The 123427-nt window shown below is 41.8% G+C and overlaps 2 protein-coding genes across 3 annotated transcripts; both read left to right on the forward strand.

Annotated features, from left to right (window-relative positions):
• Positions 1 to 7838: 7838 nt before the first annotated feature.
• Positions 7839 to 10651, forward strand: LOC124038289 (ubiquitin-conjugating enzyme E2 D4-like). 2 transcript variants are annotated; one of them, XM_046353958.1, is made up of 7 exons: positions 7839 to 7987; positions 8635 to 8698; positions 8904 to 8935; positions 9296 to 9373; positions 9486 to 9591; positions 9795 to 9888; positions 10234 to 10651. In XM_046353958.1, exons 1-7 carry the CDS (start codon positions 7964 to 7966, stop codon positions 10277 to 10279), a joined length of 444 nt encoding a protein of 147 aa, XP_046209914.1. In that variant the 5' UTR covers positions 7839 to 7963; the 3' UTR covers positions 10280 to 10651. The 2 variants fall into 2 exon arrangements, with proteins under 2 accessions (XP_046209914.1, XP_046209915.1); XM_046353959.1 differs by having other exon boundaries at positions 9837 to 9888.
• Positions 10652 to 20229: 9578 nt separating this feature from the next.
• On the forward strand, positions 20230 to 103822 carry LOC124038290 (protein bicaudal C homolog 1-like). Its single transcript, XM_046353961.1, is given in 22 exon segments — positions 20230 to 20645; positions 49520 to 49566; positions 60610 to 60679; positions 72320 to 72399; positions 73530 to 73688; positions 74737 to 74790; positions 77041 to 77223; positions 78187 to 78438; positions 80311 to 80442; positions 85385 to 85568; positions 86543 to 86704; positions 87064 to 87137; positions 87139 to 87252; positions 91694 to 91835; positions 92890 to 93061; positions 93643 to 93814; positions 93932 to 93971; positions 94539 to 94693; positions 94980 to 95142; positions 95696 to 95859; positions 98078 to 98192; positions 100134 to 103822. Coding segments are annotated over 22 exon segments (2955 nt in total). The 5' UTR covers positions 20230 to 20452; the 3' UTR covers positions 100262 to 103822.
• The last annotated feature ends 19605 nt before the right edge of the window (positions 103823 to 123427 follow it).

A 123427-nucleotide genomic window follows, 5' to 3' on the forward strand; every position in this document is an offset into this window, starting at 1 on the left:
CAAAGCAGTGGACACAAACAACACAGAGTTACACATGGGATAAACAAACATACAGTCAATAACACTATAGAAAAATCGGTATACAGTGTGTGCAAATGTAGTAATATTAGGAAGGTAAGGCAATAAATAGGCCATAGTGGTGAAATAATTACAATTTAGCAATTAAACACTGGAGTGATAGATGTGCAGAAGATGAATGTGCAAGTAGAGATACTGTGGTGCAAAGGAACAAAAAAATAAATAACAATATGATGATCAGGTAGTTGGATGGGCTATTTTCAGACAGGTAGTGTACAGGTGCAATGATCGGTAATCTGTATATGGGACTTTGGTGACAAAACGGATGGCACTGGGATAGACTGCATCCAATTTGCTGAGTAGAGTGTTGGAGGCTAAAGATCGGTAGGATAGTGAGTTTTACGAGGGTATGTTTGGCAGCAAGAGTGAAGGAGGCTTTGTTGCAAAATAGGAAGCCGATTCTAGATTTAATTTTGAATTGGAGATACTTACTGTGAGTCTGGAAGGGGAGTTTACAGTGTAGCCAGACACCTAGGTATTTGTAGTTGTCCACATATTCTAAGTTAGAACTGTCCAGAGTAGTGATGCTAGGCGGGCGGGCGGGTGTGGGCAGTGATCGGTTGACGAGCATGCATTTCGTTTTACTAGCATTTAAGAACAGTTGGAGGCCACGGAAGGAGTGTTATATGGCATTGAAGCTCATCTGGAGGTTTGTTAGCACAATGTCGAAAGAAGGGCCAGATGTATACAGAATGGTGTCGTCTTCGTAGAGGTGGATAAGAAAATCACTGGCAGCAAGAGCAACATCATTAATGTATTCGGAGAAAAGAGTCGGCCCGAGAATTGAACCCTGTGGTACCCCCAAAGAGACTGTGGTACCCCCAAAGAGACTGCCAAAATCAAATCAAATCAAATCAAATGTTATTTGTCACATACAAATGGTTAGCAGATGTTAATGCGAGTCTAGCGAACTGCTTGTGCTTCTAGTTCCCGACAATGCAGTAATAACCAACAAGTAATCTAGCTAACAATTCTAAAACTACTACCTTATAGACACAAGTGTAAGGGGATAAAGAATACGTACATAAAGATATATGAATCAGTGATGGTACAGAGCTGCATGGGCAAGATACAGTAGATGGTATTGAGTACAGTATATACATATGAGATGAGTATGTAAACAAAGTGGCATAGTTAAAGTGGCTAGTGATACATGTATTACATAAAGATGCAGTAGATGATATAGAGTACAGTATATACGTATAGATATGAGATGAATAATGTAGGGTATGTAAACATTATATTAGGTAGCATTGTTTAAAGTGGCTAGTGATATATTTTACATCATTTCCCATCAATTCCCATTATTAAAGTGGCTGGAGTTGAGTCAGTGTGTTGGCAGCAGCCACTCAATGTTAGAGGTGGCTGTTTAACAGTCTGATGGCCTTGAGATAGAAGCTGTTTTTCAGTCTCTCGGTCCCAGCTTTGATTCACCTGTACTGACCTCGCCTTCTGGATGATAGCAGGGTGAACAGGCAGTGGCTCGAGTGGTTGTTGTCCTTGATGGTCTTTATGGCCTTCCTGTGACATCGAGTGGTGTAGGTGTCCTGGAGGGCAGGTAGTTTGCCCCCGGTGATGCGTTGTGCAGACCTCACTACCCTCTGGAGAGCCTTACGGTTGTGGGCGGAGCAGTTGCCGTACCAGGCGTTGATACAGCCCGACAGGATGCTCTCGATTGTGCATCTGTAGAAGTTTGTGAGTGCTTTTGGTGACAAGCCGAATTTCTTCAGCCTCCTGAGGTTGAAGAGGCGCTGCTGCACCTTCTTCACGATGCTGTCTGTGTGGGTGGACCAATTCAGTTTGTCTGTGATGTGTACGCCGAGGAACTTAAATCTTACTACCCTCTCCACTACTGTTCCATCGATGTGGATAGGGGGGTGTTCCCTCTGCTGTTCCCTGAAGTCCACAATCATCTCCTTAGTTTTGTTGACGATGAGTGTGGGGTTATTTTCCTGACACCACACTCCGAGGGCCCTCACCTCCTCCTTGTAGGCCGTCTCATCGTTGTTGGTAATCAAGCCTACCACTGTTGTGTCGTCCGCAAACTTGATGATTGAGTTGGAGGCGTGCGTGGCCACGCAGTCGTGGGTGAACAGGGAGTACAGGAGAGGGCTCAGAACGCACCCTTGTGGGGCCCCAGTGTTGAGGATCAGCGGGGTGGAGATGTTGTTGCCTACCCTCACCACCTGGGGGCGGCCCGTCAGGAAGTCCAGTACCCAGTTGCACAGGGCGGGGTCGAGACCCAGGGTCTCGAGCTTGATGACGAGCTTGGAGGGCACTATGGTGTTAAATGCTGAGCTGGAGTCGATGAACAGCATTCTCACATAGGTATTCCTCTTGTCCAGAGTTCCGGACAACAGGCCCTCCAATTTGACACACTGAACTCTATCTGAGAAGTAGTTGGTGAACCAGGCGAAGCAGTCATTTGAGAAAGCAAGCCTGTTGAGTCTGCCGATAAGAATATGGTGATTGACAGAGTCGAAAGCCTTGGCCAGGTCGATGAAGACAGCTACACAGTATTGTCTTTTATCGATGGCGGGTATGATTTTGTTTAGGACCTTGAGCATGGCCGAGGTGCACCCATGAGCAGCTCGGAAACTAGATTGCATAGCAGAGAAGGTACGGTGTGATTCAAAATGGTCGGTGATCTGTTTGTTAACTTGTCTTTCGAAACATTTGAAAGGCAGGGTAGGATAGATATAGGTCTGTAACAGTTTGGTTCAAGAACGTCTCCCCCTTTGAAGAGGGGGATGACCGCGGCAGCTTTCCAATCTTTAGGGATCTCAGACGATACGAAAGAGAGATTGAACAAGCTAGTAATAGGGGTTGCAACAATTGCGGCAGATAATTTTAGGAAGAGAGGGTCCAGATTGTCTAGCCCAGCTGATATGTAGGGGTCCATATTTTTCAGCTCTTTCAGAACATCAACTATCTGGATTTGGGTGAAGGAGAAATGAGGGAGGCTTGGGCAAGTTGCTGTGGGGGTCCAGAGCTGTTGACTGGGGTAGGGGTAGCCAGGTGGAAAGCATGGCCAGCCATAGAAAAATGCTTATTGAAATTCTCAATAATTGTGGATTTATCGGTGGTGACATTGTTTCCTAGCCTCAGTGCAGTGGGCAGCTGGGAGGAGGTGCTCATATTCTCCATGGACTTCACAGTGTCCCAGAACTTGGTTGCCTACAATATATCTTGATTTACTTCATTATGCATGCACAGTATGTATAGCTTTCGGGATTAGCTGACACTGTGTCCTAACTGTTTTTTGTCTTCCGTCCTGTTTGCTGCTATCGTCAAATAGATGCATTGTACTCAGTCCTGAATATCCAGTAATAATGAACAACCTCTTTCACTGAAGCATCTTTGACTGGAAGTCACACCACTGTCAGAGCACAAAGGATTTGCACAGAAATTAGCTTCAAGACTCATGTGTCTCATCCCAACCCACACCCTGTTCCTCCATCTCCCTTTCATTTTTCCCCAAACTTCATATAATGAAAAAATGTTTTCAAAGGATCAGAATTAATCAATAAGAGGGTCCTTGAAGACTGCCAGTACACCTTGCACAGTGTCATACATTTGTTGGCATATATACATCTGCGGATACTTTGTATTTCCATTGACATTATGTTTCAAATCAAATCAAATCAAATTTTATTTGTCACATACACATGGTTAGCAGATGTTAATGCGAGTGTAGCGAAATGCTTGTGCTTCTAGTTCCGACAATGCAGTGATAACCAACAAGTAATCTAACTAACAATTCCAAAACTACTGTCTTATACACAGTGTAAGGGGATAAGGAACATGTACATAAGGATAGGTGCATGCAGTTAACCCAGGATGCCTAAAACTGGCAATCTATCACCAACAGTTTGTCTACAATCATATCTAGGGGCCTCTCACTTCATCAAGCAGAACTGTCTTTTAAAACCCTTTCTCCCTCTCCCATCATTCCATATCTATTCGAGAAGCCTTACTCAGTTCCAGTGAGCTCCTACCCAAGTCAAGCACTGCCTCTATGCAGCATTGACTACATGTTACTGGGGATCTCCCTATATTGAACACCTCCGTATAATTAACTACAGCCACCTGCGTACCTTCTGAGAACTGCAGCCCATCCTGTGAGAGAACCCTGTGGGTTTAACATATGTCACATTCCCTGCATCCTTCTTGCCCACTTGCCAAGACTGATCTATCCACAAAAGAGTCAACTACAACTGAGTGCAGCAGTCCTAGGGAGACCATATGGAGCTCTGGAGGCAGATGCTATTACTGTTCGTCGCAAAATGTATGCAAGTATTTATCGTATGACCAAGATGAAAGCCAAGTCTTTGCTCATTATAAAAAAGCCATGTTTTGCTTTATTTTTCATTCAATTTTCAATAGAAAAACAAATGCAATACATTTTCCCTCTATATTTAATCAAACAGTGGAGGTTGTACTTTAAGCTTATGTTATTTTATTTCAGATGTCTGCGTTTTTTTCACAGGATCATACACAGTTCAGGGAATTCACACAGTAAAGAACATTAGAGCCATCTGGTGGTTCAAGACAGAACACTTCTCAAACTAGTGCAAATGATAATAGAATAGTGACAACTGCTAGCCAACAACTAGACATAGTTTTAGAATATGCCAGATGTGCCTTATTTGAGTTATCTTTACACATTTAGATCTACAGTTGAAGTCGGAAGTTGACATACACTTAGGTTTTTCAACCACTCCACAAATTTATTGTTAACAAACTATAGTTTTGGCAAGTCGGTTAGGACATCTACTTTGTGCATGACACAAGTCATTTTTCGAACAATTCATTACAGACAGATTATTTCATTTATAATTCACTGTATCACAATTCCAGTGGGTCAGAAGTTTACATACACTTCCAGTCCTTCCAGTTCTCTGCTGCCAATGACTGGAACGAACTGCAAAAACACTCTGAAGCTGGAGACTCTTACCTCCCTCACTAGCTTTAAGCACCAGCTGTCAGAGCAGCTCACAGATCACTGCATCTGTACATAGCTCATCTAGTGATGAGCTAACTCATCCCCATACTGCATTTATTTATCTTGCTCCTTTGCACCCCAGTAACTCTACTTGCACATTCATCTTCTGTACATCCTACCATTCCAGTATTTAATTGCTATATTGTAATTACTTCGCCACCATGGCCTATTTATTGCCTCACCTCTCTTATCCTACCTCATTTGCACATGCTGTATCTAGATTTTTGAACAGTATTTTGATTGTATGTTTGTTTATTCCATGTGTAACTCTGTGTTGTTGTATATGTCGAACTGCTTTTCTTTATCTTGGCCAGGTCGCAGTTGCAAATGAGAACTTGTTCTCAACTAGCCTACCTGGTTAAATAAAGGTGAAAAAAAAACCACTAAGTTGACTATGCCTTTAAACAGCTTGGAAAATTCCAAGCTGTAAGTTATGTCATGGTTTTAGAAGCTTAGTGATAGGCTAATTGACATCTTTCGAGTCAATTGGAGGTGTACCTATGGATTTATTTCAAGGCCTACCTTCAAACTCAGTACTTCAAACTGAAAGTACTTTGGTGTGAAAAGTGCAAATCAATCCCAGAACAACAGCAAAGAACCTTGTGAAGATTCTGGAGGAAACAGGTACAAAAGTATCTATATCCACAGTAAAAAGGAAAGAGGAAAAAGGGATATGCTTGCAAGCTGAAGAACACCATCCCAACCGTGAAGCACGGAGTGGCAACATCATGTTGTGGGGGTGCTTTGCTGCAGGGGGGACTGGTGCACTTCACAAAATATATAGCATCATGATGGAGGAAAATTATGTGGATATATTAAAGCAACATCAAGACCTCAGTCAGGAAGTTAAAGCTTGGTCGCAAATGGACAATGACCCCAAACATACCTCCAAAGTTGTAGCAAAATGGCTTGAGGACAACAAAGTCAAGCTATTGGAGTGGCCATCACAAAGCCCTTACCTCAATCTTATAGAACATTTACGGGCAGAACTGAAATAAATCATGTGCGAGCAAGGAGGCCTACAAACCTGACTCAGTTACAACAGCTCTGTCAGGAGGAAAGGGCCAATATTCACCCAACTTATTGTGGGAAGCTTGTGGAAGGCTACCCGAAATGTTTGACCCAAGTTAGACAATTTAAAGGCAATGCTACCAAATACTAATTGAGTGTATGTAAACTTCTGACCCACTGGGAATGTGATGAAAGAAATAAAAGCTTAAATAAATAATTCTCTCTACTATTATTCTGACATTTCACATTATTAAAATAAAGTGGTGATCGTAACTGACCTAAAACAGGGAATTTTTATTTGGATTAAATGTCAGGAATTGTGAAGAACTGAGTTTAAATGTATTAGGCTAAGGTGTATGTAGTAGGTCCTCTCAGTCAGCAAAGATCAATGAGAGAAACATTTTTCTGTGTAGAAAAGCATGATCTGGGCCTCCCAAGTGGTGCAGCGGTCTAAGGCACTGTATCGCAGTGCTAGTGGCGTCACAACAGACTAGGGTTCGATCCTAGGCTGTGTTGCAGCCGGCTGCGACCGGGAGACCCATGAGGTGGCAAACAATTGGCCCTGTGTCAACCGGGTTAGGGGAGGGTTTGGATAGGATGTCCTTGTCCCATCATGCTCTAGTGACTCCTTGTGTTGGGCCAGGCGCATGCACGCTGATTTTGGTCACCAGCTGTATGACATTTCCTCCAACACATTGGTCCGGCTGGCTTTCGGCTTAAGCTTGCAGAGTGTAAAGAAGCATTGCGGCTTTGTAAATATTCACTCTTTTGAGAGTTTTCTTCGTGTCAGCCTTGGAGAGAGAAAGCACCTGGTAATCCAGAGCAGCGAGAGCTTTCCTGGATGACTCATTATCGTCTGCCTCAAAGCGAGCATAGAATGTGTTAAGCTCCTCTGGGATGGAGGCTTAGGTGGGCACCCCACAGCTGGATTTGTCTTTGTAGTCCGTTTGTAGTCCGTGATAACCATGCGTCACGAACATCGATTCATGTTTGAGTTTGTATTGTCTTTTTGCGTCCTTAATGGATTTGCGGAGCTCAACCCTGTTTGCCTTGTACGTGTCTCGCTCCATCGAATTTTCACATACACATATTTAGCAGATGTTATTGCGGGTGCAGTGAAATGCTTGTGTTCCAAGCTCCAACAGCGAGGTTAATATCTAACATATCACAACAATACACACAAATCAAAAAGTAAAATAATGGAATGAAGAACTATAAATATTAGGACAAGCAATGTCAGAGAGGAATTGACTAAAACACAGTAGAATAGAATACAGTTTCACAGGGAGGTGTTCCGACCCAGGGCCGCATTCTTACATAGGTATTCCTCTTGTCCAGATGGGATAGGGCAGTGTGCAGTGTGATGGCAATTGCATCGTCTGTGGACCTATTGGGGCGGTAAAAGCAAATTGAAGCGGGTCTCTAGGGTGACAGGTAAGGTGGAGCTGATATGATCCTTGACTAGTCTTTCAAAGCACTTCATGATGAGAGAAGTGAGTGCTACAGGGCGATAGTCATTTAGTTCAGTTACCTTTTCATTCTTGGGTACACTATTACATGGTTTGCTGATTCTTTAAATACCTATCCAGGCCTTGTAATAACTGGCATACGTCAGCAACCCCTGGGCTGAGGACGTGCCCAATATATTACTTGCAGCTCTCCAGAGTGTACTGTCACTTTAACAGGCTGATTTTAGAAGTAAAAACTATAATCCCCAGAATTCACCGCGGTTTGCTTCCTCGAACAAAAAGCGGAAACAAAAGAAATCATACATATCTCAAAACTAATTTTGGTGCGCTGAGCCGAGAAACGGGTATACAACTGACAGTGTCCAGTCGTTACATCAAACATATAAAGCAGGGGGCTGACATGGCTTTGAAAAGAATACAGAAGGTAAGTGTGTCTATAAATGTTTTTACGTCGTCATGCTAATAAACGGTTGGTCTATGTCCTGACACAAAATCCAACGATAGCATAACGTTAGCTAGTGGCTATTGGTCTGTATGCTCTGTGCTACAACTAGCTAGCCTAGTTACGTTAACTACCAGCATCAGTCAATCATTAACTAATTAATTATCAATCAGTAAATGACCCAAATTAACTAGCTTTCGGTGTAACTTTAGTTAACTAGATAAATTAGCTACCTTTCGGTAGTTGTGTCGCTGTTCTGGTTGTTGCTCATAGACAAATGTGGGCCTGAATAAAAACGCTTCTGGAACCGCGATCATCACGAGTGGGCTATTGTATATCTGCGTGGTTTACTTTCAGTGTATATTTCAACATAACATCAGCAATGCGCCTTAAATTATATCATTCATTAAATTTGGCGGTAAGTTATTGATATGGTGATAAATTCCAATCTACAGATATAAGCTAGCTATAGCAAGGCCTCCTTGAATCTGTATAAAGTCATGGACCACAAGACTGGCTTGTCAAAGTAACAACATTGTTAAAGTAGTCAATGCACATGTATGGAATTTTCCCCCCATATACAAATTGCATTGTGCTACCATGCTTGTTTTTTTTTTTTTTTTAAACAGGAGTTGCATGACTTGCAAAGGGACCCTCCTGCTCAATGCTCAGCTGGACCAGTTGGAGAGGACTGTAAGTTCTAGTACAGTTGTTGTGGCCACCCCAAATAAACAAAAATTAATGCAGAAATAAAAGTGGATGAATACGGACTTTGTATGTGACTCAGTTGATAGGACATGAAGGGGAGTTTACCTGGTCAACTCATTCCTTTTAGATTACTATTTGTGTTGTATTATTGTCAATAATTATGATTTATTCTGTCTCATCTTTATTTTAGTGTTTCATTGGCAAGCCACCATCATGGGACCTGTAAGCCCTTTTCTAAATTCACATTTTTTCTAGTATAATTGTCAACATTATGTTGATTGCTGGTAGAAGCTCTTTATTCTGCATTGATCCCATTTGTTATAAGCTCAACCTTTTGCACCACCAAAGAAACAAGTGTTAATAGTCTACTTGTCTTAATGTATAGCCTTCTGTAACTGAGTTACTTACATGATATGCTTGGATGTGTATCGTCTCCAGTAAACCCCCATCACATTCTTGTTGCTATAAACAATGACATGTGAAGTGAGGTTGACTGTGGGCTTTAACATTATATGGAGTATTGGATGTTACTTTATGGCTCACATCACTGGTTTAACAATTCACCTTTCATCTCTCTTTTAGACTGACAGCCCATATCAGGGAGGAGTATTCTTCCTCACCATCCACTTCCCCACAGACTATCCCTTCAAACCACCAAAGGTTAGAAACACCTCACAACTCCTGTTATTACTCAATATTCCCCTGGGTGTAGAGTACCCTCAACCACATTTAGACCTGACATTTTTTCTCTGCATGTATTGTCTTTCCATAGGTAGCCTTCACAACGAAAATCTATCACCCAAACATAAACAGTAATGGTAGCATTTGTCTGGACATTCTGAGGTCACAGTGGTCCCCAGCACTTACAGTTTCGAAAGGTAAGACAAACTGGCTCACATTCACAGTTTGTAAACCAACTTTGTTTTGTCTAGTTTCTACCCTAATTGCACAATATGAAATAATTAAAGCAAAATGCATCTCAAATGTTTTCCTAATTTGTTCAACTGTTGCCCTTGACTATTGTGATGGTGTAATTGCAAAATAAACTCATCCTGGTTATCCTCACCTTTTGTTCTTCCAGTTTTATTGTCCATATGTTCTTTGCTATGTGACCCAAACCCAGATGACCCCCTAGTCCCAGACATAGCACACATCTACAAGCAGGACAAAGAAAAGTAAGTTAACTCTCCCACACACACACACACCCCAATCCCTCTTTTAGCAGGAAAATGTGGATATTTTTATATATTTTTATTTAACTAGGCAAGTCAGTTAAGAACAAATTCTTATTTTCAATGATGACCTAGGAACAGTGGGTTAACTGAATTTCTTTCATGTTTACAGCTTCTAGTCAATTATAGAATAAACATACATTCTGAAAATAGACACTCCTACCAGGATATGTACGGTATAGTGATATGGCTGCTGAAACAACAAGAATTGCTGAATGTACGTTTTGGCTGTAGCTTGTGCAATCGGTCTTTGTTAAACCTGGTTTTCATTTTCTTTTGTTTTTACAGGTACAACAGATTAGCAAGAGATTGGACTCAAAAGTATGCAATGTAAAGGACTGATGTTTTAGACAATGGAAAAAGCTTAAGCAAATGTATTTCCTGGACACCTCTGAAAACAAAGTACTGTTGCCACCCCTCATCCACACTGGTTCAAGAACGTGTTTTATATGGGAAGCACTTTCAATGCCCAAATTAACTGTTTTTATGCTTTGAACTCATAATTTTCTTTGACATTCCCAATGTTATATAAATTATTATTCAGTTATTGTTGAGATAGCCATAAAGATTTAAAAATATATATATGAATCCAGTCCCATCCCTCATCTTATAGGTAATTTTTTTCTTTCTTTTAGATATTTTTATTGTATAGTATCAAGCTATACTTAATCTATTTTTATTATTTTGCATTAAAAAGTAAAACGAATGGATCTTGTCTTTATTGTGATACTGGAGATGCGTTGTATTGTGATTTCCAGTTCTGGACCTTAGTGTTTAGAGAAGTGCAGTATTTCTTTCCCATTGTGCATCAACCCTTTAACTGAAGTGATTGAAAAGGAAGCTACATTATGGCAACATCAAAAAGCACCCTCTTATCATATCAGAGGGGAAATTGGGGCTTCTAGCACATTGGTTTTTATACCTGTCCATTTCTTTCAGATCTAAGGCTTTTTCTGGTCAGGGCAGCAGATTTCAGATTGTCCCCATGCCATTGTTTTACTTCACCACTAGATGACAGCATTTACCTGTTCTCACCTGCTATGCTCAGTTCAATGGCAAATTACACCAATCAATTAGTCACCTTGTTTTTCCTAATCAATACCTCCACAGTTAATGGCATGGTACGGTTGCTTACTTCTGCGACTCTCAGGTTTAATTATTTGACAGGGAATTCTGACTTCACAGAGGCTCTAGGCCTAGGTGAGGATAAAAGTTGACATTGAACTTAAACATTGAATTATAATAAAATATACATACTGTTTGTTCAGTCCCCTTGATGTAGCCTATGTACTACCTGAATTGCTGTGGAATAGAGCTGTAAAATGTAGGCCTAAATTAAATTGTGCATGAATGTTTCAATTTCAGAGGTAATTCAACTATCTCACGGTATCAACTTGTACAGAAGCAATTGAAAGATTAAGGCTCTTGTTTCTGTATTGCAGGGTTCCAGTAGGTGGCCGCGGGTGATTTTATTTGGCCCCAAGTTTTCTGAGCAAAAAATATATTTTCAATGTTGGCCAAAGGACTAAAATCAGCTCAGTGATTTTAAATTTATTTAGGAAATCTGTTCCTAAGTATTCCCATGGATAAATAGAGGCATATGTGCTCATACCCCAATGTAATCAAGGTTTGAAATGATTGTATTCAAGTACTATATCTGTTTGAGCTTCTTGTGGTTATTTTGCAGTGTATATATTATTTATGTTCTGACCTGACATACCACTCAAGAAAAAAATGTGCCTTGGCTGAATGTAATTTGGGCACACTGCCTCAGGATGCTTTAGAATGAATTGCTTCTTAAATGTTTCATGAATAGAAGACTGAAGTCTGCATTGGTGGGACACTTTTTGGTAGATAAATCACTCTACCACAAATCCTGTGATGTTCAATTAAGGTAATGTCAACAAAAAAAATGAAACAAGAATGTATTATTTGGTGGATGCTACAACCCCTAAAACATAACCCTACTTTTTCTGAAGTGTGTCTTTCAGTGTTAGTGGCACACTTATGTACATGAAGCGGACACTTTTCTCATTAGAAATACATTTGTGTCCCACTCTACCTTGTGAAAACTACAAGACTTTGTAGAGGCTTAGATAACACTGTTTGAAAATGACAACCTTTCACTAGGCCCTCTCCATGTCCTTGTAAAATTGATTTGGGGACATTCCAAGCTCTTGGTGAAAATCAAATTAAAGGAGCACAGCTTTTAATTGATACTGAAACACCTATCACCCTCCAAATGCTGTCCACTTTCATAAATATAGCCTCTTTTCTATCCTCCCTTTCTTACATGTAATGGAGAGAATCCCAATTGCATAGGCCTACTCGAGTTTTATTTTATTGCCTTCTCAAACCCCATTGGATCAGATAGCCAGAGGTCCCACCACTCTGAGCTTCGTCTCCAATGGTTCTGAGGTGAGAGACTACGCGAGAACCATGAAATTGAGATTCTCCAATTGTCCTTTCTTTCCTTTCCTACTCTTATTTCCCTCAAATTCCTTCCAATGTCATCCTATGCTGTTTATGTGCCTTCAAAAAGTATTCATACCCCTTAATTCAAAATGGATTACATATTTTTCCTCACCCATCTACATACAATACTCCATAATTACATGTTTTAGAAATATTTGCTAATTTATTGAAAATAAAATACAGAAATATCTCATTTACATCTCAATTTAATCAATTCACACCACTAAGTCAATACTTTCTAGAATAACCTTTGGTGGAGATTACAGCTGTGAGTCTTTTTGGGTAAGTCTGTAAGAACTTTGCACACCTGGATTGTACAATATTTGCCCATTATTCTTTTTACAATTCTTCAAGCTATGTCAAGTTGTTTTTTGATCATTGCTAGACAGCCATTTTCGAGACTTGCCATAGATTTTCAAGCCGATTTAAGTCAAAACTAACTAGGCCACTCAGGAACATTCAATGTCACATTGGTAAGCAACTCCAGTGTAGATTTTGCCTTGTGTTTAATGTTATTGTCCTGCTGAAAGGTGAATTTGTCTCCCAGTGTTTGTTGGAAAGGAAACTCAAGCAGGTTTTCCTTTAGGACTTTTCCTGTGCTTATAGCTGTACTCAGTTTCTTCTATTGGGCACCCCTCTGAGGCTGCATAATAATTTACTCTGTCGTCACAGAAAATGATCACAGTGGCATGCCATTCATTTTCGAATAAAAGCTGAGTACTGGGATATTGTCCAGACAAAGATTTTTAGTGTAGCAATATTAAGTTGTATGAAATTAAATCAGATGTGAAATTATAGGCTATGCAAAAATGTGGGCACCCTTGTCATTCTGTTGATTTGAATACCTGTAACTACTTAGCACTGATTAATTGGAACACACAATTGGTTTGGTGAGCTCATTAAGCCTTGAACTTCATAGACAAGTGTATCCAATCATGAGAAAATATATTTAAGGTGGCCAATTGCAAGTTGTTGTTCTCTTTGACTCTCCTCTGAAGAGTGGCAACATGGGGGCCTCAAAACAACTCTCAAATGACCTGAAAACAAAGATTGTTCAACTTTATGGTTTAGAGGAAGGCTACAAAAAGCTATCGCAGAGATTTAAGCTGTCAGTGTCCACTGTGAGGAACATAGTGAGGAAATGGAAGACCACAGGCACAGTTCTTGTTAAGGCCAGAAGTGGCAGGCCAAGTAAAAATATTGGGGAGGCAAAGGCGAAGTATGGTGAGAACGGTCAAAAACAGCCCACAGACCACCTCCAAAGACCTACAACATCATCTTGCTGCTGATGATGTGACTGCATCATTCACAATTCAGCGCACTTTGCACAAGGAGAAGCTGTATGGGAGAGTGATGCGGAAGAAGCCTTTTCTGCACACACGCCACAAACAGAGTCGCTTGAGGTATGCAAACGCACATTTGGACAAGCCAGCATCATTTTGGAAAAAGGTGCTGTGGACTGATGAAACAAAGATTGAGTTATTTGGTCATAACAAGGGACGTTATGCATGGCGGCAAAAGAACACAGCGTTCCAAGAAAAACACTTACTACCCACAGTAAAATTTGGTGGGGGTTCCATCATGCTGTGTGGCCAGTGCTGGTACTGGGAATCTTGTTAAAGTTGAGGGTCGCCTGGATTCCTGGATTATTCTTGGGAATAATGTTGAAGAATCAGTCACAAAGTTTAAGTTACGCCGGGGCTGGATATTTCAACAAGACAACGACCCAAAACACTGCTCAAAATCTACCCGGGCATTTATGCAGAGGAACAAGTACAAATCAAATCAAATCAAATGTTATTTGTCACATACACATGATTAGCAGATGTTAGTGCGAGTGTAGCGAAATGCTTGTGCTTCTAGTTCCGACAATGCAGTAATAACCAACAAGTAATCTTGCTAACAATTCCAAAACTACTACCTTATAGACACAAGTGTAAGGGGATAAAGAATATGTACATAAAGATATATGAATGAGTGATGGTACAGAGCGGCATAGGCAAGATACAGTAGATGGTATTGAGTGCAGTATATACATATGAGATGAGTATGTAAACAAAGTGGCATAGTTAAAGTGGCTAGTGATACATGTATTACATAAGGATGCAGTAGATGATATAGAGTACAGTATGTACGTATACATATGAGATGAATAATGTAGGGTATGTAAACATTATATTAGGTAGCATTGTTTAAAGTGGCTAGTGATATATTTTACATCATTTCCCATCAATTCCCATTATTAAAGTGGCTGAAGTTGAGTCAGTGTGTTGGCAGCAGCCACTCAATGTTAGTGGTGGCTGTTTAACAGTCTGATGGCCTTGAGAATCTGTTTTTCAGTCTCTCGGTCCCAGCTTTGATGTACATGTACTGACCTCGCCTTCTGGATGATAGCAGGGTGAACATGGAGTGGCTCGGGTGGTTGATGTCCTTGATCTGGATGTTAGCAGGGTGAACATGCAGTGGCTCGGTGGTTGCTGTCCTTGGTGATCTTTATGGCCTTCCTGTGACATCGGGTGGTGTAGGTGTCCTTTCGGGAGCAGATAGTTTGCCCCCGGTGATGCGTTGTGCAGACCTCACTACCCTCTGGAGAGCCTTACGGTTGTGGGCGGAGCAGTTGCTGTACCAGGCGGTGATACAGCCCGGCAGGATGCTCTCGATTGTGCATCTGTAGAAGTTTGTGAGTGCTTTTGGTGACAAGCCGAATTTCTTCAGCCTCCTGAGGTTGAAGAGGCGCTGCTGTGCCTTCTTCACGATGCTGTCTGTGTGGGTGGACCAATTCAGTTTGTCTGTGATGTGTACGCCGAGGAACTTAAAACTTACTACCCTCTCCACTACTGTTCCATCGATGTGGATAGGGAGGTGTTCCCTCTGCTGTTTCCTGAAGTCCACAATCATCTCCTTAGTTTTGTTGACGTTGAGTGTGAGGAATGGCCATCCCAGACCTGAATATCATTGAGAATCTGTGGGATGATTTGAAGCGGGCTGTCCATGCTCGGCAACCATCAAACCTAACTGAACTGGAGATCTTTTGTAATGAGGAATGGTCCAAAATACCTTAATCCAGAATCCAGACACTCAGGCTATGGGAAGTATCTAGAGGCTGTTATTTTAGCAAAAGGAGGCTCTACTAAATATTGATGTGATTTTTCTATTGGGGTGGCCAAATATATGCACCTGTCTAATTTTGTTTTGATGCATATTGCACATTTTCTGTTAATCCAATCCTCATTTCACTACTGAAATATTACTGTGTCATCAGTTATTTGATAGATCAAAATGAAATTGTTGATTCAAACACCCAAATATTTATAAATGGAAATTGTCAGGGGTGCCCAAACTTTTTCATACGACTATATGATAAACACAAGCACACAATGCAAATAGTCCGGGTAGCCATTTGATTACCTGTTCAGGAGTCTTGTGGCTTGGGGGTAAACACTGTTGAAGCCTTTTTGTCCTTGACACTCCGGTAGTAGAGAGAACAGTCTATGACTGGGGTGGCTGGGGTCTTTGACCATTTTTAGGGCCTTCTTCTGACACCGCCTGGTGTAGAGGTCCTGGATGGCAGGCAGCTTAGCCTTAGTGATGTACTGGGTCGTACGCATTACCCTCTGTAATGCCTTGCGGTCAGAGGCCGAGCAATTGCCGTGCCAGGTAGTGATGCAACAGGATGTTCTCGATGTTGCAGCTGTTGAACCTTTTCAGGATCTCAGGACCCATGCCAAATCTTTTTCGTTTCCTGAGGGGGAATAGGCTTTGTCGTGCCCTCTTCACGACTATCTTGGTGTGTTTGGACCATTCTAGTTTGTTGTTGATGTGGACACCAAGGAACTTGCTAAACTTGTAATTTGATATTTGAATACATTCAATATGATTAGGAAGTATTCATCTTCTGCCGATCTACCTTTCCAGTGTTTAATTGCTATATTGTAATTACTTCGCCACCATGGCCAATTTATTTCCTTAACGTACCTCATTTGCACTCACTGTATATAGACTTTTTGTTTTCTTTTGTTCTACTGTATTATTGACTGTATGTTTTGTTTATTCCATGTGTAACTCTGTATGTGTTGAATTGCTACGCTTTATCTTGGCCAGGTCACAGTTGCAAATGAGAACTTGTTCTCAACTCGCCTACCTGGTTAAATAAAGGTGAAAAAAAAGAAGATATTTTATGAGTATGAATATTCTGCTGTGAATAAAAATACCCTTGCAGATTTTGAATCTGTGCAAGTTCTGAGTTCTGTGACTGTTATCACATTACCAAGAGATCTATAAGCTTGTAGAATGTTTTGTATGTTTGTAGAAAGATATTTGGAAGTGAAAATGTGATTTGCGCTCTGGGTGCAGGACCTTTTACTCCTGACAACCAGTTCCTTCTGCCAAAACTACAACCGCCTAAACATTGGCTGGATTGTTCCATCTATCAAATCCCAGGAAATAGCTCCCCACATGAGCAATAGAGGTTGAGGGCAATTAACTGAAAACAATCTACTTGAAAGTAATAGTCTCTTTTATCTGTGTTCATCTTTTTTTGGTGTGTGAAAAGGCATGACAGCAGGTTGCTTATCATGTGAATATAATGGTACATTTCAGACAAACTCCAGACCAGGGGAAAACAAATATATTTTCTAGTTAGTGAACCATCTGATTGTTGAAGTAGATTATAAATGCCATTAGCTAGCTAGGTAGCTAAATTGAAACTGCTGGGGCAAATCTAGCTAGCTAGCTAACTCCCGCCATCATCACTGCAGTGTAGTTAATGTTAACTAGGTTTGTAGAGAATATATATTTGAAGCTTTATTTTAAAGACTTGTTACTGACTTTTGAACACTTGTCAACCTACTTCTTTCCACTGCTTGTTTATTGAATAATTAGTGACTAAAAAAAGTTGAGAAGAAAAATGCTCCTCCCTATTTCACTTTAAATAGACTTTTAGGCTGGTTGGGTATCATTTGGCTGATGTGCATATTTACATGAGTGTTTAATTAGCCTAGTTCACCAAATTACTGACTGACTAGGATTATTGTTATTTATTTGTTTTCGTTTCCATCCACAACTTGTATGTGAGGAAAATCATACTGTATTAAAAAAAAAATATGACAGCTGTGATGGAAACAGGAAGTTTCAGTATAATTTTATAAATACCGGTGGATCATTTGTTAATTCGACATGGTAGGAACTTTTTGTATCAGTAAAATTAACTATACGAGAAATGGTGGTGGAAACACCTTTATGTGCAAATATTGATATAACAACCATCATATCAAAGTAAATTTGGATTCATGCGATGATCTGGTGGTGTGTGGTCCTCCCACTATGACTCGGGAAACCATACAGTTTTTTAGGCTACAGATTAAATAAATGAGGATGAACTTCACAGGGTGGTGAAAGTGCACAGTGATCTTGATGCTCCTTTCAAGTAAATATCAACAGGTTTATTCTGGTGACAGGATCAATGCTTGACTGCTGTTTGACAAATACAAATATTCTTGCTCTTATCCATAATAATCTCATCATGTAGACTAGCCAACCCGCAAAGCCTACCGCACTGTATCTGCAAACTGTTGGCTAGAGTGCACGTGCCAAGACCAGAGTAGGCACAGTTTGCTATTTAACACAACAGTTTTTGTGACAAATCTATTGGTAGAGAGCAGACAGTCTTGCAACATGCAGGAGACCTGATTCAAACCCAGTTAGTCACAAGAGCAAGATTAAATAGGGAAGGGAAAGGCTATCCTTAGGACGCCTATGACAGGGCTGGTCAAAAAGTATTCAACCCCTTTGTTACGACAAGCCAAAATAAGTTTGGGATGAAAAATGTGCTTAACAAATCGCATAATAAGTTGCATGGACTCATTCCGTGTTCAGTAATTGTGGTTAACATGAGTTTTGAATGACTACCCCATCTCTGTACCCCACACATACAATTATCTGTAAGGTCCCTTAATTGAGTAGTACATTTCAAGCTTGGATTCAACCACAAAGACCAGGGAGGCTTTTCAATGGCTTGCAAAGAAGGGCACCGATTGGTAGATGTTTTAAAAATAAAAAAGCAGACACTGAATATCCCTGATGTTTTTAATTACACCTTGTCATTACAAAGATACAGGCGTCCTTTAACTCAGTTGACAGAGAGGAAGGAAACTGCTCAAGGATTTTCACCACGAGGCCAGTGGTGATTTTAAAACAGTTACATGGTTTAATGGATAAGATATCAGAAAACTGAGGATGGATAAACAACTCCACAGTATTAACATAAATGACAGCAATATTAACATAAGGAGCATCAATCACTGTGCACTTTCACCACCCTGTGAAGTTCATCCTCATTTATTTAATCTGTAGCCTAATAAACGGTATGGTTTAAAAGCCAGCATGGATAGACATGTTTCTAGCATAAAGCATTGGGGACCAAATAAAGGGATACCTAATCAGTTGTACAACTGAATGCCTTCAACTGAAATGTGCCTTCCACATTTATCCCAACCCCTCTGAATCAGAGAAGTGCAAGGGGCTGCCTTAATTAACATCCACAGTGACTGGGGAACAGTGGGTTGTTAACTGCCTTGCTCAGGGTAGAATGACAGAGTTTTACCTAGTCAGCTCAGGGATTTAATCCAGCAACCTTTCGGTTACTGGCTCAACACTCTAACCACTAGGCTACCTGCTACCCTAAATAACTGTTATAGATCACTTTGTATATTCAGATCTATTTTATTAAGCTAACAAGGGATAGGCGTGTGCTTTTTGCCATTTTCTTTAATAAAAGGTAGGCCTATGACATACCCTCTCTTACCCCATCAATTTGAGTCTTGGTTTTAATTTACAGCCCTTCACTGACACAGAGGCGGAATTGACCGACGACAAAAATCTGTATATAGCAGCCTAATCGAATTTGTCAAACAGGCAGATTGATTGTGGCATAGCTGCTGCTGCTTCATGTTTCAGTACTAAAATGTAAGTTACTCGAATCTGGCTTATTGTGAGGTCAATGACGCTGATAAATACATCATGGGCAAGAAACCTATTGATTTGAATCAAATAAATTATAGTAGTAACAAGCTATCAATGCTGACCTTCGGTCCTCCTCATCATGTCATTTACACCATCTCAGCAGCTATAATAGAAATATCATTTTGCTCTGTGCTTTTCCGGAGCATGCATTCCATAGCAGGCGCACTTGACATTGCAGAACCAGCTGAGAATCAGAGATGAGGGGCAACATCGAGCACACATAAATGTATAGCCTAATTAGTAACTGATTCTAAAACACTGAGAATAAATTACACGACCTTCCCCTGAACTAGATTGAACAAAAATACTAAATCATCCCCTTGATTGAAATTGAAAAAGCATGACCCACCCCCATTTTCCTCCCGATAACCATTCTGTAAATTTCAAACCAGCCCTTAGAATTAAATGTGGAGTGGAGCTTTATAGTTAGGGTAGAATACTTGTTGACATCATGTGACCTGCGTAACCTTCAAAATTATTCGGCAATCCTAATTTATTCGAAAACACCGTCTACATCATAATTTGTCGCAATGAAATAAGTTAGACAAAAGAAGATGAATACCTCTCGAACGAATACAAATGTTGTCGATCTATAGAACATTCCTCCTATACCTATCTTCATTACACATTTTCAAATGTTTTTTTTTGCGACGTTTTTGTCGGATAAACCTGAGTCAATGGAAAATAAACCTGTTGATTGGGACAAATGAGAGAAATTAATAGTACATGCTAAAGAAACTACATTTGGGAGGAGTCCCACATATTGGAGTTGTGTCTGACACCTGAAACTTTACTTGTGTTCTAGACTCAGCAAACCGCCACTCAATGGGGAAAACAGAGGGGCTCGAGGAAACGGTCGAGGAAGAAGTCAATGCGCAACAATGAGTCTGGACAAAACCTCAAAGTGATAGATAAATAAGGGAAAGTAGGTTTTACAATCCACAACGTGGTAGTTTACTTTTTTTAATTTTTAGAAACGCAGTGGCCATTGGAAACGTTGCTGTGCAGCGCAATGGCTACCCAGTGCGACTCTCTGAGCGGATACTTGCAACAGTCGGACCAGGGCTCAAATAGCGAGCGTAGTACTGACTCCCCGGTCCCCGGGTCCGAGGATGACTTGAGCGGACCCCATGCCTTACCAGACCCGGAGTGGACGGAGGAGAGATTTCGAGTGGACCGCAAGAAACTGGAAATCATGTTATTAGGTAAAGAAAGAAATACAGATATTTTGCCATGTTTTGCAAAAGTTTAAAACATTCCTTTGTTTTGAGAATGGGAACGATGCCAACGGTATGCTTCCAAAAACGATGTTTTACCCTTCATATGGTATTTGTAGTTTTCTCCTCCACATTCAGTTGCTTATTTTCGTGTCCAGTCATTTGTAGGCCTATGCATTACTTTGTAGCGTATAGCCGTTAGACTGTCCAGCAGATTTTTTTTGGTCATAATTTGAAAAAATTCTTTGTACTTTCTTTTGACCACAGAAAGCAACTAGACATTGTGGCTTCTGCTGGGATGGAATTGAGATATAATCAATGTCATATCGTATTTTTTCCCCCTTAGGATGGGCATATAGTGTAATATAGAACGTTGAATGAAGAATAACAATGCACAATACAATATTTGAGTACATTGAGACATCAAGTGGTTGGTGACGATGATGTGGCTCATTTGGTAGAGCATGGCTCTTGAAATGCTAGGATTGTGGGTTTGATTGCCATGGGGGATCAGTACGGAAAAGTATGAAAATGTATGCACTGGATAAGAGCATCTACTAAAATGGAAAAGGAAGAGTAGACCATTTCAGTTTTCACATAGAAGTAAGTTGCATTTGCAAAGTATTTCAAGAACCTGGAAGACATCAAGCAAGTACTTGTATATTCCACAAGTACTATCAGATTAATGGTTTTGTACAGATAATTATCAGACCCAAGTTACAAATGCTGGGGCCTCCCGAGTGGTGCAGTATTCTAAGGCAGTGCTAGCTGTGCCACTAGAGATTCTGGGTTCAAGTCCAGGCTCTGTCGCAGCTGGCTGCGACCGGGAGACTCATTGGGCAGCGTACAGTTGGCCCAGCGTCATCCGGGTTACTTGTGAGTGCATTACATTTTAGATAAATAAGCTTTTCGTGTGTATGGTACATTTCTGGGAACTTTTGCTTCAGCTCATGAAACATGGGACCAACACTTTACATGGTGCATTTATATTTTTTGTTCAGAATACATTTAGTTTACATTTATTCAAAAAAGTAGTCCACTTGGCCTTTACTAGTCCTGTATTAGCAGACCGATATAGACGTCTTCAGTAATGTTTCTACAGCTCTACCCCACCCCACCCCCTCAGCAAAACGATCGCAGCAACGCCGCACCCAAACTACTTCCCACGGCTGTGGTCAGCACACATGCATCAATAATGTTTGTGCTGTGGTCAGCAGTTGAGGAGCATGCACACGACTCAACCAATGGGAGTCGCTATGAACAAGTGTGTGTTATGGTCATGACTCAAGTTTTACCTTCCTCAATAGCTGGCGAAAACACTTCTCTCAGTAAGACCCCTTAATGAGACCAAACTATCCTAAAAATATGTCCTGGTCATTGGTAGCATCACCATTGTAAAAGCCTACTTTTTTATGCTTATTAAACCTCATTAAAAGTGTCTATGAAGACAATTTTAGTTAATAGATCATATAGTCTATATTTGCTGTACTGTACAAACCTATAATCATAGATCTGGCTGAGATACAAAGCGGACCTGCATCCAATGTTATAGTTTTCCAGGTGGTGATCTTTTTTTTTCACTCTCCTATCTAATCATCAATCTCTGTCACTGTCACAGTGAACAGTTAAATGACCGATGTCAGGTTTGTGTGTGGTCAGTCTCCAATGAGACGTCCCTAGGAGTGTGTAAAGGATGAGACCATCATCCGTTATTGCAACACACAATCTTGTAGAGGAAGATTCCAGCGTTATGTAACTGAAGAAGATTCTCTATCAATCCCACATGAAGATAGTGAGTCGCCATCAGCTGGAGAAACAGCAAAAGGAGACCATACGGGGAACATTAACAAGATATGAGATAATCAACCCAATGAAAACAACCCATGAAAGCTCAAATAATATCATACAAGACAAGGGGTTTCATATTCAGCTTGACACAAGACAACCCATGCCTTAATCTGTCTTGACTGTTATTTCTTATCCTGTTGGATATGAAGATGTCTAGTCAGTGGGATTCTGTTTGCTCTACTCTCCCTTGATTATTTTCTTTTTCATTACAGTACTCTTTTGATTATGACGAGTTAATATCTGATGAATGTTTCATGCTCTAAGCCTCTCCTCAGTGTATGAGTGTGCCCAATATAATCCACGTCGGTTTGGGTGGATGTTATAATAAAAATAATTGTTTAATTGGAGCACAGTTATCAAACCTGCTCTTAAATTCTGTTTTGAAGTTTAAATAAAAACAATTTTAGGTTAATTAGGCGAGCCTGGGGATTTTGAGGATGCACTCTTTGTTAATTTAATTTAATGGCCTTGTTTTCTTTTTTTTTTGTTAAAAGAAAATATGCAATTTGTCTTTTGTATACAGGAATTATGGCAGCTGGTTTTAAAGTAACCCCCATTTTTCTGTCTCTCTCACACACTCACACTCACTTCCAGCTCAGCTCCACCTGGTTGTGGCCCCGTTGCTGCTTCGCTGCTCTGCATTCCTTAAAGCTCCATGTCATCCCTGCCTTTTCCAGGAAAACAACTTAACAAGAGGGCGTCCCTAAACCCAAGTCTGCCGGACATACTGTATGCAACGTTGTGCGTGCGTGTGTGCGCGTGCACAGAGGCAATCTCTTTAACATGTTGTTTTCTAGTGCCTTCTATGACCATGGCAGGAATTCTCCACGTTAACATTCAGCCCATGGCATGAAGTGAATATTACTCTTTGTTTCCATCTCTGGTCAGTCATTGGCCTTTTCTCAATTGGGAGAAGTCAATCCTCCTCAACTCATCCCTTCTTCTTTTCCTCCTTGACCCGAAAACCGATAAGTGGTCGCCATATGTATGAGCGTGTCAATTCGTTAATAGGTAAACAGAGGAGTTTGCTCCTCTCCTCGAGTGCCTCTGGTGGAATCATTTTGAAATCCGCCACACCCCCTTTGAAACAGCTGTTGTACTCTCAGGAGAAAAGCATGCATACATTTACATTAATACTTGTTTTATCAATAAAATTTCTAGCATAACTAGCTACATTTCTTTTTTTAACCACGTTACATATGTATTTGAGGATTCTACCTCTGTAACCATAAATTGCCCTAGTGCAAAAGGATAGTTTTAATTTGATACAAGTGTATTTGTTTCCTCCTCGATTACCTTTCACCTTTTTCAAAAAGGAGGGGAGGAAAGGATGTAAGGAATTAAGGCAATCCAATTGAGAATCTCTAAGTGGTTCAGGGTGAGTGGTCATACAATCTCAACCGTGAAACAGCAATAGCCTTTATCTACTACCTCTTATCTGGTGGAGTTCCAGGATGTACTCTATCCCATGGGGCTTGTCAATTTTCTTAAAGACATGCTTTCTTCGACATTAGTAAGAGTATCCTTGTGTTTTTAAAATGTTATATGTGCACAATTAACCAGTGCATTAAGCAGTATTCAGACCCCGTGACTTTTTCCACGTGTTGTTATGCCTCTGCCTTATTCTAAAATTGCTTAAATCGTTTCCCCCCCTCATCAACAGACAATACCCCATACTGACAAAGCTAAAAACATTCTATTTTTTTAAACAAAAAAACGGAAATATATTACATTTACATAAGTAATCAGACCCTTTTACTCAGTACTTTGTTGAAGCACCTTTGGCAGCGATTACAGCCTTGAGTCTTCTTAGGTATGATGCTACAAGCTGAATTTGGGGAGTTTCTCCCATTCTTCTCGGAAGATTCTCTCAAGCTCTGTCAGGTTGGATGGGGAGCGTTGTTGCACAGCTATTGTCAGGTCTTTCCGGAGAAGTAATATTGGGTTCAAATCCGGACTCTGGCTGGGCCACTCAAGGACATTTAGAGACTTGTCCCAAAGCCACTCCTGCGTTGTCTTGGCTGTGTGCTTAGGGTCATTGTCATGTTGGAAGTTGAACCTTCACCACAGTCTGAGGTCTTGAGCGCTCTGGAGCAGGTTTTCGTCAAGGATCTCTATGTACTTTGCTCCATTAAGCTTTCCCTCAATCCTGACTAGTCTCCCAATCCCTGCTGATGAAAAACATCCCCACAGCATGATGCTGTCACCCCCATTCTTCATCGTAGGGATGATGGCAGGTTTCCTCCAGATGTGAGGCTTGGCATTCAGGCCAAAGAGTTCAATCTCAGCTTCATCAGAACAGAGAATCTGAGAGTCCTTTAGGTGCCTTTTGGCAAACTCCAAGCGGGCTGTCATGTTCCTTTTTACTGAGGAGTGGCTTCCGCTGGTCACTCTACCATAGAGGCCTGATTGGTGGAGTGCTGCAGAGATGGTTGTCCTTCTGGAAGGTTCCCCCATCTCCACAGAGGAACTGGAGTTCTGTCAGAGTTACCATTGGGTTCTTGGTCACCTCCCTTTTTTTAAAATTTGTAATTTTGCAAAGATTCTAAAAACCTGTTTTCACTTTGTTATTATGGGGTATTGTGTTTAGATTGAGGCGGGGAAACAATTTAATCAATTTTAGAATAAGGCTGTAATGTAACAAAATGTGTAAAAGGGAAGGGTTCTGAATACTTTTCGAATGCACTGTATATGTACCTCCAAGCCTGTTTAGGATGCTCTGATTGGTCCTTACATGTTATCGTCAGCGTTGTAACATCTGGCTCTGTTTTCATTAGAGGAGAGGGCTTTGTTGATGTGGGACTCTGTCCTGAAGTGGACACAGCCCAGAGTTTGACCCATAATGAAATCATTGTGTGGGAACTTCCAGTATATGTTTACTCCAGGTTTTATTGTCTGTGACCGTATCTCTGGACTCCCTTGCTTTGAAACGTGTGTAACCTGCACTATGCAAAAAGGGAAAGGATCTGTATAAAGCCTTGCTAATGTTTTAAAGGTGCTTAACATCATTTCCTCCCATCTCAACCTCCAGCCTTGAGAAGTTTTGGAAGTCTTCATTTAGAGTAGTAAAAAAAAAAACTGTTAGGAATGTGTGTTTTTATTTTGTGAAGTAATAAGACATCTTATCTGAATAGCCATACATAGGTCTCTCTTGGCTTGCATTGCAGCGTGACCTTCTTTCCAATCCTCCCTATAAAATCTATTAAGCCAGTATCTGTTGCTCCAGATGGTCATGAGGTGTTGAAATACATATTCTCTCCAACACGTTCACACACACGGATCTACTGTATGTCAAGACTGTTTTTACTTTGAGAGGCATTATATCACTTCTAACTGAATTGATACGTGTATACGAAGTGGGGCTGAGGATATACACTTATTTATAGTGTCCTCTGTTTTGTCCCCTGCTATCTGTATCAGAGTTTTTGAGCTGAAGGGAGTGTAAGATTTTAAGTTGGAGGAGAGTAGGGGTTGTTGTCGGAGAGAAACAGTTACCCAGAAACATCATGATGACTACACTGTACATCACCACATTAGAAGGAAATACCCACTAACACTGTTTAGGCCTATGTGGCATATTTTCCCTACCAGTTTGGATCAGATCCTTTTCTGAAGAATTATGGGAAATAATGAGCTGAATAGTAATAAGTCCCCTGACCATGGAGAACCTCCGTTGAGAACCTCCGTTACAGATTATTACCATTTGTTTTGGTGCCCTACTTCTAAATAAAATGACATGGTCATATTGAAATGCCTCAAATTTCCTGTCAATGCATTACCTGTTTTAAATCCATTAATGATTGTAAGGTGTCAAACTGTCTGCAGCCCTCAAGTTAGGATGACCAGACATCCTTGAATTCCGGGGTAAGTCCCCGATTTTGGTGGCCTGTCCAGAGTTAGAGCATCCCCGGAAATGTCACTGATTAGCTCTCAGAATGAAAAAAGCAACTCTGGAAGTTAAATTGTTAAATTGATATTTAAATAATCAAACCCTGTGTCCAATCAGATTTGCATGTAAAACTTTTTTTTTTTTTTTTTTTTTTGATGAGACCTTCTGAGAATGTTTGATCAGTGATGGGCTACATTTTAACCACCACATGAACAACATGCCCAGCATTGGCTACAAAACATGGGTGATTCTATAATTACTAGAAAGGATAGAGATAAGATAACGAGAACTGTGGATGGGTTAGTACATATCTGTGCTATAATTAATAAAAACAAAAATCCCTTTTTCCCCTTTTTTTTATCTTGTGCATTTAATTTCCAAAATCTGGTCACCTTACCTCAAGTACGGTGACCAAAATATAAAAGCTACATGTAAAGTGTTGGTCCCATGTTTCATGAGCTGAAATAAAAGATCCCAGAAATGTTCCGTATGCACAAAAAGCTTCTTTCTCTCAAATGTTGTGCACAAATGTGTTTACATCCCTGTTAGTGAGCATTTTTGCCAAGATAATCCATCCACCTGAAAGGGGTGGCATATCAAGAAGCTGATTAAACAGCATGCTCATTACACAGGTGCACATTGTGCTGGGGACAATAAAAGGCCACTCTAAAATGTGCAGTTTTGTTACACAACACAATGCCACAGATGTCACAGAGAGTTTACCGGAGCTGTCGCCAGATAATTTAATATTAATTTCTCTACCATAAGCTGTCCCTCCCAACATTGTTTTAGAGAATTTGGCAGCACTTCCAACCGGCCTTACAACCGCAAACCACATTTAAGGCATTGTGTGAGCGAACGGTTTGCTGACGTCAACCTTGTGAAAAGAGTACCCCCATGCCGGTGGGGTTATGGTATGGGCAGGCATAACCTACAGACCATGAACACAACTGCATTTTATCGATAGCAATTTGAATGCACAGAGATACCGTGATGAGATCCTGAGGCCCATTGTCGTGCCATTCACCCGCCGCCATCACCTCATGTTTCAACATGATGATGTCGCAAGGATCTGTACACAATTTCTGCAAGCTGAAAATGTCCCAGTTCTTCCATGTCCTGCAAACTCACCAGACATGTCACAGATTGAGCATGTTTGGGATGCTCTGGATCGAGTGTATGATAGCGTGTTCCATTTCCTGCCAATATCCAGCAATGTCGCACAGCCATTGAAGAGGAGTGGGACAACATTCCACAGGCCACAATCAACAGCCTGATCAACTCAATGCGAAAGGGATGTCTTACTGCATGAGGCATATGGTGGTCACACCAGATACTGACTGGTTTTCTGATCCACACCCCTACCTTTTTTCAAGGTATCTTTGACCGATGCATATCTGTCTTCCCGGTCATGTGAAATCCCTAGATTAGGGCCTAATTGACTGATTTCCTTATATGAACTGTAACCTTTTAATCAGTATATTAAGATGATTTTTATTCACTCCAAGTGTGGGAAAGCATTGCCTCAATTTCTAAAAACAAATGTGAATATGTCCATGTATGAGTAGTTTCCATAGTTACAAGCAAGGTAAACAGATGTGTATTTGGAGACTTACATTTTATTGTTCATTTCATGCTAACCAAATGTCATTAGTGTCATGTTCCTCAGCAAGAACCAAAAATGTTGCTCAAACAGAAAGTGGAACAGAGTCACCTGACCAACAACCAAAATAAAACAGGAGGGGTTCTGAAAGACACTCTTGGGGGTGTCCACTGAGCGCCCACTAAATTTGCCCAAGAAGAGGCAACCAAAAGAAAAACACTAAAGTTAAAGACAGGAAGCAAAACAAAAAAATGGTGCAAAACGAAACCAGGGGATTTGGATAAAGGTTTGTTTATCTAGAAATCAAAATAGGGTGAGCCAAATAAAGGTTTTGACCTTCCACATCTCTCAAGAGAACTAGAGCACTGGGCCAGCCACTCTTAAACAGTACCTAGGCCAGCACAGGTGAAATACCCTCCCACCAATGATGGCAACCAGCACAGGTGTAACACACACTGACCAACGAGGTGACACCAGTTGGTACGCCCCATAGGCCAATGAGCTATACGTGCTACAGTCCAACCACAAAACATAAATGGAAAAAACAAAGCCTGTAACCATAACTAACTGCACAGTGACACCAAGTAGTCCATGCCCTGCAACATTACCCATTCTCACCCAATAGGAATAGAACCGAGTACATTGATGCTGAGCTCGTTTGTAAAACTGATTCTGTATGGAAAAAGGCAGACTCACAAACTGGGTCAAAATGCCAAAAAAGGGTATGTCCCCCTCTGCTGCACATGTCCACATTGTGTCTTGAAACAGTGTGGAGTGTGCGTGTGTATACAGGCCCCCATTCTTGTCTTCCTCCTTGGTGCTGAGTAAGAGCTTTTGACAGGAAGTGAGTGTCATGTGTGGAATGTGCTGTAGGCTCTCTCTCTACTGCAGGAGAACACAGGCCTGTTGTTTTAACCTCTAGAACCACATGCTGTCAGACATTGAAAGGGTCCAAAGTCATATACTATTAAACTAATGGGCTATTTTAAGTGGTGTTTACTGTGGACGTTACTGTAACGGATCTTGAGGGAGCTCAAAGTTGTGTAAACCTAAATATACCATAGTATAATAAAATAATTGGAGCTTTAACAGCACGCAGTGCAGTGCTTCTCAACATCGTGGGAAGCATACATTATGCCAAAACGGTATGTGATTAAAAATGATTTAATTGATTTTCTAATCTACTGTTATTTTATCTGGATCTGTGCCTTTTGTATACTGTAGTTCACCTCTCAACCTTTTCTGGAAAAATGGTGATACAATTATGTTCAACTTTTCTTATGCAGTGAAGTCCTTTCTCCAAAGCATAATGAAGCTTTCAAGATCCCCTAAAATAATTTAGCTTGGGTCTTGTGGAAAAACCTGTTTCTTTACTCATGAAAATAAAACCTGGAATTGTATTTCAATGGTCTGACTTGACTTGAGCTCTCTGACCCATTTCTCTGCTTCTGGAACTGTAAATGAGGTGAAATGAATACCTGTTTTTTTTTTTTTTTTATTTTTTTTTTTACTTCACTCAAAGCCCTTTTTCTTCTGCACCTTCAAAGTGCAGATTTACATTCTGTCTGGTTTACGGCTGCTATAAAATGCAAAACAAGAAGTTTGGGGTGAGACACACTCCTCCAGCCCCTCTGATGGAGCTAGATCTCACACTACATACCAGGTACTAGGAGAATGCTCAGGTTGTGAAATGCTTCTGGAAAGTTTGCAACAACTCACTCACAATTCACACATGGGGGTGAAATGGGAAAATACCCAGATGCCCAGGATGTGATAACGCATGATTTCTTCACCTGATTATCTTGCCTTTTTACTTAGCAATTAAACCAACAGACTGACTAAAGTGGTTGTAGATATGTTTTATTGTTTGTCTCCTATTTTTTGTTATGGGCAATTCCATGGTAATGGATTTACGCTGAAACTCAGATTTTCACTTTAAAATGTATACCAAACAAAAACCATTGATTTTCAAAGTTTAACAAACCATACTCCATGGACAAGGAGTACTTTCAACAATTTCCACAGAATATTTGACAAAAACACATTTACAGGAAACTGTGCAGATGATACAAACTTTGATAACAGAATAAAACTGAGGGAGTTTTTACTGTAATTCTGTTTGAGAAATGTATCTACACATTTTTTCCAGTAAATATTTTGTTTTACTTTGTAAATAGTTTGTTGAACTTTTTGAAATCAATGTTTTTTTGTTTGGCATACCTTTTTTTAAAGTGAAATGTCGGAGTGTCAGAGTAATTCTGTCACTGTGGAATTGCCCATTTGTCTTGTATTTATAGTTGGAAAAAGGAACAATTTTGTTAGCAGTGCGTTTTATTTTTAACTGTTTATGTCTGATGTCTTAAACTGTCTAGTGTTTATGGATGTTGTGGGTTGTGTAAGCTCTGTATCATATTTTCTCAACCTGATGACCTTGGTAACCGAGTCCAGTACCTGGCACTATGTCAACTCCACCGCAACATTACACATCTGGGAGTTTGTTTATTTATGTATTTATTATTTCACAGTTGCCTGGCAACTGCACATACTTTTTTACCCTGTGAAAGGAGCCATTTGGAGATGACAGCGGTCTGTGTTCTGGACAGGAACACAATAAGGGCTTGGGTCTTCCTGGGGCATACAGTGCATTCGGAAAGAATTCAGATCCCTTTACTTTTTCCAAATGTTGTTACGTTACAACCTTATTTCTAAAATCGATTAAATAAAAAATGTTGCTCAATCTACACACAATACCCCATAATGACAAAGAGAAAACAGGTTTTTAGAAATGTATGCTAATTTCTTTAAAATAAAAATCCGATACTTTATTTACATAACTATTCAGACCCTTTGATATGAGACTCAAAATTGAGCTCATCCTTGAGATGTCTCTACAACTTGATTGTAGTCCACCTGTGGTAAATTAAATTGATTGGACATGAGTTAGAGAGCAAAAACCAAGCCATGAGGTCGAAGGAATTGTCCCTAGAGCTCTGAGACAGGATTGTGTCGAGGCACAGATCTGGGGAAGGGTACGAAAAAATGTCTGCAGCATCAAAGGTTCCCAAGAACACAATGGCCTCCATAATTATTAAATGGAAGGATGTCCTTGAGTGTCCCAGCCAGAGCCCGAACTTGAACCCAATGGAACATTTCTAGAAAGACCTGAAAATAGCTGTGTAGAACCTGACAGAGCTTGAGAGGATCTGCAGAGAAGAATGGGAGAAACTCCCCAAATTCAGGTGTGCCCAGCTTGTAGCGTCATACCCAAGAAGACTCGAGGCTGTAATCGCTGCCAAAAGTGCTTCAACAATGTACTGAGTAAAGGGTATGAATACTTATGTACGTGTGATATTTTAATTTAAAAACTGTGTCATAAATTGAGAGAATCCAAAAACCTGTTTTTTTCATTATGGTGTTTTGTTTGTAGATTTAATAAAAAATGTCATCAATTTTAGAATAAGGCTGTAATGTAATAAAATGTGGAAAAAGTCAAGGGGTCCGAATACTTTTTTGAGTGCACTGTACATATATTTAAAGGGTTGGCTACACTTCCAGGATTACAGGAGGTTTCTCGGGCAATTCAATGTTGTAACTTGTCACAAAGTGCATCTTTCAGCATTGCGCCGCTGCTAAATAAATATAGGTGAAACACTGCTACTACTTCCCTGGTTCTTCTGTCTTTACTGTCCTTACTTGTGTTCATAGTGTGGGAGTTGAGAGCTACTTGGCAACTGAAGTTTAGTGAATGGATGCAAACCTGTGTGATGGTTTGTCTATGGACCACAGAAGAAGAGACTAAATAATACTCTCTGTATCAGTTTTCATTTTGATTTCCCACTCAAGTGCTGCCAGCAACCGGTCTGTTATAAGGTGATGCTGTATACTGGATGAAAATATCAGGTCTGATCCTGCTCATTTAGAGTAGATTTATTTGAACAGGCTTGTCAGTGACACATCCTTCTGTTTATCGTCCTGCCTAAACATTCCAGTGGTCCTTTTATTATAGCTTTACATGTAGATCCCTCTTAACCCACTGTCATATCATTTCTCAGAGAGGAGGATGGGGATGGCAAGATTGAAACGGCGTAGTATTGCATGCAGCACATTAATGACTGGTGAATTATTTTTGTCTTAAGCAATAACTAAAGTGTGTATGTGCATGTGGGGGAGTGTGCAGTTAGGCATGTATGCAGGTGTGTTTAAAAAATACTCCCCTATATGCGCACTTTGTCGGGTCCATGTTGAATCAGCTGATAGATACTGAAGTTCATGGTGTTCAGCTTGAGAGCCGCTGGTTGGTGGAGAATCATGGTGAGAAAACATCCTGCTCTTTCTATATTCCACTCCATTCCATTCTATCTGTGAGTGGTAGTAGTTCGTTCAGACTTGGCCTAAGGACATACAAACCGCTCACAAGTGCACACGAGAGTTTGGACAGAAATTTTGGAAACCTGAAATTTCTGAGGTTCAAAACCTAGAATTTGTTTGCTCCAGCATTTGGCAGATCCATCTCAGTCTTAATATGCTGACATTGATTTCCTTGTATCTGTGATATATTAGCTGTTGGTAATTAAGCCACCATAAGTATTAATTTACCTTGTATTAATGGTCCTTCTCTTTTTAAACCGGTGATTACTGGTCATTAAGTTTTTTTTTTTTTACTATTTGTGTCAGAGCAAAGATGTGTATGTGTTTCGCTTTAGTTCTAAAACATAAACACACTAAGTAGGCTACCAAAGCCTTGCTCTTCTAGTCTATACCCCAATATCATCTGTGCTTAAATCACTCTGTTACTGCTGCCCCATCAGGATTTGTCTCACAAGGCCTAATGATTTAGAGTTTTCCTTACTTTTCATGCCCCAAAAAGCTCCTAACTGAATAATTCCACTGCTAAAGCCTTGAGAATATGACACTTAGTTTTCATCCCTGTCCACTTTGACATGTCAAGCCAATGCCTATTCTCACTTAGTTTTTTCATTTTTTTTTTTCATGGTTTTTATACCAGAAGGTGATGCAACAATACAGCTTAACACATGCCCTCCTTGTGAACCCTCAGCAATTTTGTGCCTTTTATTTATTGATAAGATCCCAGCTCATAAACCACGTGAATGGGGACTGCCGGTAAACTTCCTAACGAAAAATTGTGACAGGAGATAAAGATCCTTTTCTTCATTTCACCTAACGTATTGCACAAGTTGACAGCAGATATTTACTTAAAAAGTAGGTACAAATATTGAAATGTACAGTTTAAGTCGGAAGTTTACATACACCTTAGCCAAATACATTTAAACTCAGTTTGTCACAATTCCTGAAATTTAATCCTAGTAAAAATGTCCTGTTTCAGGTCAGTTAGGATCACCACTTTATTTTGAGAATGATTTACTTCAGCATTCATTGCTTTCATCACATTCCTAGTGGGTCAGAAGTTTACATGCTACCAAATACTAATTGAGTGTATTGCCTTTAAATTGGTTCACTTGGATCAAACGTTTCGGGTAGTGGTAGCCTTCCACAAGCTTCCCACAATAAGTTGGATGAATTTTGACCCATTCCTCCCGACAGAGCTGGTGTAACTGAGTCAAGTTGTAGGCCTCCTTACTTGCAAATGCTTTTTCAGTTCTGCACAACATGTCTCTAGGATTGAGGTGAGGGGTTTGTGATGGCCACTCCAATACCTTGACTTTGTTGTCCTTAAGCCATTTTGCCACAACTTTGGAAGTATGTTTGGGGTCATTGTCTATTTGGAAGACCCATTTGCGACCAAGCTTTAACTTCCTGACTGATGTCTTGATGTTGCTTCAATATATCCACATAATTTTCCTCTGTCATGATGCCATCTATTTTGTGAAGTGCACCAGTCCCTCCTGCAGCAAAGCACCCCCACAACATGATGCTGCCACCTCCGTGCTTCAAGGTTGGGATGGTGTTCTTTGGCTTGCAATCCTCCCCCTTTTTCCTCCAAACAGATCAATGGTCATTATGGCCAAACAGTTCACCATAATCACTGTGCCCAAGAACACAAAGGCAACCTGCTTAAATGCCTACAGACCCGTAGCACTTACGTCCGTAGCCATGAAGTGCTTTGAAAGGTTGGTAATGGCTCACATCAACACCATTATCCCAGAAACCCTAGACGCACTCCAATTTGCACACCGCCCAAACAGATCCACAGATGATGCAATCTCTATTTCACTCCACACTGCCATTTCCCACCTGGATAAAATGAACAGTTATGTGAGAATGCTATTCATTGACTACAACTCAACGTTCAACACCATAGTACCCTCAACTCATCACCAAGCTATGGATCCTGGGACTAAACACCTCCCTCTGCAACTGGATCCTGGACTTCCTGATGGGCCTCGCCCAGGTGGTGAGGGTAGGTAGCAACACATCTGCCACGCTGATCCTCAACACTGGAGCTCCACAGGGGTGCGTGCTCAGTCACCTCCTGTACTCCCTGTTCACCCACGACTGCATGGCCAGACATGACTCCAACTCCATCAAGTTTGCAGACGACACAACAGTGGTAGGCCTGATCAACGACAAGACAGCCTATAGGGAGGAGGTCAGAGACTTGGCCGTGTGATGCCAGAATAACAACCTATCCCTCAACGTAACCAAGACTAAGGAGATGATTGTGGACAACAGGAAAAGGAGGACCGAGCACACTCCCATTCTCATCGACGGAGCTATAGTGGAGCAGGTTGAGAGCTTCAAGTTCCTTGGTGTCCACATCAACAACAAACTAGAATGGTCCAAACATATCAAAGACAGTCGTGAAGAGGGCACAACAAAGCCTATTCCCCCCCAGGAAACTAAAATGATTTGGCATGGTTTCTGAGATCCTCGAAAGGTTCTACAGTTGCAATATAGAGATCATTCTGACTGGTTGCATCACTTCCTGGTACGGAAATTGCTCAGTCTCTGACCCCAAGGCACTACACAGAGGGTAGTGCGTAAGGCCCAGTACATCACTGGGGCAAAGCTGCCTGCCATCCAGGACCTCTACACCAGGCAGTGTCAGAAGAAGGCCCTACAAATTGTCAAAGACCCCAGCCACCCCAGTCATAGACTGTTCTCTCTTTTAACGCATGGCAAGCGGTACTGGAGTGCCAAGTCTTGGACAAAAAGTATTCTCAACAGTTTTTACCCCCAAGCCATAAGACTTCTGAACAGCTAATCAAATGGCTACTCTGACTATTTGCATTGTGTGCCTCCCCCCAACCCATGTTTTTACACTGCTGCTACTCTCTGTCTATCATATGTGCATAGTCACTTTAACTATACATTCACGTACATACTACCTCAATTGTGCCGACCAACCAGTGCTCCCGCACATTGGCTAACCGGGCTATCTGCATTGTGTCCCGCCACCCACCACTCGCCAACCCCTCTTTTACACTACTGCTTCTCTCTGTTCATCATATATGCATAATCACTTTAACCATATCTACATGTACATACTACCTCAATCAGCCTGACTAACCGGTGTCTGTATGTAGCCTTGCTACTGTATATAGCCTGTCCTTTTACTGTTTTTCTATGTCTTGACCTACCTATTGTTCACCTAACACCTTTTTTGCACTATTGGTTAGAGCCAGTAAGTAAGCATTTCACTGTAAGGTCTACACCAGTTGTATTCGGCACATGTGACAAATAGATTTGGATTTGTTTTGATGTTTCATCAGACCAAAGGACATTTCTACAAAAGGTATGATCTTTGTCCCCATGTACAGTTGCAAACCGTAGTCTGACTTTTTTATGGTGGTTTGGAGCAGTGGCTTCTTCCTTGCTGAGCGGCCTTTCAGGTTACGTCAAAATAGGACTCTGTTTTACTGTGGATATAGATAGTTTTGTACCCATTTCCTCCAGCATCTTCACAAGGCCCTTTGCTTTTGTTCTGGGATTGATTTGCACTTCTCGCACCAAAGTTTGTTCATCTCTAGGAGACAGAACGCATCTCCTTCCTGAGCGGTATCGCGGATCCATGGTCCCATGGTGTTTATACTTGCGTACTATTGTTTGTACAGATGAACGTTGTACCTTCAGGCATTTGGAAATGGTTCCCAAGGATGAACCAGACTTGTGGAGGTCTACAATATTTTATCTGAGGTATTTTGCTTTCCCCATGATGTCAAGCAAAGAGGCACTAAGTTTGAGGTAGGCCTAGGTAGGCCTTGAAATACATCCACTGGTACACCTCCAATACACCTCCAATTGACTCAAATGATGTCAATTAGCCTATAATTAGCTTCTAAAGCCATGACATAATTTTCTGGAATTTTCCAAGCTGTTTAAAGGGGCAGTCAACTTAGTGTGTGTAGTGTTCTGACCCACTGGAGTTGTGATACAGTGAATTATAAGTGAAATAATCTGTCTAATCAATTGGAATAATTACTTGTGTCATACACACAGTAGATGTCCTAACCAACTTGCCAAAACTATAGTTTGTTAACAAGAAATTTGTGGAGTGGTTGAAAACAAGTTAATGACTCCAATCTAAGTGTATGTAAACGTCCAACTTCAACTGTATTAAAGAAAATAGTTTCAACGGTGTTGACGGTATTGAAAAACCATCCCGTGGCTATTTCCAAATACCCCGCTATACAGTATACCACCCAAGCCTAGTTTGTATGTGGAATGATGCCATAATTCCACAGCTCAAACACTGTTACATTCCTTTTACCCCTCAACCCTACTAAACAAGTGAGAATATCACTTTCTGTACTCATAATGGATACCAGACTTAATTAATCTGCCCAGGCTCGTGCTGCATCCTCCATACTGCTCCCTGGAGCTATTTTATAGTGACAGAAATTATGCTTTGGTTTTGCTACAATGTTTTGCTGGCATATTCACATGTTAAACTAATGGCTGTGTGGGTATAATTCATGACATAGGCGATGACTGACTAATCATACATTTACTTAATATTTCACATACACCCCTAACATTACAATGTTGAATGGTGAAACCCATAGATTCCTCTAAGAAGCTGGAAGCATGAGTCCATGGCTTGTCCTCGTTTAACCTCATCTTTATTTAACCCAGTCACGCATTTTTTGTTTTTTATAGAGAAGGCACTCTGATACACGTGCCTGCTTGCTGCAGTTGCACGCCATGCATCTGCTGTCAGGATGTTTTTCACTCCTCGCATTGCCTTATGTCCTGTACTACACTACTGTCTCCAGTCATTCCACCAGCTCCTCTGGCTGGAAATGCTGTGTTGAGTTCCCTATAGAGTACATGTGTTATCCTTTACACTCGTGGGAATTTGCCTATACGGATAGGGCTACATTGAAATGTTTCTTACGGAAGAAATATGGATAGTTTTTTATTTAAAAAAATATATATTTCACCTTTATTTAACCAGGTAGGCTAGTTGAGAACAAGTTCTCATTTGCAACTGCGACCTGGCCAAGATAAAGCATAGCAGTGTGAACAGACAACACAGAGTTACACATGGAGTAAACAATTAACAAGTCAATAACACAGTAGGAAAAAAAGGGAGTCTATATACATTGTGTGCAAAAGGCATGAGGTAGGCGGATAATTACAATTTTGCAGATTAACACTGGAGTGATAAATGATCAGATGGTCATGTACAGGTAGAGATATTGGTGTGCAAAAGAGCAGAAAAGTAAATGAATAAAAACAGTATGAGGATGAGGTAGGTAAAAATGGGTGGGCTATTTACCGATAGACTATGTACAGCTGCAGCGATCGGTTAGATGCTCAGATAGCAGATGTTTGAAGTTGGTGAGGGAGATAAAAGTCTCCAACTTCAGCGATTTTTGCAATTCGTTCCAGTCACAGGCAGCAGAGAACTGGAACGAAAGGCGGCCAAATGAGGTGTTGGCTTTAGGGATGATCAGTGAGATACACCTGCTGGAGCGCGTGCTATGGATGGGTGTTGCCATCGTGACCAGTGAACTGAGATTAGGCGGAGCTTTACCTAGCATGGACTTGTAGATGTCCTGGAGCCAGTGGGTCTGGCGACGAATATGTAGCGAGGGCCAGCCGACTAGAGCATACAAGTCGCAGTGGTGGGTGGTATAAGGTGCTTTAGTGACAAAACGGATGGCACTGTGATAAACTGCATCCAGTTTGCTGAGTAGAGTGTTGGAAGCAATTTTGTAGATGACATCGCCGAAGTCAAGGATCGGTAGGATAGTCAGTTTTACTAGGGTAAGTTTGGCGGCGTGAGTGAAGGAGGCTTTGTTGCGGAATAGAAAGCCGACTCTTGATTTGATTTTCGATTGGAGATGTTTGATATGAGTCTGGAAGGAGAGTTTACAGTCTAGCCAGACACCTAGGTACTTATATATGTCCACATGTTCTAAGTTGGAACCATCCAGGGTGGTGATGCTGGTCAGGCGTGCGGGTACAGGCAGCGAACGGTTGAAAAGCATGCATTTGGTTTTACTAGCGTTTAAGAGCAGTTGGAGGCCACGGAAGGAGTGTCGTATGGCATTGAAGCTCGTTTGGAGGTTAGATAGCACAGTGTCCAAGGAAGAGCCGGAAGTATATAGAATGGTGTCGTCTGTGTAGAGGTGGATCAGGGAATCGCCCGCAGCGAGAGCAACATCATTGATATTTTCAGAAAAAACATAGCAAGCAAAAGGGAACAGTTTGGAGATTATGGTAAAATGATTAGACCAAAGTTTAGTACACAACAATTCGCCTGACACAAGACTGAATCCAAACTGTTGATTTTATGTGCATTTGACATTTACTGTACTTTTCACTGCATTTGCTGATAACGAAATCAGAAGATACTCTGGAGACATTCAGTAACATGAGAATATTCCTGAAAAATGTGGGGTAGGGGCAACATAACAACACAAAAAATGGCAAGGGGTTTGAGTGCGATGACTAACTGGTGTCTTCAAGTGGCCAAACACCCCTCCAATGTGTGCCCGTTCCTAATTAATTTGCACTTTTATGACTCGGAAGAGACTTCAACTATAAGGTGTTTTTTTTTTTGCTCTACTAGCTGTGTCGTTGAGGAACTAAGCAAGCACACTTAGTTTTGTTTGGAACACAACCCTGCATCCCCGCCATCACACAATTACTGTTGTTTACGCAATCCAAAAACGAAAGCTTGTCCTATTGCCATGTCAAGCTAAGTTATAAAATATGATCTTACAGTTTTTGGATTTCACAGGGGAAATTTAGAGAGAACATAATTGCAGCAAATTTTCTTCACAATAGACAAAACAATCTCATTCTGTTCGCAACAACCCAGGGTATGATGCCATGTCATTTTAATTTTTAATTTTACCTTTATTTAACCAGGCAAGTCAGTTAAGAACACATTCTTATTTTCAATGACAGCCTGGGAACTGTTCAGGGGCAGAACGACAGATTTGTACCTTGTCAGCTCGGGGGTTTGAACTCGCAACCTTCCGGTTACTAGTCCAACACTCTAACCACTAGGCTACGCTGCCGCCCCGTCATCTTGTAATTGTAGATCAAACATAGTGATCATAAATGTTGACACTATATGATATGAGTTTTATGATATGGACATGTGAAGCGCACATTTGGACTTCTTTGGCTTGCTTGTATGACAAAGTGATATTCATTATAGTCCTCAACATCTACAGTTGAAGTCGGAAGTTTACATACACTTAGGTTTGAGTCATGAAAACTCGTTTTTCAAACACTCCTTAAATTTCTTGTTAACAAACTATAGTTTTGGCAAGTCGGTTAGGACATCTACTTTGTGCATGACAAAGGTATTTTTTCCAACAATTGTTTACAAACAGATTATTTCACTTATTATTCACTGTATCACAATTCATGGGTCAGAAGTTTACATACACTAAGTTGACTGCCTTTTAAACAGCTTGGGAAAATAATGGAGATTTCATGGATTTAGCAGCTTCTGATAGGCTAATTGACATCATTTGAGTCAATTGGAGGTGTACCTGTGGATGTATTTCCACACCTACCTTCAAATTCAGTGCCTCTTTGCTTGATATCATGGGAAAATCAAAAGAAATCAGCCAAGACCTCAGAAAACAATTGTCGACATCCACAAGTCTGGTTCATCCTTTTGGAGCAATTTCCAAATGCCTGAAGGTACCATGTTCATCTGTACAAACAATCGTACGCAAGTGTAAACACCATAGGACCACGCAGCCGACATACCGCTCAGGAAGGAGACTCGTTCTGTCTCCTAGAGATGAACATACTTTGGTGCGAGAAGTGCAAATCAATCCTAGAACAACAGCAACGAACCTTGTGAAGATTATGGAGGAAACTGGTACAAAAAGTATCTATATCCAAAACGAGTCCTTTATCGACATAACCTGAAAGGCTGCTTAGCAAGGAAGAAGCCACTGCTCCATACCGCCATAAAAAAGCCAGACTACGGTTTGCAACTGCACATGGGGACAATGATCGTACGTTTTGGAGAAATGTCTTCTGGTCTGATGAAGAAAAAAAATAGAACTGTTTTGCCATAATGACCATCGTTATCTTTGGAGGAAAAAGGTGGAAGCTTGCATGACGAAGAACACCATCCCAACCGCGAAGCACGGGGTGGCAGCATCAAGTTGTGGGGGTGCTTTGCCGTAGGAGAGACTGGTGCACTTCACAAAATAGATGGCATCATGACGGAGGAACATTGTGTTGATATATTGAAGCAACTTCACAAGACATCAGTCAGGAAGGTAAAGCTGGGTCGCAAATGGGTCTTCCAAATGGACAATGACCCCACACATACTTCCAAAGTTGTGGCAAAATGGCTTAAGGACAACAAAGTCAAGGTATTGGAGTGTCCATCACAAAGCCCTCACCTCAATCCCATAGAATATTTGTGGGCAGAATTGAAAAGGCGTGTGCGAGCAAGGAGGCCTACAAACCTGACTCAGTTACACCAGCTCTGTTGGGAGGAATGGGCCACAATTCACCCAAATTATTGCGGGAAGCTTGTGGAAGGCTACTTGGAAAAGTTTGACCTAAGTCAAACAATTTAAAGACAATGCTACCAAATACTTATTGAGTGTATGTAAACTGTTTTTTCTCCCACTGGGAATGTGATGAAAGAAATAAAAGCTGAAATAAATCATTCTCTACTATTATTCTGACATTTCACATTCTTAAAATAAAGTGGTGATCCTAACTGACCTAAGATGGAATTTCTACTAGGATTAAATGTCAGGAATTGTGAAAAACTGCGTTAAAATGTATTTGGCTAAGGTGTGTGTAAACTTCCAACTTCAACTGTATTTTTTGAACATACATTGAGTCCTCTTAATTTACAGCAGTTCCTCACTCAGACAACAAAAAAATTGCAAAAGTTGCCCAATTTTGCAGGTGGGATGTGTGCAGCTTCTTGTTGAGTGCGGTGCTCAAGTTCAGCACGGCTGTCAGTTAACACCCATACAGCACTGTGAAGTGCAGAGCCTGCACTCTGACATCATTTGTAGCATGTTGCAGTAGCCAGTGCATTCCAAATTAGGCACTTATTAGTAGGGTTGGGCGGTATCCAGATTTTGATATGGTCATACTTGATCTCACACCGGGATTCACATTATTACCGGCTTTGCACACAAGGTGGCGCAAAACAAAACACCAAAAAAAATCAATTTGGGCGTCTATTAGCAGAATGCTAACAAAATTAGCACATGTGAAATATGCCAACCAGCAGAAATGAAAATAAACTAATTGCAAAGACAGGCAATCCAGCTCATCGAGTTATACATACAGTGTATATAGGTAGGAGCAACCGAATGTCAGTTTTGGTGAGTTTGGACATTTAAAAGTGAATGAACAAGAAACAATATGATAGACCTAAATGTTACAAATATGATGACCATGCATCATTTTTGCAAAAAACACCTTGCTTTTTCATTGTAAGCTCATATACTTGTGTGGCTGCCAGCGAAATAGCTCAGCACTTATGTTGTTGTCTGATGAAAATTAAGCTATTTTCTGCCGAATGCCTTGCACTAATGTATTTTCTGTGAATGAAAACTACAGTTGCTTGTCCCTGATCACTCTATTGAAGTGTAACAATACTGACTTTCAATATAAAATGCAACCCCTGTCAATACACAGCTGGACTCACCTGGTTCCGTTGTCTCCCGTTGTGCTATTCACAAACAGATACATGACTGGCTCAACTGGTCTGGAGAACTATGTAAGCTTCATAATGTAAAGTCATGTGACAGCTGACATAAAGAACGTGATGTGCTTTATCTCCTAATGTATTGAAAATGTTGACTGCAGGTATTTACTTTTTTTTAAATTGCTACAAATATGAAAATGTATTGAAAAACTTCAAATTAATGGTTTAAATGATATTGATGGTATTGAAAAACCATCCTGTGGCTATTTCCAAATACCCCGGTCGGTGGTATAGATTGTACACTGCCCAAGCCTACCCAAATCTGCCATTTTCAACCCGTATATACGGGTATGAGTGTAAAAGTCTACGGAATAAGGAATTTTAGAAAACACATTATTTGTATTCCTCCACTGAGGCTGAGTTGATGAAGTGCAACACATACCCACTTGTGTCATTATTAAGCCTTTTATCTCAAATCATCATAATCTGTTTATATTTGCCTGCAAGCATCTTTAGAAAACACTGTTGTTGCACACTGTTTTACGACAGTCTTGCATCATATGCCAGAGAATGTATTTTTATTTTTTCCCCCACTTTTTCATAATAGAAGGATGGAGTACATTTGAATGGCCAATAACTTCAAACATGGTGACAGGCCTGTTGATCTAGTGGATTTACGGTGTAGGAGATTCAAAGGCATTTATAGTTGGACTTGGAGTATTTTGGTCTGATGGTCCTTCTTGTGCATTACGGATGTTTGTCATTAGCACTTTAATCGTTCGATCTAGTTCACGTTTTATTTCAGACTGTTTTTAATTGGGGTCTGCCGGGGGGATGAACATTCTTAGATGAATGTGCTTTTGTTTAAGGGCAATCCCACGGTAACAGAATTGCGCTGAAACTCCGATTTTTCAGAAACGGAAACCATTTATTTAGAAGTTTAACATACCTAACAACTATGCACAAGGACTAACTATTTACACTGGACATTTTACAAACATGTTTTTACTGTAAGAACTGTGCAGATGCAAAGTTTGGTAACAGAATTTTTGGCAATATCTGCCTCAGTTTTTTTTGTGACCATGTTTTCCAAAAACTCTTAAATGTCTGCTTCGAGTTAACATTAAAATATATCAGCCTCCAGAGTGGCGCAGCAGTCTTAAGCACTGCATCGCTAGAGGCGTCACTGAGGTCCCGGGTTCGGCGCTCTAGCGACTTTTTGTGGCGGGCTGGGCGCCTGCAGGCTGACCTTGGTCGTCAGGTGAACGGTGTTTCCTCCGACACATAGGTGCTACTGGCTTCCAGGTTAAGCGGACCGGTGTTGAAGCGTGATTTGGTGGGTCATGTTTTGACGGAATCATGACCCGACCATTGCCTCCCCAGCCCGTTGGGGAGTTGCAGCGATGAGACGATTGAAAGTAGGGAGAAAAAAGAGGCTAAAATACAAAAGAATGGGGTGTCAGCTATGAATTAACTTTTGGTTATTGAACTACAGTAAGTGAAGCGGATTTACATCTTCTGTAGCTCAGTTGGTAGAGCATGGCGCTTGTAACGCCAGGGTAGTGGGTTCGATCCCCGGGACCACCCATACGTAGAATGTATGCACACATGACTGTAAGTCGCTTTGGATAAAAGCGTCTGCTAAATGGCATATATTATTTTTATATATTATCTTAAGTAAGTACACAAAGCTAAAAGTATGCAATATCCTCGTTTGCATTTGGGGGTATTATTCTACATAATGGCTATTATGGTTGGTGTGGACCGAACAAAATCAAAAACCAGTCATAGACGTCTATGTTTTACAAGTATGGACATCAAAGTAGGACACAGTAAGTAGAGTTCAGTACAGTAAATGTACACTACTGGTCAAAACCCTTGAATGAGTAGAACACCTAGTTTAAAGGGGTTTTCTTTATTTTTACTATTTTTGTAGAATAATAGTGAAGACATCAAAACTATGAAATAACACATATGGAATCATGTAGTAACCAAAAAAGTGTTAAACAAATAAAATATTTTTGAGATTCTTCAAATAGCCACCATTTGCCTTGATGACAGCTTTGCACACTCTTCGGTAAGAGGTTTTTCAACTGTATGGGCACATTAAGTGTTTTCTTGAGGCAAGCTGAAGTTTCGGAGCTGTAGTCTACACCCCTTCATCTGTGATTGGTCAACAGTAGGAATTCTTACATTTACATTTAAGTCATTTAGCAGACGCTCTTATCCAGAGCGACTTACAAATTGATGCGTTCACCTTATGGCATCCAGTGGAGCAGCCACTTTACAATAGTGCATCTAAATCTTTTAAGGGGGGGGGTGAGAAGGATTACTTTATCCTATCCTAGGTATTCCTTAAATAGGTGGGGTTTCAGGTCTCCGGAAGGTGGTGATTGACTCCGCTGTCCTGGCGTCGTGATGGAGTTTGTTCCACCATTGGGGGGCCAGAGCAGCGAACAGTTTTGACTGGGCTGAGCGGGAACTGTACTTCCTCAGTGGTAGGGAGGCGAGCAGGCCAGAGGTGGATGAACGCAGTGCCCTTGTTTGGGTGTAGGGCCTGATCAGAGCCTGGAGGTACTGAGGTGCCGTTCCCCTCACAGCTCCGTAGGCAAGCACCATGGTCTTGTAGCGGATGCGAGCTTCAACTGGAAGCCAGTGGAGAGAGCGGAGGAGCGGGGTGACGTGAGATAACTTGGGAAGGTTGAACACCAGACGGGCTGCGGCATTCTGGATGAGTTGTAGGGGTTTAATGGCACAGGCAGGGAGCCCAGCCAACAGTGAGTTGCAGTAATCCAGACGGGAGATGACAAGTGCCTGGATTAGGACCTGCGCCGCTTCCTGTGTGAGGCAGGGTCGTACTCTGCGGATGTTGTAGACCATGAACCTACAGGAACGGGCCACCGCCTTGATGCCTTCAAAGTCTTTGTCATTCAAGGAGAGATTACTTGTTGTCATGCACATTTTCTCTTTGAGAAATACTGCACCAAACATCTTAGTTTGATTGTAAAGTTGCGACTAAGGTCGCCACCACAGAAACTCATGAAATCTTTAAAATCTTGACATTATCTTAGATTCATTCTATTTTGAGGAATAGTATACTGGCTATGGCATCTCATAATGGACAAGCAGTACTATTGCCTATTTTATTCTCGTTTTTCAACCAAATGTCTTTCGAGAGAGTATGTGAGCACACTTGTTCGGCTAGCCGAGTTTGGTTTGTGACTACTATGAATTCCCTTTGTATCCAATTTGATTGCAGAAATTGCATTACCAATTTGTCTGAAAATGTGTTATCGATTTGGTAACAGAATTGAGTTTTAATCACTTACTAATTCATAAACAAAATGTATCTGTAAAAAAATACTATACCTAATTGATAGGTCTACCTTGTTACTTCTGTGCACTTTAATTGTTCTCCTCATTGAAAATATTTTTAAGCTATGTGTGTTTTTGGTAATGGAATTAAGGCACAAGGCAATGTTTCTTAAACTTACAGAAAGCAGAACAAATTTGACTAAACTTAATATAAGTACATTAGATATTAGTTGGCAGGGTTCTTCAACATGATTGTTTCTGGGTGTATTTGTAATACCTTAACTTTTTCTGGTAGATGTTTTCTAAGACCCATTTTCCATCTGTATGACAAGTAATCAAAGCCTTTGTTTATTCCACATTTTTAGGATGGAAAATGGTTGAATTGATCGAAAATAGTGCTGAGCAATTACTGCTTTTTGAGGATGTTTCGGTTCGATTATAAAAAAAATATATAAAAAATTGTTTTTTTGGTTTCAATTGTTTTTTAAACATTAAATGTACTATGAGTTATGTGGGTTGAACGCTGTAACAACACAGAATAAAACAATTAATAAAGGTTCCTTGATGGTAGTGTCTGCACATTACTGCTTACAGGTAACTATAATTTATTCACATTACTTAACTCTTATAAAATATTTTAGTTGTGTACATTACATTTGTTTCATTTAATTTCAAGTCATCTATCTATAGAGCTGCTGCCTATGCTGTCTGACAATCACTTTTGTAGTTCTTCAACGTAAATAAGGCATACTTTTACGACTGCTGAATACCAACTATCAATCACTTAGGTCATGTATTTTCAGGTAGAGATAATTCCCGAAGCAACAGCTGCTTTCTATATCACCTAATTATTGGTCATTATTCTGTCTTTTCTGTAGCAGGCTTAAAAGGAACACAGACCGGACAAGTAGATACGCATGGATTATCGTCACATTAGTTAATTACCACGTTTTATGTGCTAAACTATGTAGAATTGACCTGTTAGAAACTCCCTACTACATCGCACAGTTCAGGCTGGATCTGATTTATTTCTAGAGAAACTGTGCAATGTGCGTATTGAGCTCTCAGAAAAAGAAAAGAACATTCTAATAACTGTACCAACTTAGTTGTTTAAAAAACGAAACATAACAGGATTCTCGGTTAATCGCTCAGCACTACAAAAAAAGGCTTTCATTTGACACCCAATCTCTTCTGCTTGAGAGCCTTACAGAGCGGAGTTTTGTATGGTTGATTTCTGTCTAGTTTTCTGTGTGTCTTTTAAGAACTGTTGGCTAAACCTGAAAATGCTAAGCTACAGTACACCTGCTGCTATGTCTCCATTGTCTCATAACCTACAGAACTAAGACAATGTTAGTATTTTGATGAATCAGAGTGTGTATTGTTTTTACTGAACAGTATTCCTTTCTGTTGGTGTTATTCTGTAATTTGATACTGTATGTTTCCAATAATGCCGGCCCACCCCCTACCAGAGTCTTAATCTTTCCCAAAGTCAGACATGCTAGGCCAGTATCATGCCATCTCCTAGTGTGGCCCTAATAGGCTGTACCAACTACCTCATCCATTTGACCTCCAATTCTAATACTCCCACCTCCTCTCAACTGTGTGATTCACCACACTCCTCATCTACAATGACCAACAACTCCCACAGGGCATGCTGACCCCAACCTGCGCCTCTTTTTTCAATTCCAATTTGAGGATTTTTCCTATTATTCAAACACCGCATACTGGCAGCGCCGACATGTCTTACGGGTATATTAGCCAGGCTCCCTGCAGTTAGACACTTTTTTTTTTTTTAACACAGCAATTCCTTAAAGCCATTGAACATACCGATTTGGCATGTGTTTGTCTGTTGGACATTAGGAAAACGAGATTCCAGTCTTGGAGGTGTGTTTCTGACCGATTTTGTGTTTTTGTTTAATGATGAGTCACTAGACGCGGAAGCCTATTTCACTTCCTCAAAATCCCCAGAATGAATCAAATATGACTCAAGAAATCTGTATTTCATTTTGACGTTTTTTGCCGAGGATGTTTCAGTTGCGCAATTTTACATCTGTGATTGGCGCAGTATTTCTCAAGTAAAATCAAATGTGACATGTCTTGTGTAAACAAAGTTGGAGCTGCTGGGCAGGTCTGTCTCACTGTATATACTATTGGATAGAGTGCAATCACCGCAGCTGTTCACCCAAGTTAGTGGGCAAATGGACATTGTCAAATCAAAACCCAACCTTCATTTACCCTTGAGACGCACGGATGTTTCAAACTCCGTTTTAGACGAGACTGACTTTATGACCAAAATTATCCAATTTACACTTTCTAGTAATTTCTGACACTAGAATAACTGTTTCTGACTGGAATCGATGCCACATAGGCCATTTTGTTGCTTCTGTTAAAATATCAAACTCTTATAACTATTGGTAATGTTCCCTGTAAGAAAGCTGCCGCTTTCAGACTAATCGGGGGACTGTGAATAGTATTTCATGTGAAATTTATGGGCTACATTGTTCTGAATGAAGCAGGCCCTTGTGTGAAATAGCTGCAGAGGTGTTTTTGCGGGGGAGTAAGTACAAGCATGTGTGCAATGTACTTTATGAAGGTATTACTCCATCACCAAGGGCCAGTTTGTGAGGACACAAAATCAAACACCTGTTGGGGTCATTTATCTTATTCCTAAAAAGATTCTTACTGAGGAAATGTTATATTGAGAATGAACAGTGAAATATTTGTTTTCTTTCAAATTTCAAGCCACTAGTATTGCATTTCACCACTCCTTATGGATCACATGGTGACGGATAATTAAGAAGGTACATTTTTAAATCTAATGAAACTGGACAGGTTTCAGAGTGTGGAAGCAACTTGGATAAATCTCAGGATCGGATATATTGATACTCAAGTTGTCAAACCCTCCACAACATTATTTACATATTGATATCAAGAAAGCAAACGTGCTGTATTTCAATAGAAAACCATGGTGACGTATGACTAGGGTTGCACAATTCTGGAAACTTTCAGAAAAATCCAGTTTTTAAGAAATCCTGGTTGGAGTATTCTGGATATTTTGCTTATTGTGTGAATATTCCAACTGGGTTTTTTGTAAACCCTGTACATTTTGGGAAAGTGGATGGATTTGTATATGTATACCTGTATATTTTTTGCAACCCTACATATGACATTGTCCTACAGTATTTTGCCAAGGTACATACTGTGTGTTTCCATGGACCAATTATAGCCAGTTAATCATTTTGATTGTTGACATTTTCTGTCATTTTTCTGAAGAAAATGCATTGCTATCCAGAGGTGATACTAATCAGAACATTGGGTTAAGTTGATCATAACATTACTTATTGTCATTACATCAAGGCCATTATTTATCACTGTGCACCAGTTCTGTGGTGACCCTGACCCAGTTCCGCTGAAAATGTGGTAAATCCATCAAGTGAATACAGGAACCACCTCAAATGATGGATAAATGCTCTGTGGGGAACAACTATGTATTTTACATCCACAGAAAAGCCACAGGCCAGGCAAAAGGACTTGCAGAATGATCTGTATCAGAAACAAATGATTGTATATTCACTGTGGTTGGGAGACTGTTCCTTGCCCATATTATATAGTACCAGAAGCCGAGGTCTTTAGTATATTTTCAAGTCTTTCAAATAATGTTTCTTATACTCATGGATATTTTTACACAATTGTGTGCTCTGCCAGGTATCTGTCAGTCAGTTCTCTGGTAGCTAACATTCCTCATGCCAGCCTTACGGCACCATACAGGAGGAGACATTGTCTGTCCAAAAGTGTGAATATCCCAAATAGGTAGTATAGCACTGAGACCTTTTATACAAAGTTCAGCAATTTGTTAAAAGGAAGCTGTATCTAATTATAAGGATTATCAAGAATGAGTTTGACGTCTATCTAAATCCCAAAATTGTATATACTGATGTGCCAATGACAATACCCAAGGAATGGAGATCCACTGAAAAGCAGATTTTTGGATTTAGTCATGGTATCCTCACATTTCCAGGACATTGGATAACCGAAGCGTGATTTGGCTCTGTGAATGTTATACAGTATTGTATATTTAACAGTTAATGGTTTCATCAATTGTTTCTTTTTCCTCTCCTCTACAGCGGCCGCTGGGGGACGAGTCAATGGCGGCGAGGATTTCTTTCAGAAGGTAAATCTCTAATATGTATTATTGGATCATGTTTGGATTGTGTTCAAGTCCAGAGAAGAGCACTTTCCTTCGGGTGATGAAAGTGTCCGGTGTTCATTTAATAGGGTTCTGATTGTAGATACGTTAGTATAATTTTGACTTGAAACTATTGTGGGCCTTGCACAAATCAGGCGTGTGCTTGACAGGTTGAGGTTGAGGCTGCACATTTGATAGGCCAATTTTGGACTACTCTCCACACACAGAGCATGTACAGACAGAGATGGATCCAACGCATTCATACACATATGCATCCGCTTTGTTGTCATATTTTGTTACCATCAAATATTTTCATTTTTTTTCCCTAAGACTCAGTTGAGTTTGTACTAGTCTGCTCTACGTTATTGCATAGGCATCCAAGTAATTACCTGAAAGAAAATGGAAAAGTGTTTGAAGACACTGCTCCTGTTTAAAGTGCTGTTTCCTGAAGTGTTTGAACTCCCTCCATAGTATGTTAATATACTTTTTAATTAAATAAGTGATGGACATTGGTTTATTTTAGCATTCTTATTTGTTTATTTTCCATCTCTGGTTTTGAGGGAAGTTAAATTGCCTACTGCTATGTCATTTAATTTAACTGTCCCTACAGCCATTTCATGTCCAAGAAATGCAAACCGGGCGCCGTCCCATTATTTTTTAAATCATATATGCTAGACATGTGTTTTGTCTCTAAAAACAGTGCCTTCTGAAAGTGTTCAGCCCCCTTGACCTTTTCCACATTTTGTTATGTTACAGCCTTATTCTAAAATGGATTAAATAAGTACACATCCTCAGCAATGTACTTCCTCCCTACCACTGAGGAAGTACAGCTCCCGCTCAGCCCAGTCAAAACTGTTCGCTGCCCTGGCCCCCCAATGGTGGAACAAACTCCCTCACGACGCCAGGACAGCGGAGTCAATCACCACCTTCCGGAGACACCTGAAACCCCACCTCTTTAAGGAATACCTAGGATAGGTTAAGTAATCCCTCTCACCCCACCCCCCCTAAGTTGTAGATGCACTATTGTTAAGTGACTGTCCCACTGGATGTCATAAGGTGAAGGCACCAATTTGTAAGTCGCTCTGGATAAGAGCGTCTGCTAAATGACTTAAATGTAAATGTAAATGTATAAACACAATAACCCATAATGACAAAGCAAAAAACAGGTTTTTTGAAATGTGCAAGTGTATTACAAATATTCAGACGCTTTGCTATGAAACTATAAATTGAGCTCAGGTGCATCCTGTTTCTATTGATCATCCTTGATGTTTCTACAACTTGATTGAAGTCTACCAGTGATAGATTCAATTGATTGGACATGATTTGGAAAGGTGCACACACCGGCCCCACAGTTGACAGTGCATGTCAGAGCAAAAACCAAGCCATGAGGTTGGAGGATTTGTGCGTAGAGCTCCGAGACTGGATTTTGTCAAGGCACAGATCTGGGGAAGGGTACCAAAACATTTCTGTAGTATTGAACGTCTCAAAGAACACAGTGGCCTCCATCATTCTTAAATGGAAGACATTTGGAACCATCAGTATTCTTCCTATTGCTGGACAAACTGAGCAATCAGGGGAGGAGGGCCTACTTTGCTCAGGACCTCAGACTGGGGCGAAGGTTCACCTTCCAGCAGGACAACGACCCTAAGCACACAGCCAAGACAATGCAGGAGTGGCTTCGGGACAAGTCTCTGAATGTCCTTGAGTGGTCCAGACAGAGCCCCGACTTGAACCCTATCAAGCATCTCTGGAGAGACCTGAAAATAGCTGTGCAGCAACGCTTCCCATCCAAACTGGGTCTGAATACTTATGTATATGTGATATTTAAGTTGGGGTTTTTCATTATACATTTGCAAACATTTCTACACACCTGTTTTTCATTATGGGCTATTGTGTGTAGATTGAGGAGAGAAATTATTTAATCAATTTCAGACTAAGGCTGTAAGGTAACAAAATGTGGGAAAAGTCAAGGGGTCTGAATACTTTCCGAATGCACTGTATGTAGCTTATTCAATTGAACTTATCTGACATAATTGTAGGTGGTGCCTTGGCTTGCCAATTATGCTTTTCCAAAGCCACTGTCCTGTCTTCACATGCAATCATTACTATGCCAATATTCCATTCCAATCTATGCTGGTCAGAAGTTTAAAAGGTCAATAATTGTACATTAACTGTAGTTATGTTTGGCGATCGGAAAAGGACAATAACAGACTGTGAAGTTTTTACTGAAGAATTTCCGTTCAAATGGGTCTGGAATTTCCCTGCGATAGCATGACCACCACACAGACCCAATTAATGTCAGAAAAATAAACATGGTAGACATCTGGAACGGTTTATTCTAAATAAAATGTATGGGGTGTTTGGACTATGTTGAAGTCGATGAAAATGGGAAGTCTTACTTACACCATTTCCTTCCCTCAAACACACCCATGTACCACACACACGTATGCAGTCCCTCATATATCACACAAAATGCACACAATGATTCCCCCTCCACACACACACACCTGCACATACAGTTTTATAGTGAGGGTTGGCGTCCCAGCAATTCCTTGGAAATAAACTGCTAGTTTTTGTGAGGTCAGTAAGAGAAAAACAAAACACTCTTGCAGGCATTTCCCTGTGGTAGATCACTCTCTTACTCATTGTCTGTTTGTCTTCCGTTCAGGCCAGCTCTCAGACCCAACCACATCCATCCCCATTTTCTCTCTCCCTCTAATGCTGGGTCCAAGCATTGTTTCCTACTCAGATCGATGTATTAAACCATTTGTAATGTATTGTGACATGGACCTTTTGGTGTATTTGACTGTTGGACAACATACTTTGTGTAGGCTATTATGTATTGTGAAAACTACTTGACAATTTAACTCAAAGACCATGGACCATTGAACAGTTCGACAGGCTGTTGGACCATACGATGTTTGGACGGTGAATAGTTTGACTGGTAGATCGTGGACCATTAAACCTTTTGGCGTGTTGGATTGGTGGGCTATTAGACTTTGAAGAGTTGGACTGGTAGACTATGGACCACAGAGCTTTAGTGGAGGCTTCAGGCAAATGTATTTGAGTGCTGAGCCAGTCCCTCCCTCATCCCTCGGCTGTGGTTCTGTAAACAACGCCAGCTTGATATACGAGCACTGATGCACTCTGATCGGAGGCCAGAATGATTCTACTTCATTATTTTAGAAGTACAACACCGTCCTGTAGTTTTATGCTGTCTAGTGGGTGAGAAAGGAACGTCTTTAGATTATTTTGGTAGAGAATAGAGGGTTAACAAGGTAGAGGAAGTAAGTGAAAGGGTGAAAATGAGTCATCACATCGCAATGAAGGAATTAATTGTATGATTATTTAAGTGAAGTTGCTGACTTTGCGAGGTGTCCATTACATCAAACCAATAGCCCTCTAAATTGGTTGGTTCCTCTGTAAGTACTTGAAAACTTTTTATGTTTTAAAAAGTAGCAGATATTGTGCAGTTGCTCCTAATTTGGGATAATCTTTTGAACTATGCACATATTAGTTGAACACCTTAAGGTTAAGGTCTTCTCCCCAAACATAATGGAGCTCGTGAGAGTTAGCGCATGGATTGTTGGCACATGTTAAATTCACGCGATCAGTCTCATGGGAAGAAAACATTGGATGGATCACTAACTAAGACTCTCAACTGAAACAGAACACCCGCCCCATCCCTTTAACTCCTAAAACCTCTGTCCATCACACACACACACACACACACACACACACACACACACACACACACACACACACACACACACACACACACACACACACACACACACACACACACACACACACACACACACACACACACACACACACACACACACACACACACACACACACACACACACACACAGCTGAATCAACAGTATACAGGAAGACAGTCCACTCCATCCATGTTGATTGCCACCGTGCCTCACACACACATAGAAAACTCTACAGAAAGTCTACACCCCCTTGAACCTTTTCGTTGCATTAAGAAGTGGGATTGAAATAGATTCCATTGTCATTTTTCTTCTCTCTTTGATCTACACAAAATACTCCATGATGTCAAAGTGAGAAGAATATTCTACAAACCTTTTCAAGTGAATAACAAATTAAATAACTAAAATATAGTTGTTTAGGCAAGCCTAAATTAGTTCAAAAGTAACATTTTGCTTAATAAATCCCAAAGCAAGGAAGAGTAGCTGGAGCAGCTATTGGGGATCCACAATAAATACAAATAGGTTCTATGGACTCGCTGTGTGAAATAATAGTGTTTTACATGATTTTGAATGACTACCCCTTCCTCTGTGCCCCATACAACATCTGTAATGTCCCTCAGTCAAGTATTGAATTCCAAGCACAGATTCAACTACAAAGACCAGGGAGATTTTTAAAAGCCTCATAAAGAAGGCCAGTGATGGGTAACGATAACAAATCAGACATTTAAATATCTCTTCAAGCATGGTCAAATTAATCATTATGCTGTGGATGACGTATTAAACCACCCGGGCACATCAATGATGCAGTTGTCCTTCTGAATTGAGTTGCAGGACAGGAACAAAACTGCTTAGGGATGTCACCCGAGGCAATTTTTTAAACCGCTATGGCAGAGTTCAATGGCTGTGACGGGAGTAAACTGAGGATGGATCAACAACATTGTAGTGACTTTACCTTAATGACCTACATGACAGAGTGAAAAGAAGAATACAAATATTCCAAAACATGCATATGTATGCAACAAGGCACTAAAATAAAACTGCAAAAAAACACAACTTTATGTTTCAGTCAAACACAACACATCACAGAGTAACTTCCTCCTTATTTTGAAGCATGGTGGTGGCTGCATCATGGTATGAGTAGGGCTGTGGCGGTCATGAAATTTAATCAGTCGGTGATTGTCAAGCAAATAGCTGTCGATCTCACGGGAATTAACCATTAATTAACATAAACACATTTAGCATCTTCTGGCTTCCACACACAGCCTACAAGCCACTGATGCAGATGCACATTTTTTTAAAGTCTAATAAACCCATGTAATATAGCCTACACCTTCACAATAAATCCATTCTTTATTTTCGACAGGTCTAAAGAAGCATGATATGAAGAAAATGTAGTCTATTTCAGAAGAACAGAATAGCATACTCTGAATTGTCCTTATGTTCGGTCCTGATCTGGCTATGCCAAATGGCTGTGGGCTACACTAGTTCATTTAGAGGGATGACAGAGTGCTGAGTACCAGTGAGTTATCAAGTTTGGTCACATGGAATTTGACTGCCTTCATGACTCGTGACCGCCGGTGTGGCGGTAATACGGTCACCACAACAGCCCCAGGTATGAGTATTCTTGACATCTGCAAAGACTGGAGTTTAAGATGAAAGAAACAGGATGGTTTAGCACTGACAAAATCCTAGGGGAGAACCTGTTTCAGTCTGCTTTTCACCAGACACTGGGAGGGGAATTCACCATCAGCAGGACAATAACCTACAACACAAAGCAAAATCTATACTGGAGTTGCTTACCAAGAAGACAGTGAATGTTCCTGAGGGGCCAAGCTACAGTTTTGACTTAAATCCGCTTGAAAATCTATGGCAAGACTTGAAAATGTCTATCTAGCCATGATCCCCAATATCTTAACAGCTTGAAGATTAAAAAAAAAAGGCAAATATTGCACAATGCAGGTGTGTAAAGCTCTTGTGAGACTTACCCATGAAGAATCACAGCTGTATTCGCTGCCAACGGTGATTCTAACATTTATTGACTCGGGGGTGAAGACTTACCTAATCAAGGCGTATTAGGGTTTTATTTTTCTTTAATATTTTAAAAATGTGAGAATTTTTCATCCACTTTGACATTCAAGTATTTTGTGTAGATGGTTGACAAAAAATTACTAAATCAATTTGAATCCTGCTTTGTAACACAATAAAATGTGAAGAAATGCAAGGGGACTGTAGACTTTCTATAGGCATTGTATACCCTCACGTGTACATGGCACATGTGACTGTTTTTGATGACATTCCCAAAATGACATCCTATTCGATTTGGGTTATAGCACTACGTATGTATCTGACCTTCCTGCTAGATCCAATCAGTGTAATATGTAATGAAACTGATCACAATGCTAAATGTATGCATTACTTGAAAAGGGCACAGTAGCAGAAAGACTGAAGAGTGGAACGTGAAATGTATAGTTAACCTAATTTGAGCAAATAGCTGACCCATTTGAGAGGTATTTGCTGGGCCCTTCATACAAATAAACGCTATCCACCCTTAAAATGGTGTGTGGTCTGTTAGAAATCACTCCCATCTGTATGGCCTTGCCAAGAACCGCAACTATGGAGAGGAAGCAAGTTCCTGAACAAGACCCTATAGAGAAGAAATGGAGGTTGGCAAAAAATGTAATTGGCTGTAAAGTTTGGACTTAGGAAATCTATATAATTGCATATATCTCCATAAACATTTGGTTGTCGGTTTCATCACAATTATCTGACATCCCTTTAATAGGGTTTTGATCTGATTTGTATTAACTGGCTTTCCAAACATGCCTGACCTTTACTGAGGCATACATTTCCTGATTGGATGCAACAAAGGGCAGTGATCATCTCATAACTGTTGTTGCATTGCATGTTCTATGCTACAGTATACAATCCCTGTATCCATTGTATCATGTGATATCATATCTGATCATAGTCCATTCCCTGGCCTTTCCTGGAATGTGTCTAGTTTTGGAAATGTCTATATTTTGAAAGAAATGCATAAATCTGCATACTGTAGTTGCTCTGGTGTACCTGAAGAATTTCAAAGCACCATAGAGAATAAAAAGGCGAGTTGTGTTTCTTCACCGGGACAAAATAATTTTGTGGAATTAAGCAGAAACCCCATTATTGGCCCATGAGACTGATAAAATTGGGGAGGGAAAGAGCCAACGGGGGGAGGGGCGCAGAGCGAAATTCCTGATGGATATGATGAACAAAATGTTCCAGAGATGTGTTTGTCATACTGTTGAGTGGGAGCACATAGTTTTGTTTATAGAGTGAAAGTCTACGGGGGGTGGTTCATATAAAATGTATGATAATATGCTCATGTGTATCGTGATTGAGAGAATGTGCTAAAGACTGTCTCTCTGATTCAGTGCTGGTGTGGAATGTTGGTAAAGATGGGACTTATATGTTGAATTTGGAAATCCTCTGGGTTAGATTTCCCAGTGTAAAATGTTATTTACAGAGTCCTAGATTATTGGAGGTCAACTGTATACCATGTTGTCCTCATAGTTGGAAGCAAAACTGTTTCCACATTTAATTTTTTTTTTTAAGGTAAGGACACATTCTTATTTTCAATGACAGCCTAGGAACAGTGGGTTAACTGCCTTGTTCAGGGGCAGAACAACAGATGTTTACCTTGTCAGCTCGGGGATTCGATCTTGCAACCTTTCACTTACAAGTCCAATGCTCTAACCACTAGGCTACCTGCCGTCCCCCACATGAAGTCCTTGCAGTTTAGAATCGTATACATCAGTATCTGTTCGATTCAGAAAACAAACTGCTCTATTCTGTTCGTTAGATAGGAAGTCCATCCAAAAATATGTTGATTTTTTTTTTTCTTCCCTTCGCCCAAAAGACGACCTTCTTGGTTCTCTATTTTATTTGTATTATCTTGTGAAATGGTTAGAAATGCCACAGCCAAGGGCGTTCATGAGAACTCCAGCTTGGCAGGGCTTTTCTTGCCATTAGACAAAGATAATACCCAAGACCAGTAACATGAGCCAAGGTCTTTAGTGAGAGAATGAAAAATGCAACTCAACAAGACACATTTGTTATACTGTAGGAATGGGTTTTATATCGTGGAAGCATTTTTAGCTGCCAATACTGTAGTGGATTTGTTTTATTGGTTTCAATGAAGAATGCAGAGACATAGCAACTGGATTAAATTTGAGACTTTTTAAAATAAAAAAAATTGTTTTTTTCCAAAAACCTGTGTTTGTGGATAAGCCCCACAATCAGTAATGCTACATTGCATAATTATGTTCTTGCATGGCAGTTCATCAGCCCATCTGTGGTGTGTAAACAACAGGGATGAATAATCTAGCCTAACTCTGACTAGATATTTGAGGTATGTTGTATAGGCTACATTTTCAAAGGTTCAATAAATCTTATCTTTGCAATTTGAATTGACCAGAGCAGTCAAATGTGATTATAAATAGGCATAATTCATTTTTCATGTTTACATGGGGCCCTCTAATAACTGCAAAAATATGTATCCTACTCTTCATATTGTTGGGCCAAAGTAAGATTGTGAAGGATTCTTTTTATGCTCCACGTCACTTTCCATATTTGTGTTTTGATTATAGTATGTTTGAGAAACTCAGTGATGCTTGAAGGGCCATCCACTCAACCATCAGAGAGGTCTTTAAGAGTGTGTCATACTGGAGTGAAAATGCACACGTTAAACTAGCACTGCCCAACAGGTGTTTCAGACTGGCTCTGGAAAGTCTGTCAGTCAGTTTGGAGGATGCCAAGCAGGCCTATACTTCCCAAACATATGGAAGAATTTTGACATTTCCTCTATGAATAATGTACTGGATTAAGATAGAAAATTGCAGAATGAAGGCTGTGTTCTTTATTGAAAGAGTTGCTTTTCTTTTGTATTTTTCATAGAAATGCATCGCAGTACATAAATCTGGGCTCATTAACTAGGATTCAGCCACAATCTTTTTCTTGAACGGTTGATCAGGGGGCCGGAACATAATTACGAATAATATGTAGACTGCAAAAAGCCCAAACTGATATAATATTTGACTAAAACAATCATTTCAAACCTTGCTTACATTTGTGTACGATCACATACAGGCACGTGAAAAAGCATTTGTCCCTTTTTCCCCACTTATATTTTTGATACTGAATGTTATCAGATCTTCAATTTATTTCATAAACAAAGTTATGCAACACCCAATATCACTGTGTGAAAAGGTAATTGTCCCCTTACACTCAATAACTGATTGTGCCACCTTCTAGCTGCAATGACTAAAACCAAATGCTTCCTGTAGTTTTGATCAGTCTCGCATGTCGCTGTGGAGGATTTTTGTCCCACTCTTCCATGCAGAACTGCTGAAATTCAGCGACATTTATGGGGTTTTAAGTATGAACTTCTCGTTTCAAGTCCTGCCACAACGTCTCAATTGGGATTATGTCTGGACTTTGAGTAGGCCATTCCAAAACTTCAAATGTGTTCATTTTAGCCATTTTAATGTAGACTTGATTGTGTTTTTTGGATCATTGTCTTGCTGCGTGACCCAGCTGCACTTCAGCTCACAGACAGATGACCTGACATTATCCTGTAGAATTCTCTGATATGTTGGTGAATTCATGGTTCCTTCTATTAAAGCAAGTCGTCCAGATTTTGAAGCAGCAAAGCATCCCCAAACCATCACACTACAACCACCATGCTTGACTGTTGGTATGAGGTTCTTACAGTGGAATGCCGTTTGGTTTTCGCCAGGCGTGGGACCCACGTCATCCCAAATTTATACTTTTGAATCATCTGTCCATAGAATATTCTTCCAAAAGTCTTGATGATCATCCAGGTGCTTTTTGGAAAACTTTGGACGACATGAGCTCCATTATGCCAAAAACCAAACATACTTTTACCACCATGTGAAGTTCATCGTAACTTATTTCATCTTGAGCCTAATAAACTGCATGCTTTCCTGAGTCGTATTGAGAGGACCACACAACATGTCATTGCGTGAATCTAAGTTTCCATCAGGTCTGTCATGACATTTTTTATTAGACTTTATTCACATAACCAGGTTTCCATCCAAACTTTTTATCGACATGGACATCTGCTCTAAGCATATTGTCTTTCTCTGCGTGGGTTCCCATGTGAGGTTTTGAGGTCCTTGCATAACCACTGGAGTCCATGAAGAACATGGAGCAGCTTCATACTGTATGAGGGAACATTCATAGGGTGCTCACGTGTCCAAGCCAGTCTGAGTTCATTCCTTTTCCACCCAAAAACACGAGCCCCTGGTACGTGTTAAAACAAATAATCACGACAGGACCTTTGTGAAAACAAGGAAATTGTAGGACAAGGACAGATCTCTGTGTTTTGGAGATGGATGGTTTTCTGAGATTTTAGTTTCTAATGTAAACCACCAGTCAGCAGGTCTCCATTAGGCGATGCAGATGGTTCATGTTTCTCATGGCTGAACTGTTTGATCCCCAGTCTATGTTCAGGAAGTTATGTGACGGTGAGCGGCCTCATGAGCGTGTGGACGATGCCTGTAGTACCTCAGAATAACACACTCTTTCCTCTCGGACTTGTACTTTTGCTCTTTCTTTTTTTGTTTCACATTCATGCATATGCTCCTGGTTACGATGGGTAGCTTTGTAAAAGGGCTCTCACATAGATTGCAGCTGACACTTTTCACGTGTTCCTAAGCCAACAACACCCAGTCCACTTTCACAAAATATGGAGATGTTGGCTTTTTTTTTGTCACAGAGTACATTTGTTCCAGTAAGCTTATATCAAAAGCCATGTTTTCGCTGGATCATACCATTTCTGGTTGATTTCTCCCCAAAATGTGTAGATCGCAGACCTCTCGTCATAGGTGCTCTCCAAAGTCAGCATGGCAAGAGGTTGGAGGAGGTGCAGGGCAGTAGAGGCAATGAGGCATTGTCCAAAGTTTAGACAAGCTTCGAGCCACATTCAATCAGCCATAAACACAGCAGACGTGTGAATTTTTCTGGCTAGTGGTTACTAGAACGTGGTCCTCATTTATACTGTTTATTTGAAGTGAGGCTGGATTTCTGTTATGTTTAAAATGACACGTGTTAAGATTTGTATATATCAAGCAGTTATCTGTCATGTAAAATTGGACATTTAAACGGACTACAGTATAGGCAGTCTCAAAAAGAAGCATTATGGTGTTATTGTTTTCCTGATCCCCATTTTTGTTCAGTATATTAAACATAGATATGTAATGACACTTTCTTTTTCCTTTTTATTGATTATGACCAATATCTGTTTCAGGTCATGGATGAAACCAAAACACAGATAGCGTGGCCTTCCAAATTGAAGATCGGAGCCAAGTCCAAAAAAGGTGAAAGTTGTAGGTTTTGATTCTACAACAACAGCTCAGCTGTGGTTATATCAAAAGTAACAGAACATCCTTCTTGTTAACTGCTCTACATTTGACTCCAATGTTGCCTTTTCATTACCGGATGTAAGTCTTAAGTTTTGTTTTTGGAAGGTATTTGCTGATGTCTGTACATGAAGACTATATAAATCAGTGAATTTGCAATGACAACATAGGTTTGTTAGTTTTAGCCCTGAATTCCTTAATAGAAAATGACTCAAGTAAAAGTGAGTCACCCAGTAAAATCACCCAGTAAAATACTACTTGAGTAAAAGTATTTAGTTTTAAATGTACTTAAGTACAGTGGTAGCAAAAGTACTCAATTGTCATACTTTAAAATGTTATTTATGGACAGACGGGCACACTCCAACACTTGGAGGCAGTAGGGATGACACAGTTATAGATGCATGAATTGTACCATATTGCTGCCCTGCCTGAGCATTTGAAATGTACTTTTGGGTGTCAGGCATAATGTACTGTATGGGAGTAAAAAGTACATATTTTCTTTAGGAATGTAGTGGAGAAAAAGTTGTCAAAAATATCAAAAGTAAAGTACAGATACTATTTAATTTAAAATACTTAAGTACTTAAAGTACTACTTTTAAGTACTTTACACCACGGGAAGTAATTATAGAGGGGACACGTCATGTATATCAAGGTCGCAGCAGCATTCATTGTTTCACCACTTTAAAAACACTTATGTTTAAAGATGAAACCTTCTACTTTTCTCTCTGGTCAGAATTTGCACCAATTTGTGAGTTTGTACGAGGGATGTTGAGTTAGGAGTTATCTGCATGTAATGTCTGAAATTCCAGTGCACTGCCAATAAAATACTACTGCTATTTAAAGCTTGTCTGGGGGGGTTTCGACATGCCCCCTTTGTTGACCCCAATGGAATGCCAGTGTGCATCTTCATGCCAGATGTGAAACCCCAAAACAACTTCCTGAACTTGACCCAGAAGTTGATGAGTTTACACTGGATTTTTGTTTTTAGGGCTGACCCCATTTAGTTGATTGTTTGGTCAATAGGCTGTTGGTCGAGCCAAGATGTTTTTTTAGTCGTGTGTGTGTGTGTGTGTGTGTGTGTGTGTGTGTGTGTGTGTGTGTGTGTGTGTGTGTGTGTGTGTGTGTGTGTGTGTGTGTGTGTGTGTGTGTGTGTGTGTGTGTGTGTGTGTGTGTGTGTGTGTGTGTGTGTGTGTGTGTGTGTGTGTTTTTAATGATAGCACATGAGCGGCAGGGTAGCCTAGTGGTTAGAGAGTTGGACTAGTAACCAAAAGGTTGCAAGTTCAAATCCCTGAGCTGACAAGGTACAAATCTGTCGTTCTGCCCCTGAACAGGCAGTTAACCCACTGTTCCTAGGCCGTCATTGAAAATAATAATTTGTTCTTAACTGACTTGCCTAGTTAACAAAAGGTTTAAAAAAAAACAACATTTTTTTAAATGAGACACCTGTCTGATTCACGCCTGTCTGAGTGGACTAATCCATTGTGAAGGCTGCAGGGATAGCACACCAGTATCACCAGCAGTACATTTCTAATCTACAATGTTTGTTTGGTTAATGTAGTTTCTGTTAATGCATTCAATGTATTATTACCTTCTTACCGTTGTCATTGTACTGTAGGAGTGGACACGTTGTTTGCAGAGCACACAACCAAGGCTACAAGTTTTGGTTTATTTCATTCCATTCACAAGTTGTCAATATGTTCATTGTCTTTTTGTTTGTAGTGCTCTTGTCTATCTGGAGTAAGGACATGCACCTGATTACCCACATAACTAGGCCTAGGCTACCTGGCCTGCTCACAAATGTAGGCCTATAAATGTGCCCATTTGGGGATCTGATACTATTTCTGATTGTCTTAACTCACCATCACTGTGGAGCTTTTCAAAGTATTTTTTCAAGTCTGTTTCAAGTCTGTTTTTAAATCCATTGAGAATGACAATAGTTCCACAATGTAGCCTATTTGAAAAGTCTTCATGCTCTGATCTGGTGGAAAGATCATAAAATCGTCCTACCTGATTACTTCTTATCCCTTGCGCAAATAGCCTACAGCTGTGTCTGTCCGAGCTCACTGGCAGGGAAACTCTGAGGGCCCAGCATATTTTATACAATGTTACAAGTTTGCTAGCATGAGCTTTGGGCTGCACCAATTAATACAATAGTTGGTAAAAATGGAAAATGGAAATGGTACGATAACTTGGCACTCCAAATGGAAAAGATTGTGGAACGAGGAGGGTCGGGAACAGGTTTTTGTTCTTCTGGTTAGGCTATATTGATCTCGGCTCCCTTCCTCTTTAGTAATTTGTGTGTCTTCATTTTTAATTGCAGTACTTAAAGCATTAGACAACCTCAGTAGCCTACAAGTAGTTGATTTTATTGAAACACGGGTTGTGTCTAAGAAACCAGTGTGAAATGGCTAGCAAGTTAGCGGGGTGTGCACTAATAGCGTTTTCAATCGGGGAAGTCACTCGCTCTTGAGACCTTGAATTAGTTGCTTCCCTTGCTCCGTAAGGCGCCACGACTTTTGTGGAGCGATAGGTAACGATGCTTTGTGGGAGGCAGTTGTTTGTGTGCAGAGGGTCCCTGGTTCGAGCCCCTGGTTCGAGCCCAGGTAGGGGCGGAAGCAAAACTGTTACATCTATATATTGTAAAAAAATACACGTTTTAAAAATGTTGACCAATCGAGTGGTCGAAAGAACAGACCACTCTTGCTCGACTAAGATTTGTTTGTAGTCGGACAGCCCTAAATCTTTTTAACAGCTCTTCTACTCCTAGTCAACCTCAAGCTCATTCACAAAACTAACTTACATTGGAAGAACAGTTTGTCCATTTTTATTCAGCCCTATGATTTGTTGGCTATCAGCCTTTTAATATTATATATTCCAAACGGAGGGGTATGAACAATGTCCGCTAATCTCTTCCAGTTATCTCATGGGTGCATGCACTGCATTTTTGTGCATTTGGAGGAAAAAATAAATGTATTTTTGTGACCCTTTGTGCTTAACAGCTGGAGGGGAGAGAGTACTCTATCGTCTAGGTACTGTAATCAACCCTGACATCTACCCACAATGACTGGATGTCGTACACCTGTGAGTTTGAGCTGAGGTTAGCCATCAACACATCTACATGAGACTTATGGATACCCATGCCATTCTGCTTCTCCATTATGTTTACATTTGAATCACCAGCTATCTGAAAGTCAATCATTTTTAAATTGGAAGTTCAATCATAAATATTCTGTCAGTGATTCATAGGAGAAACAGTATCTTAGGCTAATGTTACACTTTACCAGAACATTTCACCATGAGAATAGATGCTCACTGTCCTTACACATTTATATGTATGACCAGTGGGAAATGCTCTAACTATCCATCTTGAATTGACAGCATTGTATTGTGTTTAACTCTTCTTTCCTACATTGTTCATTTGGGTAAGGCAACACGTAGCCCAATCAAAGGTAAAAGTGTAAATATGGCTTTATTCTCTACTTATCAACACTACTCGAGGGAGTAGTCTAGATTCAAGGCGCACGCTCTTTACACGCGGGAATCATTTTTAAAATGTTTCGCTTTTCGGGACAGCAGCACAGCGATTAAACGGATATCAACTTCCAACTTTTTACGTTGGTTCAGCCCCTATTCTTTCCCCAATCTTTTAAGCCAAATTGACTTAATGCCTAGCTTTTGAATGGTACTTTAGGAAAATGGGAGGCGAAAGAAACGCCCACCTGTTTAGGCGAGGTGCTGGCTAGCGGAGTAGAAAAGAGGAAAGCCGATTTAATCTAGCAGCTCAGATGCAATAATTGAATAACCTAACATCCAACGTATCGACAGGCAAGCTGTCTTCTTCAGGGTATGACGACATACACTGCGGGTCACTAGTTTTATATAGTTTATATATAGTCAAAGGACACACACAGGTGTATGTAATCATAGCCGGGTGTGGCCTGATATCATTGGTTAATTATTAGATATAAAAAATAGCATACAAAAAGCGTGAATGATCGCATATGATCATAGATACAATTTGGCTACAGAGGCCTAGAGACATTTTCAATGAATAGCAGAGGAGATCCTTCTGACTTACCATAGATAAATTGGATGGTAGTTATCTTGCCTTTCCAAAGTTTTAGAATCACAGGCCAACTCTCGGCTAATAACTTTTTAAACTTCCTATTCTGTTTTTAAATGTGTACCAGTCAGGTTTTATTTGTTCAAAAGTCTGCTATATGTGTTCTAAGAAATGTAAGTTAACACATCATCTAGATCAGGGGTGTCAAACATACGGCCCGCGGGCCAGAACCGGCCCCCAAGGAGGTTCGATCAGGCCCGCAGGATAATTTGAAAGTGGAAAAAATGCATAAAAGACATGGAATTAATATTTTTAATTCGCTGCAATTCATGGATTATCCGCTAAGGGGCGCACTCTTTCCATCAGAGTAGAAGACAAGCCGCATCACTGAGACAGACTGAAAACAGCAGACTGTATCAATGCGCCATCTGCTGCTTGTTACGACGTTGTTAATACCTTGGTCTCTACCTCTCCGCTACACCTTCATTAGCCAAAATGTCGTTATCCAAACGGAGAAAAGTAGATAAGGAGTGTAGAATTTTCAAAGAAAAATGGACCACGTCCTATTTATTTACAGAGATGCACGGAAAACCTTTGTGCTTGGTGTGTTTGCAACAAGTTTCGGTATTGAAGGAATATAATATTCGACTCCACTACGAGACTCATCACAGCGAAAAATATGACGGCTTGCAAGGACAACTGAGAAGAGATAAGATTAACGAATTGCTGGCGGGTCTGAGGAAACAGCAGTCAACTTTCATCCAGAGCCGAGAAGTCAGTGAAGCAGCGGTAAAAGCCAGCTACCTAATTGCTAGCGAAATAGCATTAGCATCGAAGCCGTATTCCGACGGTGACTTTGTTAAACGATGCATGATGAAGGCGGCTGAACTTGTATGTCCCGAGAAGCGACAAGCTTTTGCCAATATTAGCCTGACGAGGAATACTATAGCAGAGAGGATTTCGAACTATCGGCAGATTTAGACAGTCAATTGAAACAGAGAGTCAAGTCATTTATTGCATTTTCCGTGGCAATTGACGAGAGCACTGACATCACAGACGTGGCCCAACTGGCCATATTTATTCGAGGAGTTGATGAGACATTGACTGTTACTGAAGAGTTTCTTGAGTTGGTGCCAATGATGGACACCACAACAGCCGAGGACATTTTCGGCTCTGTCGTTGCTGCATTGGACAGAGTTGGAGTGGACTGGTCCCGCGCTGTCAGCCTGGCTACAGACGGCGCGCCATCCATGGTCGGAAAGAAAGCAGGTGCCGCGACGAAGTTCAAAGACAAAGTACAAGCCCTTAATGGAGGAGATCGTTTCTGGACATTTCACTGTATTTTGCACCAGGAGGCATTGTGTTGCAAGTCACTGAAAATGGACCACGTCATGGAGGTGGTTGTTCGCACTGTAAATTTCATCCGGTCCAGAGGTCTGAACCATCGTCAGTTTGACAAACTTCTCAGCGACAGCAACATTACCCACAGCCTGCCATACCACACTGAAGTGAGATGGTTAAGCCGAGGCGCTGTGCTGAGTCATTTCTTTGATCTACGAGAGGAAATCTGACAGTTCATGGAGAAAAAAGGAAAACCGGTGTTGGAATTACAATCTCAGGAATGGCTACGGGACCTTGCATTCTTGGTTGATATTACTGAACACTTGAACAATCTGAACAAAATGTTGCAAGGCTGCAAAAAGTTGTCACACAGTTTTCTGACAACATACATGCATTTAAGTTGAAGCTGACTTTGTGGGAGATGCAACTGGCAAATGGCAACCCTGCTCATTTCCCCTGTCTGAGAGATGTGTGTGTGACCAGACCTGATGCGGACATGAAACGGTACAAAGACAAAATTGCAGGACTACTGCGGGAGTTTGAGAAACGTTTTCAGGTATTTGGTGAACTTGAGACAGAATTTTCAGTTTTTCGCTCACCTTTCACAGTTAAAGCTTCTGATCTGCCGGTCGAAATTCAGCTAGAGATAATTGATTTGCAGTGTGATGCAGATTTGAAGGGCAAATTTGCCTCTGTAGGTCTGGACAGATTTTATCAGTATCTACTACCAGGGTACCCCAAATTAACAGCCCTGGCTGCTAAAATTTTGTGCATGTTTGGGACAACCTACCTTTGTGACCAAATTTTCTCAGTGATGAATATCAATAAAACAAAAATGCGTTCAAGGCTCACAAACAAGCACTTAAATGACATTCTGAAAGTGACAGCTAGTCAGGACATGACACCTGGTGTTGATGCACTTGTACAGGCCAAAAGATGCCAAGTTTCAGGTACAAATACAAGTCCAGACTAGACTAACACCTTTAAAATGCTGCCTTAGATACTGTTTGCATTGAAAGAATACAGCTCTGTGAAGATGAATCCTTACTGTGGTGATTTAAAAATGTGCACTTTAATGTTAGTCAGCAGCTTCAAAACAAAAGTTGTGTGATGGAATTCTACTGTTCATACAACTCCATAAATTTTCAGTATGTATTGTATGTGTATGTATGTTTCATGTATGAAGTTTACAGATTTACAGGACAGGCAACACTTTCTTCATTACACATTTAAAATCACTCTCCTTAGTTTGTAAGGTGTACGCAGGGATTACATTTAGATTTTATATGCGTATGTGTAAGTGGTTTAAAAATTCCTTTCTTTAAAAGTCTCATTTAATCTTAAAGTGCATTACTATATTTTTCAGTACCAATTAAAGTTTTGTGCCTTTGTACAATCAGTGGGATCAGTTGCAATGCATATTTGTGAATGATAAAAGTAAATTGCACATTTGTCTAAGGAAATATGAGGTGTTTCATGAAATGTTTTGTAAAAGGATAGTTCATTAAATTTCAATATTTTCCTAATGTTCTTGTGCTTCTTTACACCAAAACAAAGGAAAGACATTATATTTTGGTTATTTATAGCAGAGTATGGTATAATTTTAATGGTCCGGCCCACTTGACATCTCCCTAGGCCGTATGTGGCCCACGATGCGAAATGAGTTTGACACCCCTGATCTAGATCATAAAAAAACATTGTGCTGCCTTATTTATAGACCTTTCCAAGGCTTATGACACTGTTGACCATTATGTTCGAATTCAAAGGCTGGCTCAAATAGGCCTGGATCAGGCTTCTAGCAAGTGGTTTGTGAATGATCTGTCAGATAGGACACAATGTGTGATTTCTGATGGTGCCAAGTCTGGTTTCCTGTATATTGCTAAAGGTGTACTGCAGGGGTTGGTATTGGGACCTGTTCGCTTTACTATTTACATAAATATTACGTAAATATTATTGGTCTATCTATTCATTCTGTGTGCAGACTACACTGTTATGTATGCCATTGCCCCAACTATTAACCATGCTATTAACATAGAATGGTCAATAGTTGGGGCAATGGCATACATAACTGCAATCTGCAATCTGACTTTGTTGCTGATGCCTCACAGAAAGCCCTGGTTGGTTTAAAACGTGTACCTAATGCGGGCAAGACTAAATATATGTATTCTAATTCTCTGCTATTTTTTTTTTGCTGGTCTACATATATATTCATTGCATTGTTCTCCCAACGATCGGATTCCCACCTATAAATATCTGGGCATTTGGATTGAAAAATACTTTGTTTTATAAGGTGTATGAATGAGCTAGTTAAAAAGGTACAATTTTAAAGTGGGCTTATTTTTTAGAAATAGATCTAGCCTCTCCCTAAATAGCAGGAAGCAGATTGTACAGTCAACTTTCCTGCCAGGTCTTGACTATGGTAACACCATTTACCAGATTGCAGCAGCCACTACTCTTAAACCTTTGGATGCTGTCTACCATAGCACCCTTTGATTTATCACAGGTGACAGTTTTAATACTCACCACTATGTCCTGTATCAAAAGGTTGGCTGCTCCTCATTAGTCCTGTAGATCACTTCATTATTCCCTTTTTTGTTTAAAAAGCTTCACTGCACAAGCTTCCGACTTCCCTAACTTTGCTGTTAAAATATAAAAATATGAGATATGGTTTTGGTTTCTCTTGAGGTTCCTCGGGTCTTCACCGAACTAGGTAAATCCACTTTTAATTTTAAAGGCGCTCATTGCAGGAACCAACTACAAAATACAATACAATTGGATGTTCTGGTGCCGCTCAGGCAATTTAAAATATTGATTGGGGACCTTGTTATTAAAGAATTTAGTTGTTTTTCTTGAATATTTGTCTTGTGCTGTATTGTGACACAACCCGGGATTGAATCCGGGTCTGTAGTGACGCCTCAAAGCACTTTGATATAGTGCCTTAGACCACTGCACCACTCGGGAGGCCCTGGTCACTCCCTTTTTAAGGCCAGGCACCACACCCTAATCGGATCATTTTCCCACTTAATCATATCACAGTCAACTTTTACCAGTTGAATGTAGACACAAATATAATGCTTTTTTGTATATATTCTTTTCTGAAATAGTATACTGTATACAGTATACAGTGGCTTGCGAAAGTATTCACCGCCCACCCCACTTGGCATTTTTCTTATTTTGTTGCCGTACAACCTGGAATTAAAATGGATTTTGGGAGGGTTATCATATCATGCAAATACATTTTTCTGGACACCAGATGAATTCAGCCGAAATATTTTTATTTTTATTTTGTTAAGACACTCCGGACTGGATTTATACATAGCAGATTGTGGATGAATACTTTTTCTTTTTTCTATCTGTAAAATAATAAAGGTACGCTTTTAAAAAGAAAATGTAATCGATAAAAGTGTTTTGACAGCATATCAACAATTCCCTTTGTTCAAGTCTGGAGAATATGTTTAAGAATAACCACGTAGAATTTGGTGAATGCAGATGTTTCTGAGACTGAGAAAAATGTTTTGACGTGTGGGAAGAGTCTGACTTTTGGGAAATGGCATTTAAAGGGGCAATCTGCAGTTGATACATCAATTTTTGGACATATAAATGAATGATATGTACCCATTGATTCTTGAAGAATATAACTTATAAATGCCTAATGAACTTAGTTCAACTGTCGTACCCCATAACAGCCCAATGTATACGCTTGTTTTACTTCAATGTTTGTAAACAAAGTAAATGTAAACAAACACTATATAGACCTAAAACATAGTAAAAACTCTAATTTTGATATTTTATATATCCAGTCCTTGTATCCATAGCGCTGTCTACAGATGTAGGATCTTAATTTCAGCCAGTTTGCTACAGCAGGTAAATAATCCTGCAGTGTAAAGAAATATGGATTATTATGTAGATTATCATTAATGGGCATTTTTAATAGGGGTTGATACATTTTTCGTCAGGGCAAATCAAGCAAGTCTGACATTTTTAAGTGGAAATTACAAACTGTAGAAGCCTTATTACACCTCTAATACACTACAAGTTTGCATTACCTGCTGTGCAGGAAAATGATCAGCAACAAAAGAGAGATCAAGCTTTTTACCGAAACAGGGTGAGGGAAATACTTTGTTTCAGCTGCGGTGATTGCTGCTTTAAAGACCAAGTACAATGGATTTACACTGCCAAATGAGAAACACCTATTAGACTCAATCAGTCACCGTCTCTTCAAAGTAAGTTACTAATGTATGTAGTCCAGTTTGTTACATTCTATGAAATTATGGATCCATGTCCATTTGAAAGTGGTTACAATTCCTGAAAGTTTGACAGTAGTGTAAACAAATGAAAATATAAATTTATATTTAACTTTTTGACACTTATCTTTTCTTCTTGAAAATAAGAAGAATTGGACTAAAATCCCCCCCCCCCCAAAAAAAAAAATCTACATGGATAAGTAGATGCAAAAATGATATTTTAGCCTGTGGTACCTGGCTTTAAATAATGTAAACCCATTCTGGAAAAAGTCATTAGCGTTGACGGTAAGCAGAGAGGGGTCAAATGGTTTCTTTTGTGTCAAGTGTCAACTTTCAAGACTTTTCTTCTCAGCTGTCATATTGTATGTATTTCTGAATGTTTGGTGTGCCAAATTAAGACTTAGGGTGTTCATTTTCTATTCCACAATCAATCATAAGAGTTACACGCTTCACACTTAAAAAATGTGGGGGTGTTTAACATCACACATAGCAACACTAATTTAGCCCCCTATTGTAATGAGTGCCAGATGGGTAGGGGAGCGGAAGGCCAACACCCTCTGCTGGTCTCTAGTCACAGCTGTGTGTTTGGAATGTTTCCTGAAACCAAAGCTGTGAGGGTCTCTTCTAATACTGCTGTGATTTTACTTTGTTTTTCTGTCTCAGAAGGCACCCACTCCTATCGTGATGTAACCCATTGTGGACTTGAGAGGCTTTTGGGTTGTTTTTGTGGGGAACAAAATATCGTCTCACAGCTGTTTTTTCACCCTTCTGTGATCTCACCTCAGCGTTGAGGCCACGAAAGTCCCATGTCACACTGACGAGATCCACACAGCCTTCCACTGCTCCCAAAATCCCCCCATAGGCCCGTAAAACGTAGAGCACAGAGGCTCCTAAACGCTTCCCTGCAGCAGCATTCCAGAGCCTAGCCAACCCAGATCTCTCCTCAGTGGGGATCAGTGCCAGTTCATGTGCTCTCCCCTCACTTTTTGTTTTGTGACTCTTTAACAAAAAAAATCTTACCTTTTTATTTAACTTGGCAAGTCAGTTAAGAACAAATTCTTATTTTTAATGACTGCCTACGAACAGTGGGTTAACTGCCTTGTTCAAGGACAGAACAACAGATTTGTACCTTATCAGCGCCGGGATTCCATCTTGCAACCTTTTGGTTACTAGTCCAACGCTCTAACCACTAGGCTACCTGCCGCCCCAAACTATGGAGAGTTTCTGTTTGGTTTGTATAATTGGAGTTTGTTGTGGTGTTAGGTCTATACAGCGCAGTTTAACAGCGCAGTTTCTTTCAGTCATTACCTACATTTCCATGTACTATTCTGTTTAACAGTATAGGCTTTTATCTGCATTTTCCTGCTCAACAGCTCTAAAATCTCTAAACCCAACAAATGTTAATAGGTTAAAAAGTGTCTAAGTAAACTCTAAATATAAATATTTTCTTCTGTAGGAGTACAGTAAATCTGAGCTATTTGTGGTGTGTGGGGGGAGGGGGATTCCTGGAAGGAGCTTAACTGACTTCCTGCCCCTCCATACAGTCAACACAGGGGGCTCCTAGGACCTGGCGGCCAAATGGACTACAGTCATGAGCATTGAGCATACGTCCAGCTGTTTTTATCGACACAAGATAGTTAAACGGAAACGCACCCTAGCAGGCAATTGTTGTCTATTTTCTATGCAAACTTTCGAAATGTTTGGGGGGGGGATCACACATTTGATCCAACATTGCTGTGTAACAGCCCATAATGCGATTTGGCACATCTGAAATTAGAATTTACCTCAAGTGTTTTGTCTGATGTCATAATCATGAATGCCATCAATGCATTCACCTGGTGCACAGTATTGGGAAAATGTGATAATATAATCTCTTCATAACTTCTTTCTGTCTCCTTTTGTTCTCTCCGTACCTCAATCTCAACCTCTCCATCATGTCTCTCCCTTCAGATCCGCACATTAAGGTTTGTGGAAAGAGAGACAATGTGAGGGAAGCCAAAGACCGAATCATGTCAGTCCTCGACACAAAGGTGCGTATGAATGATGGAAAGGTGCTTGTTTTGTTCTCGTGGCAACACCAATACTGACATTGGTAATTTATCAACTAGGGGATGGTAGTCACAGATGTATCCAGGGAGTGCCTCTGGCTGTCATTTCATGCCCTAAGAAACCTTGGTTTACTTCCTAATTGGTTCTGTTTCTATTTGAGTGGCTTGGTAACACACTGAGAAATGGATTGATGGAGGCAAAGTGAGATGGATGGAGAGTAAGGGGCCCTGTGGATCTCACCGAGGTGGCAGGGGTCCACCATTTTAGAAAATAACTCCCTTCCACATCTTTCCCAGTCCATTTTCCCTCTGTCTCACACCTTATTTGGCTCACTCACTCCATCTCCAACAGAGTTCAAATGACAGGCGGCTTTCTCAGACGTGTGATATGAATTGCCACCAAGATGGCCAGTACTTAATTTCCTGAGTGTGTATTGGCTCGGCATGGGTGCATGTCCTGTCTCTATGGCAACAAACATCCACATCCCAAAATGGGCACACCATAGCACCCCCTGTGGGCAGGTTTTATCCTAACACTCTAAACAAGTATTTTCTCTGCACACAGTCAACACATGATTGTCTACATAAAGGGGATACCTCGTCAGTTGTCCAACTGAATGTATTCACATATTTCACCCCAATGAGTTCAACTTGAAACAACCATGATTAGTCGGCATTTTATAGCAATGGATTTGTCGAATTAAACTTTTTTGAAATATTTAACATACTTTTAGGCTCATCTGCTTTCATCTGCTCTCTGTGTAATTAGCCATCTGAAAGGGTTTATGTTTGATATGATTGGTTATAGTCCTCATGCCCCTCTAAGTGGAGCTTCTAATGGTGGACCCATCTGCCTGGCAGTGGTGTCGGACCAGAGCAAGGGTCTTGGTGTTAGAGATGCATCCTATTTGTCTTCGGCTTACTAGCCGAGGGTCATTCAAGCTGTGTCAATATTCACAATATTGCCATGATTTACAGTTATATGTGGTATATAATTGAATATTTATGCATGTAAGATTTCTATCATATCATTCACTAAGCATTATTAAGTACATTGTATGGCAGGCCATGCTTAAGAAGAGTGTCTCCCCCTCCTTCCTCTCCTCCAGCAGACTAACAGGGTAACCCTTAAGATGGACGTGTCCCACACAGAGCACTCCCACGTCATCGGCAAGGGAGGCAACAACATCAAGAAGGTGATGGAGGACACGGGTTGCCACATCCACTTCCCCGACTCCAATCGCAACAATCAGGCGGAGAAGAGCAACCAGGTACGGAGAGAGACACCACTGTATATGTACAAATAACAATGTACACAGGATCTGATAGACTGAATACGAATGAATGTTCTGTGCCATCATTAACCACATTTGTGTGGGACTGTCAAAGGTTCTCTGTTTGCACAGGCTTTATTCACCTGTATTTACTATTTTAACCACATATTAAACTGGTTTGTTCTCATTTGAGTATGTCCCATTTGTTAGTTGCTAGAGTGGCTTTAAATGACCATGTTGCAGAGAGCTGCTGTAATTGGCTGTTTTGATTGGCTGTGCCATAGGAAGCCAGTGTGTTTGGGCTGGATTGGATAGACAAGCAGTTGGAAGCAGCTGTAATTCCCATTTACATACACCTCTGGAGGAGGCAAGCTGCCAAACTCTTAGCATGTGTCATGCAATCACACACCAAACTTTGCAAGCTATCCCTTACCTTGAACACCTTGTACCTCAAACCCAGTGTGTGTGCATGCATTTGTGTGAGGAGGCATTGCTGACCCAAACTAGATGGTACCGGCTGGTTTCAAATACTGAGGCTTAATTTGTTCAGAAGTGCTGATTAAAGTTGGCAGAAGTTCTGGTTCTTTGGGTCAGCGCATGCCTTACTCCATTATGGTGAGTTACAGATGAAAGGTTTGAAAAGGAAGAGAGGAGGAGAGAGATTACCGCTCCGCTGGCAGGATATCTAATGAAGGCATTTATCTCCTTTTTAGATTTCTGTCGCAATTATTTTAATTGCAGGCACGCATTCAGGATGTGAAGTGTTGAAAGGCAATTTTTGAAATGACGGGTGGGGGTTTTTAAATATGGTAAAAGCCTACAAACCATTTTTCTCTTTATGATGTTATTCTGATTGGGTTTTGATAAAAACATAACATAAGCTATGGAAATTAGAATGACCGGACCAAATGGAAATAAGAGAGAAGAGCTTTGGCTCTAAGCTTTTTCATTTTTTTCCAGGTTTGATTCCAGTTTTAGATTCCAGTTTTCATGTAACCGTAATAGCTAAACTATAACAATGACTTCTGTCGCTCCATCTGAACAGGTGTCCATTGCAGGTCAGCCAGGAGGGGTAGAGGCAGCTCGAGCCAAAATCAGGGTAAGTTGGATGTCATTTCTATGGAGGTCTATGAGGTCTGAACTATAGAACTCGGAACAGGCTGTTATATTGTAAGCCTGTGTCCCTACAGTCATCCTTTAGTTGTCGTATAACTGCATGTGATAGCTGTGGAGCCTGTGAACTCCGAGGTAATGCTCTTGCCGTAGCCCATGTGGCACAGGGCACATAGGAAACCATTCAAACCCAGCACACAGTGCGTCTGGCCTTGTAGAGTGTGCTCGGCTTGCCTCAGATTCAGCTCCAGCTCAGAGGGCGGTGGGCCATTCCACTCGTGTGAGCCTCTGCCGTCCAGACCTTCCTTGTGTTTTCTCCGCCATCACAGTTCCTCACACGCATGTGCTTTCTTTCCAAGTGGACCAAGACAAATAAGCTCAATGAGAGAGGAAAGAAAGAGGGAGAAGAAACTAGAGCGCAAGAGTGCGAGCACACGTGATTGTGTTTTCACAGGCAACAGGGAGCAACCGAGTTCATGCACTTCCTTGATTAAAAAAGTTAACCAATTGAATTTAGAAGTAATGTTTGAGCGTGCCATTGTTGAAGGAAGGGGTTTAGAAAATAAGCTGTAATAGCGACATGAATCCTCTCCTCCCAAAGCCAAACACTAGCAGCCATACTCCACCAGTCCACCCAATCACTCAGCACCCCTCCTTTCAAACAGCAGCCCAGCTACTGCCCACTACCCAAACTTGTACATTGTTCTTACTCATACCACTTAGTACAGTATAGATTAATACAGTATTAACACCTGCCCAGTGACCCTCATCCCAAACGTCCAGCAACCCTCCACCCCTTCACCCAAATACAAGCCCTTACCGGTACTTTGCTTCGCACTGATAACTATGTTGGCTGCCAAAAGAAATGAATGAAAAGGAACAAATCACTGTCAGTTGCCACTTCGATATAAATCTTTCATAGTTTGTTTGCTCCGGATCTGACTCTGTACTGTTTGGGTTAAAAGTAAATGGTCCTGGGTGGCCTCATCCCTCTCTGCATGTGACCAAAACAGTGATTAGATGGGTTTTTACCTTCGCTATAGTTTGTTTGTGCCAGGTCTTTGTTAGAGGTGTTTTGAAGGGAAGGTTAAAGTTGAGTTGTACTGCAGCCCTTGAAGACCTGATGGTGTATGATGAAAGTTTTAGTCTGTAGCTTTGTCCGTGATTTATGTAGTCGTTATACAGTCTTCATACAATATTTGCCTTTCTGCCCTTGTCTGCAGAACTCACGCACACCTTCAGATTGAATAAATATGAAGCTTAAAGTTGCCAGGAAGACCTGTTTTAAAAAGCTTATGTCAGCTCTGTCTGAGCCATTCTTCATTCATAGCCTGGTCGGGGCCGTACTGTTTGTCCTCTCTGTGTTTCCCTTCTCACTGACCTAAATATCTCTGCCTTAACAGTGGAACCCCTGAAATGTGATATAAAAGTAGGCCCAGAAACATATGGGATTAATCATGGGCTCATTTCTTTGGTCAGTGTAATTCATGCTGTATGCCCTTCTCTGGCAGCCTAAGCTATGGCGCACTGCCCAAGACGGAGTGTTTGGATAAGTGTGTGCGTGCGCGTACACGAGTAGACTTAAGTGTATGTATGAACTTTACAGCTAAATCTGGCGCCTCCAGGCTGTTTGAATGACTGCTGTGATTTGAGTGATGGGGTCCACTTTTAGTCAGGTCTCTTCTCTTTGATGGCGTGACTTGATGTATGATTTAGTGACTTGACCTTAACATTTACAGTCTGAATATCAACAGACCGTCTAGGAGCAGACATGATCTGCTACTACAGCGCTGTACTGTATGTTTAATCGGCTCCTAATGGAAGTGTGCTGTAGCATGTGCCTGATGAAGGGTGTAACACGTTAGGTCCCTACTGAGTATTGGCACAGTTCAACGCCTTGTGATAGACACCAAGGGTTTTTGTTAACACTATGCCGTGTTTGGCCACAACCCATCTGAAGTGGGACATGTTATGTCTCTGTAGATGTGCACATGCCTCTACCCTATGTGAAGAGATCTCTCTCAACATGTGTTTTCTCTCTTATGTCTTCACTATTCAAATGGACCCTGTTACTTACTACAGGGCATTTGTGTAAAGTTCGCAAAAGAATAGTATGATGATGGTAATAGCAAGATGGCAATAACTGTATGCATCTCTCTCTCTCTCACTCACTCACTCACTCACTCACTCACTCACTCACACACACAATCTTTGTCTATTCGTCGATCTCTCTCAGGAGCTGCTCCCTCTAGTTTTGTCGTTTGAGTTGCCGGCCATCGTGCAGCCTGACCCAGGCTCCCCCACAGTGCAGCACATCTCCCAGACCTACAACCTCACCGTATCCTTCAAGCCCCCCACACGTCTCTACGGGACCACCGGAGTGGTCCGCGGCTCCCAGAACAACTCTAGTGCCGTCAAGGTGAGGCCCAGCAACACCCCTCACATCTACCCACCAACACACCACACTACTTACAGAATAGCAGGGGTTGGGGCTTTGTGGTTAGAGAAGTGGACTGCTGTGACCAGAGGGTTGCTTGGTCAGCTCCCTAGTGGGAATTACAGTACTGTTGCTTTTAAAGCCAAGCACTGTTCTCTAACCCAGCAAGTAAATCTCCCTCCTGAGTAAATGTCTAATATAAGTCGTCTGGAGCGCCCTCTTCCTCTCCCCTTCCCACACCCTCCACCCTGGGCCTTAGAGCTATGGCTGGTGCCTCGAGCCTTTCAATCCAACATCCCTGGACCCCTCCACCCACCTACCGCTGACCCACCCTCACTATGGCCTTCAGTACAACCCAGCCTAGGGGGAGTTGAGTTATTGGATGGGTAGAGGGTTAATTTTGTCTTGGGATGCTGGCCAGGTCAGGGCTGGGGTTTTGGGGGAGTATGTATGCTATGTGGTTGGAGATCTGTAAAAGGGGTCTGTCAAAACCACTGTGGATTGCTGTGCTGGCCTCAGTGGCTGAAGGCAGGAGTTCAATTGGAAGTCCTTCCAATTCCTCCAGTGATTGTTTGCAGAGGAGGCAGGGAATCCGACAATTCTGTCGGCTGCCTGGTGAAATGGAAAAACTATGGTTGAAATGTTGTTTCACTAGCTCATGGGAGAAGCAAACAGAGGGTGGACACTTTTCATGGTTTTTTCTTCCTGCTCTTCTGCCACATTTGGATGTGCAAATTAATCTAATTTTAGCTGTGTTTTTTCCTTGCCCCAGACTTGCCCCAGGTAACTTTAGTAGAAAGTTCTATCCACACAGTCACTCACTCACCTTTGAGCATTTGTCCACACACTGTAAGATCTTTTTTTTTTATCCTAGTCAAAATATTACTAGATGCTGCAGATTTACTGATTTGAATTGATAGATTTGTGATTTTCTTCTCATCCCAGAGGGGCACTGCCATGCTGCTGGAGCACCTGGCGGGAAGCCTTGCCAGTGCCATCTCAGTCAGTACCCACCTGGACATCGCCCCGCAGCACCACCTCTTCATGATGGGCCGTAACGGCAGCAACATCAAACACATCACCCAGAGAACAGGAGCCCAGATCCACTTCCCCGACCCTAACAGCCCCCAGAAGAAATCTACTGTCTACATCCAGGGCACCATCGAGTCTGTCTGCCTGGCGCGCCAGTACCTCATGGTATGTGTCCATGCATGGTTTGTATAGATTAGAATAATTGCCTGGTTTCTGTTGGAAAATTACCCTGCATATGGATTTTTGTTGATTTAAACCACAGTTTTGTTTTGTTTTGTCTCTGACCAAGGCACTTTATCAGCTATGTGGGTTGAAAATGTGTAATATGTTGGTCATTTAATTGTCTTTTGAGTAAAAAAAAAACTTATTGGCATCCTGCTTAAACGTTAACCATAATATAGAGCAGCTATGCTAGCCAGTGGAGCCATTCTTTGTCTGTGGCGTCAGTCTTAACCAAAGTAGAAAAATGTAGAAATTGTTTTGTAAACTTAACTTTTCTCTGTCGGGAAGTGGGACACACAAGAAGACACCCCTTTGGGCATTTGACAAGGAGATGAGCCTCCCCCACAGAGAGCCATCTTTAGACCATCTCTCAGACTGTAAATTACAGCTCCGGACCCTGCCTGTCACCACCAGCTTGGCCCAAACTGATTTAATTACACACGATGGGAAGTCCTCTATCGCTCAGCTGAATATAAAGTAGGAAGGAGTTCGTGGTGGGATCATGCAAAACAGGCTGTTTTGGTCAATTGTTTTGGAATTTCCCAAGTAGTGTTGTTTTTCAACTGAGCCTTCTCTCAACCCTTTACACTTGTGACAATTGGCCTATATGGGATGGATAGGGCCACATTAAAATGTTTCAAACAGAGTAAATATGTGAAGCATATGCATAACCATGGTAGCAATTGAAAGGAGAACACTTTGGAGGTTATGGGGAAATGATAGACCAAGCGTGAGGATACAACAGTTCACCTGACACAAGACTGATTCCAAACATTACACTGGATTTGTTTTGTGCATTTTACATTTACTGTGCTTTTCTTGGGCATTTCTCGATAACAAAATCAGAAAATACTCTGGATACATTTAGTAACAAAATAAAAAAAATATTAGTGGAACTTGTGTGGTAGGTGCAACATAAGACAAAACAAATGTCAAGGGTTTGTGGGAGAGGTCTAACTGGTATCTCCAAGAGGCCGCAAACCTCTCCAAAGGGTGCACAATTTGTTTGCAGCACAGCCCTGCATCCCCACCATCACACAATTACTGTTGTTGTTTATGCAATCCAAGACCATTCCATTATAAATGGCTGTCGGGGTCAGGTGGGCATCATTTGAAAGCTTATTCTATTGTCAAGATGACGAGCTAAGTTATACAATACAATCTTAGTGTTAGGCTTTCAGAAGCACTTTAGGGAAACGGTTGGTAATTGTGATGCGCATATTATGGATTGCATTCAGGTGCAGCTTCCGCAGCTAACTATCACAATACAACAAACATAAGCTCATTCTGTTCAGAACAACCCAGGGTATGACTCCATGTCATCCTTGCAGGTGTACATCGAACATAGCGATCACAAATGATGATACTGTAAATGACTTGAGTTTTATCATTTGGAAATGTGAAGCGCTGATTTGGACTCAAGGGTGTGTGGTTTGCTTGTATAACATCAAAGCGGTATTCATTATAATCTTACATTTCTCATCTTTCAGAAAATATAGTCCTCCTTCTCAGACAACAAAAAAATTTGCTATGGGGGCATCGTCTAGTTGTGCTTGGTGCTCACGTTTAGAGCGTCAGTCAGTTGAATCCCATACAGCGCTGTAAAGTGGAGACCCTGAGCTCTGACAACATGAATAGCATGTTAATAACTGTACAGCCACTGCGTTCCAGTTTAGGTGCTTATCAGTGACCAAATCTGCTATTTTCAACCCCTATTCGGGTTGTGGGGATACTTTTAAATGTCATGTAATTTAAATGTCTGGTCATTTAACAAGGGTCTGTTTCATAGGATGTGATTATGTGTGTTTTCCACAGGGCTGCCTGCCCCTGGTGCTGATGTTTGACATAAAAGAGGACATCGAGGTGGAGCCCCAGTGTATCACAGCTCTGATGGAGCAGCTGGATGTCTTCATCAGCATCAAGCCCAAACCAAAGCAGCCAAGCAAGGTACCACACTAAACATGAACATCAAGTTAGGGCTGACCCCAATTAGGTTTTCTTAATTTATTTGACTATTTTCTACATTGTTGAATAATCAGAACTATGAAATAACACATATGGAATCATGTAGTAACCAAAAAGGTATTTAACAAATCAAAATATATTTGGGGTTGTTCAAAGTAGCCACCCTTTGCCTTGATGACAGCGTAGCCGAGTGGTTAGAGTGTTGGATTAGTAACCGGAAGGTTGCGAGTTCAAACCCCGAGCTGACAAGGTACAAATCTGTCGTTCTGCCCCTGAACAGGCAGTTAACCCACTGTTCCCAGGCCGTCATTGAAAATAAGAATATGTTCTTAACTGACTTGCCTGGTTAAATAAAGGTAAAATTAAATTTAAAAAAAAAACACACACTCTTGGTATTCTCTCAACCAGCTTCATGTGGTAGTCACCTGAAATGCATTTCAGCTTCTCCTGGAAGGATTTTCCAACAGTCTTGAAGGAGTTCCCACATATGCTGAGCACTTGTTGGGCTGCTTTTCCTTCACTCTCCGGTCCATCTCATTCCAAACCATCTCAATTGGGTTGAGGTCGGGTGAATGTGGAGGCCAGGTCATCTGATGCAGCACTCCATCACTCTCCTTCTTGGTCAAATAGCCCTTACACAGCATGGAGGTGTGTTGGGTCATTGTCCTGTTGAAAAACAAATGATAGTCCCACTAAGCGCAAACAAGATGGGATGGTGTATCTGCATAATGCTGTGGTTTGATGTGATTTCGATTTTGTGGTAGCCGTACTGGTTACGTGTGCCTTCAATTCTAAATAAATCACAGACAGTATCACCAGCAAAGCACCTCCACACCATAACACCTCCTCCATGCTTCACTGTGGGAAATACACATGTTGAGATCATCCATTCACCTACTCTGCATCTCACAAAGACATGGCGGTTGGAACCAAAAATCTAAAATTTGGACTCACAAGAACAAAGGACAGATGTCCACGGCAATTTCTAAGGCTGGTAACTCCTTTGCAGCAGAGGAACTCTGGGTCTTCCTTTCCTGTGGCGGTCAGTTTCATCATAGCACTTGATGGTTTTTGCGACTGCACTTGAAGAATCTTTCAAAGTTCTTGACCTTTTCCAGATTGACTAACCTTCATGTCTTAAAGTAATGATGGACTGGCATTTCTCTTTGCTTCTTTGAGCTGTTCTTGCCATTAAATGGACTTGGTCTTAAAAGCCATATCTCAGATTGGCCAATAAAAAGAAAAGATTAAGATGTGCAAAAGAACACATACATTGGACAGAGGAACTCTGTCTAGAAGGCCAGCATCCCGGAGTCACCTCTTAACTCTTCAAATCAAATCAAATGTAAATCAAATTGTATTTGTCACATACACATGGTTAGCAGATGTTAATGCGAGTGTAGCGAAATGCTTGTGCTTCTAGTTCCGACAATGCAGTAATAACCAACAAGTAATCTAACTAACAATTCCTAAACTACTGTCTTATACACAGTGTAAGGGGATAAAGAATATGTACATAAGGATATATGAATGAGTGATGGTACAGAGCAGCATAGGCAAGATACAGTAGATGGTATCGTGTACAGTATATACATATAAGATGAGTATGTAAACAAAGTGGCATAGTTAAAGTGGCTAGTGATACATGTATTACATAAGGATGCAGTCGATGATATAGAGTACAGTATATACGTATGCATATGAGATGAATAATGTAGGGTAAGTAACATTATATAAGGTAGCATTGTTTAAAGTGGCTAGTGATATATTTACATCATTCCCATCAATTCCCATTATTAAAGTGGCTGGAGTTGTGTCAGTGTGTTGGCAGCGGCCACTCAATGTTAGTGGTGGCTGTTTAACAGTCTGATGGCCTTGAGATAGAAGCTGTTTTTCAGTCTCTCGGTCCCAGCTTTGATGCACCTGTACTGACCTCGCCTTCTGGATGATAGCGGGGTGAACAGGCAGTGGCTCGGGTGGTTGATGTCCTTGATGATCTTTATGGCCTTCCTGTAACATCGGGTGGTGTAGGTGTCCTGGAGGGCAGGTAGTTTGCCCCCGGTGATGCGTTGTGCAGACCTCACTACCCTCTGGAGAGCCTTACGGTTGAGGGCGGAGCAGTTGCCGTACCAGGCGGTGATACAGCCCGCCAGGATGCTCTCGATTGTGCATCTGTAGAAGTTTGTGAGTGCTTTTGGTGACAAGCCGAATTTCTTCAGCCTCCTGAGTTTGAAAAGGCGCTGCTGCGCCTTCTTCACGATGCTGTCTGTGTGAGTGGACCAATTCAGTTTGTCTGTGATGTGTATGCCGAGGAACTTAACTTGCTACCCTCTCCACTACTGTTCCATCGATGTGGATAGGGGGGTGTACCCTCTGCTGTTTCCTGAAGTCCACAATCATCTCCTTAGTTTTGTTGACGTTGAGTGTGAGGTTATTTTCCTGACACCACACTCCGAGGGCCCTCACCTCCTCCCTGTAGGCCGTCTCGTAGTTGTTGGTAATCAAGCCTACCACTGTTGTGTCGTCCGCAAACTTGATGATTGAGTTGGAGGCGTGCGTGGCCACGCAGTCGTGGGTGAACAGGGAGTACAGGAGAGGGCTCAGAACGCACCCTTGTGGGGCCCCAGTGTTGAGGATCAGAGGGGAGGAGATGTTGTTACCTACCCTCACCACCTGGGGGCGGCCCGTCAGGAAGTCCAGTACCCAGTTGCACAGGGCGGGGTCGAGACCCAGGGTCTCGAGCTTGATGACGAGCTTGGAGGGTACTATGGTGTTGAATGCCGAGCTGTAGTCGATGAACAGCACTCTCACATAGGTATTCCTCTTGTCCAGATGGGTTAGGGCAGTGTGCAGTGTGGTTGAGATTGCATCGTCTGTGGACCTATTTGGGCGGTAAGCAAATTGGAGTGGGTCTAGGGTGTCAGGTAGGGTGGAGGTGATATGGTCCTTGACTAGTCTCTCAAAGCACTTCATGATGATGGAAGTGAGCGGCTGGGGATGCCGTCTGGGCCTGCAGCCTTGCGAGGGTTAACACGTTTAAATGTCTTACTCACCTCGGCTGCAGTGAAGGAGAGACCGCATGTTTTCGTTGCAGGCCGTGTCAGTGGCACTGTATTGCCCTCAAAGCGGGCAAAAAAGTTATTTAGTCTGCCTGGGAGCAAGACATCCTGGTCCGTGACTGGGCTGGATTTCTTCCTGTAGTCCGTGATTGACTGTAGACCCTGCGACGTGCCTCTTGTGTCTGAGCCGTTGAATTGAGATTCTACTTTGTCTCTGTACTGACGCTTAGCTTGTTTGATAGCCTTGCGGAGGGAATAGCTGCACTGTTTGTATTCGGTCATGTTACCAGACACCTTGCCCTGATTAAAAGCAGTGGTTCGCGCTTTCAGTTTCACGCGAATGCTGCCATCAATCCACGGTTTCTGGTTAGGGAATGTTTTAATCGTTGCTATGGGAACGACATCTTCAACGCACGTTCTAATGAACTCGCGCACACCGAATCAGCTTATACGTCAATGTTGTTATCTGACGCAATTCGAAACATATCCCAGTCCACGTGATGGAAGCAGTCTTGGAGTGTGGAGTCAGCTTGGTCGGACCAGCGTTGGACAGACCTCAGCGTGGGAGCCTCTTGTTTTAGTTTCTGTCTGTAGGCAGGGATCAGCAAAATGGAGTCGTGGTCAGCTTTTCCGAAAGGGGGGCGGGACAGGGCCTTATATGCATCGCGGAAATTAGAGTAACAATGATCCAAGGTTTTCCACCCCTGGTTGCGCAATCGATATGCTGATAAAATTTAGGGGAGTCTTGTTTTCAGATTAGCCTTGTTAAAATCCCCAGCTACAATGAATGCAGCCTCCGGATAAATTGTTTCCAGTTTGCGACTGGTGTTTTGCGGGTACTATTTAATGAAGCTGCCAGTTGATGACTAATGAGGCATCTGTTTCTCAAACTAGACACTCTAATGTACTTGTCCCCTTGCTCAGTTGTGCACCGGGGCCTCCCACTCCTCTTTCGCTTCTGGTTAGAGCCAGTTTGCTCTGTTCTGTGAAGGGAGTACTACACAGCATTGTACGAGATGGCAATACAAGTTACTTTTTAGGTTTGTATCATTTTCATTTAGATTTAAATAGAATTTTGATTTAGCACATAACAATGAATTTGAGAAATCGAAGACGTTATTATAAATTTAAATGAAACCGTTACACAAAAATGTGGATATTTCAACCATAACTGGCATGCAGATCGGTAGAAAATGTAAGATAAATTTGCATATACTGAACAAAAATATAAATGCAACATGTGGCAATTTCAATGATTTTACAGGTTACAGTTCACATTTACATTTCATATAAGGAAATCAGTCAATTGAAATTAATGAATTAGGCCCTAATCTATGGATTTCACATGACTGGGCAGGGCCCTAGCCATGGGTGGGCCTGGGAGGGTGTAGGCCCACCCACTGTGGGGAGCCAGTTCCAGCCAATCAGAATTAGTTTTTCCCCACAACAGGGCTTTAAAACAGAGAAATACTCCTCAGTTTCATCGGCTGTCCTAGTGGTTGGTCTCAGGCGATCCCTCAGGTTAAGAAAGCTGTATGTGGAGGTCCAGGGCTGGCGTGGTTGCACATGGTCTGCCGTTGTGAGGCCAGTTGGACGTACTGTCAAATTCTCGGAAACGACGTTGGAGGTGGCTTATGGTAGACATAGTGGTCAAATCCAGAGCTACTTTACTAGAGTAATGGTACAGCTAGGGCCCAAGATGTTTTCTGGTCAGGAAAATCTCCTGACCTTAACTGTAAAGCACTGCACATCATAATCCAAATCCAAACAATATATTAGGCACATCAACCTGCCATGTTGTTGTTTTCTCTGTTCCGCTTGTCTGTCTCCCCATCTCTCTCTTTCTCCCACTCTCCCTTCCTCAGTCTGTGATAGTAAAGAGTGTGGAGCGGAATGCAGTGAACATGTACGAGGCCCGGAAGTTTCTGTTGGGTCTGGAGAGCAACGGGGTGTCATCAGCCATGTCCCCCTCCAGCAACGGCCCCACCCTCATCTGTCCTGTCGGCCTGGACATCCTGGCCTCTGCTGGCCTGGGGCTGAGCAGCCTGGGTAATGGAGTTCTCTTTGCATCCACCTCTTACACCATTATGAGAATGCTCATAGGAAATCTATTGTGTCTTTATACAAATGTCATCCCTAGGCCCTTTCCCACACGTTTATAGACCAGTGATTGGAGAATTTTTTTAATTTTTTTTTAATTTTACCTTTATTTAACCAGGCAAGTCAGTTAAGAACATATTCTTATTTTCAATGACGGCCTGGGAACAGTGGGTTAACTGCCTGTTCATGCGGCTTGTGTCATACTGTATGTAGTCCAACTGTATTGTTATCTTGCAAAAAATAAATAATAAGAAATACAATTGAAAATAACATGAGACAAACTCCTTTACAACGGAATAAATCATGAGTTATGTATCATGGGATAAACTGTTAGGAGGTTTATGTCTGGAAAGTGACCACATTGACAGTCCCTTCCTGGGGTGTACAATATGAACCCAAAGGCCCATGGGCAAGATATGGGCCTCCACATCTCAGCCTATAGTTAATTACTACATCCCTCTCCATCAGATTACAGCTCAGCCTGCCAAGGAAATCCGAGCCTTATTTCTGGAGTTAAATTATCTGTTTGTAAAACCCACAAACCTGTTTCAGTCTTCTTTGATACATTTGGTTGAAACGTAGAGTAGCAGTTTAACATGGAGTTATTGACTGTTGAGTTATATTTTTCAAAGACCCAGTTCTCTCAAATGTCTCTCTTTATTTTCTGACCACTGATATGAAAGGACTTGATGAGTGATGTGGTAGTGTGCAATAATATCTATCACTGGTGTGGGAAGAAAATAGTTTTAGAGTGATACTGTATTAATCAAATTTCAAATCAAATCAAATGTATTTATATAGCCCTTCGTACATCAGCTGATATCTCAAAGTGCTGTACAGAAACCCAGCCTAAAACCCCAAACAGCAAACAATGCAGGTGTAAAAGCACGATACAGGCTTATCTGTGTTTTTCTCTCCTCCAGGCTTCCTAGGTGCATCAGTGCCCCATTCTCTCAGTAGCTCCCCGGCTCCAAACTCTGTTCTCAACAGTCTGAACTCTTCCATGAGCCCTATGCAGAACCCCAGCCCCAGCACCCCGTCTCCCTCCTCCTCACTGTGGCCCAGCTCTCTCACCAGCACCCAAGGTGAGTACTGACAGCTAGTGCACAAACTCTCTCTGTCTCACACCTTCAGGTTTCGTACCTTGTTCACAAATAGCTATAAGGGATTGACACCCAGCCTCTGGATTTCCCTGCCAGACTACCTGAAGGCACCACAGACTCTGGCCCTAAATACCTTTGTCTTTAGGAAGGCGTTCTGTTAATAACTGTGTCTTTTGTAGCATCAGCTGTGCTTGTTTTTGTCAGTTGCCCTGTCTAGTTGTGTCCATTTAAAAAAAAAAAAATAGTTATGCACTTTGAGATTGTTCTGTATAATGTAATAAATTATTATATGATGAAAATGTTATGATAAAGGTGTAGTATTTTCTCCCTCGTGTATCCAGGCTTCTCGTCTCAGTTGATGATGCACCCTGTAGCCCAGGCCACTCTGAGCAGTATCCTGCTCTCTGGGGTCCAGGGGGTACACCCAGAACACCCCCTCCCCTCCCCCCGGGCTTTCCCCAATCGACAAGCAGACCAACGGGGTCCCTGACTGCTCCATAGGCTCCTGTACCATCAATGGACATGTCAAGGTGAATGACTTTCATAGACATATACTCACTAGCTGTTACATTGAATATATATTTACATTTACATTTAAGTCATTTAGCAGACGCTCTTATCCAGAGCGACTTACAAATTGGTGCATTCACCTTATGACATCCAGTGGAACAGCCACTTTACAATAGTGCATCTACATATTTTAAGGGGGGGGGGGGGGGTGAGAAGGATTACTTTATCCTATCCTAGGTATTCCTTAAAGAGGTGGGGTTTCAGGTGTCTCCAGAAGGTGGTGATTGATTCCGCTGTCCTGGCTTCGTGAGGGAGTTTGTTCCACCATTGGGGAGCCAGAGCAGCGAACAGTTTTGACTGGGCTGAGCGGGAACTGTACTTCCTCAGTGGTAGGGAGGCGAGCAGGCCAGAGGTGGATGAACGCAGTGCCCTTATTTGGGTGTAGGGCCTGATCAGAGCCTGGAGATACTGAGGTGCCGTTCCCCTCACAGCTCCGTAGGCAAGCACCATGGTCTTGTAGCGGATGCGAGCTTCAACTGGAAGCCAGTGGAGAGAGTGGAGGAGCGGGGTGACGTGAGAGAACTTGGGAAGGTTGAACACCAGACGGGCTGCGGCGTTCTGGATGAGTTGTAGGGGTTTAATGGCACAGGCAGGGAGCCCAGCCAACAGCGAGTTGCAGTAATCCAGACGGGAGATGACAAGTGCCTGGATTAGGACCTGTGCCGCTTCCTGTGTGAGGCAGGGTCGTACTCTGCGGATGTTGTAGAGCATGAACCTACAGGAACGGGCCACCGCCTTGATGTTAGTTGAGAACGACAGGGTGTTGTCCAGGATCACGCCAAGGTTCTTAGCGCTCTGGGAGGAGGACACAATGGAGTTGTCAACCGTGATGGCGAGATCATGGAACGGGCAGTCCTTCCCCGGGAGGAAGAGCAGCTCCGTCTTGCCGAAGTTCAGCTTGAGGTGGTGATCCGTCATCCACACTGATATGTCTGCCAGACATGCAGAGATGCGATTCGCCACCTGGTCATCAGAAGGGGGAAAGGAGAAGATTAATTGTGTGTCGTCTGCATAGCAATGATAGGAGAGACCATGTGAGGTTATGACAGAGCCAAGTGACTTGGTGTATAGCGAGAATAGGAGAGGGCCTAGAACAGAGCCCTGGGGGACACCAGTGGTGAGAGCGCATGGTGAGGAGACAGATTCTCGCCACGCCACCTGGTAGGAGCGACCTGTCAGGTAGGACGCAATCCAAGCGTGGGCCACGCCGGAGATGCCCAACTCGGAGAGGGTGGAGAGGAGGATCTGATGGTTCACAGTATCGAAGGCAGCCGATAGGTCTAGAAGGATGAGAGCAGAGGAGAGAGAGTTAGCTTTAGCGGTGCGGAGCGCCTCCGTGATACAGAGAAGAGCAGTCTCAGTTGAATGACTAGTCTTGAAACCTGACTGATTTGGATCAAGAAGGTCATTCTGAGAGAGATAGCGGGAGAGCTGACCAAGGACGGCACGTTCAAGAGTTTTGGAGAGAAAAGAAAGAAGGGATACTGGTCTGTAGTTGTTGACATCGGAGGGATCGAGTGTAGGTTTTTTCAGAAGGGGTGCAACTCTCGCTCTCTTGAAGACGGAAGGGACGTAGCCAGCGGTCAGGGATAAGTTGATGAGCGAGGTGAGGTAAGGGAGAAGGTCTCCGGAAATGGTCTGGAGAAGAGAGGAGGGGATAGGGTCAAGCGGGCAGGTTGTTGGGCGGCCGGCCGTCACAAGACGCGAGATTTCATCTGGAGAGAGGGGGAGAAAGAGGTCAGAGCACAGGGTAGGGCACTGTGAGCAGAACCAGCGGTGTCGTTTGACTTAGCAAACGAGGATCGGATGTCGTCGACCTTCTTTTCAAAATGGTTGACGAAGTCATCTGCAGAGAGGAGGAGGGGGAGGGGGAGGAGGATTCAGGAGGGAGGAGAAGGTGGCAAAGAGCTTCCTAGGGTTAGAGGCAGATGCTTGGAATTTAGAGTGGTAGAAAGTGGCTTTAGCAGCAGAGACAGAGGAGGAAAATGTAGAGAGGAGGGAGTGAAAGGATGCCAGGTCCGCAGGGAGGCGGCGTTTTCCTCCATTTCCGCTCGGCTGCCCGGAGCCCTGTTCTGTGAGCTCGCAATGAGTCGTCAAGCCACGGAGCGGGAGGGAGGACCGAGCCGGCCTGGAAGATAGGGGACATAGAGAGTCAAAGGATGCAGAAAGGGAGGAGAGGAGGGTTGAGGAGGCAGAATCAGGAGATAGGTTGGAGAAGGTTTGAGCAGAGGGAAGAGATGATAGGATGGAAGAGGAGAGAGTAGCGGGGGAGAGAGAGCGAAGGTTGGGACGGCGCGATACCATCCGAGTAGGGGCAGTGTGGGAAGTGTTGGATGAGAGCGAGAGGGAAAAGGATACAAGGTAGTGGTCGGAGACTTGGAGGGGAGTTGCAATGAGGTTAGTGGAAAACAGCATCTAGTAAAGATGAGGTCGAGCGTATTGCCTGCCTTGTGAGTAGGGGGGAAGGTGAGAGGGTGAGGTCAAAAGAGGAGAGGAGTGGAAAGAAGGAGGCAGAGAGGAATGAGTCAAAGGTAGACGTGGGGAGGTTAAAGTCACCCAGAACTGTGAGAGGTGAGCCATCCTCAGGAAAGGAGCTTATCAAGGCATCAAGCTCATTGATGAACTCTCCGAGGGGACCTGGAGGGCGATAAATGATAAGGATGTTAAGCTTGAAAGGGCTGGTAACTGTGACAGCATGAAATTCAAAGGAGGCGATAGACAGATGGGTAAGGGGAGAAAGAGAGAATGACCACTTGGGAGAGATAAGGATCCCGATGCCACCACCCCGCTGACCAGAAGCTCTCGGGGTGTGCGAGAACATGTGGGCGGACGAAGAGAGAGCAGTAGGAGTAGCAGTGTTATCTGTGGTGATCCATGTTTCTGTCAGTGCCAAGAAGTCGAGGGACTGGAGGGAGGCATAGGCTGAGATGAACTCTGCCTTGTTGGCTGCAGATCGGCAGTTCCAGAGGCTACCGGAGACCTGGAACTCCACGTGGGTCGTGCGCGCTGGGATCACCAGATTAGGGTGGCAGCGGCCACGCGGTGTGGAGCGTTTGTATGGTCTGTGCAGAGAGGAGAGAACAGGGATAGACAGACACATAGTTGACAGGCTACAGAAGAGGCTACGCTAATGCAAGGAGATTGAATGACAAGTGGACTACACGTCTCAAATGTTCAGAAAGTTAAGCTTACGTAGCAAGAATCTTATTGACTAAAATGATTAAAATGATACAGTACTGCTGAAGTAGGCTAGCTGGCAGTGGCTGCGTTGTTGACTTTGTAGGCTAGCTGGCAGTGGCTGCGTTGTTGACACTACACTAATCAAGTTGTTCCGTTGAGTGTAATAGTTTCTACAGTGCTGCTATTCGGGGGGGCTAGCTGGCTAGCTAGCAGTGTTGATTACGTTACGTTGCGTTAAAAGAACGACAACAATTATCTTTGATACACAGACGGCTATGTAGCTAGCTATGTAGCTAGCTACGATCAAACAAATCAAACCGTTGTGCTGTAATGAAATGAAATGAAAAATGTGATACTACCTGTGGAGCGAAGCGGAATGCGACCGGGTTGTTGAGTGCGGAAGTTCTATTCAGTAGACGTTGGCTAGCTGTTGGCTAGCTAGCAGTGTCTCCTACGTTAAGGACGACAAATAGCTGGCTAGCTAACCTCAGTAAATTAAGATAATCACTCTAAGACTACACGCTCTAAACTACACAATTATCTTGGATACGAAGACAGCAAAGACAACTATGTAGCTAGCTAACACTACACTAATCAAGTCATTCAGTTGAGTGTAATAGTTTCTACAGTGCTGCTATTCGGTAGACGGTGGACGTATGCTAGCTGGCTAGCTGCTGGGCAGATAGCAGTGTAGACTACGTTAGGACGACGAAATACAAGTTGCAATAGAAGTGCTGACTGTTTCACTATGTTGTCCTCTTTCTTTTCCTTTTTCTTCTGTCCTTCTTTTGTCCTTATTTTGTCTTCCTTTCTTCTGTTAACTAGATATTTTTTGTTGTTATTCTTTGTAAGCTAGCTATCCTGCTCTCTGGGGTCCAGGGGTACACCCAGCTTCTTCCAGGAGAGTCCCTAGCAACTGCTTAGCAACAAGTAAACAATTCTGCTAGCAATTCAGCTAGCTAAGATAACTGTACAATTTTATGAAAAATAGTTAATTTTTCAAAAGCCTGTCTTTTTGGTTTGTTCCTTGTTTTGTCTTCTATTGAGTCTTGCAGTTTTCTCTTGATTTTTTTGATGTACTTCACTCTAAAAAAACATTTAAATCTCAATATATACAGGAGCTCATTTTTCAGCAGCTGCTCAATTTAGAACTCCGGAACATATATACCTTGCCTATAGTGAGTAAAATATATAGAGCTACATTTGTGTTTGTATATGCAGCATCCTGGCTCAGTCTATGGCAGGATGTCCAGTGCGTCACTGGCAGACACGGTTCTGAACCCCAACCAGTGTGACTCGGTCCAGGAGGCCAGCGGACACAACCCGTCAGAACCCCGCTCCAGCAAGTCCAACCAAGACCAAGGTACCACACACACACACACCGCAGCTACAGACAACATAGACATGTATAGCTCTTGTAGATTTACTATAAAGAGGTTTATAGAACCCACAAGGAAACCTAGGTATTTGGCCTTGTAAACTGCTAAATTAATTTATACCACAATATATTTGTTTTATGCGGTCTATTCCCCATTCTTAAACCACTTTTATTAGGTTGCAACAAGGTGACATTTAATGGCTGGTATTACAGTGGTTGAGGTCCCGAGATTCCTGCATCTCAAACATGTGTGGTTTGAGTGTAGCCTTGCTCTCACACTCCTCACGTTCCCATGTTGTTGGAGCTGGAGCTCCGTGGACTCCTCAGCCCCAGCTTGGCTGGTGACGGTAGTAACTGTTTCCTCTCCCTGACCACCTCCTGTGTTCTCCAACCTGTCCCAACTGGCTCTGCTCCCCGTTACCATCGAGCCCAGGGTGAATCAACTAAACATAATAGCTTGGAGATGTTAATTAAGGTGACTGACATCTTATTATTTTACGCTGTCAAGGCCTAGATACACACACACACACACACACACACACACACACACACACACACACACACACACACACACACACACACACACACACACACACACACACACACACACACAGATCATGTTATGCAGGCTGGGTTACTGCCTGGAAGAAAAAAGCCCCTTCATTATTGACCGCTTCTGTTTTTTAATAACACAGGTGCCAACTGTGAGGTTTAGCAGCTACATTTAGTCATGCTCATGCCATCATGCAGAGTGACTTGCAGGTGCAAAGAACGTACTGTAATATATGCATGACAGGCAATAGAAAGCTAAGCAATAATGCACTCTAAAGAAGAGGTTGCATTGGAAGTACAAAAACTTGGTTGTCAAACACAGGGATTCTATAAGAATCTAGCAATTCTTTGTATCTTATTTGTCACATCTAAAGGATATAATAGTATATTTAGCCTACTGATCGACATGATTAAATCATGAAGGAAGAAATATAATATCCCACGTTACCTTTTCTTCACAAATGCTTTTTTACGTTCTCTCCACCAGGCTCTGACACCTTTGTGGAAGTGGGCATGCCCAGAAGCCCATCTCACTCAGCAAATGGAAACGAGCTGAAACAGATGCTGGCTTCCTGTAAGACGTCAGGGAAACGGCAGGCGGTGGAGCTCCTCCAGGGGACCAAGAACTCCCATCTCCAGTATGTCTGTCCAGAGCTACAGTAAGACACTACCTACATCTCAGAGATGTCCTTACTCTTCCATTCCCATGCCTAAAGGATATGAACATAAGACCAGAACTCATTCTAGTTCAGTTGGTATGACTCCCATGCATTCATAGAATAGAAAATAATAGCACTTTGTGACAACCGCTGTTGTAAAAGGACTTAAGTTTTCCAGGAGGAACGTCAGTGGGGGAAAGGTGGGTGAGGTGGGTGAGGTGGGTGCTTGAGGTGGGTGAGGTGGGTGAGGTGGGTGGGTGGGTGAGGTGGGTGCTTGAGGTGGGTGCTTGAGGTGGGTGAGGTGGGTGCTTGAGGTGGGTGCTTGAGGTGGGTGAGGTGGGTGAGGTGGATGCTTGAGGTGGGTGAGGTGGGTGCTTGAGGTGGGTGAGGTGGGTGCTATTTGGAGACAAAGCAGGGGACTGCACTGTTGTACTGCATTCTGTCATGCTTTATCTTAACATGCCATACCCTGTTGAGCGGTGCTGTATGTCATTTCTGTGCTATAGGCTACTCTATTGTGATGGGGTTTGTAACTTGTCCTTTTAATAGTGTTGTTCCTCTCTTTTGTGCCCCTCCCACAGCTCAGACTGCTTACTGTCAGACCCAGAGTCGAGTGCTTCAGACAGCCCAGTGACAGATAAGAGGGCACCGGGCAGTGAGCGGGCAGCAGAGAGGGCAGCACAGCAGAACGAGAGGGACAGGATCCGCTTGGTACCACATTCTTCCTTTGCCAACATGCAGGGCCAACTAGAGGTATTCCAACTCTACTTCTCTCTCCCACATACTCACACTCACGTATCAATAAATGACTAATGGGAACTTGACAAGTATTAAAACTGACATTGACCTTCCTCTCCATTTCTATTTCAGGCGCTTGAATATGAACAGAAAAAGCTGTTAGCAACCAAGGGTAAGTGTCAATCTTTCAGGCGATTCCTGTCTAGTCTGTGTTCCTGACGAGTGGCGCAGCGGTCTAAGGCACTGCATCACTAGAGGCATCACTACAGATCCGGGTTCGATCCTAGGCTGCGCCGTGACCGGAAGACCCATGAGGGAGCACACAATTGGCCCAGTGTCGTCCATGTTAGGGGAGGGTTGGGCCGGCCGGGATGTCCTTGTCCCTTCGCGCTCTAGTGACTCCTGTGGTGGGCCGGGCATAGTGCATGCTGACACAGTCGCCAGGTGTACGGCGTTTCCTTCGACACATTGGTGCGGCTGGCGTCCGGGCTAAGCGAGCATTGTGTCAAGAAGCAGTGCGGCTTGGCAGGGTCGTGTTTCAGAGGACACACGTCTCTCATTCTTCACCTCTCCCTAGTCCATACGGGAGTTGCAGCGATGGGACAAGACTGTAACTACCAATTTGGATATCACGAAATTGGGGAGGAAAAGGGCTAAATAAATAAAGGGATACTGAGTCTGTTTTTCTGACCTTTCGCACTAATTGGTAACAGAGGTGTTTATCTGTGTCTGTGTCCAGCCATGTTGAAGAAGCCTGTTGTGACTGAGGTGCGGACCCCCACTAACACGTGGAGTGGCCTGGGTTTCTCCAAGTCTATGCCAGCAGAGACCATCAAGGAGCTGCGCAGGGCCAACCACGTGCCCTACAAACCCACCATGAGTACCACCTACGAGGTAAACTCCGACTATGAGGTAAACACCAATGGACCAGGTATTTTCTGATGTTGAAGAGAACGTGTTCATAGTAACATTCCTGATATGAAGCTTATGCAAAGACTGTAATATGAAGCATCATCATGGATTGCATAAAAAATTAAAGCCAACATGTAAATATGTAAAGCAAAAAGTAAATTATTGAAAACTAACTAAATTGATACTCTGATTCACAGAACTAAACCAAATAATGAGAAGTTAAAACTACAGCCCAGTATGATCTGATGACCCCTTTCTGTGCCCCCAGGGCTCCCCCCTGTCTCTTTCGCGCTCCGGCAGCAGAGAGGGGGTGGGCAACGGCAGTGACTCTGACAACTGGAGAGACAGGAATGGGGGTGGGAACGGTCTTCCCAGCCACGCCGAATTCCCAGTGTCTGTTTGCAGTCCTAAGAGGAAGCAGAACAAATCCGGTGAGCTACTCGGCAGATACCCATCTGAACTTTGAATGAAAGGCAAGAAGGCTAGATCATCACACTCCCATGTAATTAAAGTAAACTCTCTTAAAAGTTTTGATGATACACAATTCAAAACGTCTAACCTTGAACAGCAGATGCTGTGTAAAGATTGTCTCATTAATTAAAACGTTAGGGTGTGTGGGAGTAGATGGGTTCATTCCTCCAACACACCTGCACTAGAGACCAGATACTTCCGTTCATATCCGACTCCTGTTTTTGCCCTTGTCTCCAATTATTTATCAAAGCCTATCACTACCGGTAATGCTGCAGGGAAGCACATTTTATCCACAGTATGTTGGCTTACATTGCACACATTAAAAACAATCAAAAAGCATTATCTTGCTCTAATTGGATACAAATATTTAGTCACAATGTTTTGGCAGCGAGATATGTCCGGGTCTATTTTACGTTGCATACATTCTTTTTTACAATGATAACTTTCTATGAAAGTCTTTAATGATGACTGTCTGACTTGTCTTGTCTTCCTGTGACACATTGTGATTGACAGCTGCAGAGCACTATCTGAGCAGCAGTAACTACATGGACTGTATCTCCTCGATCACCGGGAGCAACGGGTGCAGTCTCCAGTCCTCTCTGAAAGGGTCGGACCTCCCGGAGCTGTTCAGCAAGCTGGGCCTGGGGAAATACACAGACGTGTTCCAACAGCAGGAGGTACTGGTCTATAGCTGCCGTAGCATGGGATAGCCACATTAACATGGGAGCATACACCTCCATCCATCCCTACCCTCCTGACTATATCAGAGAGAGGCTAGAATTTACGGATGGATAGATCCGTGCTTAGGCTAAGATTTTCACGCTGATATTAAACTTCTCCGGTAGAAATTGTCAATAAATAAATGGATTTAAACATTTTGCTGGGAGCTTTGAGTTCCATTTTAGCTGCCCATCGCTTGACCGAGACTAAGCTTTTTTTGCAACATATTTTGGAGTGGTCCTCATGGTCCAGTGACTAGACTATTCATATCCAACTACTTTTATTGAAATCAGAGCACACATATTGCAAATACTTGATAATGGATAGGCTTCAGGGGCCTCATTTATAACCATTGTAAATTTCACACCTACAAAAGTATTGAAATATATAAACTTGGTGCACGCCATTCATATGCATGTTTCCTGTTATAAATCAGACCTGTCGTAAAACTGTGTGATTGTGAACGAGCATTAAAACTCTTCCTGGAAAATGCTCGCCATTCACCTTTTAAGGTGACAATAACCACGTTTACATCCAACCATTTCATGCAAATGAATTAACTGACGCATGAAAAACGGCACGACCGAGCTGATGGAAACATGAAATCCTGGTATAATTTTATAAATGGCGACAGACAATTTGTTCGTTAGACATGGTGGGATTTGTTTTGTATCTGTAAAATGTAATTATGCGAGAAATGGCAGAGGAAACTCCTTTATGCGTAAATATTAATAGAGTAACCAATGTAAACTTGGAGTCACGTGATATGTTGTGTGGTCCTCTCACTACAACTTGGGAAAGCAGGTCGTTTATTAGGACACCGATGAAATAAATGATGATGAACTTCACATGGTGGTGAAAGTACAAGGTGATGAGCTTGATGCTCCTTTCCAATAAATAACCAGGGTCTTATTCTGGTGACATGATGATCGATGCTTGGCTGCTGTTTGACAAATACAAATGATATAGTTTTTAACCTACATTTTGAGATTATTATGGATATCTTTAGCAGTAATTTATGTTGTATCTGGTAAAGGACTTTGTCAGTTTCTGAAAGAGGAAACAATGGCAAATTGTTGTGGACCTGTCAACAGAATATTTTAAATCAACAATGTGTTTTTTTGTGTGTTTTTTTTACCCCTTTTTCTCCCCAATTTCGTGGTGTCCAATTGTTGTAGTAGCTACTATCTTGTCTCATCGCTACAACTCCCGTACGGGCTCGGGAGAGACGAAGGTTGAAAGTCATGCGTCCTCCGATACACAACCCAACCAAGCCGCACTGCTTCTTAACAGCCTGCATCCAACCCGGAAGCCAACCGCACCAATGTGTCGGAGGAAACACCGTGCACCTGGCAACCTCCTAGGTCACAGCTGGCGCTGCAGTACAGCGCCCTTAACCACTGCGCCACCCGGGAGGCCGAATTCAACAATGTTTTGCATCAACGTTTCCCCCAACCTAAATATGATGGAATGCCAGCAATTTCTTAAAGGGGGGAAAAAAAGAAAATGAAAAAGATTACACAAATGTCCCAAAATGCAATTACAGTACTAACAGTAGCATAAATAGGCCTACTTCAATGTAAAATATCAACTGTTCACCTTTTAAATTCGACTGCATATTATAAACTGTGCTGCCTATGGGATTGCAAGACTTGAAATGCATATAGCCTATCTATTTACTTGGCTGCGAGGTCCTATGAAAAGTTGAGGAATTAACTCTGCAATGGTTATGAAAATGAAATAAATAGGAAAAAGATTTCTACGTTTAGTTATTTTAGATTCTAAAAACAAAACACGTCGATTTTCGTTCTTCTCATTAATGGCTGCATTCTTGTTCATGTTTTCCTGTTTTTCGTTTATTTAATGAATAAGCTTGTCACATCACCCCAGCTTGTAATACAATAGTTAAACTACTAACAGATGTGTGTACACATGGTCTAATGTTTGCAGGGAGGTGAAAACTCTCACATTAAGTTACATTTTTATAAATGACAACTTTTGTGTGTACTGGTGCACAAACATTTTGAGCTATATTCTGTACGTATGCACAGTTTATAAATGAGGCCCCAGGTATTTTATGTTGCAAAGGGGGATTTTATTTTGTAATCCCAAAACATGGTATTGTGTGCAGTGACATAATAAACATATTGACTGTACACATGCACTCTTTTTCAGATCGATCTCCAGACCTTCCTCACTCTTACAGACCAGGACCTGAAAGAGCTGGGCATCACCACATTTGGAGCACGCAGAAAAATGCTCCTTGCCATCTCTGGTGTGAATGACTACGGTAATGTCCAAACATTGTGTGTTTGTGTGAACCCAGTTCCAATGACATGTGGGAGATCAGGCTAATCCTGCTGGGCTGTATATGCTGATAATAGCTCCTGTCAGAAGTCTGTCAGAAGTGTTGAGGGGTGTGTTGGGCGTGCCAGAACTTCTCCTGATGGAGACGGTGTGAAATGGACTTCAAAGCTTTTCACTAAATTTCTCATTTCTGGCCCTGCCACATGCCTGAGTATAGCCACGTACTTCCACTGACCCATAGCTGAACATTAATTACAATCTTCACTACCATCCATTGGTTTCAGTAGGCCGTGGTGCTTTTTGGCTGACAGAGAGGAGCTCGGATCCTCATACGGTTCCAAGGCAATGAAAGCCCGACATGTTTGTTGTTCCATGAACAAATCTTTGTTTATAAATGCATGACTACAGGAGTAATACCTTTTGTCTGCCAGGAGTGAACAGGATTCAGAAGGGTGGCATTTTGATTGAATATATACTGAGTGTACTAAACATTAGGATCACTTGCTCTTTCCATGACATACAGTGGCTTGCGAAAGTATTCACCCCCTTGAAATGTGTCCTATTTTGTTGCCTTACAACCTGGAATTAAATTAGAGTTTTGGTGGGGGGGTTGTATCATTTGATTTACACAACATGCCTACCACTTTGAAGATGCAAAATATTTTTTATTGTGAAACGAACAAGAAATAAGACAAAAAAACAAAACTTGAGTGTGCATAACTACTCACACCCCAAAGTCAGTACTTTGTAGAGCCACCTTTTGTTGCAATTACAGTATGTGTGACATTCAGAGGGTGAATGGGCAAAACAAAATATTTAAATACCTTTGAACAGGGAATGGTAAAAGGTGCCAGGTGCACCGGTTTGTGTCATGAACTACAACGCTGTGTGGGTTTTTCACGCTCAACCGTTTCCCGTGTGTATCAAGAATGGTCCACCACCCAAAGGACATCCAGCCACCTTGACACAACTGTGGGAAGCATTGGAGTCAACATGGACCCACATCCCGGTGGAACGCTTTCGACACCTTGTAGAGTCCATGCCCTGACGAACTGATACTGTTCCGAGAGCAAAAGGGTCAGCAACTCAATATTAGGAAGTGTTCTTAATGTTTTGTACACTGTGTATATGTATTCCTTTAGTTTCTGGGATGTTACATTTATAACATGTTTTGTCCTTCATCTCATGTATTATGATTTCATGCGTTTGTAGTATTGTTAGAGTGAAGGGATTATATCTAGAAGGGATCATATCTAAGTCAGTTTGCTGTTATTGGTGCAGTAGGTGTTGGGGTTGAGGTTGGGAGAGGGAGGTATTCGTGTTCTGTTGTGAGGAGAAGGGCTCTAGGCGGGAGTTAGTTCCACTGATGCGCTCCGTTGCAACGCTCAGATCAGCTCTAATCTCTGTTGAAGGACTCTAAGGGCTCCAAAACCAGAATACATTCCCTTCCCCCCCCTTCTTTCCTAAAGACAACCCCAACTCATTAAGGTCCACTTCCTGTATTTCTGCCAGTAAAAAGAGCAATTTTGAAGCTACCAGTCTCAATGATCATATGTCAGGTTTTGCTGACAGAGGGTGATGATTCAGCCATAAAAGGAATAATTCAAAGGATGCTAAACTGTTTTATTGATGCATTTTGAAAGAATCGTCTCCAATTAATTTGGTGATCTGCCCGGCAAACTCATGGGCCACAAAGAGGGGTCTTGTTGATGTGAGCTTTTCTCATTTTTCATTGGCTATTTGATTTTAACTCATGACTGCATCGGAAGACCAATAAAATGGAATTTCCCTTCATATGGATTATGGTTTGAATTGACTTGTCGGACTTGTATTTCTTAATGGAAAAACATAGTATGTTATTTAACATTTATATCTGTAAGAATTGCAATTGATATGCAATATTGTGTACTTTTGTCTTTTCCAGAACTAAACAAGAACCGAAGGAAGCTGTTTGAGGCTCCTATCAGATCCTCCTTCCTGGAAGGGGGAGCCAGCGGTCGTCTGTCTCGTCAGTTCCACGCTGACATGGCTAGTGTCAGTGGTCGGTGGTAGAGCTCCACTCCGCCAGGACTTAACACGACAGAGAACCAGCCTTCAGTGCCTCTCTTTGGGCTTCTGTAGGCCAGTCTCCAGCCTATCTGGTTCTCAGTTGTCCACCCTCCAGCTTATGCTGAACAATAACTATTCAACTCTTTTCTTTCTTTTTTTTTAAGGCCATAACAAGAAGCCATAGTTTAACCAGAAGTGCCAAAAAATAAAGAGCCATCTGTGGTATAGAAAGTCCAGTGTTCACTCCACATAGTGGTTAGATGTTTCTGTGGAGTATCTATGCATGAAAGGTATTTTACTAATTATGAAGGACAGGTACTGCCCAGTAGTTGTCCATTTTGGTAAAGGGAACAGGCCAAATGATTAGTACAAAATAATTACATTGATACTGCATTCGTAGTATGCTGTTTTATCAATGACATGCACTTTAACAATTTTGCCTGTGAAAGCCCGATTCCTCATATTGGAATACCTATGCATTTTGTATTAACTCAAAGCACAAATGTATTTGTACCAAGCCAAATGTAAGCACTTAGTGAGATGGGGAAATGAAGTCAATAAAGTGACATCAACAACTAAACGCAGAACCTAGTGGATTGACCTTGGACCCCTCAGTGTTTTGATTGTTTGACATTCCACGAAGGTCAGTGTTGTATCCACCAGCAGCTGCTGTAGTTGGGCTGCAGTCTGTATGTCATATGTATTTAGAAAAGTATTATTTTGTATTCACATTATTATTTTTTATCTTTCTGAGGTAATACTCAGTTTCATGTATTTTATTTTGTTTTCATTACTTTATACATTCACAAATGAGTTCCTGTGGTTTCTAATTAGTTCATTATTAGTCTCTTTGATAATTACCTTTACCCCATAATCTTTGGTGCCGTCAGGCTGTGTCATGAGACTGCAGCAGAGAAAGAGAGCAGTCTGTCAAAACAGCAGGCCCCTCTCTCTGATTCTGTTTGTTGGCCTCCTGTGGTTTTCTTAGTCATTGTCATTATGTCTCCTGTAGTCATGTCAATGGTCTTTGTCAGTTAGTCTTTCTGTGGTCTATATTCTGTGTTGAATCCTACTATGTGTACCTCTATCTATTCAGGAGACATGTCATTATTCCCAGACTGTGTGCTTTTATCTTTCCTTACACTATCCGCTTTTAGAGCTCTGGACAGAGAAGCAACCTACTACAGTGTCGAATGCCTCCACACTACTACAGTGTCGAATGCCTCCACACTACTACAGTGTCGAATGCCTCCACACTACTACAGTGTCGAATGCCTCCACACTACTACAGTGTCGAATGCCTCCACACTACTACAGTGTCGAATGCCTCCACACTACTACAGTGTCGAATGCCTCCACACTACTACAGTGTCGAATGTCTCCACACTACTACAGTGTCGAATGCCTCCACACTACTACAGTGTCGAATGTCTCCACACTACTACAGTGTCGAATGTCTCCACACTACTACAGTGTCGAATGCCTCCACACTACTACAGTGTCGAATGCCTCCACACTACCACAGTGTCGAATGCCTCCACACTACCACAGTGTCGAATGCCTCCACACTACCACAGTGTCGAATGCCTCCACACTACTACAGTGTCGAATGCCTCCACACTACCACAGTGTCGAATGCCTCCACACTACCAGTGTCGAATGCCTCCACACTACCACAGTGTCGAACGCCTCCACACTACCACAGTGTCGAACGCCTCCACACTACCACAGTGTCGAACGCCTCCACACTACCACAGTGTCGAACGCCTCCACACTACCACAGTGTCGAACGCCTCCACACTACCACAGTGTCGAACGCCTCCACACTACCACAGTGTCGAACGCCTCCACACTACCACAGTGTCGAACGCCTCCACACTACCACAGTGTCGAACGCCTCCACACTACCACAGTGTCGAATGCCTCCACACTACTACAGTGTCGAATGCCTCCTTTACTTCTCTCTCTAAGCTGCTCAGCAGGGAATTGTTTCTATTAGAATATAGCTATTTGGACTGACACTACCTCTCACCTAGGAGGGAACTCACACCATAGGTGTAAACTCAAATTCATTTCATATGACAGCCCCTAGCCTAGACACATTTCTACATTTACCAAGATTGTGTCCTCAACATGTATTCTAGCTTAAATTAAGAATAGTGGAAATATACAGTTTTCAGGCTCAGTTGTGCAATCAGATATCTGGGATTCTTGTAAAGATCTATTTGATGAAGTGACAGGATTAGGTGCTGCTTATCATCAAAGGACGAAGTCACTCTGATCTCTGTATTATGTTCATGTAGAACAGTATTCTCATACCCTTTTGTTAACGCTGTCTGACTCTGGAAGGTTTTTGCTGTAACTGTTTTAGATTGAACGCCCATATTAAGCCTGGAAGTTGATAGTCTTTGTGCATTATATCATATATAAGACTGTTAGTTTGAAGTACTCTTCATTTGCAGAATGTTTGTTGGTCGATGGTACGGTATTTGACGGACAATGCAGTGAACTCTATGCAGAGCCCAAAGTGAAACACGAAGTCTTGGAAGCTAAATGACAGTAGGTACAGAATGCTGAAGCAGATGTAGAGAGAACATTTCAAAGCAACTTACATGCCAAAGCTTCGTTTCCACACAACAGCAACATCACTGGCAGCAGACGTCTTAGCATCAAACCTGCTTTTTCTCGTGAAGATCTGTTGTATCCTGTGTTTACGCCATACCACTTCTTCTAACTGATTTGTGCCCATGTCACTATCGTATCAATAAGATATCCTGACTTGGTTGTCATTTCTGACCAGTAGTGTGTTATTTTCTTTGAAATCTTAAAACGACAGGATATTAAAAGGGATTTGTTCCACCAAAAATGTGGGTTGTGTTCAACCCTTTATCATGGTACTATATTGAAGCTGTTCAGCATTGATTATGTCAGTGCAGTTATGTTGAGCCATGGTAGCTACCCTGCAAACCAGACAATGTTTTTTTTTTCTTTTCGCTTCTGTAAAGTTAAGCCTGCGGTCATTTGTGTGCTTGGAGGGTAATAGAGATGTCTGTCAAGTGAATGTTGTTAGTGAGAATTATTGCTTTTTTATCTGGTTTAATGAGTCATTTGCAATCAAAGTTTACCACCAGCCTCCTGTCCCTACACTTATTATGTCTTAAATGTTTGTGTTTAGTTCCTGTTATTCCCAAAGGGATACATTTGAAGGGTCTACTTTATACCGAGTTGGATGAAATGGTACAACATTTATAATGAATGTAAACCACTAAGGAATTTATGTATGTTTTGCATCTCTTTTGTATCCTGTGCAGCCATGCTTGTTAGCAATTTATCTCCAGTTTTGTGTGAGAGAAAGGTACTGTTCCAAAAAAGGTTCTACAGAAGAATTGAGGAACTTTGCCTAAAGCTCTTGTTGATACGATTGTTGAGAAGGACATTGTTTTAGCTATGTTGTTATATCTGTAAATATAGTACAGATGTGTTTTGGAGGAGTTATCAAATAAGCAAAAAAGTTTGTTCAAAACATTGAAGTATTATTACAAAGGTAATAAATGTATGCAGTAAGATGTTTCCTTTAGTTTTTGTTCATAGCACATACATTTGACTATTACAGTGAGGAAGAATATTCAGTGCAAAAGTGTGAAGCATGACATTGATAGAACACTCTGGTAACCATAGCTGAGGTAAGCCTGTATGTGAGACCCACACGCTCCGATAATCAGTTATTGATGTCCGATTGGTGTCAGAGCTTTCCACTAATCCCCAGAGGCAGGATCTACTTGATCTAATCACAGAGAATTGATCCACTCCGTAGAGGAACCACACTAAGCCATACCATCCACTCCATAGAGGTACCACACTAACCCATACCATCCACTCCATAGAGGAACCACACTAACCCATACCATCCACTCCATAGAGGAACCACACTAACCCATACCATCCACTCCATAGAGGAACCACACTAACCCATACCATCCACTCCATAGAGGAACCACACTAACCCATACCATCCACTCCATAGAGGAACCACACTAACCCATACCATCCACTCCATAGAGGAACCACACTAACCCATACCATCCACTCCATAGAGGAACCACACTAACCCATACCATCCACTCCATAGAGGAACCACACTAACCCATACCAACCATCCTGTGTGCATTGACACCGTACTGAATAAGGATGCTGTACTGTTATCTTTCCACTGTATCTGCCCCTCCTCTCTATTTCCCTCTCTTTCATCAGATGACCTGTAGAGAGGAGAGAGTGCGAGAGGCACCAGCTGGCAGATGTAATCCAGTCCTGTGTAATAGTGACACAAGGGTCAGCGGTGCACTGAGGGTAGCGACGTGTTCTGCTGAATGCATCATCCTTCCACTCAGGTCACAGCTATACCCTTTCCCTTTTTCACTTTGACAATCTTTTGTATTTCTCTCTCTGGCGTAAAATGGCATCCATGGCATTACCCAGGTTGGTGCTACACATTGGTGGTGGATGTGGGCAGTTTCTGCTGCATGCGATGTAAAGCCCTATCAGCACCTGGTGGAAAAAACACTGTAAATCCAATCCATGACTGACTGAATGGTTGTTTATCTCCTCCAGGTGGTACTACAGTAACACAAACACTCCACTTGGCCTACCAGTATATTGAGCTAAATTACAAAAAAAAGCATTTATGTAATAATTCAGCCTTAGTGGTTAATATCAGAACATGCTCTTTAAATTATTTATTAGGCTTTTACAGAAATTAAGAGGAAATCATTGTTAATCCTTTTACTGGTGTTAACATTTCAAATTATTGTATGTAGGACTATGTTTCATGTAGGCCTATTTATGGTACGTCTTATTTAGCTTACAGATGATTTAATTATGCTCATTTTATATGAGGTTGTAAAATTTGAGGCCCATTGCCGCCCTCTTTCCCACAGCAGATTCATGGTCTCTGATGTAGAAATCGTTCATCCATTGCAAATGGATCTTCTCCTTTCACCCTAGAAACAGGTGACTTCATTTAACTGTTTTCTAAAGCATAGTGTGTAGACTATAATTCCCCTCATTATCTCACAGAGCATCATTATCTGAATAGGAGCCATGCTGGGAGAGAAAGCTGAATATGTTTATGTTACACAACATAACACTGCATTTATGTGAATCTATAGTTAATGTCCAATGGACGTGGTGGGAAGAAGAAATACCTCTTGGAATTGTTACTCTGTTTGAAATAAGTTACTTCAATAACAACAGAGAAATATTTCATCTGTCCTGTAAACAGTGTTGCCCTTTTGACATCAACGAAGATGGTGTGATATCTAAAAAATAAGAGTTAAAAATATGGCATTCATTCAAATATGTTCTCCTCCGCTGCAAATGTCACTGAGGATAGTTCCGGACAGGGAAGGCTTTCCAGACAGTGTCATCACCTGACCTCTTGTCACCTTAGTAGCTTCGCTGTTTTAATGTATGACTTTTGTAGAAATACTCTGTACTTTCTATTCATCTTCTTGACTTGCCTAGTTACCTAAAGGTTAAATAAAATAACAAATAAAAACAATGCATTGATTGAAATTCAAATGGATTTGACTCCGACCCTGGTCTCCACAGTATATTGCTTTTGAGAGGTTTCATTTTTAGAACACTTATGCCTGTTCTTTTGGGCAGCTGCCACATGAATGAAATGTACAGTTGAAGTTGGAAGTTTACATACACCTTAGCCTAGTACATTTAAACTCAGTTTTCCACAATTCCTGACATTTAATCCTAGTAAACATTCCCTGTCTTAGGTCAGTTGATCACCACTTTATTTTAAGAATGTGAAATGTCATAATAATAATAATAGTAGAGAGTGATTTATTTCAGCTTTTATTTCTTTCATCACATTCCCAGTGGGACAAAAGTTTACATACACTCTATTAGTATTTGGTAGCATTGCCTTTAAATTGTTTAACTTGGGTCAAATGTTTCAGGTAGCCTTCCACAAGCTTCCCACAATAAGTTGGGTGAATTTAGGCCCATTCCTCCTGACAGAGCTGGTGTAACTGAGTCAGGTTTATAGGCCTCCTTGCTGTCACACGCTTTTTCAGTTCTGCCCACAAATTTGCTATAGGATTGAGGTCAGGGCTTTGTGATGGCCACTCCAAAACCTTGACATTGTTATCCTTAAGACATTTTGCCACGACTTTGAAAGTATGCTTGAGGTCATTGTCCATTTGGAAGATACATTTGCGACCAAGCTTTAACTTCCTGACTGATGTCTTGAGATGTTGCTTCAATATATCCACATAATTCCATTCCTCATGATGCGATCTATTTTGTGAAGTGCACCAGTCCCTCCTGCAGCAAAGCACCCCCACAACATGATGCTGCCAACCCTGTGCTTCACGGGATGGGATGGTGGGATGGTGTTCTTCGGCTTGCTAGCCTCCCCCTTTTTCCTCCAAACATATGGCCAAACAGTTCTATTTTGTTTCATCAGACCAGAGGACATTTCTCCAAAAAGTATGATATTTCTCCACATGTGCAGTTGCAAACACAGTAGTCTGGCTTTTTTATGGTGGTTTTAGAGCAGTGGCTTCTTCCTTGCTGAGCGGCCTTTCAGGTTATGTCGATATAGGACTTGTTTTACTGTGGATATAGATACTTTTGTACCTGTTTCCTCCAGCATCTTCACAAGGTCCTTTGCTGTTGTTCTGGGATTGATTTGCACTTTTCGCACCAAAGTACATTCATCTCTAGGAGACAGAACACGTCTCCTTCCTGAGCGGTATGACGGCTGCGTGGTCCCATGGTGTTTATACTTGCGTACTATTGTTTGTACAGATGAACGTGGTACCTTCTGGCGTTTGGAAATTGCGCCCAAGGATGAAGCAGACTTGTGCAGGTCTACAATATTTTTTCATGGCTTGGTCTTGGCTGATTTTTATTTTTATTTTCCCATGATATCAAGCAAAGACGCACTGAGTTTGAAGGTAGGCCTTCAAAATACATCCACAGATACACCTCCAATTGACTCAAATTATGTCAATTAGCCTATCAAAATATTTTAAAGCCATGACATCATTTTCTGGGCTTTTCCAATCTGTTTAAAGGCACAGTCAACTCAGTGTATGTACACTTCTGACCCACTGGAATTGTGATTAAGTGAAATAATCTGTCTGTAAACAATTGTTGGAAAAATGACTTGTGTCATGCACAAAGTAGATGTCTTAACCGACTTGCCAAAACTATAGTTTGTTAACAAGAAATTTGTTGAGTCGTTGAAAAACGAGTTTTAATGACTCCAAGTCTATATAAACTTCTGACTTCAAATGTATATCTAAAATTGAATCATAGAGTATAATTGTAACGGAGCAGCAGAATTTATTTATTCGTGTGAAAATGTAAATTATAAGTGCTGTTCCAAAGCGAGAGGCTGCTACTGCTAGTACTACAATAGCGACACAGGATGAACCATGGAGACTAAAGGGTATTTAATTGCAAACTAACCATGCGTTCAATGACCCCCCCCCCCCATTTGTGTGGTGTTATTTTGAAGTATCATATACACACTATTCTGTATAGCAGGCTATACAGTGGATTTTAATGTTACATGATTTATTTCCCTTTTTTTTTTACATAGTTCCCCAAAATTTTAGAGCAGATAATCAGATTTGGCCATGATAATGTTTAGTCAGAACATTACAAACACACTTGGCTTCACAGAGGTCTGAACACTGTGAAATCACTGTATGTTACGCAACTGTGCTTTCTTTGATTCTATCCTCATCAGCTCTGGCTCACAAAGTCAAACTGTCAGTGTCTAAGGTCACAGTTATTTAGTCTACATCTAGTTTAGTTTAATCAAGACCGTCCTTGTGATTCAGAGTCATGTTTGGGCCTAAGTGAATCGGAAATACTTTCATTTCAGTTTACTCCCATATGACATCCTGCAAGTAAGCATTTCATTGCGCTGTGTACCCCATGTACAGGTAACTGCAAAAGTGTCTTAATAGGGTGTTAGGCCACCAGGAGTTGCCAGAACAGCTTGAAAGTGTCTGGAAGTATATTCAAATCAAACCCAGCTTTATTTATACAGCATATTTCAGACATGCAATGTGATGTGCTTCACATGAAAAATCTAATAAATATTTACTACACAACAAACAAGATTAAAAAAAATGTAAAAAAACAAGATAACAAAAACTGAACAACTAAAAAACACCCTAAGGAAAAGCAAAGCTAAAAAGATGTGTTTTAAGATCTCTTTTAAATCTGTCCACAGTTTCTGGTCTTGGTCAGTACCTGTGCTGCAGCATTCTGCATGTTTTGCAGTTAACCAATGGCTTTCTTGGGTAGTTCAGACAGGAGAGCATTACAGTAGTCAACCCTGCTTGTAATAAAAGCATGGATGAGTCTCTCTGTATCAGCCTGAGAGAGAAAAGTGGTAAAAAGCTATTTTGGTCACATTCCTAATGTTTGATTTGAAATTGAGTTCAGAATCTAAAATAACACCCAGGTTGTTTAGATGGTGTTTTATCTTTATTGCCCGTGAATTAAAATGTGTGGCTGGATTCTCTCTCTGTGCTTTGGCTCCAATAATAAGTGCCACAGTCTTGTCTTGATTTAGCTGGAGGAAGTTGTGAGCCATCCAAGTTTTTAAATCACTAATACAGTCTAATAATTTATCTATGGAGCTAAAATCCTCTGACACATTTACACTCTTATCCAGAGCAATTAGGGTTAAGTTCCTTGCTTAAGGGCACATCAGCAGATGTTCACCTAGTTGGCTCTGGGATTTGAACCAGCTACCTTCTGGTATCTTTACTTTTACTCACTGTACAGTACAAAACTGAGTGTACACACACACACACACACACCCTTTAAACACCCTACACTCCTTTGAGTCCCCGCTTTCAAAGTCAGAGATCTCTTCTAGCCATGGTAGCAAAAATAATGGGCAACTGGGTATTTTTGTACATGACCCTAAGCATGCACAGTAAAAAATAAATAAAAAATGAGTTGATTCAACTAATCATTATATAGTAACTGGTTCCACAGACTTTGTTTTGCTCAACTTTTAGATCAAAGTGTTAACTGAATTTAACATTTTTAGTTGGCCCACATTTAGCAAAAACATTTTGGACACCAACACACATTCAAAGGTGCTTTTAACATACAATGTTTTCAACTTACATAAACTCAGCAAAGAAAGAAACGTCCTCTCACTGTCAACTGCGTTTATTTTCAGCAAACTTAACATACTTTTAACACTGGTTGGTCGGCCCAATTGAGGTAGTATGTACATGAATGTATAGTTAAAGTGACTATGCATATATGATAAACAGAGAGTAGCAGCAGCGTAAAAGATAAACTGTGAGATGATCTGTGTTGGTAAACTGTAATGGTAATTTCAAAACAACTGAGATCTCCGAAAAAAACAGGGTCAAATCATGACGTCTGTGATATTAAGGTCGGAGCTCTAGAAAGAGGCTTGAGTTCGCGGCTTGAAATCCTGAGTTGGATAACAGTTTTAAAAAAAAATCCCAGTCAGAGCTAGTTTTTTTCTAAAGTTCCTAGTTGTCTTGAACGCGCTGAAGTCGGAAGTCAGAGATTTCAGGGGCCCATGATGACTGTGACACCATTGCATGTCCAGTGTTCACCCCAGGGGGGCAGTCATCAGTAAGATAAGTGTTAAGCCCTATAAGATGACTGCTACTGGGCTTCTGCCAGTCTCCACAGTGGCTGTGAAAAGGCTAAATTAGCTCTCTGGTCCAGATGAGACCAAGATGAGAGTTGTAGATTAGATGGCCACTAAAGGAGTCCATAGACACATGCATGTTTAGATACACATTGAATACACATACCAACACTAGTCTATAAAGGTCACACACCCCATTAAACTACCCATGTCAGGCTGCCTAAAGCCCACACATACACCCTTTAATCAGTAGCAAATGTATTTTATTTTGACTTGTCAAGCCACTCCCTTTCCCCCTGTGTGTTTTTCTCCTCTCTCTCCTTCAATCTGTCACATTGGTCTCATGTGGGCTCTGTGATCGAAGTGCAACAGAGTGAGCAATATGATGAAACTACCAATACAGTATGAAGACATGACACACACACACAAATGGGCCACGTGTGCATTTAGTAAGAGCCTTTGCAATGAGAAGCGAGGGGGAGTCAAGAAATGGACTGGTATGGCCACAGATCAGTGTGGAAGGCACAGCGACATCCCCTCCCACGGCTCTGATGCTAATGCAGGGTGACTCCCCCTAGGGCTGAGTATGGGGGGGGGAGAGAAGGGATACAAAATCAGTCATCCTTATCTTCCTCCTCCCTAGAACCAGATAAGCACAGAGATAATGCTCAAATTGTGAGGGAAAATGATAGAGCTAATACTCTTGTTTTACATGATGTAATTTATATTCCTGTTAGTTAGCTAGTAGAGCTTATAGAGGTTATACTGACTGTGTGACGCCTGTATATGGATTACCTTTCGGTTAATTACATTAAATTGTACTGTAAACAGACCATCCAAAACAGATGCTGTCTTAATCTGTTTTCTCTGTTAATCAAAGCACTGCAATAACACAACAGGGGGTCATTACCAAGTATGTCTCTCCAACACTGACCTGATATAACACTGTGTGCAAACATACACAGAAAGACTCATGTTGTCTACAATCCAGGGGCTATTATAGTAGGTCTACATTTTACATTATACTGTAACAGTTTCCAGACTTTATAAAGCATACTGTGTGTATTTGGTTATATTTGATTTAATAGCTTGGTTTCAGAGTATTATTGCTCTAGCATCTTTTGTCATACAAATAGCTTTAGAGAAAGCAATAAACATATTGACCTTCAATTTCAGTGAGATATATTTTTGGCCAGGAAATCTCATTACTGAAAGTGAGCACTGGCCTTGGTATGGCAACTGCCTTCGACCCCAAAGCGCTACAGAGGGTGGTCCGGACGGCCCAGTACATCACTGAGGCCGAGCTCCCTGCCATCCAGGACCTCTACATCAGGCGGTGCAAGAGGAGGGCCCAACAAATTGCCAAAGACTCAGCCACCCAAGCCATAAACTGTTCTCCCTGCTCGTCTCCGGCAAGCGTTACCGGGGCATCGGGTCTTCGGACCAACAGGCTCCAAGACAGCTTCTATCTCCAAGCCAGAAGACTTCGGAATTGGTTATCGAATGGTTACACAGACTATCTGCATTGACCCTATTTTGCACTGACCCTATGCATACTCACACGACTCTATCCACACACTCACTACACTGACACTCACACAAACCCACACAAACAAACAAAAATACACTACATACTGTACATACACACACATACACACACACGCACTCATCATATACGTTGCTGCCATAAGACCTTAATCACTATGGCATTCCAAATGCAGCACATTGATCAGATTCTAACTCAAAATCAAATGAAATGTTATTTGTCACATGCGGCTGAATACAATGTTGTATTTGTATTTGTATTTATTATGGATCCCCATTCGCTGCTGCCAAGGCAGCTACACCATTTTCAAAACATTACATTCATTACAGAATTCACAACACACTAAGTGTGTGCTTTCAGGCCCATACTCCACTACCACATACGGTATGTACAACACAACATTCATGTGTATGTGTGCCTATGTTATCATGTCTATATGCATGTGTCTGTGCCTACGTTTGTGTTGCTTCACAGTCCCCACTGTTCCATAAGGTGTATTTTATCTGTTTTTTTCTCAATCTGATTCTACTGCTTGCATCAGTTACCTGATGTGGAATAGAGTTCCATGTAGTCATGGCTCTATGTACTATTGTGTGCCTCCCATAGTCTGTCCTGGACTTGGGGACTATGAAGAGACCTCTTGTACGCATGGGTGTCTGAGCTGTGTACTAGTCGTTTAAACAGACAGCTCGGTGCATTCAACATGTTAATATCTCTCACAAATACAAGTAGTGATGAAGTCAATCTCTCCTCTACTTTGAGCAAGGAGAGATTAACATGTCATGTTTGCTCCCTGTGTACATTCAAGGTGTGCTGCCCTGTCCTAAGTTCCTCTTTGTGGCACCTGACCACACGACTGAACAGTCCAGGTGCGACAAAACTAGAGCCTGTAGGAGCTGCCTTGTTGCTAGTGCTGTTAAGATGGTAGAGCAGCACTTTATTATGGACATACTTCTCCCCATCTGAGTTGTACCAATATATTTTTACCATGACAGTTTACAAGCCAGGGTTACTCCAAGCAGTTTAGTCACCACAACTTGCTAAATTTCCACATTATTTATCACAAGATTTAGTTGAAGTTTAGGGTTTTGCTTTTTGAAATATTTCGGACTAACTTCTTCCTTGCCACCTATTCTGAAACTATCTGCAGCTCTTTGTTAAGTGTTGCAGTCATTTCAGTTGCTGTAGTAGCTGAAGTGTATAGTGTTGATTCATTCAGACACATACTGGCTTTATCCAAAGCGAGTGGCATGTCGTTAGTAAAGATAGAAAAAAGTAAGACAGCTGCATTAGGGAATTCCTGATTCTACCTGGATTAAAGAACACCATATGTGTTCTGTAAGACAGGTAACTCTTTATCCACAATATAGCAGGGGATGTAAAGCCATAACAGATACATTTTTCCAGCAGCAGACTATTATCGATAATGTCAAAAGCTGCACTTAAGTCTAACAAAACAGCCCCCACAATATTTGTATCATCAATTTCTCTCAGCCAATCATCAGTCATTTGTGTATGTGCTGTGCTTGTTGAATGTCCAACCCTATAAGCTTGCTGAAAGTCTGTCATCAATTTGTTTACTGTAAAATAGCTGTGTATCTGGTCAAACACATTTTTTTCAAATAAGGGTTGGTAACAGGATGATTGGTCGGCTATTTCAGCCACTGAAGGGGGCTTTACTATTCTTAGGTAGCGGAATTACTTTTTCTTTCAGGCCGGAGGGCACACACTTTCTAGTAGGCTTAAATTGAAGATATGGCAAATAGGAATGGCAATATCATCCGCTATTATCCTCAGTAATTTTCCATCCAAGTTGTCAGACCCTGGTGGCTTGTCATTGTTGATAGACAACAATAATTTATTCACCTCTTCCACACTCACTTTACAGAATTCAAAATTACAATTCTTGTCTTTCATAATTTGGTCAGATATACTTGGATGTGTAGTGTCAGCATTTATTGATGGCATGTCATGCCTAAGTTTGCTAATCTTGCCAATTAAAACTGTATTTAAATAGTTGGCAATATCAGTCAGTTTTGTAATGAATGAGCCATCTGATTCATTGAATGATGGAGCTGAGTTTGCCTTTTTAACCAACATTTCATTGAAGGTGCTCCAAAGCTTTATTTTATCATTCTTTATGTAATTGATCTTTGTTTCATAGTGTAGTTTCTTCTTCTTTGTATTCAGTTTATTCACATCACTACTCAATTTGCAGTATGTGTGCCAATCGGTTGTCCAGCCAGACGTATTTGCCATTCCTTTTGCCTCATCCCTCTCAACCATACAATTTGTCAATTCCTCATCAATCCACATGGGTGCATGCTTATTAGTAACTGGGATAAGCAATTTCATAAATGTGTCAAGTGCATTGTCTGTTTGCTCCACATTACACACCACAGACCAACAAATATTGTTTACAACAACATAGTAATCACTACAAAACGTACTGTATGACCTCATAAACTATATTAGGCACAGCCTTTGGAACTTTGGTTTTCCTAGATATGGCTAGTATATTGTGATCACTAGATCTCATGGGTCAAGATACTGCTTTCAAGCACATTTCTGCAGTATTAGTAAAGATGTGTTCAATACATGTTGACGATTTCATTCCTGTGCTGTTTGTAACGACCCTGGTAGGTTGACAGATAAATAACCCGAACCAGATTGCAGGCACTAGTTACAGTGTGAAGCTTTTTCTTTAGCGGGCAGCTTGATAAAAGCCAGTCAACATTTAAATCAAACAGAAAATATACCTCTGTGTTGATATCACATACAGTATATTATCAAGCATTTCACACATGTTATCCAGATACTGACGGGTAGCGCTTTGTGGTCTGTAGCAGCTTCCCACAAGAATGGGCGTTAGGTGGGGCAGATGAACATGTAGCCATAGTACTTCAACAGTATTTAACATGACATCCTCTCGAATCTGTACAGGAATGTGGTTCTGAATATAAACAGCACACCTCCACCACTGGCATTTCTGTATTTTCTGTAAATGTTATAACCTTGTATTGCCACCACTGTATCATCAAATGTATTGTCTAAGGGAATTTCAGAGATAGTCAGAATATGAATGTCATCTGTTACTAGCAAGTTATTCATTTCATGAACCTTATTTCTTAAGCTACATATGTACACATGGGCTATTTTGAGCATGTTTCGGGGATGCTTGCTTGTTTTCATTGCTTTACTGGGAAGCTTAGCAGAAGTAGATATTCTCATGTTATTTATGTTTGTGCAGGGTGAGCTGCACACAGTGGACTTCCTACTAGGGCACACTGCCTCAGTGTTAATAGCATAAATCTGGTTCATAGATACATGAGTGCTGCATACAATAGGCAGCATTGTCAGGGCAGATAGAGGGACATACATTAGGTTACTTACATTGTGTCTATCAGTACCCCTGGTATAATGTACATTTGCTAAAGCATTATGATGACTCCGCGACACAATGGTAGGGATTAACTGAGCTGGGCTTGGGTAATTGATAACTCATCGTCTCAACGCAGCCTCATAATGCCTTGAAAGGGTCCAGGCACCCAAATGTCTTGGGTGGATCCCATCCTCCAAAAGGTATTGAAATTGTCAACTAAAGTTACACCCATTGAGCTGCAATAATCCCATAGCCAATTGTGAAGAGAAAGAATACTGCTAAAGTGTTCAATGTCACGATTCGGAGAGGGCGCAGGGCCAGATATAAGGGGTATTTTATTAGTGTCTCGCAGAGTCAATCATCTTTTAAATCCAGTTTCAACTGTTCAGAGCTGCCTTTCATGATAGAATCGATGTCCATGTCCTGGTGTAGTATACATTTGGGAGCAGCTTAGTGATGTAATTTACTCAATCTCCGGGATAAGACATTGTTTTTGCACCAGGAACAGTCACATTTCTTACCATGGAGCTGCCCAAAATCACGGCTGGAGAGAAGAATGATGGAATCCGCCCACTTCCACAGGATGGTGCAGGTCTCCGATAGATGGAGAAGCCCCGCTCAATCCAGAGCAGAGACGGAAGGTAGCCGACGTCAACTTCAAAATCGTAGGGGAAGGAGTAGGACTAGCCACAGCGACGAAGGTGCAGGAAGATCAGGATCCAGGGCAGCAAAACTATTTGTTGTTTGTATCCACTCCGGGCCTCTCGTTGGGAGTGTAGGCTGCTTTGCGGCAGGCTGCTGTCTTTAGCTTCCATGCAGGGGCAGAGCAAGAGGGGTGTTTGGCACTGGACACCCCTGACATCTGATTTGCCACCCCAAAATTTTATTCACTACTGGCAGTTTGATGCTGTTTGACATCTCATTTCACCTCTTGTTGAAAGAATAATTTATTTTGATGTTTTCAAATCGAGGATGAGTAAGAGAGAATATTAACGTTGGTTGCTAGATACAGAAGAAGAAGAACATAAAGAAGATGAAGAGAGTGTTTCCACAGCTCCACAAACTCTTTTCACAATTGGCGAAGCATCATATTTGAAGTACTTTTTAAGGTTTAGCATCAGGTTTAGGTTTCCTGAACAACTTTTACAACAGTAGAGTCGCTGTGTAAGTTAATGTTAGACCTTTGGCTCCATTAACAGACAGTTACTCAGATAAGAGAGATTGGTTCCCAATTTAACCTAACATTATGTTTACATCTGTACTAGTAATACACGCATATACAGTGCAGTGTCGTAAGTTACAGTATATTACTTTTTAGCTAATGTGGGGTAACTAGTAGGCTACAGTTGTCAGTGTTCAGCAAGTTAACACTATATCACACTGGGTAAGGAACGAGCGACATTCCGTAGGCTCCCCAGAGTAGCACGGTGGGTTATTAATTCTAGGCTCCGGAGACCCGGAAGCCCAGGAAGTAACCGGTGGATCGAGGCGGAGATTGTGAATCTCCTCCGAGAGGCCGGAGACTTGGGCGGCCAGGGTCTCAACGGCATGTCGAGAAGCAGACAATTCCTGTTCGTGTCTGCCTAGCATCGCTCCCTGGAACTCGACAGCAGAGTAGAGAGAATCCGTAGTCGCTGGGTCCATTCTTGGTCGGATCCTTCTGTTATGCAGGTGAATGAGGACCCAAAAGCGACTTAACAGAAACTTTATTCCAGTCTTTAACAAAAACGATAATCCTTAATGCCAAAACAGAAAAACTGAAATCCTCTAGTCAGTAGAGGGGAACAACTGGAGATGCGACCACAGACTGCAGGTCGCTTCGGGAAGGCGCAGGCCGTAGCTGATATAGATACCTGCTCACACGCAGCATCTGAAGAAGGCAAAAACACGACGGAACAAGAACACAGCACAGCAAACATCAAACAAGGATCCGACAAGGACAGAAGCGGAAAACAGAGGGAGAAATAGGGACTCTAATCAGAGGGCAAAATAGGGGACAGGTGTGAAAGAGCAAATGAGGTAGTTAGGAGAATGAGGAACAGCTGGGAGCAGGAACGGAATGATAGAGAGAGAGAGCGAGAGATGGAGAGAGGGAGGGGGAGAGAGAGGGACAGAAAGAGGGAAAGAACCTAATAAGACCAGCAGAGGGAAACGAATAGAAGGGGAAGCACAGGAATAAGACATGACAATCAATGACAAAACATTACAGTACCCCCCCACTCACCGAGCGCCTCCTGGCGCACTCGAGGAGGAACCCTGGCGGCAACGGAGGAAATCATTGATCAACAAACGGTCCAGCACGTCCCGAGAAGGAACCCAACTCCTCTCCTCAGGACCGTAACGGGAGACGATGAAGAGGGAATCTAGGGCTATTACGCTTATAAAAATGAGACACGGGTAGAGAACTGTAAGCGTTAGAGCAATCAGGACCAAACAGGCCAGGAGAGTAACAACTAGGGACAGACTGAGACACAGCAAGGCTAAGACCAGGAACAGGAGAGAGGCGGTGGCTGTGGACAGACTGAGACACAGCAAGTGCAGGAGCAGGACCAGGAGAGATGCGGTGGCTGGGGACAGACTGAGACCCAGCAAGGTCAGGAGCAGAAGCAGAAAAAAAGTTACCGGACTTATTCTGCGCGCAGTCCGAACAAGCAGCCACGAAACGGCGCGTGTCACGCTCCTGAGTAGGCCACCAAAACCGCTGGCGAATAGAAGCAAGCGTACCCCGAACGCCGGGGTGGCCAGCTAACTTGGCAGAGTGAGCCCACTGAAGAACAGCCAGACGAGTAGAGACAGGAACGAAAAGAAGGTTACTAGGACAAGCGCGCGGCGACGGAGTGTGAGTGAGTGCTTGCTTGACCTGTCTCTCAATTCCCCAGACATTCAACCCGACAACACGCCCCTCAGGGAGAATCCCCTCGGGGTCGGTAGACGCTACAGAAGAACTGAAGAGACGGAATAAAGCATCAGGCTTGGTGTTCTTAGTACCCGGGCGATAAGAAATCACGAACTCGAAACGAGCGAAAAACAACGCCCAACGAGCTTGACGCGCATTGAGTCGTTTGGCAGAACGGATGTACTCAAGGTTCTTTTGGTCAGTCCAAACGACAAAAGGAACGGTCGCCCCCTCCAACCACTGTCGCCATTCGCCTAAGGCTAAACGGATGGCGAGCAGTTCGCGGTTAGCCACATCATAGTTACGTTCCGACGGCGACAGGCGATGAGAAAAATACGCGCAAGGGTGGACCCCATCGTCAGTATGGGAGCGCTGGGACAGAATGGCTCCCACGCCCACCCCCGACGCGTCTACCTCGACAATGAACTGTTTAGTGACGTCAGGTGCAACAAGGATAGGAGCGGATGCAAAACGCTTCTTGAGGAGATCAGTACAACAATCATACGACCGGTGAGGAGGAAGGGAGGTGGCTCTAGACCGACTGAAGACCGTGCGCAGATCATGATATTCCTCCGGCCCTCCTGTCAAATCACCAGGTTCCTCTTGTTCACCTTTTACACCTGTTGTTTTGGGTCATCCCTGGCTAGTGTGTCATAATCCTTCTTTTGATTGGTCTAGTAATTCTATCCTTTCCTGGAACGTTTCTTGTCATGTGAAATGTTTAATGTCTGCTATTCCTCCTGTTTCTTCTGCTCCCTCTTCACAGGAGGAACCTGGTGATTTGACAGGAGGGCCGGAGGAATATCATGATCATGATCCGCTCCTATCCTTGTTGCACCTGACGTCACTAAACAGTTCATTGTCGAGGTAGACGCGTCGGGGGTGGGCGTGGGAGCCATTCTGTCCCAGCGCTCCCATACTGACGATGGGGTCCACCCTTGCGCGTATTTTTCTCATCGCCTGTCGCCGTCGGAACGTAACTATGATGTGGCTAACCGCGAACTGCTCACCATCCGTTTAGCCTTAGGCGAATGGCGACAGTGGTTGGAGGGGGCGACCGTTCCTTTTGTCGTTTGGACTGACCAAAAGAACCTTGAGTACATCCGTTCTGCCAAACGACTCAATGCGCGTCAAGCTCGTTGGGCGTTGTTTTTCGCTCGTTTCGAGTTCGTGATTTCTTATCGCCCGGGTACTAAGAACACCAAGCCTGATGCTTTATTCCGTCTCTTCAGTTCTTCTGTTCTGCTCCTGAGCGTCTACCGACCCCGAGGGGATTCTCCCTGAGGGGCGTGTTGTCGGGTTGAATGTCTGGGGAATTGAGAGACAGGTCAAGCAAGCACTCACTCACACTCCGTCGCTGCGCGCTTGTCCTAGTAACCTTCTTTTCGTTCCTGTCTCTACTCGTCTGGCTGTTCTTCAGTGGGCTCACTCTGCCAAGTTAGCTGGCCACCCCGGCGTTCGGGGTACGCTTGCTTCTATTCGCCAGCGGTTTTGGTGGCCTACTCAGGAGCGTGACACGCGCCGTTTCGTGGCTGCTTGTTCGGACTGCGCGCAGAATAAGTCCGGTAACTTTTTTCTGCTTCTGCTCCTGACCTTGCTGGGTCTCAGTCTGTCCCCAGCCACCGCATCTCTCCTGGTCCTGCTCCTGCACTTGCTGTGTCTCAGTCTGTCCACAGCCACCGCCTCTCTCCTGTTCCTGGTCTTAGCCTTGCTGTGTCTCAGTCTGTCCCTAGTTGTTACTCTCCTGGCCTGTTTGGTCCTGATTGCTCTAACGCTTACAGTTCTCTACCCGTGTCTCATTTTTATAAGCGTAATAGCCCTAGATTCCCTCTTCATCGTCTCCCGTTACGGTCCTGAGGAGAGGAGTTGGGTTCCTTCTCGGGACGTGCTGGACCGTTTGTTGATCAATGATTTCCTCCGTTGCCGCCAGGGTTCCTCCTCGAGTGCGCCAGGAGGCGCTCGGTGAGTGGGGGGGTACTGTCATGTTTTGTCATTGATTGTCATGTCTTGTCCCTGTGCTTCCCCTTCTATTCGTTTCCCTCTGCTGGTCTTATTAGGTTCTTTCCCTCTTTCTGTCCCTCTCTCTCCCCCTCCCTCTCTCCCTCTCTCGCTCTCTCTCTCTATCGTTCCGTTCCTGCTCCCAGCTGTTCCTCATTCTCCTAACTACCTCATTTGCTCTTTCACACCTGTCCCCTATTTTGCCCTCTGATTAGAGTCCCTATTTCTCCCTCTGTTTTCCGCTTCTGTCCTTGTCGGATCCTTGTTTGATGTTTGCTGTGCTGTGTTCTTGTTCCGTCGTGTTTTTGCCTTCTTCAGATGCTGCGTGTGAGCAGGTATCTATATCAGCTACGGCCTGCGCCTTCCCGAAGCGACCTGCAGTCTGTGGTCGCATCTCCAGTTGTTCCCCTCTACTGACTAGAGGATTTCAGTTTTCCTGTTTTGGCATTAAGGATTATCGTTTTTGTTAAAGACTGGAATAAAGACTCTGTTTCTGTTAAGTCGCTTTTGGGTCCTCATTCACCTGCATAACAGTTATGTTAATGGGGATTTGTAATTAAGATTGAGATTGGACTAAAATGTGGGTAATTGGATGCTTAGAAGTAACCATAGACTTATTTTTGCATAGGGTCAATTATGTACAGTATATGAAAAGAAATGGAAAGATATCAGACTTATATTTCAAGAAGCACTAACAGGCAGATCAGGTGCAAATAGACCCCATCCCTTGCATCACCACCGGACCCCAGAGCATCTCCCTACCTGAGGCTAGTCAGAGTCAGGAGCATCAGCATCCGGAGTTTCAGAAGAAGGGTATTTGTTTCTAGCCATTTTGAGCCTGTAATCGAACCCACAAATACTGATGCTCTAGATACTCAAATAGTCTAAAGGACAATTTTATTGCTTCTTTCATAAGACAACAGTTTTCTGCTGTGCTAACATAATTGCAAATGGATTTTCTAATGATCAATTAGCATTTTAAAATGATCAATTTAGATTAGCTAACACAGCTTGTCATTGGAATACGGGAATGATGGTTGCTGATAATGGGCCTCTGTACGCCTATGCAGATATTCCATAAAAAAATCAGCCATTTCCAGCTACAATAGTCATTTACAACATTAACAATCTCTACACTGTATTTCTGATCAATTCGATGATATTTTAAATGGACAAAAAATTGGCTTTTCTTTCAAAAACAAGGACATTTCTAAGTGACCCCAAACTTTTGAACGGTAGTGTATATATGACCATAAATACGATACTGTACGTTTGTAATATTGATGGGCACCAAAAAAACATTTGTTTTTCAAGTCCATTTCTGCTTGATATCTGGTATGACAAATTGAAGTTAGTTTATTTACAAATAATTTAATTTACAAAAAAACTATGTAATTTATGTAACACACAAATGCTATCTTATCTTCTTTGTGCTTGAGCTTTATTTTCTGAAAATATTTAGGATGTTCACCCATATTATATATTCATGAAAACAGAGTGACCCAAGTCTCTCCAGTATACTTCTACCTCTAATCATCAATCATACTATTAATTCATGCTCCTTAGATGCCAGGTTAGGGTTACACACTAATTTTCTGTCATGGTCTAAGGACCTCCTGAAGTAGCCTTGGCCACCCCATGTATAAAACTCTAGTTCTGCCACTGCTTCCACGGCTCGTGACATGCGACCATCGTTGATTGCCATGCTCCTCTTGCTGTGCTCATTTGACTCTGCTATCAGATGGGGGACGAGAGGCAGGAGATGGCTCCCAGGCGAATGAACTCCGGGCAACACCGGTCAGTCGAATAACGACAAACGACAAGACGGAGATGTAATTCAGCGCCATTGACAAAAACAATTTTAGAGTTAGAATCTCATTAGTGCGCTACATTTGAAATGCCATGGTGATTAATGTCATATGGATGTTTAATTCACCCTTTCCCAACTATGCAGTTTTTTTAAAGACAACAGAATATTAACACAAGAGGAATGAAAATACATAAAAATGAGGCTATATATACAAGGAGCACCAGTACCATATCAGCGGCGTCTTCATATTTGCCCTGTATTGGACCAAAATTAAGTAGCACACTGATAAAGACACCGTAGCCTATTATGAACAGCAACACATTCTTAGTTGACATTGAATATGCTACAGGAATTGTCATTTGTCATGTTTTGAGTTTCCAGTGTGTGTGTGTGTGTGTGTGTGTGTGTGTGTGTGTGTGTGTGTGTGTGTGTGTGTGTGTGTGTGTGTGTGTGTGTGTGTGTGTGTGTGTGTGTGTGTGTGTGTGTGTGTGTGTGTGTGTGTGTGCGTGCGTCTGCGCGCGTGTTTACAAGCACGTGCGCGTCCTTTTGTTCGTGTCTGCGTGTATCTATATAGGCGGGCTTAGGGTTTCCCTATTTCCAAGTGTATTAAATCACATATACGCAGCAGTTAGCTACTGCCTCTGCCTTCTCAGCATGATGACTCAGTAGACATTTTGGTGCAGTCGCAGACAGTGTGGGTCTGCTGAAAAGATAACACACATATTTGTCCAAATACCCTGAGACGCTCAAAACAATCGTGAAATGTAAAGTAACACCTCGTCACTCCAATGTTGCGCTAATGTCAATTGAAGCTGGTTGAATCATCGTGGTTTCGTTGAATCAATGTGGGGAAATGATTAGATATGCAAAAAGTAATCAACATAAAGGCATTTCCCCTTTTATTTCATCAACTTTTAACCTAAATCCAATGACATTTGATGATTTCCAGTTGAATTCAAGGTTAGTTGACAACTCAACCAAATGTAAATCAAAATTAGACTATGAACTGAAGTCTGTGCCCAGTGGGAGGGCATCCCGTTTTCTATTGGAATTAAATATTATAATATTGTTCAATTTTAATCGTATTGCCAATAGCATATTTACTTTAGCTTCAGCACTGAATAAATATTTTACATAAAAGGAATGGTCATAAATTGTTTTGTCTGTGAGTTTGGTTTGACCCTCATGTTTGGACGACCCTGTCATTGTGGCGGAGTGACAGACCTGGTGTGGGGAGAGATAACTGCGACAGACAGACAGACAGACAGACAGACAGACAGACAGACAGACAGACAGACAGACAGACAGACAGACAGACAGACAGACAGACAGACAGACAGACAGACAGACAGACAGAGAGAGAGAGAGAGCTAACTGTGAGGTCAGTATTAATCATCTCAAGGCAATTTCATGGATAAATACATTTATAGTTTGTAGTCTTTCATACATTTAGAATGAAGCCATCTGTAAAATCCCGCATGTGAATAGACGTTATGTTTCACGTTAGACTGAAGAAAAGGCCCATGGCGAAATGATTCTGGCAGAGATAGGCCACAGCTGTTTCAAATACATTATTCTTCTTGTTATGAAAGGTGAGATGGGTCGTTCCCGCTTCATTAATGCGTGGGCCACTTGCACCTGCGCTCCTGTGGAGAGAGCGCGAGACGCGCAGAGATCTCCAAATAAGGCTATAGGCCTATGGACCATCTTGTTTGGATGACTTTAACAGAAACGAAACGAAAAATATACAATGTGTATATAGGTTACAATTGAGTTACATTGGTGGGGGTGGAAGTGGTAATGTAGTTAGGCTACATAAATTGTTGCTCAATCTCCGGTATTCATGTTCCACTGTCCT

This window comes from Oncorhynchus gorbuscha, linkage group LG06 (assembly GCF_021184085.1).
Source record: "Oncorhynchus gorbuscha isolate QuinsamMale2020 ecotype Even-year linkage group LG06, OgorEven_v1.0, whole genome shotgun sequence".
Lineage (NCBI taxonomy): Eukaryota > Metazoa > Chordata > Actinopteri > Salmoniformes > Salmonidae > Oncorhynchus > Oncorhynchus gorbuscha.

Excerpts from the sequence above, each read along its gene's own strand:
- LOC124038289 (XM_046353958.1), top strand. The coding sequence starts at position 7,964 with ATGGCTTTGAAAAGAATACAGAAG. Across the intron at positions 8,699-8,903 it reads TGGACCAGTTGGAGAGGACT|TGTTTCATTGGCAAGCCACC; the intron begins GTAAGTTCTAGT and ends TCTTTATTTTAG. Across the intron at positions 9,889-10,233 it reads TACAAGCAGGACAAAGAAAA|GTACAACAGATTAGCAAGAG; the intron begins GTAAGTTAACTC and ends TTGTTTTTACAG.